Source organism: Mustela nivalis, assembly GCF_964662115.1.
Source record: "Mustela nivalis genome assembly, chromosome: 9".
Lineage (NCBI taxonomy): Eukaryota > Metazoa > Chordata > Mammalia > Carnivora > Mustelidae > Mustela > Mustela nivalis.
Window position 1 is genome coordinate 111,915,646 of NC_139028.1, and position 142,259 is coordinate 112,057,904.

Below are 142,259 nucleotides of genomic sequence, written 5' to 3' on the forward strand. Positions count from 1 at the left end.
ACAACCTAAGAATATGAAGCAGGTTCTGCGGCTGCATTGCAATGTGACTGGAATGAGTAATAGTTTTTCATTCTGTATAGCATCTTGCTCCACCTACCAAATAGGAAACAGTGCCATCTCTGCCTCAGGGTGATATTACGACACACCCAGAAAAATGCATAAGGCACCCTGCAGAGTGGGCCTATCCACATTATGGTTTTCACTTTTCATTGGCGTCACAGGCAGAAACGCAACAGACAATAGACATCTGCTTTGGTATGGGAAAGACATACTCCAGGTAGTGGAAGCAAAAGAAACTAATATCGTTAAAACACATAATCCGCCGACCCTAAAACATTCACAAAAGACATGTAAAGAGACACTAACCTGCAGGGCCCCCTCCCACTTTGGCCGCAGTGGTGGGCGGAACTTGGCACTTGGCCACGCCCCTTGCGTCTGGTTCCCGGAGGGGCGCGGCCCAGCCCGGCCTCTCGCGCGGACGCAGCGTGAGGCCAGTTTTGCCCCTCCTTCCCGGCAGGAGCGCGGAGGGACAGTTCTTGCGCTTGCGCCCTGCGTCGCTGGGCGCCTAGGCGCGACCGCCGCCCGCCCGAGAGCCCTTTGTGCGCCCGCGCGCTCGCGCTCCCGCCCTCTCGCTGCGCTCGGCTGAGTCAGTCAGTCTGTTGGAGTCTGTCCTCGGAGCAGCAGGAGCGAAGGGACTTCTGAGAGCCAGCTGCTTGGTTATTTTCTTTCCCCTCCCTCTCTCCCGCCCCGCATCTCTCTTCATCCCTTTCCTGCCCTTGCTCGCGCAGCCATGGCGGAGCCGTCGGCGGCCACTCAATCCCCGTCCGTCTCCTCGTCGTCCTCCGGGGCCGAACCCTCGGCGCCCGGTGGCGGGAGCCCTGGATCCTGCCCCGCCCTGGGGGCGAAGAGCTGCGGCTCCTCCTGTGCGGGTGAGGCGCGCCGGGGGAACCCCGCCCTCGAGGGGGTTGTTTTTGGGGTCGGGGAAGGTAAATCACCCTCGCCTGCTGGAGGCTTCAGCCCCCGGGAACGGGCGTCTGGAAAATGGGCTGAGGGGGAGGGGAGCGTAAGGTGGTGCAGGCGGTGAGGAAATAACGGGGTGTGAGGCAAACAGGTTGGGGGCGGGGAGATATTCTAGGGAGTGGGCGTTAAAACCGAGGCAGGGCAGGTGGGGAAAAACACCAGTCCGGGGGAGCCGTCCGCTGAACCGGGGTGATTTAGTGGAGGATTAGAGAGATTGAGAGGATTGGGGCAGGTTGGTTGTGGGAGAAAGCACTAGCTACGATTTTGAAGGGATGATGGTGAAAGGGTTGCATTGCAGGTTTGCAGACAGATGTTGACATAATCGGAAATTCATGGTAGTCTTACAAAAAAAATTTTTTTTTCGTTTTCCGTGGGGAGGATAGGAAGTTTGATGGAAACATTGTAGCCGTTTTCTATACTTTCTTATCTGCTTATACTGGTTTTTTTGTTTTTGGTGGGTTTTTTTTTTTTTTTTTTTTTTTTGTGGCTAGACTCTAAATGTCCGCTTTTCTGAGGCTACGAGGTAAGAGGAGGCGTGATGAGAATAGCTCAGGGAAGATTTGGGAGGGAGCAGCTGATGGTCCAAGATGGATCCGTGGCTGCATCTGCAACACAGCCTGCTCTTCACTGGCGCGGCGTGGGGGTGGGGACAAGCAATCAGTTGCTTATATTCCCGAAGATAATAGAGTCATGCCACGCCATCAACACATTTTGATTTCATGCTCTCTCTGGGCTGTTATTGATCGCAGTGTAACAAAAGGGGGTGTTTAGCGCAGAGAGGGGGGAGGGGGAGAAAAATTAGACAAAGCAGGAGCTGGTTGAACCCCATTCTCCTATCCGTGTGAAAGACTAGGAGCGAAGCTGCAGGCCGCTTTTAGTTTCCATTGTAAACGCGTTAGCCTGCTGGTGGGAGCTGGCTGGCAAGCTCCAACTCCCCTCGTGCAGAGATCTGCAGTGCAGATGCCTTCTTGAGGGGGGAGAAATATGCACCATGAGCAGGTGGTGGTTCTTAAAGGAACTCAATCTTTGAAGAAAATAAAAAAACCTTTTTGTCAAAGTGGGCCATGAGCCTGGGAGAGTACAGATAATTCTGCCTTGTATTTAGTTACCTTAAAGGATTTTGAGGGATTTTAAAATACTTCACTGTCTCCTTTGCCAGAATCTTAGGTTGATGTAAGGAATGTAGAATTTCTGATCTTTGCTTTAAATACATTCTCTAAGTGTTTGGGTTTTGTTTTGTTTTTTTGTTTGTTTTTTTAAGTAATCATATCCAAGGTGGGGCTCAGACTCACAACCCCAAGATCAAGAGTTGGATGCTCCACCAACTGAACCAGGCAGGCACCCCTTATTCTCTAGGTGTTTTTGAACAGTGGATTTCTACAAAGAAGCTTTGGTACCCTGCTGGATTTTCCACTGTGGTTTTGGCCATTTCAGTAGAAACAGTATCAAAGGAAGCTTCTGCAAGGTCAAGATTAGCTGCCCAGATAAAGGAATGAGGCAGCAAATTTAGAACTCTTGTTCCCTTTAAACCACCAGCGTTTCTCCTCCAAATTTTCATGTTCTGGGCAAAGGTCCAGATGAACAGCAGCTTCCCTATAACTTAGCAACTTGGTGTTTTGGATTTAATCACTTGTCGTTGCTTACCGTTTGGTTGTTGGCCCTTTGGTACACAGCTTTTGATTCTTCCTGATTATAAGTTTTTGGTTCACCTGCAAAATGGATACTGTGTCTTAAATTCTTACCTATTGTAGATGTGTATTAATATTATTTACAAAGCATTAATACAGTTTTGGTGGGCCTTACTTGTCACTACTTGAAAACTTTAGCTTAAGATCCTGCAATGTGTAGTTGCCATTCATTGGAGAAGCTCTTCTTCCCTGCAGAATATTTTCTCCATACCTCAGAAAATGTTCTAGGCTTCTGCACTATGAAGATAAGTTGAAATTTGTCACTCCACAGTTTAACCTATTTAAAATGGATATTTGAGAATCTACTTGATTGTTTAAAAAATCTGCTAGTGTTGATTCGACCTTCACCTTCACATTCTTTCACCAAGCTCCTCTTGGTTTTAGAGACTTTGAAAAAGTAAAAGAAGTGGTTGCTTGATGTCCTGAAGGAAAAGCTTTGTCTTGATTAACCTGTCCAGTAAAGCTTTTAGAAATACTAGTTCCTACTAAAGGTCATAGGTTATGTGGCACACTCTGGTCTAGTGCCTGAGGTACTGGCACAGGAGCATTGTAATATGCTTAAGAAGGAAGTTAAGGTCCAGAATCGGCTTTCCAGATTTCTACCTTAGAAGAATATAAAAAAGATCTCAAAGGCAGAAAAATGGAGATTAAGGTAAAAGATTTAAATATTTGGTGTACTTTTCAGGAGGAGAATTGCCTTTATTAGACGTCATGTATAGGTACATGTCTGTTGTGTGGACTTTAAAGTTGAATCTTTTTTTTTTTTTTTTTAAGATTTTATTTATTTATTTGACAGACAGAGATCACAAGGAGGCAGAGAGTCAGGCAGAGAGAGAGAGGAGGAAGCAGGCTCCCTGCTGAGCAGAGAGCCCGATGCGGGGCTTGATCCCAGGACCCTGAGACCATGACCTGAGCTAAAGGCAGAGGCTTAACCCACTGAGCCACCCAGGTGCCCCTAAAGTTGAATCTTTATAGCATTCGAAATTCTGTAACTTGCCAGAGACTGTTCTTTATTATTGCTGTGAAAATCATGGTGCCAGAATAAAGCTGCATTTCTTTTTTCTATTCATGGAAATTAACTCAAAGCTTGGACAATTTTAAGAAAAAAGGTTTTTGTTTTAAATACTTATTTTCCTTACTCGTGAAATTTAGTTGTTCTATGTAGTTTTTATGGCACCATTTCACATTTGTCCTATCATGTCAATCAAATATGAGTATGTAATTTGCGTTTTCCGTCTTAACCCTTAGACATCTACTTGTTCAGCACTGACATTAGCTGTATTTTATTCACATCAGATTTTCAGTGGCAGTATAACATTGGTGATTTGAGCTTCAGAGGCACAAAATTTCAAGCCTAATTCTGTCCTAATAATTGTGCATATTATGAGTCTCTGCAATATGACCTAGGCAAATTTACTTTGTGCCCTAGAATCTGAACTCTTACTAAGTAAAAATAACTAATATTTGATACATCTGTTTGCAGGTTGCAAACTGTTTGCACATACATACAAAATAGCGATTGAATTATAAGCAAGAAATCATAATCTTCATGATGATATAAGATCTGAGATGAAGTAAGATTTGATAGGACTTCTTTTTAAAACTGAATCTGTTTTGGGTGCCTGGGTAGCTTAGTTGGTTAGGCTACTGCCTTCGGCTCAGGTCATGATCCTGGAGTCCTGGGACGGAGTCCTGTATCAGTCTCTCTGCTCCACAGGGAGTCTGCTTCTCCCTCTGACCCTCCCCTTCTCTTGCTCTCTCTCTCATTCTCTCTCTCAAATAATAAAATCTTTAAAAATAAATAAATAAAAGTGAATCTGTTTCAGGTTTTGACCTTTCATATTAATGTCATAAAGCTACCACCCCTTTCATTCACCTTGTCTGTTAGAAGGGAAGTGGAAGACAGCCACAGCGTTTTGTAGATAGCTTGACATGACACCAACATGCTTAAGTATTGAAGCGCCTGGCTGGCTCAGTCGAAAAAGCACATGACTCTTGATCTCAGGGTGGTGAATTCGAGCACTACGTGGGGTGTAGAGATTATTTAATAGCTTTAAAAAATACATGCTTAAGTATTGTTTGCGGCATTCTGACCATAAGTTTAGTTCTGATGCACTATGAACCTACTGTCACTGGAGGCAAGAGTACAGAAGACAGCAAGAATGGTCATGTCGATATGGTTTACATTTGCCTGTTGAGTTGGGTGAGTTTTTATTTGCCAGGAATAAAAGGTTTCTTTTAAAGCTTTTTTCCTCTTGCAGTCACATTCACAAATAATTTAACCACTCTGATGAAACAAACCAGTCTCATACATTTGACAGGTGTACCTTAACCCTAAATTGAAATCTCTAGAGGATTGTTCATTAAATTGCTGGTAAGTGTATCATGTTTTTAATTTTTATGATTTTAGAGATGGTCTGAAAACAAAATAAAATAAATATCATTGCTTTTATTTTGTTCTGTGGCAAGGAAATTACATATTTGTCCTAATACAGGACTCACTGTTTTGTTTTGGTGGGGGAAGGTCGATTCCTGTTCATGTTTCAAGCGCTTGTCAATGAAGTTTGGTAGTGAAGGAATTGGTGACATGTCACTGAAGTTTAGGGAAAGTTAAAGTTTCCAGTTTTGTTTGAGATTGTTGTGTAGAAAAGCACTTCTCTTTAGTAGTAATCCTGGAATTTATGGTTTTTGTAATTCCAAGTGGAATTATAAAGGCTCCAAATAAACGAATAACTATGCATATTGTATGTACTTAGCTTATAGTTTGTGTTTGACTTTATTGTTAATGATGAATTTATAAGTACCTCCTAAACTGTATAAACTTGTGAAAAATATATAAATTTTATAATAAAACTTTTCAGATAAAAATTACCAAGTTGGCCTTATGTTCCTATAATTATCTCATTCAGAAGTTGCCCAGGAAACTGGTTTAACCTTTTATTCAGTTCACTCATAACAGCTGTTAACTCTAGAATTATTTTTGGTCATTGGGTATGCTAAAGATGTTTTGAAAAATTGTGTATGCTAGGTAATTTTAGCTACAATCAGTTTGGCTTGTTGAAGTCTTCTGCTGCATTTCCATGACGTTTATAAGACATGTTACTCTGTGATGCTGCAATTTCTCAGACAGAATCCCTTTAAATAGGATTTGTGTTTTTATTTTGTTAGGAAGGAGTATGGTATAATTGTCAATAGGTAGCCCTCTCATTTTTTTTTAATTTCAAAGAAATATACTTCCCTGTTTTCTCCAACTGTTTTATTTCTCCCTGTAACCACGTTGTCATGACCAGGAGAAGTGTGATCTTTCTGACACGTTCCTCATTGGCTACTTGCCCTTAGGATGTATTTAAGGGTATTTGGGGAACATTTTTTAAGCGAAACCGATACGGATCCCCTTTTGTCTTGTTACCTGAAGGCATTTCAACAGAGAAAAAGTGTCTTCATTTTATATAGGAAGTAAAATATTTGGTTTTTATGTCTTACATTTATTTATGTACTGCTTTATGGTTTAAGTTTTGCCCGTACATTAACTTAATAAATGTTTGAGCATACAGTAAAGCTTTTTGGAAGATAGGCAAACAAAACAGATCACTAGAGGCTGTATTTAATAGGAGAAAGCCTTATGTTATGTTAATCTGTGACATATGCAGTGATATAAGCCTCATTTTACAGATGAGGAATCAGGCTCAGAGAGATTAAGTTACATGTTTAAAGGTTTGTTGCTCTAACATTGAAGGTAGAATAAAACTAAGGGATTGAGGGCCCAATTCAGTTCTCTTTCAAATGATACTCACTGCCTGTCTTTAACATTTGAAACAACATGTGCTAAAAATCATCCAGTCACCCTCTTTACTTCAGTTTCTGGTTGAAGTTAAAATTTTGATTTCTGGTCCCGTGCTTCCTAAGCCAGCTGCCTTTTTGCTCCATTTGTCTACAGAATCTTCTCTTGTCACCTTCACTAGTTATTTTCCACATTGTTAAATCCGACGGCTCTCAGACCGCATCCTAAGTGCCCTATCAGCAGCTTTTGGTAAAATTGATCACTTGCTTCCTCATTGAAATACCTTTCTCATTGGTCTTCCATGACACCACATATGCTCATTGGCTGCTCCTGTATCCTTTGCTAGTTTTTCTTCTTTTTTAAAATTTAAGATAGAGTTCACATAACCTAAAAAGCACCAGCCACGTTATAAAGTGGCTTTTTGTATATATACAAGGTTGTGCCACGATTGCCGTTGTCTAGTTCCAGAACATTTTCATCCCTCCCAAAAGAAACTCTATACCTGTGGCAATCACTCTCCATTCCTTGGCAACCACTAATCTTTCTGACACTGTGGATTTTCATAATATTGGTCTTTCATATTGCTAATTATTTTCTTGTCTCTACTTGTAACATGTATAGTACTCCAGGACTCAATTCTCAGAACTTTTCTCTTTGCACTGATCTCATTTATGATATCCATCTTGTGGTTTGAAATACCATCTGTAAAGTGGTGACTTCTAAATCTTTATCTTTAGTCTTCATGTCTGATGGACATCTCAAACTTACTGTGTCTAGACCTGAACTCCTGATCTTTCTTTGTATAAATCTGTTCTCAAAGTCTTCTGCATCTCAGTAAGTGTCCATTCGTCATCCATCTTTTGCCCAAATCAGAAATCTTGAAGTCACCCTTGACTCCTCTCTTCCCTTCACACAGTATCAGCAAATCCTACCGATTCTACCTTCAGAATCTATCTAGTGTCTAACCATTTTTCTCCACCTTCATTGTTATCACCCTGGCCCAGGCTGCTATCCTGGCTCTCCTGGATTATTGTGCTTCTTCCTAACTGTTCTTCAGATTTTATCCCTTGCCTCTTTTCAGTCTGCTTTCCGTACAACAGCTGGTGTAAACCTGCAAAAAAATAAGTCCGATCATGTCACTTATAGGCAAATGCTCCAGTAGCTTTTGATCACATCACAGTCAGTGCCACAGTCCTTAGAGGGCTGTTGAAGCCTTATGATATCTGGCCTCAACCTCCCTCTTACTCACCCAGCTTTATATACTGGCTCCCTTGCTCTTTTCCACATCAGGAATACTCCTCTACCTCAGAGTCTTACTTGCTGTTCTCTCTGCTTAGAATGTTCTTCCCCATATATCCTCCTCACAGCTTTTCTCTCCCTCACCTTTCTTAAGTCTTTGACTACCTTATGTAAATTGCACACAAAAAAATACCTTATAGGCCTCCTCTGCTTTATTTTTCTTACCATCTGTCATATTATTCTTCTGTTTACATATATATGGTATATAATCTGATTTACTTTATTGTCTGTCTTCCACATTAGATACAAGTTCCACCAGAGCAGGGGTTTTTGCTGTTTTATTCACTGCTCTATTTCTAATGTCTGAGCAGGACCAGGCTCTCAGATATCTTTGAATGAGCAACTAGTCATTTTTGTTCAGCTACTAAAATTACAGGTATTCAGTAAATATGGAATGAATGGAGAAATTCTATACCCAGAAGAACATGCATATAAGCAAAGTATTGCATAGGCTTTCACAAGGTCCATCGTTCATGGACTACTATGAAATTGTTCATGGAGCACAGGTTAAGAATGTTTGGTTTTTGAAAATTAGAATACGAGTTTTGCAAAAACTTAACCCCTGTGGAAATTGACATATCCTTGAGAGTATTTATGTAAGCCCATAAAACTATATCTGTAATAAATATATCTTGTGTTTAAGATTGGTTTCTTTTATTACTCTCTTTACCTCTGGACTCATGGTATTTTTCACTAATGGCTTTAATCCACAGAAGTTTCTTTTCATAACCACTTGAATGCCAAGTTTTGGAATGTTATGAAGAGACTCCATTTCCAATACTCAGTGGTAGGCTAGTCTGATGTGTCAGAATTAGTAAGTTTAGGGATGCCTGGGTAGTTCAGTGGGTTAAGCCTCTGCCTTCGGCTCAGGTCATGATCTCAGGGTCCTGAGATCGAGCCCCACATCAGGCACTCTGCTCAGCAGGGAACCTGCTTCCCCCATTCCTCTGCCTGCTTTTCTGCCTACTTATGATCTCTCTCTCTCTCTCAAATAAATAAATCTTTTAAAAAAAGAATTGAATATGTTTCTTTTTTTTTTATTTTAATTTTTTTTTACTCCTTTTTTTTTTAATTGTTGGGTGTCTGGGTTGAGGCACCTCAACATTTGGTTGAGCATCCTACTCTTTTTTTTTTTTAAGATTTATTTCTTTATTTGACAGAGATCACAAGTAGGCAGAGAGGCAAGCAGAGAGAGAGAGAGAGGAGGAAGCAGGCTCCCTGCCGAGCAGAGAGCCCAATGCAGATCTCGATCCCAGGACCCTGAGATCATGACCTGAACCGAAGGCAGAGACTTAACCCACTGAGCCACCCAGGTGCCCCTAATCTTTGTTTTACTCCTAACAAAATCTGAAGTTTTGATTCAGTGCATTGATCTTGAACATTATTTGGAAAAGGTTAAGACATTTCCAAAAGTACATGTAGTGTTTTAGAAGTTGGGTTATTGAGGGGCTCCTGGGTGGCTCAGTCGGTTGAGCAGTGGGTGGTTGGCTCAGGTCATGATCCCAGGCGGCCTAGGATTGAGCAGCTTCAAGCTTCCTGCTCAGTAGGAAACCTGCTTATCTCTCTCCTCCCCTCTCGTGCTTTCTGTTGCTATCTCTGTCTCTCTCAAATAAATAAATAAAATCTTTAAAAAAAAAAAAGAAAGCCTAACAGAAATAAATAAAATGGACTGTGTAAGTAAGAAATTGGTCACAAGTATTTGAATGACACAGATTCTTTTTTTTTTTTTAATTTTATTTATTTGAGAGAGAGCATGAGAGGTGGGGAGGATCAGAGGGAGAAGCAGACTCCCTGCAGAGCAGGGAGCCCCATGCAGGACTTGTCCTGGGACTCCAGGATCATGACCTGAACCGAAAGCAGTCACTTAACCAACTGAGCCACGCAGGTGCCCCTCTGTTAGACTTTCTAATTGTGTTTCTTTTGCACCAAGAATTCTGCTTGTTCTTCCTCTTGGACTGCATACACATTTACTCCATAAATGTACAAAGAAAGCCTTTCAACTTTGGGATGCACAAGAGTTAAAGTGGAAGGTGCTTAGTGACTTGCATCTAGAGAACACAGTGTGGAAGGACAGTGGAGCAGTACTGCCTGGAGAAACCAGGCAAACCATCTCAGCCAGGGGATCAAAGTTAACATCTTCAGTGATAAGTCATATTGATAGCATGTACCCTTGATCTGTTATGACAAGGATGCCCTTTACCTAAGTGGTGATCTTCTCTAAAACTCCATTCTGACCATGAGACAAACTCAAATTGAGGGACATTCTGACCAGTATTCCCCGTATATCTGACCAATACTCTAAATTATCAAGATCACTAAAAGCAAGGAAAGTCTAAGAAATTGTCATAGGCCAAAAGAGGCTAAGGAGACATAGTGACAAAAACGAGGTATGGTATCCTGAATGGGATTTTGGGGCAGAAAAAAGGCATTAGGAAAAATCAATGAAATAAAAATAAACTATGGAGTTTACTTATTAGTGATGTGTCAGTGTTGGTTAAATATGACAAATGTACTGCCATATTAGTGTAATTTGTTAACAGTGGGAGAAACTGAGTGCTTTATATAAAGTAACACTCTACTACATCTGGGCCTTTTCCATAAATCTAAAACTATTCTAAAAGTAAAAGCTTCATTATTTTTTAAAGAAAGCCTTAATCATGAAAAAGAACTGCTTTGGACAGGACACCTGGATGGCTCAGTTGGTTGAGCTGCTGCCTTCGGCTCAGGTCATAATCCCGGCGTCCTGGGATCGAGTCCTATATTGGGCTTCTTGCTCAGTGGGAGCCTGCTTCTCCGTCTGCCTCTGTCTGCCTGTGCTCACTCTGACAAATAAATAAATAAAATCTTTACCAAAAAAAAACTGCTTTGGCTAAGGCAAGGAGGTCCACTTTCATCACTAATATTCAGTAATACAGTGGAGGTCCTAACAAAAATATAAAGGAAGAAAATATATATAGATAAAGGAAAAAATGGTATAAAGTTTGGGGGGAAGAGTTAGTCTGCCTATCCCTGCAATTCTGGTAGGACAGGGGGTATGAATTGGCTCAGTGAAGCAGCTTCTACGGAAATGATGAGTTGCCATCAGGAATTGTGGTCTTGAGAGAGTGGAAATACCCTTTTCAGAGAGCCTAGGTCTGTAGACAAACAAAAACTGTAACCCAAATCTTAGTTTTTTGGGTTGTTTTTGTTTGTTTGTTTGTTTTCTTTTGAGAGTAAGCAAGGGAGAGCACAAGCGGCAGGGTTGAGCAGAGGGAGAGGAAGAAGCAGGCTGCCTGCTGAGCCAGGAGTTAGATGGGGCTCCATCCCAGGACTGTGACTTGAGTCAAGGCAGATACTTAACTGACTAAGCCACCCAGCGGCCCCATGACAAAAATCTTTTAAAGGTAGAAAGAAAGGATGTTTGAAAGAGCTAATGAATTTCTAATTTTCATTGTATTAATCTTAGATAAAATTTCAGACACTACTTTTTCTTATGTATTGGAAGATGCTTTAATAATCTGTGGAAACTAACAAAAAGGCAGACACTTTGAGGTTAAATATGGAAGTCATTCATTGAAGTTGTTCCTGAAAGTCACCTTGCTGCTTTTCTAAAAATACAGTTTGTGTTCTGTTGGTGGTAAAGGGCAGTTTTCACCAAAATGAACAGTTCATTGGAACAATGTTTTTACTGGGGGTTAGAAAACTCAAACAGATTTATTTGGTTTATTTTCCCCCCATCTCAGTAAAACTGGAGTCTCATGTCCAGTCCAACACACCTCTCTTTCTCTCCCCCTAACAATGTCTATCACAGGCTTGACCCAAATTTGAAAACCTACACCAGTGTGCCATTTGGTCTTTTTCCTCCTGTTTTCCACTTCTTACCCACTCCATATGCTGCTGGAGAGAAGGGTTAAGAGGTAAGGGGACAAGGTCTTATCTTACTGGTCTGATGGAGTTTTAAAATATAAACTAGTAAATTTTTAGGTCAGTAGCATACGCATGTCAGATCAGCAATATCAGGACAGGTGATGTGACTGGTGGATAGGATCATAGAGAAAGAAGGCCACAGATTTTCAAGAAAAGTGCAGGTTTAAGTACTGATAAAAGCTTCAGGGGTGTGTGTGTGTGTGTGTGTGTGTGTGTGTGTGTGTGTGTGTGTGTTTTAAATCTTAAATGAGTTTTGTAAGGATTTCATTTAATATGTATATAAATATTTAGGTTAGTGTCTATCGCAGATATTCAGGACTCAGTAAATGGAAGGACCTGTTTTCAAAGAGGCAGGATTTTGGGGGGTAGTTTTGACAGTTTGTTGCAGATTGAAGACTTAGTACAATTTGAAAATCTAGTGGTGTGAACACTGAAAAGATAATTTACTCAAGTTTTATTGAAAGACCTGGTAAGAGATCCCATTTTAGGTGTCCTTTTTCTTCTCTAAGGTTGCTAATATGTTCCTTGAAGAAGGGAATAGACACGTGTTAGGGATTTATCTTTTTTTTTTTTTTTTTTTTTAAGATTTTGTTTGTTTATTTGACAGCACGAGCACAAGCAGGGGGAGCAGGAGAAGGAGAAGCAGGTTCCCTGCTGAGCAAGGAGCCTGATGTGGGACTCGATCCCAGGATCCTGGGATCATGACCCAAGCTGAAAGCAGAGGCTTAACTGACTGAGCCACCCAGGTGTCCAGGAATTTATAATTCTTTTTTTTTTTTTAATATCTATTTATTTATTTATTTGACAGATCACAAGTAGACAGAGGCAGGCAGAGAGAGGTCAGGGGAGCAGGGTCCCTGCTGAGTAGAGAGCTCTATGCAGGGCTTGATCCCAGGACTCTGCAATCATGATCTGAGCTGAAGGCAGAGGCTTAACCCACTGAACCACCCAGGCACCCCAGAATTTATAATTCTTGAAAAATGTATGTCCATAGCAAAATTCAGGAAAATTAAAAATACAAAGAAAATTGAAAATCAGTGAGTAGTACCACCCAGTTAACATTTTCTTGTCTGTCTATCCTTTCATTTGTAACAAACTGATAAACTTTTTTGAAATAAGAATATGTGTTCATTCTTTTCAAAATCTCAAACACAGAAGAAAATATACTTTTTAAAATTTTCATAATCACTCAGTGAATATCATTTACTTTTTTTTCTTACATGAATTTGTATTTTTTACCAAAATGGGGTCATGTTGTTGAAATTTTTCAGTGTTCTTTATTCAGTGTGCTATCAACATCATTTAGTGTCGGTAAATTCCTGTCTACAGCAGTTTTTAATGAATGGTGTACCATTGTATGGATATATTGAAATTTATTTAACCAGTCTCTAATAGACCTTTTACTAAGTCTACTAAACAAAAAACTGATGCCAAGATTATACTGTAGCTTTTCAATTAAGTCTAGGGCTCTACCTGCTGCCATGGTTCTTTTTAAAACACATGTGATATTGTCAGTCCCTTACCTTAAAATTCTCAGTGATTCCTTGTCCCATATAGGATATAATCCAGATTTCATAACATGACATTAGAGTCATTTAGAATTTGGCCAGTTATTCCTTCTTTCCAGAATGCCTTCCTCTGCCATGGTCACTTGACCATGAAGACCAAGTTTACCATCTCTTCTGCAGTGTACTCTAGTGACCTGACTTCACAGCAGTCCCACAACTCAGCAGTTTTACTGGTTTGTATTTCTCTTTCAGTTACTTGTGGGCTTAGCTGTCATTTTGGTATTCCAGTGCCGATACAATGCCTGGACCTGCAAATGGTTACTGTTGTTACTGAATGATAATGTTTGATTTAAGTAATAGCATATGAGAATTAAGATCACCTTTTTTTTTTTTTTTAAGATTTTATTTGACAGCGAGACAGGGAGAGAGAGGGAACACAAGCAGTGGGAGGGGGAGAAGCAGGCCTCCTCCTGAGCAGGAAGCCCTATGCGGGGCATGATCCCGGGACCCCAGGACCATGACCCCAGTCAAAGGCAGTCGCTTAATGACTGAGCCACCCAGGCGCCCCTAGATTACCATTCTTGAGATTAGTTTCCTATGGCATAAATACGGAATATGAATACAGTATGGTTTTGTAAGTTAGAAGATCTCATGCAATATTGTCAGAAACTGTCACTGGTTATCTGTGTTTTGTATTAGAATAGATGCTATGTATAAGAATTTTTATGTTGAAATTTTCCGTTATGAGGGGGTGTTAGGTGGAGGTGGATAGTCAAGTTCGTAGGATCCTTTTTGGCTGTGGGCTAAACTTATTAGCATTTTTTTTTTTAGGTTTATTCAGACTTTAACTCATCATCTGGGAGAGATTTAATGTTGAAGGTAAATATAGGGATGAACCCATCCGGAAACACTGAAGAAACAGAGGAACACTTGCTTTAGAAATGGAAAGGAGAAAAAAAAAGAAAGAAAGAAAAGGAAAGGAGAATGGGGCACCTGGCTGGTTCAGAGTATGCGACCCTTGATCTCAGGAGGAGAGATTGAGCCCCACGTTGGGTGTAGAGATTACTAAAAGCAAACAAGACAAAAACAACCAAAAAACGATTTTTCATTTGTGGTGGTAAATGAGATGCTTCAGCTTGATATAATTAAAGAGCAATGAATTTTAAAATTCTGGTCCTGAGTTATTGAATTGTGCCTGTGCTCCACTAAGCTCTCCATTGCTGTGCCTGTGCTCCGTTGTTTCACGAAATAAATTCGTACTTATTGATGCAAGTTATAGCCCAGTCCTTTAAAGTAATCAACCTCCCTATTTTGAATATTTGTGAAAGCATTTATAATTGCAAGGAAAAAGGAGTAAAGGCCAGTATATTTAGGGACACTTTGTTGGGGGGCTGCTTTTCACATTCTATTTTTATTAATTTTTTTCCATTTTTGATGAAAAGGTAATGTATATGCTTTGTAATGTATACAGCCAAAGGTCGTAGTGAAAAGCAGATCTCCCCCACTTCAGACCTCAAAGTCCCTCTTGTTAGCAACCAAGGGGGGGGACACATGTTGTACACTTCAATGCTTTGCTTTTTAATTTCTTCAACTATATCAACATACATAGCTGTTATTTACTCTTTCTCGTAGCAGCTTTTCGTAGCGTACTTTTTCAAACAATATTCCTTTGTTTGGATGTAACTAGTCTCCTATTGGTGGTCACTTAGAGTATCCTAATACTTGTAACCAGTGCTGTTACGAATATTCCCATATACATGTGTTTGAATTCTATGCTAATATTGTAGGTTAAATTCCTCGAGGCGTAACCGGCCAAATTAAAAGGGTGACTATTACTGGTGGGGACAGTACATGCATTTATAATTTTGATAAATGTTGCCAAATTGAGAGGAGTATAATTTTAGAAGGTGGGATATTTCTCATGCAGTCCTGTTTTCCTAGTGGATTATTTGTGATTTTTTTTTTTTTAAGTATTCAGGGTCTACTTTGCATATTTGCCAAGTATATACCTTTAAATGCTTGTATTAGTGACTAACTCTTCAAAATGCAGTTGAGAATGATTAAAAGCAAATATCCGTTAGTACTCAGGTACCTCTTTTTTCTTTCCCACAAAGAGTCAAAGAGTTGCAGGATAGTATCATCTTTCTTGAGGTTATACTTGTTTAAAAATGCTAGAGGTTCCTCTTTTTTCTTTGAAGGTGAGAATATATGACTAAAACATTTGAATTGATTAACTTATAGAAATGCATCTTGAAAATGAAATAAGGTTTTGCTGCCAGGTGAGTGAAAGCAGTAAATGGAAATAAAGATATGAGTTTTCCCCTCTTGTTTAAACCCAATGAAATTATGATGCTTGCCCCCCCCCAAAAAAAGTTGGAGAGTTAAAGTTAAAATTCCTGTGTGAGGTTGTCAAATTCTCACGCTCTATATTTTCTTTCAGATTCCTTTGTTTCTTCCTCTTCCTCTCAGCCTGTATCTCTATTTCCGACCTCACAAGGCAAGTCTGTCATTTTTTTGTGTGCATTAATAAAAGAAAAATGTTGAGAAAGAGGCTGTAACTGGGGACATGAGGCACAAGTTTCCTATTGCTCCCAAATCTCTTGAGATACAAACTACAAGGCAGACCTTCATATTTAGTAGTTGCATTGGATTTCCTATAACGGTTAATAAAATAGGGTAAGACTAGTTAGGTGAACCCTTTAAAGGACATAAACTTTAGGTATAGTTTTCAGCATTTCTTAAAAATTATAAACTCACCCACAGAATTTAGAGCAGACAGAATTGTAGCTCATAAAACAACCCACTGTAGGATGCATTTAACCTCCTGATTTGCAGTTATATAACTGGTTTGGAGTGGTAGTGGATTTGGGGGGGGGGGGGACAGTATTAAAGTGTGCTTCCACTGAACTACCAATGCACTAACTGAGCTGGAGTACTTTAGTGTGAATTTATCTGAGATTTGTCCCAAGAGCTAGGCTGGTTCCAAATTGCCTGGGAACACTGAACCAGTCAGTTGACTTTTTGGCAAGCAAGGCTTGTTTTCCTAGAGATTAAGCTGTAGCTTTGTGGGATTGTTTGTTTACTCTGCTGGCCAGTGAAAAAGGGAATCAAGTGTGATAGCTATATGTTTGTTGGGGTAGCACTACCAAGAATCTGCACTGTGCTCTGTTACACTAATAATAAAGCAGTTTCATTTGTATGGTTGTAGTCAACCTAAAATATAGGTCAATGGGAAATGCTTATTTTTAAAAAAGGTAATTAAACTCACTAGATAGGTCTGAAAAGCCCTGTGCAAACAGATTATTGTCCCAGCTGGAATTCTCTAGATGTAAAGTCTGGATGCTGGTTTGATAGGAAGGCTTTGACCTTCTAAGAATGAAAACGAAATGGGTTAAAGTGAATGTAGTATATTTTTTATGAAACATGGTAGATAATTTGTTGCTTTTAAATCAGGCTGATAATATTAGGTTCCCCGGCCCCTTTGTAATGTATCTCATTGTATGAATTTGGGTAACTTGTGGGTCAAATCATGACCTTTGAAATTAAGTGTTTACATTAAAAGTAGATATTTTGTGAATATTAGAAAAATAACTCAAACCTCCAAAGTGACTGGACATCTGAAATCCAACCAGATTGATTTTAAGAGTTTTTTTCCTTATGAGTAATTTAATAATTTAGGCAAGTGGGTATTCCAGTTTATCTGGAATTTTTCCCCCAAATCTGGAAGATAAACTGGTAAAAACATCATAACGTAACAAATGATTACATTTTCTCTATTGTAAATATTTCAGATCTTTTAAAATACATTCTTCATGGTTATAACCTTCAGCACTTTTTTCATACAGAAAGGGGATAATTGATATCCTAAATAGTGTAATAATGCAAGCCAAGTACAACATACCTAATGTATGGAATGTTGACAAGATAAGTGTCATAGCTTAAAAAATTATACACACATTCAAGTAGAATAGAGTAAATAAAAAGGATTTTGCTAATTAAAAACTAACATTTAAGTAGGCTTCAGTGTCACAGTGAATATGAAAGTTTGTAAAGGAAAATAGATTTGCCATTTTTCCTTTTTGCTTAAAAAGTTATTTTGAGCAGTGTAGATTCAGGATAATGTTATTGTTAAACGAGTATTATAAAGAGGCAGTTAAAAAAAGCCATATCCCTGAAGGTGTTCCAGTCTAGCCATTATTACCACTAGCTTTTTTCTCCTGCAAAAAAAAAACACGTAATGGAAAAGTGACCCAGGAGGTGCTCTACTTCGCTGGCAGGTCTAGAGATCAGCCTATTGTTTGAGGAAACACCTTGGCAAGTGATTAGATGCATTCCAGAGTAGCCAAGAATGGTAGCTTCTAGTGTGCCTTATAAAAATAAGGAAAGAGGATGTTGGTGTCCTTGTTTCACTGGATTAAAACCCTTGGGGAGATAGCTGGGACCAGTCTGGCCCAATGCAGAGCTTTCAGATTGGCTGCTGCCACCAAGAGGAACCTTGAGTCCATCACTGGCATTAACCCAACTAACTCATCCGTCTCTGGCTTCCTTAACTCTCAGGCACTTACTTTGCCTTTGAGACTGGTGTCTTGCTTTTAGATCTCTAAGCCATAGTAACAATTAAAAAAAAAAAAAAAAGATTATTTATTTAATTATTTATTTGACAGAAATCACAAGTAGGCAGGGAGGCAGGCAGAGAGAGGAGGAAGCAGGCTCCCCGCTGAGCAGAGAGCCCAATGTGGGGCTCGATCCCAGGACCCTGGGATCATGACCTGAGCTGAAGGCAGAGCTTTAACCCACTGAGTCACCCAGGCGCCCCCATAGTAACAATTATTAAGTATGACATTTTCATGTTTGAGAATGACCTCTTCGATCCTGAAATAGTTGTTGTTGGCCTCCAGGGAGATGAATGTACAAAAAACTGCCACTAATTTGTGGGCTGGATAAAGGAAGGGCAGTTAAATTTTCAAGAGAGAATTATGTAATATTTATTAAATTGTAGTCCTTTGAAGTAGACAGCTATTTAAGGTAGCAAAACAAACTTTTTGACAGCCATTAAATACATTTGTAATGACGTATTAGAATAATCAGTTTCTTTTTAAATAAGTTGTATTCCTAACTAGGTCCTTTGTAGTCTTTTCTCATTGATTACTTTTTTCTTATCAAGCAGAATTTAATTTCAGCCTAATTCCTAAGTGTTTCAAAATAGGGGAATAAATTTAAGTGGTGTTTTCCAATAATGTAAAATAAAGATATTAACAGATGTATACATGTAGGCTCGTTTTTATTGAGCTTTTACTGTGTTCCGTACTTTATGTGAATCGTTTCATTTAATCCAGCCAGTTTCATAGAGGAAAGGTTACTAGCTCATTTACCAGTTGACATGGGTTTAAAATGGTGCAGTAACTTACTCAAGATCACAGAGTGAATAAATGACAGATGAAGGACTCCAAAGTCCATGCTCATAAGCACTGCCTTATGGTAAAGATGATAAAGTATATTAGTTGTATTTTAGGGTTTGCAGATATTGTTAGAGATGTCATTTTGAGGTTAATGCTACAGTCATAAGAGCGAGGGAAGAGGCAGAAATTACTATTTTAGCCATATCGTTGCTGTTAGTGATGTAATTTAGTATTGTGGGGGGGCTGTGCTCCCTCCATGAGCACAAAATCAAACTGCAATTTGGTTTCTACTTCTGAAACCTTTGATAAGAGTGGAGGCTGAAACATACACTGATTTTCTTCAGAAAACATGGAGAAAAAGTAGATAAAAATAAGATGGGAAAGAGGGGAAGCTGAGGAACTGGAAGCACATTTGCAGTAATGAACATTTGCATTCAGTTTGAGTAATGCAGTAGGCATCTGGAATAGGAAGTTAAACACTGAACTTTGGGGCAAGCATTTGAGGAAAAAAATTTGCCAGTTACAGCCTTTTTTTTAACAAAAGCAAAACATTTTTCTTTGTACAGAAGAGACTTTTTGTTTAGGATCTAGCTTGGCTGCAAAGTGTCTGCTGGCTAACTTCCTATTTTGATGCTGTGGCTGAAAGTTGCTGATACTGTTTTGCACGAGAATTTGTCTTTCCTTCCTGTTTTGTGAACATGAGAAATTTCAAGTGTAGGAAAACCTATACCTGAATATTTCAAGCCTCCCTTGTATGAATATGCATAGTATTTCTTCGCTGATGTGTATGGCTTTTCCATGGTGCAACTATCCTTTTAATTAAAAGTAATGAATTTCCTTAGTGAGGAGGGAGGGGAAGTAACCAAATGGTATCTGAAACAGAATTCCTTTTTTTTTTTTTTTTGTTATGATTTTATTTATTTATTATTTGAGAGAGAATGAGAGAGAGACAGAGCATGAGAGACAGGGTCAGGGAGAAGCAGATTCCTTGCAGAGCAGGGAGCCTGATGTGGGACTTGTCCCTGGGAGTCCAGGATCACAGCCTGAGCAGAAGACAGTCGCTTAACCAACTGAGCCACCCAGGCACTCCCTAAAACAGAATTCTAAGCTATTCCCTTTTTTAGGGAGAACTCTGATAATAGGATATGACATTCATTATTTACTTATTTCTAGATCACATTATTTTTAGTAATCAAGTTACCAACACCTGAATAAAAATATTAAATCTTTTTTGAAAAGTCCATTTGGGGAATAAGAAAGTAAAAGGAAACTTATGAAGTATAGAGTAAACAGTATTATGAAAAGGTTTTTTTGTTGTTGTTGTTGTTTTCATTTTGGTGTATTTACTTGAAGTGAACACAGTATTCACTTGGAAGTTGATTTTTTCATCGTGTCCCTTTTTTTTTTTTTAAGATTTTATTTATTTATTTGACAGAGATCACAAGTAGGCAGAGAGAAAGGAGGAAACAGGCTCCCTGCTGAGCAGAGAGCCCGATACAGGGCTTGATCCTATGACCCCCCAAGACCCCGGGATCATGACCTGAGCGAAGGCAGAGGCTTTAACCCACTGAGCCACCCAGACGCCCCTCTTCACGTCCTTTTTAACTCCCCACCTTGTTCTGAGATAAAATACTGCAGGCATAGAAGAGGGAACATTGTTCCTGAGTTCCCACACCTTAGTCTCCAGTCAAATGGGGCTTTTGCTTTATTCCAGTCAAAATTTCGTGTGAGTCACTATACTTTAAAATGAGTAGATTGAAGTATTTAAAGCAGGCACAAAAGGACTGCCCATTCCCTACTAACCTGTAAGCTGTGCATCTGGACAAGGACAGGGACAAGAGTGAGAGTCAAAAGCATCAGGCTCATCTCCTGTGGGATTTTTACGGGACTGGAGTTCTGAAGTACAGCTTAATTTTTTTTACCTTTATAAAATTCATAAAGTGTAGTACAGCTCTGGTTTTCAACCAGGTTCATTACCTAGGAAACTTGTAATGCAGATTGCATCGCGCTCAGGAAATTCTGAGTCACCTAATGCAGAGATCATACATGAAGTACTAGTAGTTCTAAAGTTTGAAAGGGAGTGTCAAAGATGGCATCCAAGACTGGTTTTGTGCCATGTTGTCATATTATTCAGCTAGTTGACATCGAACTAAAATCTACTTTGATCTTGGTGGTAAAATGAAACCTTTTGTTCAGGAACAGTTCTTTTTTCTTTTAACATTGCCTTCGAATTTTTTTATGTGTTGGGCTGCCTTAAATGTCTTTACCTACACAGAACCCAGCATAATTCTTGGAATGCCACAGGCATTCGTTTTGTAATAACTGGTTCAGAAGTTGCATCACCCAAACTTTTGAAATAGGTAAAAGCTCTTTAAATTACTTTAAATTACTTTTTATTTGAGAAAGTGTCTGAATCTCTGAATGAGGATTTATATACTCTCCCCTTATCAAAAAAGCATATGATCTGGAGTTTCTGTGCCAGGAGAAAAAAATATATTATTTTATTATTTATTTATTTATTTATTTATTTATTTATTTTGAGAATGTGGTGTCTGTGGACATTTACTGAGGATTTACCAAGTGCCAGATAGCACTCTAAGCACTTTTCACGTATTAACTCATTTAATCCTCACAGCAGTTCTCAAGTTAGGTTTTTTAGTATCACTGTTTTTTTAGAGAGATTTAGCAACTTGTCAAGGCCACATGATTAATAAGTATTGATCAAATGATTTTGCATCTTTTTTTTTTTTTAAAGATTTTATTTATTTATTTGACAGAGACACAACGAGAGAGAACACAAGCAGGGGGAATGGGAGAGGGAGAAGCAGGCTTCCCACTGAGTAGGGAGCCCGATGTGGGGTTCGACCCCAGGACCCCGGGATTATGACCTGAGCCGAAGGCAGACTCTTTTTTTTTTTTTTTTTTTTTTTAATATTTTATTTATTTGACAGAGATCACAAGTAGGCAGAGAGGGAGGAGGAGGTAGGCTCCCCGCCCAGCAGAGAGCCCGATGCAGGGCTCTATCCCAGGACCCTGAGATCATGACCTAAGCCAAAGGCAGAGGCCTTAAACCACTGAGCCACCCTGATACCCCTGAAGGCAGACTCTTAACGACTGAGCCACCCAGGCGCCCCTGTTTTGCATTTTGCATTTTGAATTTTTTGATGTGGGAGCGGTCTAGAAATTTAGACTGCCAACTTAGTTTTCTAATCTTATTTTGAATAGTACACTTCACTTAAGTGGGGACCTATAAGTATTTAGAGCTTAGGAAGATACAGGTAAGCAAGAAGCTCAGTACTGGATAAATTTGGGAACATTCTCAGGTTATGACATTTTTCACCTCTTACCGTGTGTAATTCCCTTTTTAAACAAACCTATTAGGTGTATAGATCCATACCAGATTTTTAAGTAATTAGAATTCTTGAAAATGAATATGCACATTAAATCCTATTACAGCAAATACCTGAACTAGAAAATACTAGAATATTTTGACAGACATTGATTTTGAGTGATATTGAAAGTCCCTTGTAGTGCATGTGAAGGGTTGAATCCTTTGAAAAGGGAAAGGGAATGGGCATTTTCTGAGATGTAAGATGATTCAGAGTCATTCTGTCAGGCACTTTTACAGTGTACACGGTGTTGTAAAAACTAACAGCCTTCGAACTCCTGGCGTTTTCTGCTGTTTTGCAGTCTTGGACAACACCAATGACTATTAAGTGCCATACTCACTAATTGGAGGAGTCTTTGCTTATGGGAGCCGTTCTAGAAAAGGCTTAGTAGATTCTGGTCTCGTTCTATTTAATGTTTTCATGCCTTTATAAACTCTTTACTTCCAGCCCAGTTTTTTCCATTGTCTGGGTACAAGTCAGCTCTGTCCAAGTTTGTTAGGGCTTCATCTAGCCAAAGAAACTTCTTTTCATTTGCTGAAATTCTAAACATGATGATTAAAGTTGAAGCACAGATGCGAATGCTAACTTAACTTTGTTACACATGGGAAAGCTTGATTGACAATGGTGAGGGCTGGCACCTGTATCTCACAGTCTAAGAGGAGTTAGAGCAGCATTAAGCTCTTTTTGCCCCCAGGCCAACCCCCCCTCCCCGCAAAAGCACTATCTACTCCATATAAATTCACAAATTATAAATATCACAAAATTATTATTAGGAATATGACTGAAGTTTTTTTGTATGCATAATAGTGACATCATATTAAAGAATTAATTAGAGAATGTTATAAGTTTTATTTATTGCAGAACTTGCTGATTTCTAACCTAATCTTCTAGCTTTACCTCAGATTATTATATACCTAACTTAAAACTTCTGGAGTATTGAGTTCAAGGGGGAAAAAAAAGAGTTCAAGGAATAAAGGAGAGAAACAAGGCTTGGAAAACTGACAAGTTTGTGTCTGACAAAGCATGTTAGAAGGGTTCCACCATGCTTTTTCCCCCTGGTAATAAGCGCATTCTTCTGTTAGCATTCAGGGTAGGTTGCTTCCTTTTTCCTTTCTTCCAGCCCACCACCATCACCACCACATCATCATCATCATTGTACTCACTGATTCTGCTCATTGTCTGTCTCCTGCTCTGGGCGCAGGTGCTCTTACAGCACCACAAACACAAGGGATCTTTTGTTTTGTTCACTGCTTTTAATCTAGTTTCTAAGGCAGTGTCTGGCACATGATAGGCACTAATATTTGTGGAATTACTACTAATTCATTTTGTCCACTTCTGTCTAGAAGTTGATTGGTCTGAGTCCTCTGATACCTTAGTCTCTATAAAACATATAAGCCTTGCATTCCCTATAAAGTGGGAGTCAGTTTTGATCGTGTCAAGAGTTCCATTCTTGTTTGAAGGGAGGGGCTCCCAAACAGTTTTAATCTTTAATCCAGATTTAATCTTTAGTCCTTAATCCAGATTTAATCCACTGAACATTTCCTGGTAGAAACAGTAACCAGTAAGTTCAGTAATAATACATAGCTCATATCATGGAATATTTCATATTTAAATGTAGCCTATAAATGAACTACTAAAAATGTAGCTCTTTAAATTTCAGGGTTTGTTTGTGTTTTGTTTTTTTTTTAAGATTTTATTTATTTATTTGACAGATAGATATCACAGGCAGGCAGAGAGAGAGGAGGAAGCAGCTCCCTGCTAAGCAGAGAGCCCAATGTGGGGCTCGATCCCAGGACCAAAGGCAGAGGCTTGAACCCACTGAGCCACTCAGGCGCCCCAATAGTTAAAATACTATTCTAAAGGTCGGATTCTATTACGTGAAATTTCAGTGATGTGTTGAAATAGAGGAACTTCATCTGGCATTTGGAAACATTTTTTATAATAGTTAATTCTATTTTTTGGAGTAAGATATTTAATTTTTATTTCTTTTCAGCCTTATAAAATGATTTTTAATAAAGTCACAATTTTGCTTCTGTTATTCAGCTTCTCACATGAAAAAGAGCATAAGCTGAATAAAAGTCATCCCATATGTTTTTCTCTTCCACAAATTCACAGTCCCTCATTCACACTCAGCGCTGTGCTGTCCAGAGCCTGTTCAGGTCTCATCTGACCAGACTGAATCTTTGATGCACTCATTTGGAACTATGTATTTAAGACCTACTTGTTCTAACTCCAGAGATAGCAACAATGTGCAAGAAAGACAGCACTTACTACCCTTGGGACAGTCTTGATCTTTTCTTCAGTAAAAACTTGCTAGATTGGAAAGTTGGAAAACAATGTGATAAATCATTGGCTGCTGTAGTATTAATAATTGATAAGATTTAATTAATCTATTACTTTTAGAGGGATATTTTCTGTTTTAAAAGGATCTCTGGTGTTAACTCTTTTATTTTTAAGATTTTATTTATTTGAGAGAGAGAGAGCACGAGAGGGGGCAGGGTTAGAGGGAGAAGCAGGCTCCTCACTGATCAGGGAGCCCAATATGGGGCTCCATCCCAGGACTTCAGGGTCATGACCTGAGCCAAAGGCAGTCACTTAACCATCTGAGCCACCCAGGCGCCATGGGGTTAACTCTTCTTAATCACAGAATAAACCTTACCAGTTTGCACAGTTTTGTGTTGGTTAGATTGTCACATTGGTGCAAGAAATTTTGGAGCAGGCCAATCATTTCATACTCTTTTTAGTTTAAAATGATGCCGTCTAGGGATCCCTGCGTGGCACAGTCATTAAGCGTCTGCCTTCCGCTCAGGTCATTATCCCAGGGTCCTGGGATCGAGTCCCACATTGGGCTCCCTGCTTGGTGGAAAATCTGCTTCTCCCTCTCCCACTCCCCCTGCTTGTGTTCCCTCTCTTGCTCTCTCTCTCTCTCTGTCAAATAAGTAAATAATTTTTTTTAAAAATAAAAATAAATAAATAAAATGAGGCCGTCTATACCTGAGACCAATCTTCCCTGTGGGTAGAGTAGAGTAATTCTAGTCTGATTCTTAGGCTCAGGAGGGGATCCACTGTATCTCCTGAGAATCAAAAAGAACAGTGGGTTTGTGGAAGCTCTGTGTACTGAAATGTGCAGCTTACAGATGAGAACATATCAGTACTTCATAATATTAAGTTGTTTTATATTGATTACACTGAATAGCTCTACCAAAAAAACAGGGGGAAAAAACTTCGCCAGATTTCCCAATCTCATTACATTTCTTTATGCTTTACCTTTACAATGGAAAAAGTAGACGGAAATATATTTGTCATGAAAATCTTTTGTCATCTGCAATTTGTAGCATGATACAGCTTTTCTGTTTCACTCTTGGCACTTTTTATGCATGTTTTATAGGATAGCTGTTGATCGTTGTTTTGTTATATATTTTGTGTGTGTGTGTGTGTACATCCTGTGTGTATGTAACTTGGAAAATGAAAAGCATGCTGCTTGGCCTCACTAGTTAATGTGTGATTGTACCTGGTAAACAAACTTTTTTCTTTCAAATTCTGACCATAGAGGGATTGAGCTCTCTTTGCTCTGATGAGCCACCTTCAGAAATTATGACTTCCTCCCTTTTTTCGTCTTCTGAAATGCGTAACACTGACCTTACTATACCACACGGAGAAAAAAGCAGTGTGTTAGGCAGCCAGCCTATTTTAGCCAAAGAAGGAAAAGACTGTTTGACCCTCCTAGATGCGAAAAAAATGGAAAAGCCTCAAGGGACCAATAAAGGCATAGCATGCTCCCCAGTTTCTGTTGCAGAAGGCGTTGAGTATAACCGTCCTTCCATTCCAGCCAGTTTCCCAGATCGTCCTGCTTTTCTCTCAAAGGAAGTTGGTCTAATGGAACAGCAAATAAATAAAGATCAAGAGTCCAAGAACCCAAATGAGGTAGCAGGAACCGATGATAAAACCGGCTTGGAGGTTACTGACAAGTTCACTTTGCCTCCAGCCCAGAAACCACTCACCCAGGAGCCTAAGGCACAAGGCGTTTGTACATATTCCTTATCCCCATCTGAACTTTCAGGAGGTGATATTACTGAAAAGGATTCCCCCGAGTCACCATTTGAAGTAATTATTGACAAAGAAGCATTTGACAAAGAATTTAAAGATGCATATAAGGAGAGCACAAATGATTTTGGTAGTTGGGCAGTGCACGTTGATAAAGAATCGTCTGCAGACATTTTGTTGGAGTCTAATGACAAATTATTTCCGCTGAGAAGTAAAGAGGCAGGGCGCTATCCAACTTCTGCGTTACTCACTAGACAGTTTTCGCACACAACTGCAGCGCTGGAAGAAGTGTCTAGATGTGTGAATGATATACATAACTTTACTAATGAAATACTGACTTGGGATTTGGTTCCCCAAGCAAAAGAAGAGAGCAAGAAATCTGATTACATCACAAAAACTACAGGACTTGATAGGAGTGAATATAATTCAGAAATCCCAGTTGTAAATCTTAAAACTAACGCTCACCAGAAATTTCCCATTTGTTCTATTAATGGGAGCGCTCCCATCAAATCAGCAAGTGACTGGGCACCGACCTCTCTCCCACAAGAAAATGCTGTCATTGAAAAACCTATGCCAGACTGTCTCCATTCCGCAAAGGAAATTAGTATCAAAGGCATGGGAGGCAGTGTGCAGAAAGAAGATAATACACTTTCAGAGTTACCTAGATCGCCTCTTGAGAAAGGTGTCTCTTTGGGTTCTGGAGTGGCCACTGTGAAAGTGGTCTTACCTGACGGCCACCTAAAAGGTGACGTGAACTGGCAGAGCTCTATGTTAGCAGAAGCCACAGAGGCTGATAGTTCTGGTGAGTCTGATGACACAGTAATAGAGGACGTCCCAACCAATATTTCATTTGAAAGTAACAAAGTTCAGGCTGAAAAACCTGTTTCCGTTGCAAGCACTATTGTAAAAAGGGATGAAAGAGAAATCGAAGAAATTGTCGGTGGCAGCAGGGAAAGTAAAACATGTGAAACCTTTGAAGGGCCAGTCAGTGGCTCTGAGGCAGCACAAGTTCAGCCTGATAGTCTTGAAAGGAGTGCAACTGGGGAGGCGGTACGTTCCCAAGTACCTGATCGGAATGGCATGTCGGGAGACGTGGGGCAGTCAGGCAGCATAAGCGAAGTTGCTCCTGAAAAGCCCGTTGCAACTGAGAAGCCCAAACTTCCTTCAGTTCTGTCTCCAAGTGTTCTTAAGGAGAGAGAATTCTCATTACATGTGACAACTTCTGCCTGTTTGGAGTCAGTACATGAAAAAAGTGTTAAAAATGCAGATGATTCTTCCCCAGAGGACCTGATAGCAGCCTTTAGAGAAACCAGAGTGGAAGGAATTGCAGATAAACGTGCAGGAAATGCCTTTCAGGCAACATCAGAGAAGACTTCAGACTTTAAAGCTTTGGAAGCCTTGCATGAAACTGAATCAGGTGATTCTGAAATTAAAGACGGAACAAGCAAACACCCTGAACAAAGCAGAGAGACTAACGACGGAAGTACGGTTCTGGATGTTTTCCCTGCCCAAGGTACTCCAGCAGCATCTCTTGACTTAGAACAGGAACAGCTCACAATCAAAGCTCTTAAGGAGCTGAGTGAAAAGAAGGTTGAGAAGTCAGCTTCTGTACCGGGTAGTGCAGAATCTCCTCCTGAAAAAGTATCCAAGCAGATTTTCACATGTGATCCAGAATCTTCTTGGCTTCAGAGATCGTCTGATGTCCTAGAACACACAGAAGTTAATGCTGGATCTGATCTTGGGATTTCCAAGAAGCCCACAATTAGCAAAGAAACCACTAGGGTAGATACTATTTCGAGCCTTAGTATGACTGAAGTGGTAAACAAGCAAGTCCTAGCAAGACTTCTCACAGACTTCTCAGGTAATCATTTACATTAGAAATACTGCATGTGATTAATTCTGCTGTGGTTGATTACTTATTAGAGTGTCATCTGATTTTATGTCACCAAAATTATGGCTAGAATAAAAACAACACTGCATAATGGGGAAAGGTAGAATTTTTTGTGTGGTTGCCTTGATTGGTCTCTCTTACACAAAAATTTCCCAAAGCAGTAGACCACTTTTTAATACTCTTCTTAAAACATTTTTTATGTTCCAGTTTTTTCTCCCCCGTCAAGGTTCTCCTTTCCTTACAGGTTGGCCCTAGAGCAGTTGCTGCGTTAAGAATATCCTTAGACATTTATTTATTTAGAAAGCTTGCTTTTAAATCTCCATTATAGTAGAACTGCTTGTTACCACTTGGGTTTTTGGCTCTGAAATCTATTTAGCAATCAAAGATCAAGGAATTCCAGCTGGGAACGACAGCAAATGAAACTTTTAATTAATGTGATCTTATACTACAGAGATTTTACACTCTGAAAGTAGGTAACCAGTAATGTATTATAGTACTGTTTCATGAGTATTGCTTAAGAGAAGTCATGCATTCTTCTACTTTGGACCTTACTGAATACCCTTTAGGCCAAATTTATTGTGTGGTACTGGAAGCCCTTCCCGTTGTCTTGTCTGTTTATTTGAATGATTCCTTTTCTCGAAATCAGCCTTTAGTTAAATTACTGCAAATGCTGTCTGTTCTGGGATCTTGGAAGGTGTAAGCAGAAAAGGATATTTAAAGGCTTCCAAAAGGGACCCACAACCTCTACGTTGTGCAGTCACTCTTAGGTGCTACGTAGGGATCTGTGGTTTTGCAGGCTTCTCTGACAGTAGATCCCTCTTTTCGAATGAAATGATATACAGAGTTATACTATTTAAAATAAAAATAAGATTTTTTTGTTGGCATAAACTTATAAAAGTGATTATACCACTCCCCCCCCCCCCCATAAACATTGTATTTTGCATAGAATGGGGAGGAGGTCCAGCCCTTAGCGACCACTGACTGTTCTATCCTGGTGGCAGCCAGAGCACTGCTCAGCTCCCCCTACGGGGGTGTCTGTCAAGAGCTTGTCCTTCGCCAGTGTGATGTGCCTCATTAGGTGCCCATGCCCTCAGCATTGCCTTGGCTTGCTCATGTTCTCCACCTGTGGCCCTGGTTGAGGTGCATGACTGTGGGGGGTCTCCAGAGCCATGGCCGCTGCCCTTCAGCCGCGGCACCTTTACCTTTTATTTCCTTACTGAAGACCACAGGCAGATTACTTAGTCTTTCTAAATTTTAATCTTTAAAATAGAGATAATCGTGCTTACCTTATGATATTGTGGGGATCAAATGTGGACATGCAAGTGATGCAGTGCTTAGCACATAATAAATACTCATTTAACACAAAGTACAGGACCTGGCATATGGTAGGTACTGGGTAATTATTTGTTAATTGTGAGTGAATTGTTCAGTATCAGTGAAAACATTGAGACTGTTTTATAAACTGAAAAATTTGAAGAAGCAGTGAAGGATGACTGTTACACTCTAGTAATTGAAGATCGCTGAGCTTGGATAGAGGAGTGCTGAGTTTTCATTGTTGCTTTATAGCTTCTAGAAGGCTTTGAGCAGTTAAGTGTATTACCTTTTGGGGCCTCAGTTTCCTTCTCCATAAAGTGAGGATGTTTCAGGAGATGATCTTCAATATAATTTTCATAATGTGACTCTGACTCTGGTATATTCTAGGTTTCTTTGTAAATTGTTGTCATAATTCTCACAGGTTGTTCTTTTGAGTGATAAGGCATATGGGAATTAGGCTACAAGAATTTCAGTGTCTAATTTTGGCAAATTCCTGCTTTAGTGTGACCTCAGATAACTCACCTAACTGGTTTGGCATCTTCCTTTGTTAATATGGTAATGATTATTTTGCTCTGCTTTATGATGTTGTAGTAAACAAAGTATTGTGTAAATACTAATTATTAGTAATTCTTAACCGAGTTATTTAATCTATTGTGAGAGGTGAAGAGGGCTATGGAAGCTTAGGATATTTGTCACTGGCCAAATTCTATCATTAGTAGACATTTTTAGATGCTAATTAAACACCAGTATAATTAGACCAAGAAGCTAAAGGGCTTTCCTTTGCAGACTTCAAAATAGAAAACCTTTTTAAGTTGTCTGTCTTTATGACTAAATCTTTTAAAATATAACTACTTCAGCAAAATACATCAGTCTCTAGTTCTGAGTAGTAAATCTGAATAGTCTTCCCTTTAAAGTAAAACCTGTTCTGTAATTATGTTCTGCCTGAAATTATGGGGAAAATAGGCAAAAGAAACAATGAAAAATAATAGTGGGGTTTTTTTTTGCTGTCTTATGGGATATTGTGTACAAGTTTGTAATGAAGCATACACTTCATTTCCTTTATGATGCTACTATATATATATATATAATTCAATAATTATGGTATGATCTATGGTATAACGAATCATTTGGGGAAAATTTAGTTCCTTGCTCATATACCTAACTTGGTGAAGACAGGTTTTTGGGTTTTAGTATCCAGATTGGCAAGAATACAAGGAAATAGGCAGGTAGATATTTTGATGATAGGTAGATGTAAGTTTTTACAACTTTTCTGGAAGGCATTTTGGCAGTATGTAACAGAGTCCTAGAACTGATCTAGCAGTTTTGTTTCTAGGAATTTATTCTAAGGAAAAAAAATTATGTACAAAAACAACTACAAAGTTGTGGAAGTTTTTGTTTTTTGGGAGGTTTTGGGCTTATTTATTTATTTATTTATTTTAGACTTTATTTATTTTGGGGCACCTGGGTGCTTCAGTCATTAAGCCTTTGCCTTTGGCTTATGTCATGGTTCCAGGGTCTTGGGATCAAGCCCTGCATCAGGCTCTCTGCACAGTGGGAGGCCCACTCCTGCTTGTGTTCCCTGTCTCCCTCTCTTTCCAAATAAATAAATAAATAAATAAATTTTTAAAAAAGATTTTATTTACTTAGAGAGCTCTAGCAGAGGAAGAGGGAGAGAGAGAATCTTTTCTTTTTTACTTTTAAAAATTTTTTTAATTTTATTAACAATGTATTTTTATTAACATAATTTTATTAACATGCATTATATATGTATTATACATTACATATAATGTAATATAATATCTTATTAAAATATAATGTATTATGCATATATACATATAATGTATAATGTGCTTTTTAAATTTTTATTTTTATTAACATATATTATATAATATTTATTTTTATTAGCATATAATATATAGCCCCAGGGTACAGGTCTGTGAATTGCCAGTTTTACACACCTCACAGCACTCATTATAGCACATACCATCCCCAGTGTCCATAACCCAACCACCCTCTCCCTACCCCTGGCAGCCCTCAGTTTGTTTTGTGAGATTAAGAGTCTCTTATGGTTTGTCTCCCTCCTGATCCCATCCTGTTTCATTTATTCGTTTCCTATCCCCCAAACCTCCCACATTGCCTCTCAACTTCCTCATATCAGGGAGATCATATGATAGTTGTCTTTCTCTGATTGACTTACTTCGCTAAGCGTAATACCATCTAGTTCCATCCACATCGTCACAAATGGCAAGATTTCATTTCTTTTGATGGCTGCATAGTATTCCATTATGTGTGTGTATACATATATATGTGTGTGTGTGTGTGTATACACATACCACTTCTTCTCTATCCATTCACCTGTTGATAGACAACTAGGTTCTTTCCATCGTTTGGCTGTTGTGGACATTGCTGCTATAAACATTCAGGTGCACATGCCCCTTTGGATCACTACATTTGTATCTTTAGGGTAAATACCCAGTAGTGCCATTGCTGGGTTGTAGGGTGGCTCTATTTTCAACTTTTTGAGGGACTTCCATGCTGTTTTCCAGACCAGTTGCCCCCAGGTTGCATTCCCACCAACAATGTAGGAGGGTTCTTCTTGGGAGAGAGAGAATCTTTTTTTTTTTTAAGATTTTATTTATTTATTTGACAGACAGAGATCACAAGTAGGCAGAGGCAGGCAGAGAGAGAGGAGGAAGCAGGCTCCCTGCTGAGCAGAGAGCCCGATGCGGGACTCGATCCCAGGACCCTAAGATCATGACCTGAGCCGAAGGCAGCGGCTTAACCCACTGAGCCACCCAGGCGCCCCGGGAGAGAGAGAATCTTAAGCAGGCTCCACACCTGGCATGGAGCCAGTATTGGGGCTAGATCTCATGAGCCTGAGATCACAACCTGAGCCAAAATAGGGTCAGATGCTTGGGATGCCTGGGTGGCTCAGTCAGTTAAACGTCTGCCTTCCGCTCAGGTAATGATATCAGGTCGTGGGATCAAGCCACACATCAGGCTCTGTGCTCAGCAGGGAATCTGCTTCTACTCCTATATTCTCCCCCTCTCTCTCTTTCTCAAATAAATAAATAAAATCTTAAAAAAAAAAAAAAAAGATGCTTAACCACCTGAACCACTCAGGCACCCTTCAAAGATGTTTTTATAGTGCTCCTTAAAATATTGGCAGGTTTATTGGTCAGTGTCTTACGACCTATCTGTGCAATCAAATATTATGCAGCCATTGGAGTTGTTAAAGGTTGGTTTTTTTTTTTTAAGAAATGGAAAAAATTTTAAAGGTATGGAAAGATATACACTAATATTTCTATATGTATAGTTAACTTCTGTGGATTAACATTAATGGTCATATTTGCTTCCAAACTAAAGAACACTTTGATTACCACCTGACCCACTTAATTCCCTCTTCCCTTCTCCAGAGGTAACCACCATCATGGATCTGATAAATCCTTCTAGCTTGTTGTAAATGTATGCGAATGGAGTATTGTTTAGTGTTTTCAGACCTTTATTAATATCATCTCTTTTTTTAAAAAAATATTTATTTGACAGATAGAGATCACAAATAGGCAGAGAGGCAGGCGGTGGGAGGGGGGGACTGGCAGGCTCCCTGCTGAGCAGAGAGCCCAATGTAGTGTTTGAATCCAGGACCCTGAGATCATGACCTGAGCCGAAGGCAGAGGCTCAAGCCACTGAGCAACCCAGGCGCCCCTAGTATTACCATCTTTGTTATGCAACTTGTTTCATTCCCATCTTTGTTATGCAACTTGTTTCATTCGACATTAGGGTATTTTCTTAACTCTTTCATATTGAAATATATAAAATTTGAATGAAGTGAATAATTTATTCATTTTAACAGCTATGTGTAGTAATCATTTTATCTATGTTATTTCCCTTTTGATTAGGATGTGGGTTATTTTCCATTTTTTACACTTAGACACAGAGCTGAAATTAACATCTTTATAATTGTCTGATTTTACACATACACAGATATTTCTCTAGGGTCAGAGTGCCATCACTTACTAATTTAACTTCTAGGTATGTGCATTATTTTTTTTTCTTAAAGATTTTATTTATTTATTTGACAGACAGAGATCACAATTAGGCAGGGAGAGAGGTGGGGGAAACAGGTTCCCCGCTGACCAGGGAGTCCAGTGTGAGGCTTGATCTCAGGACCCTGAGATCATGACCCGAGCCGAAGGCAGAGGCTTAACCCACTGAGCCACCCAGGCGCCCCTCACAATTTTTTGTTTTTAAGTCCTCTCTACACCCAGTGTGGGTTCAAACTTACAACCCCAGGATCAAGTCACACACTGTACTGACTGAGCCAGCCAGGTATCACCTGATGTTCATAATTTATTAATAAAAATTGTATTATTGAACACCTAGCAGAACTTTTATCATATATATGATGAATGATTACAGTAAGAAGACACATGTTAGAAAAGAAAGTATTCAGAATAATTATTAAAAGTGAATCTAGGGGCGCCTGGGTTGCTCAGTGGATTAAGCCGCTGCCTTCGGCTCGGGTCATGATCTCAGCATCCTGGGATCCGAGCTCTTCATCAAGCTCCCCTCTTCAGCAGGAAGCCTACTTTTCCCTCTCCAGCTCCCCCTTACTCGTGTTCCCTCTCTCATTGTCTCTCTCTCTGTCAAATAAATAAATAAAATCTTTAAATAAAAAAAATGAATCTAGGGGTGCCTGGGTGGCTCCATCAGTTAGTTAATTGACTCTTGATTTTAGCTCAGGTCACGATTTCAGGGTCATGAGATTAAACCCTTCATGGGCTCCATGCTGAGCGGGGAGTCTGCTTAAGATCTCTCTCTTCCTCTCTGTCTGCTCCTTTCCCCACTCACACATGCACACATGCTCTCTTTTTACTTATATTTATTTTTATTTTTTTATTTAAGATTTCATTTATTTGACAGAGAACAAGTAAGCACGAGCAAGGGGAGCAGCATGCAGAGGGGGAGGGAGAAGCAGGCTCTCTGCAGAGCAGGGGGCCCGACCAGGGTTCAGTCCCAAGATCCTGGGATCATGACGTGAGCCGAAGGCACATACTTAACCGACTGAGCCACGCAGGTGCCCCCTCTCTCTTTTTGAAAAAGAAAAGTGAACCTATACTGGGGTGCTTGGCTGCTTAGAAGAAGCACGTGACTTTTTTGATTTTGGAGACATAAGCTTGAGCCCCATGTTGGGTGTAGAGATTATTGAATAAAACTTTTAAAAACTTTTATTTTAGATTTATTTATATATCCACACACAGTGAAGCTGAAGGAAATTTGTAGAACAGTCACATCACAATGGGTTTTCTTGCAGTATGGTCAAGTAAACTTTGCTGGAACTGACCTTTCTTGCATATAACTATACATTTTGGACAAAATTGGAAGAGAAAAAAAGACCTGAAGGCACTGGAAAATGAACAAAAGCAGGCAGCTTCTGAAAAGGAACTGACCCTTTTAAGAAGAAACAGCATGGAATGTGTTTTCCATTTTAACTGCTTTTAGCCAGACAACAGGCTGAAGTTCGCACCTGGCAGGTTGGTTAAAACTTTCATAGAAAACTTGTAAGAGGACAGAATTTGGGTCAGCCACAACCATTCAGCCACTGGAAAGGTTTGGAGGAGTCCTGGAAAGGAGAGATCTAGAGAGTGAGAACCTAAAATTCTGTATACATATTCTCTATACACCTCTGTTTAACCCTTGAACTATACACGCGCATGGAAGACTACAAGCAGCTCAGCTAAAGAGAAAAGAAGGGAACTAAGTGATGCCCAAGAGGCAAGAGTTTGCAGTTTGAGTCCAGCCAAATTTAACTGCATGCTGAGAGATATATAAGCACTTTCCAGAAGAATATAACAGAGCCCATTATGTACAACATAATATTCACAGTGTCCAAGATAAGTGCAAAACCACACCTTTTAAAAACTAGGAAGATACGACCCAAACTGAAGAAAAAAGACAAGCAACAGAAACCAACTTCATTTGTTAGGATTCGGAAATGGGTTTTAAGGCAGCTATTCTGATGAAATAAAGGAAGGTACACTTGTACTGAAGGAAAAGAAAGGAAATCTCAGTTGAGAAATAGCGCCAAGAAGGAGCCAAGTGGGAACTGTAGAAGTGTAAAGTACGGCAGCTAAAATTAAAATTCATCAAGTGGTCTAATACAAACAAAATGGAGACCACAAAGGGAAAAGTCAGTGAATTGTTGATAAATGAGCTGAAAATCATTCAACCTGAAGAACAGAAAGAAAAATCCATTACTGAACCTCAGGGACCTTTGGGACATTATTTATAAGATTTAACTCACAACTGGAAGTTTCAGAAGGAGAGGAAAATTTGAGAGACACAGAAACATATTTGTTGATAAAATACTTTAAAAACTCTCAGGTTTATAAAAAAACACATTTGCTGTTTAAAGAAGCTTAGTGACACCTATTGGGATAAGGACAAAGGAAAAAACATACCTTGGTACATATGTCAGGGGTCCCCAAGACCACTTCAGGCTCAGTTATTTGCTATAAGGACTTAGAGGATTCAGAAACTGTTAGGCTTAGAGTTACCAGGTTATTGCAACAAAAGGACATATTAGAATTGGCAAAGGGAAAGGCATGGGATACAGTCCAGGAGAAACCAGGTGCAGGCTTCCAGGTGTCCAGTGGATTCACACAGAGATGCCTTTAATTTTCCCATCAGTGATGTGACAGCATGTGTGGCGTTGCCAATATGGGAAGCTCACTCGGTGTTTGGTGTCCAGAATGCCATGCAGTGCCCACATGACTCACCTCGGCTACTCAGACCCCCCAGAGCAACAACAGATGTTTGCCATAAATCATATTGTTAGGGCAGACTTACCTGGTCACACTGGTACAGCATGGCTCAAGTCCTCAGGCGTACAAAAACACTTAGCAGCCAGAATATCTCAAGGGCTCAGAGTTCATGTCCCAGCTACCAGCCAGGGGCCAGTCCTAAAGACAGACCTTGGCCTGTGCAGGGTTTGAGCATTTCTGGCCTATTGAGTTAACCCTTTCCTACACGGTATTGTTTTTAAATTACTGAAGCCAAAGGTAAGGAGAAAATATTAGAAGTGGCTAGACAACGATGATACGTAAAAGGGAGACAATAATTAGAGTTAGCTTCTTACCAGCAACCACAAGTGCCAGAAGACAGGGAAATAACGTAAAGTGCCAAACAGGGGGAAAAAATTGTTGACCCAGATCTCTCTGTTGGACAAAAATACCCTGCAAGAATGAAGGCAAAAGAAAGACATTATAAGATGAAAGAAAACTAAGTTGTCTCTGCACTGTAAGAAACACTAAAGTTCTTCAGATTAAAGCTAATTGATACCAAATAGAAACTCAGACCATCAGGAAGAAAGAGCATTAGAAATGCTAAGTATCTGACACAATATTAAATTTTTATTTTCTCAGGGTGCCTGCTGGCTCAGGCCGTAGAGCATGACTCTTGAGCTTGGGGTTGGGAGTTCGAGCCCCACATTGGGTGTAGAACTTACCTTAAAAGAGGCGGGGACCTGTGTGGCTCAGTGGGTTAAGCTCCTGACTCCTGGTTTTTGGGTCAGGTCATGATCTCGGTCCTGAGATTGAGCCCCACCCTTATCGGGCCCCACACTGAGCATGGAGCCTGCTTAATTAAGATTCTCTCCCTTTCACCCTCCCTCAACCCTGCTGCTCAGGCACACACTCTTTCTCAAAAAAGGGGGCAGGGGAGACCTAAGTCAATTCTGTCGTTATGTTAATAGACTAAAACACTACAATCAGTAGAGTGGCAGACTACCTAAAACTGCTATACCCAACATATCCTGACTATAAAAGGTGCACGATAAAGACACTGATAGGTAAAAAATAAACAAATGGAAAAATATATACCAAAAATATATATAAATGAATACCATGCAAAAGTTAAGCGTAACAACAAAGGGTGTTACCAGAAATTTAAAGTGATATGTTGTCATGATAAAAGGTCTCAAGAAATCTTATAGTCATAAAGGTGTATGTGCCTGGTAACAGCTTCAAAATACGTGAAGCAAAAATTTACGGAATTAAACAGGCACTTCTAAAATCATAATTGGAGATTGTAATACCTTTGTCAGCAGTTGATAGACCCACCCACACATGTGCGTACACACACTGAGCACAAAATCAACCACTTTGACCTAGATGGTATTTATAGAGGACTATCCTACAATGGCAGGATACACACTCTTTTGCAATTAGACAAGAAATACATTTACCATATGCTAGACCATTAAAAAAAAAAAAGTAAATTTAAAAGATTAAAAACATTTAAAAGATTAAAAACCCAGGGCGCCTGGGTGGCTCAGTGGGTTAAAGCCTCTGCCTTCGGCTCGGGTTGTGATCCTAGGGTCCTGGGATCGAGCCCCACATCGGGCTCTCTGCTCCGTGGGGAGTGTGCTTCCTCCTCTCTCTCTGCCTTGCCTCTCTGCCTACTTGTGATCTCTCTCTCTGTCAAATAAATAAATAAAATCTTTAAAAAAATTATTTAAAAAACCCATACAAAATATGTCCTAAGACCATAATGAAATCAGATTTCTTTTTAATATTTTATTTATTTACTTGACAGAGATCACAAGTAGGCAGAGAGGCAAGCAGAGAGAGAGAGAGGAGGAAGCAGGCTCCCTGCGGAGCAGAGAGCCCAATGCGGGACTCAATCCCAGGACCCTGAGATCATGACCTGACCCAAAGGCAGAGGCTTAACCCACTGAGCCACCCAGGTGCCCTGAAATTAGGTTTTAAAGCAATAAAAATAAGATACTAAGAAAATTCCTAAGCATATGGAAGTTTAGCAAGCTGCTTCACATAATGTGTAGCTCGAAGAAGTTGCAGGAAAAAAATTTTGATGTTTTAAACTGAATGAAATTTATATAGATAGCTTTGAATGCTTACATTAGAAAAGAAAAAATCGGGGCGCCTGGGTGGCTCAGTGGGTTGGGCCGCTGCCTTCGGCTCAGGTCGTGATCTCGGGGTCCTGAGATCGAGTCCCGCATCGGGCTCTCTGCTCAGCGGGGAGCCTGCTTCCTCCTCTCTCTCTCTCTGCCTGCCTCTCTGCCTACTTGTGATCTCTGTCAAATAAATAAATAAAATCTTTAAAAAAAAAAAAAAGAAAAGAAAAGAAAAAATCTACATTCAGTGGTCTAGGGTTTCAACTTAAGAACTTAGAAAAAGGGGCCCCTGGCTGGCTCAGTCTGTAGAGCGTGCAGCTTTTAGATCTCAGGGCTTTAAGTTGGAGCTCCCTGTTGGGTATAGAGATTCCTTAAAAATAGTGTTTCAAAAAAAAAAGTCTTTTCAAAAACTAGAAAAAGAAGTGCAAAGTAAATCCGTAATAGAACGATATTAAAAATAAGCACAGAAATCAAGGGAATAAAGAACAATTAACAAGGCCAAAATTTGATGCCTAGAAAAGATAAGCAAAATTGATTTCTTAATTAATCAAGAAGAGAACCAGAATACCAATATCAAGCATGAAAAAGGGGTTACTACTTCAGATACTATGGATATTAAGAGGATAATAGAATATTATGAACAACTTCATGCCAATAAACTTATCAACTTTGATTAAATGAACAAACTCCTTGAAAATACAACTTATTGAAACTTAACACAATTTCTGTTAAATTAATTTTCAAAAATCTCTCACACAAAAACGTTCAAGTCCAGGGTTTTACTGGCACTCTAAGGAAAAAAGAGGAGAGAACACTTTGTAACTCTTAGACAAGAATGTAGTAATACTGAAACTCGATGAAGACATTGCAAAGAAAATTATAGACTAATACCGCCATGAGCATAAGATGAGAAATCCTTCACAAAATATTAGCAAATCAAATCAGCCATGTATCCAAAGGTTAATGCCCCTTGGCTAAGTACAGTTTGTTCCAGGAATACAAGCTTAAGACCGTAGAATCAATCAGCGTAATTCACCACATTAATATAATAGAAAAACTGATTATTTCAGTCACTACAGAGAAGGCATTTGAAAACGCTCAACATCCTTTTTCTGATTTAAAAAAAAAAATTTTTTTCAGCCAGCTAGGAATAGAAGGTAATCTCCTCAGTCTAATACATGATATTTATTTAAAACTCGGCTGACATCTGGGGCGCCTGGGTGGCTCTTGACTCTCATGGTACAGAGGTTGCCAAGAAGATGGCGCTAGAGCTAAGGGAGATGAGAAAATGAAACTTTCAAACAGTAGCATCAAAAGCATAAGATAGGAATAAATTTAACAAAATAATGTGTCAGTCAGTCCTCTGTACTCAAAACTGCAGAGAGAAGCTTAACTGTCTGAAAGGAAAGCTCTGCTATGCTTATGGATTGGAAGCCTCATTATTGTTAAGATGTCAGTCCTACCCAGATTCATCAATGGATTCAATTGAAAATCCCAGAAGAATTTTTTTCTGTAGAAATTGATAGGCTCATTCCAAAATGTCTTTGGAAATACACACAACCTAGAAAATCCAAATCAATTTTGAAAAAGAACAGTTGAGGACTTGGAATACTCACTTCAAGACTTAAAATTCCAGTAATAAAGACATTGTGGTACTTGTAAAGGAGTCAACAAATAGATCTAAGAAACAGAGGATTCAGAAGTAACTTACCACAAATTCAGTAACTTATTTAAATCAGCACTTCAGTTACCTTGGAATATTCATGGATCAGAAGGCTGGGCACAGGTTAGCTGAAATTAAGTGTGCTCTGAAAATACCAGGTGTGAACAGGATTGTGATCTAATCGGAGACTTGGGGTTCTCTTCATGGATTATTGGCAGAGTTCAATGCCTGGAGGCTGTAGGACCAATCCCCCATTTTCTTGCTTGCTTGCTGTGGGCTGGGATTGTACTCCGCCTATAGTCTCATAGGCCTTTCCTAACATGGTAGTGTGCTTCTTCAAAGCTATCAGGAGAATTTCTCTCAAGTCTACTACCAGATCTTACATAACAGATAGAAATACAAGAGTGACTACTGTCCTATCAGATTCACAAGCCCTGCTCACTTTGGAGGCAGGAGGACCTGCACACCAGTCAGCAGGGGTCTCGGGAGCCATCTTCGCATTCTGCCTTCCGCAGTCCCTACTTCACATGATATGCAAAAATAAATTTAAAATGCATCAGAGACCTGAATACAAAAACTAAAACCACAAAACTTTCAGAAGAAAGCATAGAATATCTTCATGAATTGGGGGCTTAGGCAAAAGTTTTTTACACCATAGAACGCACTAGCCATAAAAAAAACTCATTTAAAAAACTCGATAAATTGGACTTTGTCAAAATTAAAATCTGCTAATTAAATGATGCCACTAATAGGCAAAGCATTGACTAGGAGAAAATATTTACAGAACATGTCTAATGAAGGACTAGCATCTAGGAAATATTAAAAACTACATTTCAACAGTAAAAGGACAAACAACACAAACTGAGCAGAAAAGATTCTGACATCTCACAGAAGAAGAACAAATGACCAGTAATCCAATAAAAATGTGTTCAACAATGGAGTCTTCCCAGAATTAAAATCAAAATAATATATTGCTGTACATCCATCCAAATGGCTGAATAAAAGACTGACAACACCTAATGTTAAGTTGTGGAACAACTTAAATGCTCATGAATTACTGGTAAGAAGGTAAAATACTCCTGAGAAAGGTTGGTCAGTTTCTTAGAGGATTAAACATGCCCTATGACCTTGTAACTCCACTATGGAGAGATGGAAATGTGTTCGTACAACAACTTGTTATGTTCATAGCAGTTTTAATCGTCATAGCTCAAAATTGGAAATAGTGAGTTGTCCATCAGCATGGGAGTATAGAACCTGTGATATAGCCTGCAGCAGTATTCATGATTCTCAGAAATTATGCCCAGTGAAAGAAACAATACAAGAAATTCATACTGCAGGATTTCATTTAGGTGAAACTATAGAAAAAGCACACTGGGCCACCTAGGTGGCTCAGTGGGTTAAAGTGTCTGCCTTTGGCTCAGGTCATGATCCCAGGGTCCTGGGATCAAGCCCCATTATCCAGCTCTCTGCTCAGTGGGGAGCCTGCTTCCTGCCTCTCTGCCTACTTGTAATCTCTGTCAAATAAATAAATAAAATCTTCTAAAAAAAAAAAGAAAAAACTGCTCTATGTAGGAAAAAAACCAATTACTTCTTGGGATGTTGGCTAGGAAGGAACATGAGGAAACTTTTGGGGGTAATGATGATGATCTGTATTTTGATGGAGTTACATAGGTGTACTGTCTGTTCAGAGTCATGAGTGTATTGTGTATTTCCATGTATACAGATTTTAACGTCAAAAGGAAAAGAGTAAACATTGCACTTCAGTTGGAACTGGAGTAGATTTCCTCTTGGTGATTTACTTTTAAATACATTTCTGAAAAATGAAATGGACTCATGGACAGATACAAGGGATAGTATGTAATTGCATACAGGTTTCCCCTACTATCCAAAAGTAGGGCATTCCTAAGAAACCTTTGATGAGCCAAAACGAAAAGTGAAGATTATCCCCCCCCCCTTTTCCAAGAGTTCACATTAAGCCACTTTGCTCTTATGAAAGACTACGTTAGTACCAATTTTTGCCTACTGAAAGAATCCAAAGAGGATTTTTGCTTTTATGAAAAAAGCCATGAGCATGCCAGTGTAGGTTTTTTTTTAAAAGCAAAGTGGCTTAATATGAACCTTGGGGAAGCAAGGGATACCTGTGTCGTAAAACATCAGGAAATAGTGGTGATGGTTGCACAGCAATGCACATGTGCTTAACATCACTGAGTTGAATACTTGAAAATGGCTAGATGGTAAATTTTATGTTACGTGTATTTTACCATGATTTTAAAAAAAAAGGAATATGGTAAATGTAAGTAGTGTTTATATGGGGTGTTCACTCTGAAGTCATCACCTTTGCAATATGGTGGGGGGAAATAAAGCAGAGGGAAGAGACAAGCTTTTCCAGTTATTAAATAGATTTGTATTATTTCCGTGGGGGAAACACTCAGTAGAGCTGCTGGGGAAATGGAGAGAATGAGATCTCAAAAGTCAGGGGTATGTGTATGACCTAACACTTTATTTTATTTTTAAAATTTCTTTTGCTTATTACTGATAAAGATTTTAGAGATTGCCAGCTTTTTTAAAAGATTTTATTTATTTATTTGACAGAGAGATCACAAGTAGGCAGAGAGGCAGGTAGAGAGAGAAAGAGGAGGAAGCAGGCTCCCTGCTGAGCAGAGAGCCCGATGCGGGACTCGATCCCAGGACCCTGAGTTCGTGACCTGAGCCACCCAGGCACCCCATTTATTATTTTTAATTATATTCTTTAGATAAGTTCAAAAGTTACATTTTCCGATCCACCTAGCGATTTTGGGTGGAGAGGTAGTCAATGCCGTTTTGTGCTGTGTGCTTTATAAATCTGAAATCAAGGGCAAAGGGAATGTTAGGTTATTTTAATAAAGGAAAAACTCTTTTTTCTTGACAGTCTAAGAGGAGTGCTAGTTTGAAAGGGATTCCTACAGATTTCTTTGGCCTGCTGTCAGGTGTGTTCATGGCCGAAAGCATGTATGTCTATCTTTTACAGTAACAGCTTCATGTTTGGTATGATCCTTCTGTGCCTTTTTGAAGGGAATGTCTTGAGTTAAGGATAAATCTGTAGCAGAGCAGTCTATTAACCCATTTCAGCAGTCACAAAATTTGGATCTAAATATGTAAACACATTATCCAATGTCTTTTACAACTCAAAAAGTGGCTTCATTTATTATGAGCTATTAATGTAAAAGTCATCAAAATCAATGTGAAAATACATATCTTTCTTCATGTAAATAATTGTTCATATAAAAAAAACATAACTGCCCATTTCCCCACCATTTCCCCTTTATTAATGAATAGTTTCTCTTCTGTCATAAAGCCTGGCTTTTTTTTTTTCTTTTTGTTATTTCACCTTTAAATTTTCTTAGAGATGTATATTACAAATTTTGAAAAACTAATGAATATAGAACGAGTTGAACAGACTCTTGAGTTGTGGATATATATATATATATATATATATATATATATATATATGATTTTATTTATTTATTTGAGAGAGCACAAATGGTGGGGAAGGGTGGGGTGAGAGGGATAAGCAGACGCCCACCCCGCTGAGCTTGGACACCCCCTCCCCCCGTCCCCAGCCCCAGGCCCCATGACCTGAACCAAAGGCAGACACTTAATCAACTGAGCCACCCAGATACCCCGAGGTGGAGATTTAGTTAAAGTTGATTAACTGCTAAAACCTAAAATTTCTTAACATATTTCTTTCTTTTCAGAATAAGCATTTCAACAGCCTTTTCTTCCTTTGGAGAGTAAAATCATTTGACTTATGGGAAAGGCTGAATGAAGTTAGAGTTAAACCAGGAGCTTTCCCCAAACTTAGTAATAAAAATCAATAGGTAGGGACTCAACAAGATTTGCTCACCTTCTCACTTGGATGGACAGGTACCATCCATTTTCTTTTTCATTAGCCTTGAGCTCACCATTGGATGTGTTAGTGCCCTCTTTTGGCATAAAGCGGGTACTGCAGTTGGCATTCTTAATATGGGCAAGAGCTAAACATCCTTTTTTCTTTTAAAAATTTTTTAAAATTTAAATTCAATTAATTAATAAAATATGTATTATTAGTTTCAGAGATAGAGTTCAGTGATTCATAACTCCCAGTGCTCATTATATCACATGCCCTCCTTAATATCCATCACCCAGTTCCCCATCCCATTACCCCCTTCCCCTGCAGCAGTGCTCAGTTTGTCTCCTATGATTAAGAAGCTCTTACAGTGTGTCTTCCTCTCTGATTTCATCTTGTTTTATTTTTTCCTCTCTTCCCCATAATCCTGTTTTGTTTCTTAAATTTCCATATATGAGTGAGATCATAGATAATTATCTTTCTCTGATTGACTTACTTCGCTTAGCATATTATCCTCCAGTTCCATCCACACTATTGCAGATGGCAAGATTTCATTTTTTTTATTGGCTGAGTAGTATTTCCGTGTGTGTGCGTGCACGCACATGTGATACTAGATACAAGTCAAGTACATTCTTTGCAAATACTTTCTCCAGTCTGACTTATTTTTTATTCTTTTAAGTGTCTTTCAAAAAAGCCAAATTTTTAATTTTGATAAAGTATAATTTATCAGTTTTTTCTATTACATGCCAGATGTTTATTTTCTTCTAGTAGTTATATAGTACTAGGTTTTACATTTAAGTCTTTGATCCTTTTGTGTTCATTTTTGCATATCACATGAGGTGTATAGATCAGAGTTCGGGTTTTCTTGCATATGGATGTCCAGTTCAGACACAATTTGTTGAAAGACTTCTTTCTCCACTGAATTGGTTCTGCAATTTTGTACAAAAATAATTTGTTCATATATGCATGGATTTATTTTGGGACTTTGTATACCATTTCATTGCCCTTGTCTTTCTTTAAGCCATTGCTGCACCATCTTGATAATGGTAGCTTTATAGAAGTCTTGAAATTACATAGTGTTAGTCTTCCAACTTCATTCTTTTTCAAAGTCAGTTTGGCTTTTTTCGGTGCTTTGATTTCCTTAGGAATTTTAGAATCACTTTGTCCATTCCTACAAAAATACTTCCTGGAATTTTTGTTGTAACATCAAATTGTAGATAAACTTGGGGACAATTAGCACTTGTTAAAAACTGATTTTTCAGTTTTGAGCCTTTGAACCCATAAAAACAGTATAGCTTTCCATTAATGTAGGCCTTCATTAGTTTCTCTCAGCTATGTTACACAGTTCAGTGTATGGATTTTGTCAGAGGGTGTAGCTCAGTGGGTAGAGCATTTTGACTGCATCTTTTGTCGGATTTATGCCTAAGCATCTTATATTTTGATGCTATTTTAAATGGTATTTTCAGCTCAATTTCTGGGTAATACTAATACATGGAAATAGAACTGATTGTATATATTGACCCTATATCTTGCAGCTTTGCTAAACTCACTGGTTCTTTCAGCTGTTCCGTCGATTGCATCACGTTTTCTAAATAGACAGTCAAGCCATCTGTAAATAATAGTTTTACTTCTTTTCCAATTTGGATGTGTTTTCTTTCCTCTGCTTGACTTGCTACACTGGCTAGAACTCTTCATACAGTGTTCAATAGAAGTAGTGAGAGAGAACATCCTTTCCTCTTTTCATTAAATAGGATATTAGCTCTAGGTTTCTTGGAGATTCCCTTTGCCAAGTTGAGGAAATTCTATAACCTAGCAGCTTGCTACTTTTGAAAGGTTGCTGAAACCTTGCTAAAATATTCTATCAGAGGGGCTATTAGATTTTCTTAAATGCCTTTTCTGGGGGCGCCTGGGTGGCTCAGTGGGTTAAAGCCTCTGCCTTCTACTCAGGTCATGATCCCAGTGTCCTGGAATAGAGCCCCACATCGGGCTCTCTGCTCAACAGGGAGCCTGCTTCCTCCTCTCTCTTTCTCTCTCTCTCTGCCTGCCTCGCTGCCTACTTGTGATCTCTGTCAAATAAATAAAAAAAAATCTTTTTAAAAAATGCCTTTTCTGTATCTTTTTTGAGATGATCATATGATATTTTTTAGTTTTAGTATATCAATGTGGTGAGTTAATAGTGAATGATTATGAATGTTAAACCAGTTTTGCATGTTTGTGGAAAAACCCCACTTGGTCACAGTGTATTCTTTTTATATATTGTTGGGTTTGATTTACTGAAATTGTGTTAAGGAATTTTTGCATCTCGGGGGTGCCTGGATGGTTCAGTTGGTTAAGTGTCGCCTTCGGCTCAGGTCATGATCCCAAGGGTCGTGGGATCGAGCCCCACATCAGGCTCCCTACTCAGTTGGGAGTCTGCTTCTACCTCTGCCCCTCCCCTTCCTTCTGCTCATGCTCTCTTGCACACATGCATGCACGCTCTTTCTCTCAAATAAAATCTTAAAGAAAAAAGAAATTTTTGCATCTGTGTTCATGAACAATATTGCTTGGTATAGTTTTAGAGTCTAGGTAATGCTGGCCTTCTAAAATGTGTTGAAAGACATTACCTTTTCATTTTATTGGATGAGTTTTTGTAGAATTGGAATTATTTCTTGTTAATGTTTGGCTGAATTCCCCAGTGATGCCATCTGGACCTGGAATTTTCAGAGTGGGAAGCATTTTATTTGTTTTATTTCTTCAATAGATAGGGGACTAGTCAGTTTATTTTTAGAATGAACTTTGGTAGTTTGTGTCTTTGGAAGAATTTGTACACTTTATCTAAATTATCTAATTTAGGGGTGCCTCGGTGGTTCAGTGGGTTAAAGCCTCTGCCTTTGGCTCAGATTATGATCCCAGGGTCCTGGGATCGAGCCCCACATCAGGCTCTCTGCTCAAAGAGGAGCCTGCTTCCCCCTCTCTTTCTCTGCCTGCCTCTCTGCCTACTTGTGATCTGTCAAATAAAAAAAAAAAGTAATAAATAAATAATCTAATTTATTGGCATACTGTTGTTCATAATACTCCTCTTTTTTTTTAAAGATTTTATTTATTTATTTGACACACCATAGAGAGAGCACAAGCAGGGGAGCATCAGGTAAAGGGAGAAGGAGAAGCAGGCTCCCTGCTCCCTGATGCAGGACTGGATCCCAGGTTCCTGGGATAATGACCTGAGCCAAAGGCAGACGCTTAACCAACTGAGCCACCCAGGTGCCCCCTTTATTATCCTTTTAATGTCTGTAGAATCTGTAGTGATGTCACCTCTCTTATTCTTGGTACTAGCAGTTTTTTTACTCTTTCACCTTTTCTTGATCAATCTAGTTAGAGTTTTATCTGTTTTACTGATACTCTCAAAGAACTGTGGCTTCATTAATTTTCTGTTATTTTTCTGTTACTTGTTTCACTGATGTCTGCTCTGATTTTTTAAAAAAGATTTTATTTACTTATTTGAGAGAGAGAGACCATGAGCTGGGGGAAGGGCAGAGAAACAAGCAGACTCCCCGCTGAACAGGAATCCTGACAGGGGGCTCAATCCCAGGACCCTGAGATCCTGACCTAAGCTGAAGTCACTCAGCTGACTGAGCTACCCCAGTTCCCTGATGTCTGCTCTGATTTTTACTATTTACTTTCTTCTGTTTCTTAGGGTTCAGGCTCTTTTTCTAGTTTTTTTAGGGTTGCAGCTAAGATCGTTCATTTGCTATCTTCTTTGTTAACACAGACACTTTCGTACTCTATATTACTTTAGTTGGATCCCACAAATTTTGTTGGTGGTGGTTTTTTTTTTTTAAGAACCCACAAGTTTTTATTTTCATTCAGTTAAAAACACTTTCTAATTTCCCTGTTGATTTCCTCAGAAGTGTGTTTAGTTTACAAATAATGGTTTCCCCAAGCTTTCTTTCCGAATATCTTTTGTTAGAGTTTCTAATACAAATACCTTGTAGTCAGAAAACATAAAAGTGACTTGAATCCTTTAAAATGTTTTCGGGGTGCCTGGTGACTCAGTAGGCTATATGCCTGGTTCTTGATTTCTGCTCAGGTCATGATCTCAGGGTCATGCGATCAAGCCCCATGTCAGGTTCCACGCTTGGCATGGAGTCTGCTTGAGGTTCTCTTTCTCCTTCTGCCTCTCTCCCTCCCCCACATCACGCGTGTGCATGTGCGCTCTCCCTCTCTCTCAAAATAAATCTTTAAATGTATCAGGACTGTTTCATGGCCCAGGATTTGGTTTGACTTGGTTAATGTTCTGCATATCCTTGAATGTGTATATTCTGCTGCTGTTATGCAGTGTTCTATAAATGTCAAGGTCAGATTGGTTAATAGTGTTTTTCTTCTGTATTTTTATTGATTTTTCTATCTACTTTCTGTCTTAGAGAGAGGGATATTGAAATTCCTTTTTTTTTTTTTAAGATTTTATTTATTTGACAGAGATCCCAAGTAGGCAGAGAAGTAGGCAGAGAAGCAGGCAGAGAGAGAGGAGGAAGCAGGCTCTCCGCCGAGCAGAGAGCCTGATGCGGGGCTCAATCCCAGGAACCTGGGATCATGACCTGAGCCGAAGGCAGAGGCTTTAACCCACTGAGCCACCCAGGCGCCCCGATATTGAAATTCCTAACTATATATATTATGCCTTTATTGAGGTATAATCACATATACTATATATACAAATGGGTTTATATAATATATATTAAATGTATATAATATATAAATGGATTTATATATAAAATCCATTTAAAATGTACAACTGAATGTTTTTTATCATCACTATCCAGTTTTAGAACATTTTAGTCCCCCTACAGAAAAGAAACCCCATACTCATTAGCACTTACTCTGCATTTCCCACCACCACAGCCCTAAACAACAACTAACTGTATTGCCTGTGCCTATAGATTTGCTTATACCAGATATTTTACATAAGTGGAATCATGCAATATATGGTCTTTTATAATTGGCTTCTTTCACTTAGCCTGATGTTTTCAAATTTTAGCCATGTCTAGCAGGTAGTGCTAGAACCTTTTTATTACTGTGTAATAATTACATTGTATTGATACATACTGCATTTTATTCTGTTCATCAGTTGATGGACATTTGAATTGTTTTCCCTTTTTGGCTATTGAGAATAATGTTTCCGATAAATATTAGTGTACACAAATTTCTGTGTTGTATGTTTTTATTTCTTGAGCATTTGCCTTAGAGTGGAAATGCTGGGTCATATAATAACTATGTTTAGCTTTTTGAGGAACTGCCAAACTGTTCTCCCAAGTGGCTGCACCATTCTTCATTCCCACTAAGAATGTAGGAGGGTTCCAGTTTCTCCATGTCTTTGCCAGTCGTTGTTACTGTGTTCTTTATGGTAACTCTCCTGGTGGGTTCATTGTGGTTTTGATTTGTACTTCCCTAATGACCAATGATGTGGAGCATCTTTTTATGTGCTTATTGGGCATTTGTAGTCTTCAGAGAATTGTCTATTTACATCCCTTGTCTATTTTGCAGTTGGGCTATTTTTTAATTATTGAGTTTTGTAATTCTTTACGTATTCTCATTATTATATTTTGGACACAAATACCTTATCAGATACATAATTTGCGAATATATTCTGTCACTTTCTGACTTGTGTCACTTTCTTGGGACCATTTACAGCATAAAGTAATTTTGATGTAGTGCTGCTTCTCTGGTGTTTCTTTGTCACTTGTTCTTTTGGTTGATTCATCACTGCCTAACCCAATGTCACAAAGATTTACTCCTGTTTTCTTTTCTTTTTAAGATTTTATATATTTATTTAACATAGAAAGAGCACACAAGTAGGGGGGAGGAGCAGAGGCAGAGAGAGAAGCAGGCTCCCCACTGAGCAGGGAGCCCAAGGCCGGGCTCGATCCCAGGACCCCGAGATCATGACCTGAACTGAAGGCAGACACTTAACCAACTGAGCCACGCAGGCACCCCTTCTGTTTTATTTTTTAAGTTTTTAATTTCGGTTCGTTAACATACAGTACAATACAGTGTTATATATTAGTTTCAGGTGTACGGTACAGTGATTCAGCAATTCCGTGCATCTCCGGTGCCCATCACGAGTGCATTCCTTCATTTCCATCACCTATTTAACTCCTGTTTTCTTCTAAGAGTTTTAAGATAGCTTCTCACTTTTCTGAAACAACTATTTATCTTTTTCTTTTTCTGTAAATCTTCTTCACCATCTTGCCCCCACCTCAGCTGGTAACCTCAACACTTTTTCGTTGAGAAACTAGAAGCATTCAGAAAGAAATCCCTCTTCCTGCAGTCTTCACATCTGTGAACTGGCCTGTGCCTCTCATCTTCGCTGCTCTAACAAGGGTCAGCCCCTTCATCTGGGCTCTGGATCTCTATCCTGCCTTTCTTCTAACTACTTTTGCTGCCCCCTTCAGCCTCTCTCTGTTTGTGTCCTCATATAAGCATGCTTTAGTGTTTCCCATCTTTGAAAAGCTTTCCCTTGGCCCAAATGTCCCTTCTCCCCTTCACAGCCAGACTTCATAGGCATTTCTTCTCACACGGCCTCCACATCTCACCACTGATTGCTCTTCCGCTCCCTCCAATTCCTTGTGCTCGTATCACTCCACTGAACAGCTTTTTTTTTTTTTTTTTTTTTAAGATACTATTTTATTTTGACAGCATGAATGAGGAGGGGCAGAGGGAGAGAGAATCCCAGTCTCAGGACCCTGACTGAGATCATGACCTGAGCCTAAGTCAAGAGTTGGGCGCCCAGCTCACTGAGCCACCCAGGTGTCTTGCACTGAATAGTTTTAATCAGAGCATCAGCTTCTCTCCATGTTGCCAAGTCCATGGTTACCTTTTTCCTTATTCAAGCTCAGCAGAATTCGCTAGTTTCCACACCTTCTCCTCAAAGTACTTCTCTCTCCACTTCTATGATACCATACTCTCCTAGTTCTCTCCTGCCTCCCTGGTGATTGCTTCTGTTTCCTTCCACTAGCTCCTCTAGTTTTACTCCATTATTAAATATCAGAGTGCCATTGAATTAAGACCTGGGCTGCCTTCCCTATCAATCGTAGGTAACCTCGTCCATTTTTTATGACTTCTAAATATTATTTGTGTGCTGGTGAAGTCCAAATGTATATTTCCTGCTCAGACTTGTCCTGTGTGCTGTGCACTGGTGGATCTGCTTTCTTTAATTACGGATATCTCGAACATCCATCCCAAAATTAAAATGCTCTGTCCTCTGCTCTTCCTTAGCCCACCTCATTAAATGACACCACAGCCATCTATTGTGTCCCACATTTAGTCCACCACCAGGTTCTACCTGTTCTACCTCCAAAATATAGCTCTGATCTGTCCACTCTTTTCCATCCTGACTGCCCCATCCTAACCTGAATGACCATCATCTTGCACTTGAACCTCCATGTTAGCCTCCTTACGGTCTCCCTGCCTATACTGTTGCCCACCCCAACCCATTTTCTATGCAGTAGAAGTGTTCCCTCTTTTAAAAATACAGTGTACCGTGTTACTCTCCTGCTTGACCTTCAGCGGCTTCCCATTTCACCTGAAGTTAAAATCCAAGCTCCTTACCTTGCTCTTTGAAAGTACTCCATGATCTAGCTCCTGCCAGTCTTCAGCCTTGTCCCATCCTCTGGCTTCTTGCATGACCAGCTCCTTCTCATTTTTCATATCTCACTTTTCATGTCAGTCTTCCAAAGAGCCTTTTTCTGACCGCTAGATTCGGTTGTTCCTGTGGACTCACACATTACTCTCATCGTGGCACAATGGATTCATATCCTTGTGGGCCTCTGGGACAGGTGACACTTAGCTTGTTGCTATTCATGCCTCTCTTTCCGCCTGGGAAGTAAGTAAGGATCTTGTTCACCTTGCTCACTGTTGTATTATATTCCCAGTGCCTAGTACTTGCCTGGCACGTGGTAGGCACTTAAGCTTGCTGAGAGAGGCGGTGGGTGGCTCAGTTAGTTGAGCAGCTAACTCTCAATTTCAGTTCAGGTCATGATCTCAGGGTCATGAGATCAAGCCCTGCCTCAGGCTCTATGCTCAGTATGGAGCCTGCTTAAGATTCTCTCTCTTCCTTTGCCCACAACCCTCCCCCTCCTGCACACACTCTCTTTCTCTCAAAAAATAAAAATAAAAAATCAAGTTTGCTGAGAGAAGAGGGGGCTGGGAAAGGAAGGAAAAGAACACATTGAAAATAAGGAATTTCCTGGGCGCCTGGATGGCTCAGTGGGTTAAGCCTCTGCCTTCAGCTCGGGTCATGATCTCAGGGTCCTGGGATCGAGCCCCGCATCGGGCTCCCTACTCAGCGGGGAAGCCTGCTTCTCCCTCTCTCTCTGCCTGCCTCTCTGCCTGCTTGTGATCTCTCTCTCCATCAAATAAATAAATAAAATCTTTAAAAAAAAAAAAAGAAAATAAGGAATTTCCCATTTTTAAAAAATTCTGTACTGAAGTAGGAGGAGCAGATAAATGAAAGTAGAAGAGAGAAAAAAACATTTTATGGAACCAAACCATTGCAGTGTCTTGGTGCTTTTCTGGTTGTGAAGCAAACACTAAAACCAAGTCTAGAGGCTTCACCATTTTAAACTTTCAGCAGCTGCCTCTTTTATTGCCCCTTTCTTTCTTCCTTCCTTCCTTTCTTTCTTTCTTTCTTTCTTTCTTTCTTTTTTTCTTTCTTTCTTTCTTTCTTTCTTTCTTTCTTTCTTTCTTTCTTTCTTTTTTAAGATTTTTGTTTATTTATTTGAGAGAGAGAGAGAAGGAGAAGCATCAGCTCCTGCTGATCAGGGAGCCTGATGTGGGGCTCCTTCCCAGACCCTGGGATTATGACCTGATCCAAAGGAGACACTTAACTGACTGAGCCATCAGGTGCCCCCTTGCCATTTTCTTCATGTGTTTTGTCCTACTAACTTGCCCTTGACAATCAGAGGACAGCACTTCCAGACTGTGCCACGTTCCTTTATTTGGTATCGTATCGTATTATGTACTCAGATCCTTGGTCCACTGTACTTGATGGGCTCCAGGTGCAGAACCTTGGCCTCTGTGAGAGGAAACAAATGCAGACTGTGGTTAATTAGCCCATGCTTTAAGCACTTAACAGCAGATCTGAAGAAAAATAAAGCAGAATAAGGAGATGGAGCGTGATCAAAGGAGGGGTATGTTCAGTGGGATGGGCAGTCTGGGGGCAGTATCCCATGAACCAGGACCCAAATGAGGTGAAGGAACAAGTCATGTGACATTGTGGAGGAAAAGCATCTCAGCCCGAGGTTTGAGGGATTAATCAGCCTGTTCTTTCCCTCTGTTATAGCCCCTTTAATCAGTGTGCCCCTTTTCTAGAGACCATAATTCTACCATTGAGTTTTGTTTGTTTTCTTTTTTTAAGATTTTATTTATTTATTTGACAGACAGAGATCACAAGTAGGCAGAGAGGCAGGCAAGGAGAGAGGAAGAAACAGGCTCCCTGCTGAGCAGAGAGCCCGATGCGGGGCTTGATCCCAGAACCCCAGGATCATGACCTGAGCCGAAGGCAGAGGCTTTAACCCACTGAGCCACCCAGGCACCCCTACCATTGAGTTTTTTTAAAAAGATTTTATTTACTTGACAGAGAGATCACAAGTAGGCAGAGAGGCAGGCAGAGAGAGAGGAGAAAGCAGGCTCCCCGCTGAGCAGGGATTCCCATCCCAGGACCCCAAGATCATGACCTGAACTGAAGGCAGGGGCTTCACCCACTGAGCCACCCAGGTGCCCCTCTGCCATTGATTTTTAAGGCCTAGCCTAGGGACTTCTGTACTGTTGTGCAGGTTGTGTACTGCACACCTCTATGGGACACCATTCACGTATGTTATCCCTGTAGGTTTCACTATTCTTCCGATGGTCTTCCAGCAGATGGCAGTAAGGTTCATGAATATAAGGTGGCTTTTGCTAATCTAGATTCGGGTGTACACTGGTGTCATTACCTCTCTTAGATACATTGAGCCCCAGTCTTTTTTCTCTCTGGGCCCCAGTCTTACTTGTAAGCTTTTCTTTTTTCTTTTTCTGTGTTTCTTTCAAATATTTTAAACTTAAAGAATTCCAAGTACATTACAAAAAACTCCCACGTAAACTTCATTCTAGTTCACCAGTTGTTAACATTTGCCTACTTTTGCTTTATTTCTCCCACCTCCGCTCCATAGGTACATCTTTTTTTTCTTTCTTTTCTTTTCTTTTCTTTCTTTTTTTTTTTTTTTAAGATTTCTTTTATTTGAGAGAAAGAAGAGAGCACAAGCAGGGCAGAGGGAGAGGGACAGGCAGACTCCTGGCTGAATAGGGAGCCCAACATGGGGCCTGAAGGCAGACATTTAACTGACTGAGCCATCCAGGCACCTGATACATGTTTTTTCCGGAACTGTTTAAGAGCTGATTGCAAACATCCTGCCCCTTCACACCCCTTTCCACTTTAGAGTGTTTGTGTTTGTCTTCGTTGGGGGGGGGGGTATGATTTTATTTATTTATTTGACAGAGATCACAAGTAGGCAGAGGCAGGCAGAGAGAGAAACGGGGAAGCAGGCTCTCCACTGAGCAGAGAGCCCGATGCGGGACTCGATCCCAGGACCCTGAGATAGGACCCGAGCCGAAGACAGAGGCTTAACCAGCCACCCAGGCGCCCCTATCTTCGTTTTTGAGCAAGAATTTTTTTCAGGAATGTACATAGCCACAGTACACTTACTATATTTAGGAAGTTTAATATTGGTACCATATAGTTGACCCTTGAACATCATGGTAACAAGCAGTGAGTGCCATGTAGTCAAAAATTCACCTATAACTTTGATTCTCCAAAAATGTAACTACTAATCGCATACCATTAACCAGAAGCCTTACTGCTAACGTGAACGGTCAGCTAACACACATTGTGTATGTTCTGTGCACTGTATAATATATGCTCAAGAATAAGCCAGAGAAAAGAAAACGTCATTATGAAAGTCAAAAGGAAGAAAAACTACATTTACAAGTACTATACTGTATTTATTGGGAAAAAATCCACGAGAATGAGCGTGGATTCAAGCACCTGTTGTTGAAGGATCACCTGTGCTTTTATTGGTTACGTAGTCCGCGTTCAGATTTTGTCTCTGTCCCAGTGGTGTCCTTTACAGCCATTTTTACCCCTTGATCCAATGTTCAGTCTGTAGTCCTCACACATGGCATTTATGTGTTCTCAAATCTTATCTCCTTTATTTTTTGCTGTTTTTTTTTTATTGAGGAATAATTAAGTACAGTGTTGCACATACGGGGTGTGCAGAGTAATGGTTCAGCAGTACTGTGCATTACTCGGCGCTGTAAGTGTACCCGCTCCAAATCCCCTTCACCTTTTCACCCCGCTCCCACCTCCCCTCTGGCAAGCAGCAGTGTATTCCCTGTAGTTAAGAGTCGGGTTTGTCTCTTTCCTTTGTTCACTTGTTTATTACTTTCCACGTGTGGACGAAATCATAGGGTATTTGTCTCTGTTTGACTTATTTCACCTAGGGTTATACCCTCTACGTCCATCCATGTTGTGAATTTCTCAGTCTGGGTTTTCTGGTGTTTTATTAGATCTTGGTTGTTATTGGCAACAATACCACAGAAGTGATGTTGTGTTCTTGGTGCAGTACACCAAAGAGGCACATGGTTAATCTGTTCCACTCGGAAGCATTCTGTGTTGAAACTGTGCTTGTGGTCTTAGGAGCAGAGACGTCTATATACTTAAACTCTCTGACTGTAGGAATCCTGCTTAGTATTTGCTCTCCTAAGAAGGCAGCACTCTGTTCAGCTTTCTGTCCCATCAGGTGAGCCTGATTTGCCTCCCAGCTCTCTTCCTTTGCATTTCCGTCAGGAATCCTAATGCCTGTTACTTCTCCTAGTGCCACATCCCTTGTCTGGACTCCTCAGCCAGGGATTGTTTCTTCTGTACAGCCAGCATACCTTCAGGGTAAAAGTTTCAAGTTAGGATATGTTGGTTTTAGCAAGGTTAGGCTTCAGAGGTGAATATTGTAGCTGGACCATGGGGAAGATCTAGGTGCCAGGGGGTCCCCTTGAACAGAATCAAGTTCATTTTACCCTCAATCACAGTCTTACAGACCTGTCCTGTTTTGATTATAGTTAAAATGTGAGTGTTTACTGCAGGTCACTAACAATGCTAAGCATTCTACTGCATTGGTGTCCTATAAAAACAGCTCTAGGAAATAGGTGTTACTTTCTTTTACAAAAGAAAAAACAAAGCTTTAGAATAGTCATGTAAGACAATATGGCTAAAAATTAACCAGGATCCGAACTCCTGTCTCTCCAGCTCTGAAGCCCTTGCCCTTCTTCATGAACAGAAGAACACAGCAAAAGGACCATTTGTGTTGAAGTTAATAACCTTCACAGGTTGAAATTCAAATACAGGGTCCTTGCTAGATTGATGGTAATCACTAGCAACTTTTACACACACTTCTTGAGTCTTTAAGTAGAAGAACTTAGATCTTTCCAGTCTGGCTGTCCCTCACCACAAGACCCACTTGTCTGAGACAGTCTTGATTTATACCTATTTCCTAACAATTAGTAAGAGTGTCCCCATTCATTTTCACAGGTATTGCGGTTTAGATAATAATGTAGTTCCCCACCCACTGTCCTTCCTGAGTTCTCTTCGGGTTAACAGAGAGACTGGGGTTCCCTTGTGGCCAACACGAATAGAGTTGGGTTTCATTTTATCCACCTCTCTCTCCTGCTCCCACCCCATTTGTTATCCATACCTTAGCTTTGGTTTTATAGTGACCAGATGAATTTGTCGCCATGGTTTGCTTCATTCAGTCAGCCATTAAAGAGTTTATCACACTTCTTCAACCCTTTCTGTTGAAATATTTCAAGACATTGGTATTTTATCCCATTGTACTTCAGTAGCCATCTCTAAAAAAAAGAAGTTTCTAAGTTTCTGTGAACCTGTACAGAAACCGCAGGAACCGTTTGCAGTATGAGTCCTCACTCCTGACCTACAGTTTGATTTTCATTTATCAGATTCTCTTAAGGAGCAGTGCGTCTGAACTGCGTGTTGTGTAATTACATTAGCGTAATGCTTCTCCGATGTGCAGGACACAGCCCAAGAGCAGGCCTGGCCCTGTGCTCCCGGGTAACCTGTGTTCCCTTTTCTTTTGGCAGTGCACGATCTGATTTTCTGGCGAGATGTGAAGAAGACGGGTTTTGTCTTTGGCACCACACTGGTCATGCTGCTCTCCCTGGCAGCGTTCAGTGTCATCAGCGTGATTTCTTACCTCATCCTGGCCCTTCTCTCTGTCACCATCAGCTTCAGGGTCTACAAGTCTGTCATCCAAGCTGTACAGAAATCAGAAGAGGGCCATCCGTTCAAGTGAGTGGAAGTATCACAAGTAACACTCACCAGTTTAGAGAAGGGGTTTGCTGAGGATGGCGGGCAGGTCTGCCGATCAAACCGGACTAAGGGAAGAATTAGCCCAAAGCAGCTGATCCCTCGCAGGAACCGTCAGCTAGAAACCTTGTCTCTTCAGAAGGGACCAAGTTAGGAGCCAAATAACTTTTGGACAAATTAGGGGCTCACACTTTAATATCAAAGACGACTGCCTGAACTCCTGAGTGGGGTCTCCAGGACAGCACCCAGTTAGATGGGGTCCCAAGGACATGCTTAAGTTCCCTATTATATAGTTAACTATTTTTGATTTGGTTTGGTTTTGGCTTTGATTTTTTAAACATTTTTAATTTAAATTCAGTTAATTAACATACAGTGTATTATTAGTTTCAGAGACAGAGTTCATTGATTCATCAGTCTTATTTATATAAGACCCAGTGCTCACTACATCACATGCCCTCTTTAATATCCAACACCCAGTACCCCTGGGGATAAAAATATATGTTTATAAAAAATAAAAAATTTAAAAAAATTTAAAAATTAAAAAATATATATATCCAACACCCAGCTACCCCATCCCCCAGCCCCCCCCCCATATAGTTAAACCTTAGAACAACTTTGAAATCTCAGTATTGAGGCTATGCTCTTGGCAATATCAGAATTTGATATGCTCACTCTTAGTTTTATTACTGATTTCCTTCTTCTCTCTCCCTTAGTTTTCTAAACCTCCCCTGCCCCCCCCCCCACCCTTTAGTTTTCTTACTGCCAGGAACAAGTCTTGAGGTAGGTCATGCATTTCTAGAATCCACTTGCTAGCTTTTCTGTGTTGTAACTTTATTTTTTTTAAGATTTTATTTGTTTATTTGACAGAGAAGGATCACAAGTAGGCAGAGAGGCAGGCAGAAAGAGAGAGAGAGAGAAACAGGCTCCCTGCTGAGCAAAGAGCCCAATGCAGGGCTCGATCCCAGGACCCTGAGATCATGACCTGAGCCAAAGGCAGCAATTTAACCCACTGAGCCACCCAGGCACCCTTGTGTTGTAACTTTTTTTTTTTTTTTTTTAAGATTTTATTTATTTATTACACAGAGAGAGATCACAAGTAGGCAGAGAGGCAGGCAGAGAGAGAGGGAAGCAGGCTCACTGCTGATCAGAGAGCCTGATACGGGACTCGATCTCAGGTCCCTGAGATCATGACCTGAGCCGGAGGCAGCAGCCTAACCCACTGAGCCACCCAGGCTCCCCTGTGTTGTAACTCTTAACAAATGTTTTCCTCACACTTTTCCTCTTGGAAATCTTAGCCCTTGAACAATTTTAATATTCGCAAATGGCAGTTTTTTTAAAGCCTTTTTCTTATAGGGAGAGAAACTCTTCTGTGACCTCTCAAGACTATGACAGAATCGGTGTCTGGCTGCAGCTCTGGTCCTTTTTTAATTTTCTCTTGGTGAAAATAGAAGACAGTTTAAACTATATGTGGCATTTTTTTTTTTAAGATTTTATTTATTCATTTGACACAGAGAGATCACAAGTAGGCAGAGAGGCAGGCAGAGAGAGAGAGAGGAGGAAGCAGGCTCCCTGCAGAGCAGAGAACCCGATGCGGGACTCGATCCCAGGACCCTGAGATCATGACCTGAGCCGAAGGCAGTGGCCTAACCCACTGAGCCACCCAGGCGCCCTATATGTGGCATTTAAAAAGTTATTGCCGGGGTGCCTGGGTGGCTCAGTGGGTTAAGTCTCTGCCTTCGGCTGGGGTCATGATCCCAGGGTCCTGGGATCGAGCCCCGCATCAGGCTCTCTGCTCAGCAGGGAGTCTGCTTCCTCCTCTCTCTCTCTGCCTGCCTCTCTGCCTGCTTGTGATCTCTCTCTGCCAGATAAATAAATAAAATCTTAAAAAAAAAAAAAAGTTATCGCCAGTTAATTTTAACAAATCAGTAGCTGTTCACTGAGTGAATAAATATGACTTTTGCCACAAGTTCAGGGGTCTTAGGATTTTTCCTCTTTTGCAGGATACTGTTGTGGATCATGAAATGTATTTTGTCAAGTTGTATAAATTATGGCATCTATTTTTTATAACTTTTGTATTAGGTTGTAAATACTTTCTTAATAAATAGAAAAGGAAAGCTTATCTGTTCCTTTTCTGTTTTTCCCACAAGACTGTAGGCTCTTTAAGGCAAAAGCAGTCTTTTTTTTCTTGAACGCCAGCACATGGCAGAGGGTCTGATACCCAGTAGGCACTCACTGAGTACTGAGGGAATGAAACTGGTTATGAGCGCATGCTTACATGCGTTCTCTGGCGCATCTGTGAACAGAACCCAAGTCTTTGTCTTTTTCTATAGTTGTGAACCCTGTCAGACTCCGTATCTCCACCGTCTTTTTTCTTTTGTTTACAAATATTTTATAATGCCTCTTTTAATGTTTTGAAATGAAATTCATAGATAGCTATAAGCAAAATTTCAAAAATAGACTATACTTGTAATAGAAAGGAATGAGAAGATGGAAGGTCTTCTCGTATCCCAGTCAATATTTAACTGCTTGGACATGACTATACACCCACAAAAAACAATAGAGACATTATATACTTACACTTAGATGTGTAATCTCCAATACAGATGTGACTTTCCAAAGTGGTCTAAAATATCTTAGTAAAGTTCAGAATACACAAAATACAGTCTTTTTAGAAAATTCAGGGTATGTTAAAACTGGGGGAAATACCTTGTTTTTATATGTCCTGGGCTTTTGATCATTACAAATGAATATCCTATGAGGCCATAAAAGTTTATGCACGGCATAGGACACTACTTTATTGTGTATGACTGCCCCACACTTTGCAGACATCTGGCATCTTTGCCTCTGTCTGCTGAAAGACGATGGGACCCTCTCCCCAGCCCATGACAGAAAAATGCTCCTACAGATTTCTAAAATGTGCCCTTGGGGGAATTTCACACCCTAAATAACTGCTCTACTAGCAAAGATGTTCTTCTGTGTCAAATGTATGACTGTTGTTTCTTCTTCTGGAAGAGCCTACCTGGATGTAGACATTACTCTGTCCTCAGAAGCTTTCCATAATTACGTGAATGCTGCCATGGTGCACATCAACAGAGCCCTGAAACTCATTATTCGTCTCTTTCTGGTGGAAGATTTGGTTGACTCCTTGAAGGTCAGTTGCTTCTACAGCTTTTGGTGGTGAGGCTGAGGACAGCCAGGGACTAAGTTATAAATCAGAGGAAAACCAGTAAATAGGATTTTATCACACAAAACCAAGTGTATGCTTATCTCAACCAGCCTGTGAAAAATGGAGGTAGGAGTCAGGAGAGGAGGAGACATCTCCTGCCCCCGTGGAACTAAGTGCCCTCCCAACAAGGGAGCATCACTCACCAAAACATAGTCACAGTCTGTCTCGGAGCTTCAGAGAACTACGGAATTCTCTGATGCACCCTGCAAGTGTGTGGTGCGGACGAGGTAGAACCTTCATTGTGCCATTATAATTGTGTGTGGCATACGTCCCTAAGTTTATGCAGACTTAATTGGCAAGGGGAGAATGGCATCAGTTAACCTAAATTTTGCATTACGATGGCTCCTGCGTAATCCTCTGATGTTGGCTTTCACAGCTGGCTGTCTTCATGTGGCTGATGACCTATGTTGGTGCCGTTTTCAATGGAATCACCCTTCTGATTCTCGGTAAGGCGACAAGGAAAATGTCTCCATGCTCTTTGAAGTACAGCTAGCCCTTGAACAACACAGCTTTGAACTGTGGGATCCCACTTATACGCAGATTTTTTGCAGTACAGTATTGTAAATGTATTTTCTCTCGGGATTTTCTGACTAGCATTTTCTTTTCTCTAGCTTACCTTACTGTAAGAATACAGCATATAATATACATACAAAATAATATGTTGATCGACTGTTTGTGTTCTCAGTAACGCTTCTGGCCAAGTTTTAGGGGAGTCAAAAGTTCTGTGCAGATTTTTGACTGTGTAGGGTGTCCATGCTCCTAATCCCCATGATGTTCAGCGGTCATTTGTAATTGGTAAAAAGTAGGAGCCAAGAGAATGCCTGGCATGTCTCCACTCCTTCCATGTGGCCCAGCCTTTAACATCTATAAACCTTGAATTAGATGTTGGAAGAACCTGTGTTTGTGGCCATAGGGTTTTTGAAAGGGCCTAACTATAAAGGTCCTAACTATGAAGTGAAAATAGAAGTAAAGGAGAGTTGCCTACATTTGTGTTAAATATAGGGATCTTACAGAAATCATTTTCATAATTTAGAAATTATTTGTGATACAAAGAAAGCCTGTGTACCTATAGCTAACCGTCCTTAATTATGAGCCCTAAGTAGGATTTCTCATATTTAAGATCTGTGTTTCCCCGTATTTCATGAGGAAAATGTATATTCCTTGAATCTTGGGTCTTTTTGACTGTCTCACATGTACACTTGCTGTGTCCTATGATTCTCTTACAGCCGAACTGCTCGTTTTCAGTGTCCCCATTGTCTATGAGAAGTACAAGGTAAGCACTTGCCTGTTTTGAATCATATATGCCTGTTGATGTATGACTAGCTTTAGTCCATTTTTTAGTTATTGAAAATTTGGAGTGATCATTTTCTTTCTTTTCCTTTCCTCTCCCTCCCTCCCGCCCACCTGCCTTCCTTCCTTCCTTCCTTCCTTTACTTATTTTAGAGAGAAAGTGCACAAGCAGGAGGGGGCAGGGGGAAGAGGAGGGAGCATCTCAAGCAGGCTCCACACCCGGCTTGATCTCACGACCCTGAGATCACAGCCTGAGCTGAAACCAAGTGTAGGACACTTAACTGACTGAGCCACCCAGGCACCCCATGAACGATCATTTTGTAACCATTTCTGCAGTCTGAGTTTTAAGTCAGGAGCCTGTGAGAAGTAGTGGTTTCCTCTACCAAGAGAAACTGAAGTTTAGGAGAGAGAAGGGTAGGAAGGTACCTTTTTATGACTTGTTGTATGTCTTTTAAGTTTTTCATGGGGATGCATTATCCGTTCAAAAAAATAAGTTGAAAAAATGCTTAAATAAATAAAAGCTGATGTCTGAAAAGAAATTTAAACTGTCAAGGCTATTATGGGACTCCATCTGTGTGAAGAGATGATTGCTTTGTAGAATGGTACAGCCTTGCCAGATGCTCTGAGGTTGTTCCTTATAGATTAAGTCCTCAATCAACAGACTTTTATTTATACCTTTTGATATTAAATGAATTAGTCTTACCTAGGAGCCAAAACAACATTTGTGATTACAGAATATAGGTTAGATAATTTTTAGTATTTACAAAATGCTTTACTCCAGTTTCTGTAAAGGAAATACCTAGCAAGTAAGACCTTAGCAAAAGAAACAAGAGATTTTTACTTCAACAGACTATTATAAGGCGTTTATGGCATAATTTAAAGTCTGAAACCTGGAAGGTTTTGGGGGTGGGGTTGTTTTGTTTTGTTTATGGGCTCCATGCCCAGTGTGGAGCCCACCACAGAGCTTGAACTCACAACCCTGAGATCAAGACCTGAGCTGAGATCAGGACTCGACTGAGCCACCCAAGCACCCCTAATACCTGAAATGGGGGGGAGGCTTTTTGGTTTTCTAAGATTTTATTTATTAGATAACTAGAGAGCACAAATGGTGGTGGGGGGAGAGAGAAGTGGGCTTCCTGCTGAGCAGTGAGCCTAATGTGTGGGGCTCGGTCCCAGGGTCCTGGGATCATGACTCGAGCCGAAGGCAGATGCTTTACCAACTGAACCATCCAGATGCCCCAATACCTGAAGTTTTTAAATACTCTTAAAAACTGGGCATTAGGGGCGCCTGGGTGGCTCAGTGGGTTAAGCCGCTGCCTTCGGCTCAGGTCATGATCTCAGGGTCCTGGGATCGAGACCCACATCGGGCTCTCTGCTCAGCAGGGAGCCTGCTTCCTCCTCTCTCTCTGCCTACTTGTGATCTCTGTCAAATAAATAAATAAAATCTTTAAAAAAAAAAAAAACTGGGCATTATTGGGGCGGTTGGCTGGCTCAGTTGATAGAGCATCTGACTCTTGATATCATCAGGGTTGTGAGTTCAAGCCCTGCACTGGGTGTGGAGCCTACTTAAAATAAAAAATAATAATAAATTTTAAAAACTGATGTTATTCTCATTTCCCAGAATATACAATAGTGTTTTTAAGAAATGGTTAAACTAGGTAACATTATTTTCAGGAAAATTGTTAATCTGTGTGTTGCCATAACTTGAGTCTCTTCCCTTTCCTTAAAGACCCAGATTGATCACTATGTTGGCATCGCCCGTGATCAGACCAAGTCGATTGTTGAAAAGTAAGTATACTTTAATTCCACGTTTTATCAGAATGTGTGCTTTTCTTCCCCAATTATTTTAGGCCTCTTCTATAAATACCGACTCAAAGAAAGAAATCTTGATCCTGAAGAAAAATGTTGGTTAATAGTTTGATTTTTACTACAAATTATTTCATCCTACTTCCTTAGAAAACATTCTTTATATCTTAGATTAAAAAGGAACCATGGAATTAGAACCTTTTGCCTTTCTGACTTGGCCTTTTAAGTGTCTGAAGCTACCCCCCCCCCACATTAATCAATTTTAAGCCAAACTCTTCCCTCCTTTTTCAGAAATAAGAGGTTTGGGGGGGGGGGGGCTTTTTGTTTGGGTGGTTAGTTTTTTAGATTTTATTTATTTATTTGACAGGGACACAGTGAGAGAGGGAGCACAAGCAGGGGGAGTGGGAGAGGGAGAAGCAGGCTTTCCACTGAGCAGGGAGCCTGATGCGGGGCTTGATCCCAGGCTCTGGGATCACGACCTGAGCCAAAGGCAGACACTTAAGAACTTAAGCCACTTAAGCCACCCAGACATCCCCAGAAATAAGAGCTTTACTAAATAAATGACTCAAAACCAATGCTACTTTTCCTCAACTACCAAATCCCTGTTTTCTCTCCTTTTTTTTGAACCAATTTAGTATTGAAATCAACTAATAAACTATTGGTAGACATTTTTATGACTCCCTCTACCAGGGAGCCATTGGGGTTTCTTTGTTTAGTTTTTTTGTTTTGTGCTTTTTTTTTTTCCTCCCAATCATGTCAAACACTAAGGAACCCACACTTCTAACTAAAATGTTGACATTTAAGAAATAGAACACAAGCAGCTAAACCTCTTTTGTGCACCCTCTTCCCCGCCCCAGTCCCTTTCACACCTCCAATTTTAGTGCTTTTCCTAATTTTGATAAGGGGGAACTACAAGTATATGTACACAGTTCTGGCTGGATGCCAGGGTCTTTACTTGCTATTTTGCTTTTACACGTATGCATTAGAGCTAACACCAGGCAAGGACAGTTAGCACAAATATGTATCTGGTTGCTGTTTACTTCTGATTGTGAAATATAGATGTCGCTTAGCTTTAAGTCTCATGTCTTGGTCAGTCCCTGTTGTGGGATCTAATTGTCAAGAGTGGCTTTGACATTGGCTGAGAGGTATGTGAATGCCCTTAGTGAAGAGTAACCTATTAATGCACAAAATAAAGGGTGGCTTTGGTGTCCGGCGAGGGGCCAGGAACTGTTGCCAGCTCCTATAGTCTTTTTTATCTGTTACCTTGACCCTTGACTCCTGGTTCCTTTTGTAGCGCTAGTGGGTCACCTAGCCTTCCCGGAGAAATGGGTTCTTGCGCTGCCAGTGTGTGGAACACAGCAGGTGTTAGGCCCAGATCCCCTTAATTCTTCTCTGGAACCCCAAGTGAAGGACCCAGGAGGTGCAGGCAGTACAAGAGGACAGGCCGCAGGCTGCCAGTGGCATTGCGAGGGCATGAATCTTTGCAGACCCCTCAGCTCATCCCAGACCAGACTCGGCCCCGCATTTTTCATCCAGAGTAAACCCTGATGGGAGATTGTACCACAATCTCCAGCAAGCCCATGGCCGTCTTTCGGTGTCACAAAAGTAAAAACCTAGGGGTGCCTGGGTGGCTCAGTAGGTTAAACCTCTCTGCCTTTGGCTCAGGTCATGATCTCAGGGTCCTGGAATCGAGCCCCGCATCAGGCTCTCTGCTCAGCAGGGAGCCTGCTTCCCCTTCCTCCTCTCTGTCTGCCTACCTCTCTGTCTACTTGTGACCTCTTTGTCAAATAAATAAAAATCTTTTAAGAAAAAAAAAAGTAAAAACCTACCTCTAATGTCCTTTCTCACCTTTTTCTTTCTTTTTTTTTTTTTTTCCTTCAATAGGATACAAGCAAAACTCCCTGGAATCGCAAAAAAAAAGGCAGAATAAGTACATGGAAACCAGAAATGCAACAGTTACTAAAACACCACTTAATAGTCATAACGTTCTTACCTGTGCTATGAAGGAACGTGCTCAGTGTCAGCTCGAGCCTGCATTCCAAGCTGCTTTTTCTTAATTTGTTTTCACCCCTCCTTTCCCGTTACCCTCAGTATCAAGCACAAGAATTGTTGGACTAAAAAAAGAACTGATACCTTAGGATCCAAAAGAATAAAGAAAGAGTCAAATTACTAGGATAAATCGTATCTTAATGGTGGCGGAGCTTTTACTTGTAGCTTGAAAGGGGAGAGGTTGGAGGTCAAGGAAAAAATAAAAGAAAGCACTGCTCTTGGACTCTGCTATCCAGGTCTCAAGGACTAGTCTTCCCCAGCTTCCCATCGGAGTTTTACCCTTATTTTTATGTTAAGAAATAATGATTAACTTATGAGGAAATTATCTGGGGACAGGAGTGGGATTCCTTCCTGTGGGTTTTGGCGAACCTCTGATCCCATCTTCCGGCCCCACAATGGGAGCAGCTACTCCTAATACTCTTCTTTGCGTAATGCTATAGCTTCCAACTCTGTGAATAACCTGTAGGTCATAGTGAGAGTTCCTGATTCCCAGAATGCCGCCTGGGAACCAAGAACGGAAATGGGAGGTGGGGCTGGGACGACCCTCCCCTCCCGCTCCCCCCAGGAAAGGAAAGTCTCTGCCATTTGGGAGGGCGGCGTCTGTGTCTATTCTCGTGGGCACCAGTGCTGGGCTTGCGCTTGAGAACTCATTCCTGAATGTGCTTTCCACCCTCTTCCCTGCCCACCTCACCTCAAGTTTAATAAATATGGTTGTACTTTTCTTATTATGAAATACATGTCTGTAACTGCTGTACACTGCTGTAAACTTGTTAGAGAAAAAGTATAATCCGCATGTGGGCTCCTCAGTTGTTGAGTTCTTGTAATCCTGTCTCAGTCCATGGGGGGGAAACATTCTCAAGAGGCGACTATAGAAACGTAAAAGGTCTTTTTTGCTTTTTGTCCTTTCTCCACAGCTTCCTCCTTCACATGCTACATCTTTAACCTGTGCTCATCATTGTACCCTAAGGACCAAAGCCAAGCTGGCTTGAGAGGAGACTGTGTGTGTCTGTGGTTAAGAGACCACAAATTAGTGTAAGAAAGTGTGTTCTTTGGTTCATACGGAGTTTTCACTTTGAGGCTAGCTTCTGGGTGTGTGTCCCGTGTTGAGGGCTCCTTTCATCTTCAGGCACATGAAATGTCTCAGCACCTGTCTTGGCCCAAGGTGCTTCTTTTGTGAGAGTTTTCCAAGAAGTTTTAGGTGAGGGCGACCAGGCAGGAGCAGATTGTGTCGATGGGGCTCTGTGTACGATTGAAAGATACACAGAACAACCCAGACGGACATCAGATGGAGGGCCGTCAGGAATCTCATTCCTGCTGAGGCTTCTTCCAAAGTGAAAATTCAGTCAACTTGAAAGAAGTCATCTGTGAGAGTTCCTTCAGGTTGTAAAACTCCTAGTCCTGATAGTCCAGAGGGAACGTGCGTTGGTGACTTTAAAGTAAGGGCTACAGTCTTTGACGGTCCCAAAGCACTACAACTCTCTAGAAGGTAGTGGAAGTTTTCTTTCTACTGTTTTGGAAAAGTTACTTCAGCATTTAGATGGGTAAAAGGTACCCTTGCCTTACTCCATTTTCCTATTTACTTAGCCCCCTTTCCTTTTTAAGTTTTAAGCTGATTTCAGTTGGAAACACATTCTGCATCCTGTCTTATGCCCTCCCAGAAAGACAGTGCTCTGATCAGCTTTTTGGGCTTCCCCTCCAGAGGACCCTTTTCTGCACTGGAAGCCTCCACACCTAGCTCTTCTGTTGTTTTACTGCTGTGTTTAGGTAATTGGACAGATCTTTGTGCCACACAGGAGTTTCGTGGGTTTTTTTGTTTTGTTTTTTTAAGGAAAACCTATAGATGAACTATTACTAATGAAAATGTGCGTGTATGTACGTGCAACATGAAAATACAGTAGCACCTAAGGAACTTGAATCTTGGTTCCTGTAAACTGCAAATTGATGTGGTATTAATAAAAAAGAAAAAATTAAAAAAAAACACAGTGACTGTGGTGTCGTTCTGCTACCTTTATTCTTTATACATACAGTTTGGGTAAAGTAAGAACCAGGCTTCCACCAGCCTCCATCCCCACTCCACTTGTGAGGCTTTAAAAATTAGCTCATAGTTGAGGCTGGTAATGATTCCCAAGATTGCCGAATTTCCATAGTAGAGCAAAGCTGTTGTGTTTGGTTTCTGAAAGATCCCAGAGACCCTCTTAAGAGGTGACCTTAGGAGAAAGAGGGTGAGGAGTGGAAGGGGCCGGCGGGTCCGCTGTCCCAGTTCAGCCTCACACCAACCTCAGAGGGTCGCCCGCCCGCAGCGTGAAGCAGCCTAGACGTCAGAGTCAGTCACCATGGAAAGTGGAGACCACATACATCAGAACCTTATTCCTTCAGATTTAGTCTTCCCCAAAACTAAGGCTGCCATGACCCTTAAGCTGGATTTTAAAAATTTATTCAACATACCTCTTAGAAAACTTAGGCTGAAATTTTTCTTTAAAAAATAACTGAAGCCAACAACTTCACAAATACACATACAAGTAATGTTCGAGTAATGTCACTAACGTGGCGTATAAATATGGATTCAGAGTAACATTTACATATTGGCCATAATAGCAAGCATACCATTAACAAAAAATTCATGAAGAAACTTCACCTGTTCATGTCAGACTCCCGAGGCAAGGAAGAGGCACAGAGAGAGGATGACCTGACCCCCCCCCACCCCCACTCCAAGAGGCGGTAGGGGCGGTCTAAGCAGGAACCCCTACAGTGGCACTGGGCCCACACCTGCTCAGATCTTCAGCTTCGTGAGCACTAGAGGGCTTATCCAAAAGGACTGCTGGGTGCTGCCATTTCTGATTCAAGACGGGGCCCAAGGATATGTGTTTCTAGTAGGTTCATAATGTGATGCTACGGGTCCAATGGCCACACTTGGAGAAGCCCCTGGGGTGCCTGGGGCTGCCTCTCAATGAAGACCCTCATTCCTGTCTTAAGGCTTCCGTCCCTGCCTGTCAAGCGGAAAAGCCCTTCCTGACCAGCTCTCTGTCCTGGCTTACCTGAACTTTGGCGGTGGGCTTGGGTAACCAGAAGAGGTCACCCCAATCTGCCTCCTGTTTTGGAACAGGCAGAGTCGCAAAAAGTGGTAAAATACTCATTCTGGATCTGAAAACAACATGCATGAAGAAAAAGAAAAGAATGGCAGTGCCCCGCCCGGTGCCATCCGTAATCCCTGCTCTCAAGCTCTTAATACTGACTCACAACCCCTGGAGGTTCAAACACGGAATTCACTTCTCAGCCAACTGACAGCTCGCGCAGTACTTCCTGAGTCCCTGGGGCACCTAGAACAGAACACAACGCCAGAGCCCTTGCCCTCCTGGGGAGGCCGCAGGACCTGGGCCGTCAGCCACGCTCCTGGACTTCTGAGGGAGGAGGCGGCTGCCGGAAACCTGGAGCTTAAGTCGGAGGCGGCCAGAGCTGCCCTAGGCGACACCGGTCCCAGGGAGCCATGCACATCTTCGCCATCCCCGGAGGCCACCCCGTTCTAACGGCCTGTGGCACCCGGTCCCACCCTTTGGCAGGCCCCATGGGAAAAGAAACCTTAATTGACCAGAGATTGGAAGGCCGAGGGGTGTAGTGCAAACAACACTGAGTTGGGAGTTGAGCTTTTTATTCTATTTCTATACTGTTCCTACCTGGCTGTGTGTGATCATTTCACTTTCCGAACTTCACTACCTGTCTGCGGAAGGGGTCGAGGGGGCGGGGACTGGTGGATCTCCAAGGTCATTCAGACTCTGACAATCTTGAATTATATAAAAATGCTATAAAATCCATGGTATAAAATCCAATTCCCAATCAGGACGAGTCAAGGGGACTGGGCCTGAGGCACTTGAACCTTGGGCTCTGGCCTGGGGGTGCTGGGATGAGGAAGGGCTTCCTCTTTGCTGTCTTGCGTTCCCACCCACAGAGGGAGACCCTGGCCCCGGGTGCCGGGGCCCCTCTGCCTCCAGGCCTCCCCGGCAAGTCCCACCTTCCCACTTTCAGGCTGTAAGACCAAAAGAACCGGCCTGGCCATGTGAAGAGCAGACACAGGCCCAGAGACTCCAAGAAAGGCCTGGAGAGTCACACATTAGTGCAGGATGTTTGGGGTCCCCCATCCCCACCTCTGTCCTCACTCTTTCCTCCTTTCTCCACCACCTCACAGCTTATCTCTGATACACGTATAATAAATAAGACATTTGCACGTAAGGGTGACTGGGACAGCTCTCTCCCCGCCCCTCTCCCTTTCATATAAAAGCATTAAATACAGTTTCAAAATAAAATACAAAGAGCAAAAAGGGCCTGATCTCGGGGCCACCTGTTCTCCACAGGAGAATGAATCTACACGCCCCACTCGGACCTGCCTGGGAGATCGCGGGGCCCCTTCCCGGCCCCACCGGGCCTGGCGCTGCCGCAGGGAAGAGAAAGGAAGGCCGAGGCCCGGCCCCAGGCCCTTGGGGACTGAGAATGGGTGGCACGTCCACCGTGTACGAAGGGGGACAAGGAAGGGACGGGAATAGAACGCCAACTACCGGGACCTCCAGTGCCCCGGGCTCGGACCAACGGGGACCCTAGAGCAGGAGCGCCTGACTGGGTTTAGGGGAAAACGGAGGTCTTCGGAGCATGAGAGGAGCAAAGGAGAAAAGTGCTAATCCCTTTACAACATCGGGGACCAGGAGGGCGCGGCAGGAGCGGGGGAGCCGGAAGGGGCCGCGGGGCGCGCTGTCCCCAGAGCCCCCACCCCCCCGTAAGGCTGGCGCAGCTGCCGGGGCCCGGCCCAGCTCCGCCCCCGCCTCTGGCCGCCCGCCCGCCGGCGGTCCAAGCGTCCTCCCCGCCCCGAGCGGGCTCCCGAGCCCCGCCGCCCCGCCCTCCGCTGGAGGCCCTCGTCCGCAGTCCCCGCCTACGAGCGGCCGCGAATACCAATGAGGGCCGGGGAGCGGCCGCCCCCGAACCGGGGGCCGTGCCTGCCGGCGTGCAACGCTACAGGGAGCTGGGCCCCGGCCAGCGGACGCGGCCGGCGCGGCCCTCCTGCCCCCCACCAACCCCCACCCCGCCCTCGGGGCCCTAATACTGACAGTCGGCAGGCGCCCCCCCCCCCCGCCCCCGCCACGGGCCTGGCGCGGGCTGGGGCTGCAGGCCCTTCGTGCACACGCTTGGCGGCCGCGCTGGCCTCTCGGGAAACGTGGGGCCCCGCGCTTTCCTCGGCGCACCGACGGGCCCAGGGTGGGGGGGCTCCCGGGCTGCGAGCGGAACCCGCGACCCCACCCAAGTCCTATCTCCGCCCGGCCCGGCCAGCGGGGCGGGGGCAGCGGCGCCGGCTGCTAGGGTCGCGGGAAGCAGGGTGTCCGGGCCCGCGGGCCGGCGGAGCACAGGACGGAGCCGCCCCGCCCGCCCCGCCCGCCCCGCGAGCCCGCTACGCCCGGCAGACGGCGCCCGCTTTGAGGTCCGCGCCGCCGTCGCGCGGCGCCGGGGCCGGCGGCCCGAAGCCCTCGTGGCCGTAGCAGCGCAGCGCCGCCTCCTCGTAGGCCTCCAGGATGGTCTGGCGCTCCTCGGGCGTGAAGTCCATGGAGAAGGGGTGCACCTGCAGGATGTGCCGCTTGATGGTGCTGACCTTGAGCGTGGCCAGCGCGCCCCCGCACACCATGCACACCAGGCCGCGCCGGCTGCCGTCGTAGTCCATCAGGTACTCGCCCCGCCAGCGCGGCTGGTAGTTCCGCCGCTGCTCTCGGCTGCGGGGCGGCGGCGGCGGCGGCGGCGGCGGGGGCGGCGGCGGGGGCAGCGGCGGGAAGGCGAGTCCTCCGGGCTCTTGGCCGTCCTCGTCATCCTCGTCGTCCTCGGTGGGCCGGTCCGACGGCTCCCCTGGGGAAAGCGGGACATCGCCTAGGAAGGGACAAAGGAGCGCATTGGAGCCGGCAGAGGGCCAGCCGCCCGCATCTCGCGCCTCAGCCCCGCCGCAGCCCACCTGGGCCCACCGTTCCCGTCCTCCCCGATATGCCCTTCAGCCTTCCGCTCTCCCCACCCGCTTCCACCCAAGCACTCCCAGCCCTCGGCCCCCGCCGGGCCCGGGTCCCTGCCCCCACTCTCCCGCGCCACCTGCTCTGGCCCTGCGCCAGCTCACCCCACCACTCCTCCTCCTCTGGCTCCTCCTCCTCTTCCCCACCCCCCTCCTCGGAGGCTGCGGCTGTGCGGAGGGCGGCAGGGTCCCTGGGGGGCTCGGGGCGGGGCAGCCCCAGGGCCAGCAGGTGAGCTGCCTTCTCGCTCCACTCCTGGGCGATGAGGGCCCTGACCGGCCCGCTGAGGCGCGTGGAGCCCGGGTGGCGCTGGCGGATGTGCCGCTTGATGGTGCTCATCTTGAGCGAGGCCAGCGCGCCCCCGCACACCATGCACACCAGGCCACGGCGGCCGCCGTCCAGCTCCATGAGGTACTCCAGCCGCCAGCGCTCCTGGTAGCGGCGACGGTGGTCCCGGCCCCGCGGCGACCGGCCCCGGACCCCCACCCTCTCGCCCTCCTCCTCCTCCTCCTCCTCCTCTGCGGGCGGCCCGGGCCTCTCAGGGACCCAGCCAGCCTCTTCCTTTTTTACGTCTGGGGGACTGAGGTCCTGAGAGGAGAGGGCTCCAGCAGTGGGGGCGGGGTCCCGGCTCTTTCTGGTCAGGTCCTGGGGGACGAGGTCATCGTCTGTTGGGGAAGGGGTGAGGGAGACGGGCTCAGCCTGGTGGCAGGGTTGCCCTTACCCACGCAGAGGGGTCCTCACCCCAGCCCCAATCTAGAGGCCCCAGCTGGTGTGGGGTGTATGTATGTGTCTGTGTCTGGGGGTGGGTGGGTGTAGACAGGAGTCCCTCCCGGTTTTGGTCACAGACCCCCACTTTGCAGCCCTAATATGGGGGGGGGGTCTCGGCCCTGGGAGGGGCCTCGCACCTGGTGGGGACCGAGGGAGCTCAGACAGTGTCTTGGGCTGGCCACCCCAGGCTTGCAGCAGGGCGCTGCGCTGCGGGCCGCTGAGCCCCAAGGAGCTGGGGTGCACCTCCAGCACGTGGGCTCGGATGTCGTCCAGGTGCAGGCTGGGCAGTGCCTGGCCACAGGCCATGCACACCAGCCGGTTCCCCCGAGGGTCATAGTCCATGAGACACTCTGCCCGGAACCAGTTCTGCAGGGACTCCTTCAGCCTCCGCTCCAGCCGCCGGGCCCCCAGCCCCCTGCTGCCCCCGGCCCTCCGGGAGGCTGAGAGGCGCCGACGCCGAGCCCGGGGTGCCACTGGGCCCCCTCGCCGCTGGCATCGGCTGCCCTCACCAGCTGGGGCTTTGCCTGAAAGGGTTGGAGGGAGGGAAGGAACTGAGATGCTGGCCCTCCAGGGAGTACCCCACCCCCCACCGCCACAGCCAAGTCCTCCACTAGCCTGTCCCTCACTCTAGACTCTGAGCCCCCAGCCTGACCTTGGCCCTGCTCTTCCTCTCTCCTGAGGCCTGAACTCCTCCAGCTCCTGCCTTGCACACAGACCGGAAACTCTACCCGCTCTGCCCTGACACCCAGATTCTAGCCCCTTCCCCGGACTTCACTGTCAAGCCATACCTTTCCAGCACCCTCTACTCCCAGCCTTCCCCCGCAGCCCCGCGAATGCCCCCACCTCCACTCTCCTTGCTCCTTCTAAAACCACAGAAGGCCAAGACCATCAGAGATGCTGCAGACCCCTTCCTCTCACTGCCCCGCCCCCAATACTGTACAAGAAGGACAGACCCCCACCGACACTCACTCCAGAAAGTGAGTTAGCTGCCTGAGAAGCCAGGGCTGGCCCTAGGGGGCCCCGCCCACCACCCAGGCCCCTGCCTCTCCAGGTCCTGTGTTACCTGGGCCCTTGGGTGGGCAAGCTTGCAGGCTAGCCCCTTCCTCCTCCTCTTCCTCTTCCTCTTCCTCCTCCTCCTCGGCCCCCTGGGCCCCCAGGCCCTCGGACTCTCCACAGGCCCCCAGCCCCAAGTGGGCATCCCAGCTGTTGCTGATGACTTCCTTCTCCCGGGGACTCCAATGCAGGGAGTAGGGGTGCTTCTGGCGGATGTGCCGTTTGATGGTGCTGAGCTTGAGCGTGGCCAGGGAGCTGCCGCACACCATGCACACCATGCCGTGCCGGGCAGGGTTGAAGTCCATCAGGTACTCCAGCCGCCAGTGGTCGTGGTAGTAGCGCCGGTGGTCACGGCCGGGGATGCGGCTCTTTCCAGGCCTCGAGGCCCGGGCCTCACAGTGGTCTGAGTATTTCCTGCCTGAAGATGCCGGGCCCCTGGCCCTGGAGGAGGGCAGGGGGGCGCTCCCCCAGGACCCCAAGGCACCCCCATCCAGCTGAAGATCTTGCCCTAAAGGGGAGGGGGGAAAGGGAGACAGTTTTTCAATGCCTGATATCCAGGAAATGAACCCAGGGCGGGGATTCTGCAGAGAAAGGGGGGTGGGGGAGGGGTCGTCTGGTGAGGGGGGGCAGGAAAAGGATGGCAGCAGCAATAAGAGGGAGATGGGAGAGCCCCGGAGTCAAAACATTGGCCCTTTACAAAGCGTGAGGACCCTTTAAGAGAGGACCAAGAACAAAAGGATGCAGGGCACTGCCAAGGGTCTAGCTCTGACTTTTTAAAAAATAAAGTGAAGGCCAAGGCGGCAGCCAGCTCTGTATGGCCCCCTTTCTGGCGGCAGGCTGTGAGGGAAAAGCCAGGAGAGCAGCAGGCCCGGGCGGTTATGGAGCAGAGCGGGCAGTGGCAGAACAAAGGGGGCATCTGTCTGCATCCAGGGCTGCACACAGGACCCACCCGTCTGAGGCCCCAGCCAGGAGGGCCCCACCCAAACATCTTCTCCCTTTTTCCAATAATGCCTCAAAGGCAGCCTTCTGAGAGTTCCCTTTGGGGGGGGCTAAGCATGGCCAGTTTCCCAAATACAGGCACCCCTGAGAGGGGAGGGATCCCCAAGACAAAGCTGTCAACACCTCCAGGGACAGGAGTTTCTAGGACCCTGGCGTCCCTAGACTCTAGGGAGAACCAATGACCCTGCAAGGGGATGGCTCAAGGGAAGGGAGTGGCCACCACCCACCGAAGCCCATTAAGTCTTTCTGGGGATTTATTTTTTGCTCTCGCAGAGAACCAGCCACTGCCCAGCAATCAGGGGGCAGGCACTGGAGAGGCCCAAGCACAGCACACTAAGCCAGCGGTGTGCCCTTTTGCCAAACAGGCAGACACCCCCAAGCAGTCCCGACCTTCCCTGCAGTTTGGACTCTGTTTTATTTAGAAAAGGGTTTCCTGGCCACATAAGCTGAATGGACAAGTGTGGTCATGCTCCCACTGGAGAATCTCAGGGTCAGAGAAACAAAAGACAGGACCAGAGAGGGCTCCTGTCACCATTGTGGGTTTTTTTGTTTGTTTTGATTTAAGTAGATCCAAAGAAAAAAGCACTGGCTTCAAAGTCAGAGACCTCGGTTCCAGTATGGTTTCACTGGTAACTTGCTCTGTGATCTTTGATAGGTCATGTGGCTCTCTGGGCCTCAGCCTCTTTGTCTGAAAAGGCACCGGAGAGCTAGCTGGTCTCCAAGCATCCTTCCAGCGCCGGATCTAAGCCAGTCTAAGGTGGATTGGCCCTTTAAGAGCCCAAAAAAAGGGGAGGAGCTGAGATTCTTTAAAAACAAAAGGGGATGGGGAGTTTCTGGGAGGGGAGCTCCGAGATTGGGGCAGTCTCCCTAGCCCGGACTGAACCGTCACGGGTCTTCAGGCGGGGACCCGGCAGCAGGGGAATGAAGAACCACAGCGTCCTCTGAGAGCGAGCGGGGAGGACGGGCTGGTCCTACTATAGCTGACAAATTGTGGCAAAATTTTCTTAAAAAAAGGGAGGCGATAACGCGCGGACAGGAGGGAGTATCTGCCTTTGTGAGCGAGCCCATCCCTTTAAAAACTACCCGCGGTGGGTTAAGGTAGCGGTGGGCCCCCCGAGGCTCCAGCCAGCGCTTTCCTAGAAAGAACGTTGGGGCGGGGTGGGGGGTGTTGGAGAAAAAGGTTTCCTGTCTGTAAGCAAGGCCACGGGAGGGGAGGAGCAGCCCGACTTAAAGCAGCGGAGTTCCCAGCTCAGCTCCTCTGGGGGAAGCCTCCCGAAAGGGACCCCCCAGTCTGGGCAGACTTTTAAGAGACAAGCCGGATAAGGGAGACCACCTGGGAGTCTGAAAGAGAAAGGGGCGGGGGCGCAAGTCCAACATCCCAGAGCGCGCGCCCCGTGGCGCCGGGCCGGGCCCTTTGGAGACCCCTAGGCCTGGCCTTGAAGGCGGGGGCCGCGGGGCCCTTTAAAGGGGAGGGAATCCGCCCGAGCCCCGCAGGCGGACCCCGGTAGCTGGGCGGAGGGCTCCCCTGCTGGCCCTGCAGGCGCGATCTGCGCCCGCCAGGTGGCGCCCCCGGCCGCCCTGCCCGCGTCCCCCCCTTTGTTCGGCGGCGGAGAGGGGCCCGGAGCCCGGAGCCGCAGCCCTCCCCTCCCCCCATGCCGGGGCCCCCGCCCGAGCCGCCGGCCCCAGCTCTTACCGCCGTCGTCCTCCTCGGGTTCCGCGCCGCCGCTCGATCCGGCGGGCGGCAGCCGTCGGCCCCGTGCGGAGGCCGCTGTTGGCCCGGGGCCGCCCCTGCCGCCGCCGCTCCGGCTCCGGTGGTCCCCGCCGGGCTCCATGCGCTGCGCTGCGGAGCGGGGCCCCGGGGCGGCGGGGCGCGGGGCCGCGGGGCCGGCGGCGGCCCGCGCGGGGCGCTCGGTGCTCGGGGCCCCGGGGCGCGGGGCGCATGCACGGGGCGGCTGGCCGCACGGACGGCTGGCTGCTCGCTCGGCGGCGCGGGCTGGACCGGGGTGGGGACTCCTGTCTGGGGCCCCTGGGGCTCCTTTAAGGGCTCCTGGGTAAATTTAAAGGGGCCGCGCGCTATTTCCTCCTGCCAGCTCGCGGGGGGCTGGAGGGGAGAGGCGGGAGGCGACGAGCTGGCCCGAGGCTCCGCAGCCGGCGCCCGCCCGGGACGTTGGGAGCACAGACCTCGCCGCCCTCGCGGGCCCGTACCGCCGCCTCCGGGGCTCCGGTCCCGGCTCCTGAAGGGTCACTGAAGTGGCGAGGGGCGCCCGCGTCCGCTGCGACGCGCTTCCACCCGGGCTCGGCTCGCAGCCACTGCCCCCTCGGGGCATCTCAGCGCCTGGCTCCCCGCACCCGTGCCGGCCGGAGACCGCCCGGTGGGAGGCCCAGGGTCCCCGCCGGGGCTGCCTCCTCCCGCGCGAGCTCGGCGCGGGCCCCAGAACGGACGCGACTGGCAGGGGCCCCAGATGGCCGCGGCCCCGCCGAGAGGGTGGAGCCGCGGGGGCGGCCGCGCCCCCTCCCGCGGGAGCCGCCCCGGAGCGCCGGGAGTTCGGGCTCCTCCATGGGAGGGGCGGACGGGCGAAGCTCGCCGAGAGCCGGCCGGGGGCGGGGGCCGCAGCTGCACAGACTCGGGCCGGGAAGAGGGGGCGCGCTGTAGACTCGGGGAAAGCCGGCTGCGCCGGGGCTCGACGCTGCGGAACCGAGGGGGCCCCAGACTGAAAGCCGGGAAGAGAGGGCGTGCGCCGAGGTGACTCAGGCTCCGGCCCCCGGAGGCCTGGGGGTGCCAGACGAAGCCCTTGACGCGCCCCCCAAACCCCCGCCCGGCCCGAGGAGGCGAAGAACGCTGACCCCGGGCGGGGTGTCGAGCACCTCGGGACGCGCGCCACCGCGGCTGCGAAGCGCTGGGACGCACCCTGGCCGCAAGCCCCGGGATGCCTTGGGGCCCCCAGCTCCCAGGAAGCGGAGAGAAGGGATCCCGAGAAGCAGCGGGGGGCGCGGGTCTTTCCGCGAGGACCGGCTGGAGGAGCAGGTGCTCGCTTTGCCTGTGGTTGGTCGCCCACAACAAAGGCGATTCCTAGAGATCCAAATTACAGGGTGCGGAGGCCATGCAGGGTCTTATTATCTCGAGGTGGGTTTTATGCTTTTCCCTGGGGAGGTACCCAGAGATCCGTCAAAGAAGTCACCCTGGACAGACTCGTTCGCCCATCCAGCACCTACTGTGTGCCAACACGCTTGTAGGCGCTGGGCGGTGAAGGAGACAGACAAGACTGATACTGTTTATGACTTAACAGGCACCAACGGCTTATAAAAAGGAAACAATTCCAGCCCTTCGGGAGCCATGGGAAATATTAAATTACTTGGAACACAGGAAGCCTATCCCCTAAGCGTTCGTGAAGAGTGGCCCAGAGCTAAAATTTCTTAAGTACTTGAAGGTGTCTGTCACCACTTGGAGATGTTGTCCCCATGATGACCCGCGAGATACCTCCTTGGGTAAACTGAGTCCCGGCCCTCCAGCTCTGTTCTCTGCACCGCTGGCCTTGCTTTCAGGTTCCAGCTGCGCTGTTTGCAGCCTCTTGGAACTCTGGGACCCTGATGGTGATGACAGACAGTGCTATGAGATGGGGGATTCCTTGGTTAATTATGTCCTTCACTTGTGCCGATCCCGGGCCATAAAGGGAAAATGAGATACAGACCTGACCTTCAAATGCTCCTAAGTCTGGGTTTAAAAAAAAAAAAAAAATCACAAAGGTAACCCATGACCAGGACTAGCCACTGTGCAACACTCTGGCTATGTGTCCTGCCGGTTCTCTATCAGTATAAATAGGATATTTTTTTAAAGATTTTATTTTTAGGTAATCTCCACACCCAACGTGGGGCTCGAACTCACATCCCCCACATCAAGAGCTGCTCTACCCATGAGCCAGCCAGGCGCCCTTAAGTAGGATCATTTTATTTGTCACCAAAAAAAAGTATCAAAGCCACCCGGAGCCATTTTTTTAATGCGTGGTGCTTCTCTCCTTGTCTACATCCAGCTCGGCTCCAGAAATGGCTCCCAGCTCTGTAGTCCTGAAGCATTCTCGCCAACGGATGCTCACAGCCACCCTGTGAAGATAAAGCTTTGTTCTCATCACCGAAAAAAATTACCTAACACAGCCTGGGAGGGGGTGAGAATGTTTCATCCGCCCTTTGGAGCAGATCTTCCCTTGTGGGGTCTCCTGCAAGATGGGCAAGCAGTAGTAACCACGACCACACTGCGACTTTTCATGGGACCTATGGGCTTTGGGCTCCATGTGTATCTTCCTCTAGTTTAAAAAAAAAAAAAAAAGATTTAATAGATTTTTGTGGGCCCTTCAAACTTCTTTATTTTCTCTGATGTGAGGAAAGATAATGCCTCTTCTTTAAGCCTCGAATGTCACTTTTTTCTCTTCTGATTTTAAAGTAAATTCAAATGTTTCCATGAGCCCCTATGGCTATCGTAGGTTCTAGGCACTATGTCCTCAGTGCCTGATGGTTAGCCAGGCTCGACTGCAGTACAGTGTGATAAGAGCCGAGAGGGAGGCCACCCAATCGGAGGAGACTTCTAGGGAAGATACTAAGACAAGTCTTGAAGGGCTTCGACCAGGTTGCCGGGAGGAGAAAGGAGCTAGGGCTTTCCTAGCCAAGGCCAGGGAAGTGCCTGGGGTGGAGGGTTTCCAGTGGGAGAGACAGAAGAGGAAATAGGAATGAGCAGGGCCAGGGCCTTGGGTGGGAAGCTGAGAGTCTGCATTTGTCCTGAAGGCATGAGGAGTGCCTGGAGCCGGTGTGCAAGGCGTTCTGGAGGCAGCCTGAGAACACGAGGGAGGGAGCGAGGAGGGAAAGATGGGGACACTGGCAAGCAGTCCACAGAGGGGACACTGGCGAGCAGTCCACAGACCGCAGTGCAAGTAACATGAAGGCAGCAGAGGGGAAGCAAAAGGTTCAAGTGGGGCCGCAGGATGTGTGTGCCATCTTCCCAGCACACAGGGGGCGATCTGGGGGCGAAATGTCACCTGTGCCCGGGGCTGAGTCATGCACCCCGCTGTCTCCCAGGAGGAGTGGATACCTCTTCTCACCAAGGAGCAATGCGTAAAGCAAGCATGCACCTGAAAGCTGCTTCCGCTCAGAGGGGGCATCCTTCCCTAATTCACAAGCCCCAAAGGGGCCCTTTTCACTAATTTTTAACAAAGACCCCCTTCGAAGCTAGCCACAGTCCTAGATTGAGCCAACGAGAGGGTAGAATCCACAGGACATGGAGCAGGGTTCAATGTGCTGATCAGAGAAAGACCAGGCTCACTCCCAAGCCTCGGGTTGAGGGGGGGCAGGAATATAAAAGACGACATATATTTGGAGGGTGGAGACACAATGAAGTCTGGGAAAAGATAAACTGAGGCATATTAAAATTTTAGGAATTTGTTTACACAAAATCGATTCAAGCGGGGCAGCGCCAAACCAGAGTGGTTAGAAGCACTCTGTCAACGGGAGCTGGAGAAAGACTAATAGAGAAGAGTCGGAAGCAAAGTAAGGAAGGTATTGATTGGCTATAGCTTGAACTCCTGGTGGCTGTTGGCAATCGGTTGCCTTTAGGTCACACTTTGGTGACCTTGAGGTAGTTACAGGCTTAGATCTGGGTTTGCTTATATAGGTGCCGAGGGCGAGAGGCACCTCTGTCTAATGGCCTCCTTGTTGAATTAATTTAACAATTACTTCCATTTGGTCATCCTTGCATGGTAATAGATGGACCGCAAATTCAGTACCGGTACCACTCTCGGTCACCATCAGAGTTAAATTGTTCTACCGTAATGTGAGATTCGTGGTTACGATGTCAAATCCATCCGAGAATTGCTTTGGCCATTTGTCTGTTGTGCGTCTTTTCTTATTTTAATTTATTTATTTGGAAAAAAATTTATTTATTTGGGAGAGAGAGACAGCAACAGAGATAGTAAGAGAGCGCACTAGCATGGAGGAGAGGGAGAAGCAGGCTCCCTGCTGAGCGGGGAACATTACCTGAACCAAAGGAAGACACTTACACTGAGCCACCCAGGTGTCCCTGTTGTGCGTCTTGTTTCTTGTTCCTCCAAGCGTAGGGAGACTATCCAAGGTGCTGATGGCTGCAAACATGCATGGACGATCTCGGAGAGAACTCAGTGCCCCCAGAGAGATGATAATGCTGACTGTGAATAGAATAATGCCAAGAGGCTGACATCAACTCTTAGCCAGGGTCCCCATGAGCCAATCCAACCAGAACCATCTAAGTCAAAGCATGTAACTGATGAGGTACCAAACTGTTCTAGCCAGTAGCCCATTTGCTAATCTCTCATATTTGAGTTTCTACACAATGGGAAGTTGATCCAGGGGCAGTAGAAGGCTTTTTATTGCGGTACAAACATCTTTTTCAGCCAGCAAGTAACTGAAAGCAATTTCGTTGCCAAAAATCATGTTAACGAGAGACTTTAGGGACATCTGTTGTCCAACCATGGCCTGAGTAGTAGACTCAGCGATGGTTGCCAAGGTCAAGGACAAGTTTTTAACCACATATTTGTTTGTGCTCATTGGAGGGGAAGGAACAAGGGACCGTCCCAATGACACCTATCCAGAGGGATACATCTGCTGGTAAACTTCTTCTTAGTCATAGTATAAATTCAAAGGAGCAGACCAATGTTGAGTTTCTGAGGTATGATGAAGGGTCAGTGAAATGGTAAATACAGCAACCACACATTCACACAGCCCTTGCACCCTCCAGCTGTCAAGACAACGAGTGGGCCAAGCTTAGAGGACATTGCCAAAACCTCCACATGTGAGTAGTAGCTAGGAGATATGCCTAGGACTCCTTCATAATTATTAGCATGTATGGTGGGCCCATTGGTGTTAGCATCATTCAACCAAGACTTAAATACTGTATTATCGTGGGACGCCTGGGTGGCTCAGTTGGTTAAGCAGCTGCTTTCGGCTCAGGTCATGATCCCAGCGTCCTGGGATAGAGTCCCGTATCAGGCTCCTTGTTCGGCAGGGAGCCTGCTTCTCCCTCTGCCTCTGCCTGCCATTCTGTCTGCCTGTGCTTGCTCTCTCACCCTCTCTCTCTCTGATAAAAAAAAAAAAAAAAAAAAGTTAAAAAAATACTGTATTATCGCATATTGAAAGACCACCTGAACATAGAGGCCCAAACGTAAGCCTAAAGATGGTCTGATAAACACAGACTGCTCTGTAATGTCTTTCATATATTTTCCTCCGACCCCCACCAACAAATCTCATTTTCCCATCCCAGGGTTAGGTAAAATTGAGGCAAAGAATGAGGGTCTGTGGATTTAGCATTTTAGCTTTATAAAAGGGGCCTGTGGGAAATTTAGGCATACAGTGGCATGTGGGATGTCAGTGAAATTACTTGTAGGGTGAACTAAGGGGGTCTCTATCATAAAATCCTGATGTTGGTATGGCATGACCAACCGAGCAGTTAGCCAAGTTTCCTGAAGTAGTATTATTTGTGAAATTCTAATTATAGTGCTGCCTTCCCGTGCTTTAATAGAGAGAAAAGCAAATAGCAAATAGATAAAAGGGATAAAGATTTCATATTGGAGATGAAGATCTTGATCCAGTATCTTGGGAGAGCTGTCCGCCTCAAGATGTTGATGGCTTCTGGGGAGGAATCTCCCCAGCCTGTTTTAATTTTAGATCTCTGCCTGGAATGCAGTCCCAAGAGTCTGGAGGAGCCCTTTTCAATTGGGAGATGGGCGCCTAAGGTTCAAGTACCTCAAATTTGGCTGCCACCTGCGTAGTGAAGGAAGGTGTGGCCCTTTCCAATGAGATTCAAGGGCAATCTTTCTTAAGTATTGTTCCCAGAAGTTTCTAACTCATGGAAGGTTTGACCATCTGTAGAAGGATCACAGAAAGCTTCCTTTACCTGGTGGAAATACACTTTGGCATAATGAATTAAAACTTTACAATACTGAGTCATTTCAGAATTTATGAGTAGGAGGGGCGCCTGGGTGGCTCAGTGGGTTAAGCCTCTGCCTTCGGCTCAGGTCATGATCTCAGGGTCCTGGGATCGAGTCCCCCATCGGGCTCTCTGCTGAGCAGGGAGCCTGTTTCCCCCTCTTTCTCTGCCTGCCTCTCTGCCTACTTGTGATCTCTGTCTGTTGAATAAACAAATTAAAAGTCTTTAAAAAAAAAAAAGAATTTATGAGTACGGGAGACACATGAGTTTCTTTTTTTTTTTAACACTTTTTTTTTAAGATTTTATTTATTGATTTGACAAACAGAGATTACAAGTAGGCAGAGAGGCAGGCAGAGAGAGAGAGGAGGAAGCAGGCTCCCTGCTGGGCAGAGAGGCCAATGTGGGGCTCGCTCTCAGGACCCTGGGATCATGACCTGAGCCGAAGGCAGAGGCTTTAACCCACTGAGCCACCCAGGCGCCCCGACACATGAGTTTTTATCAGCCAAAGACATGGGTCTTTCTGTTACCATTTCCTTTATAACGCATTACTTTATGCCTTCCCAAAGGTATTGATCTAATTGCCATCAAAGCCAATGGTAGAACTCTTAGCCGTGGCAATCTAGTTGACTTTGTTAATTTAGGTAGCTTTGGGAGAAATGGGTTCTTCTGTCACTGGCGATCTCTCCTAGGATACCCCATAAGGAAATATATTTTCTAAAATTTCTTAGTCATGATTATGGTGTCAGCCATCCTGCATGGGAAGTTTTCAATCCATCCCAAAAACATACAGCCGCAAGAACATACTGATAACCCATTGCAGGGAACAACTGAATGAAATCCATTTGTAAGTCTTCACGTGCCCCAATAGGTGGTGGGGATGCTCCATCTAACTTAATGGTCTTTCCAGGGCTATGGGTTGGACAAATCAGTCCCCAAGACTGGCTAACCAACTTGGTAGCCAAAATTGGTAAACCAGTTATGCAACCTCAGAGCAGTTACCCGCGCACCATAGTTTTTTGTAATTTGGATCATTTCATCTGTCCCACAGTGAGTTGCAGAATGTAAGGCTTTCAGTAATGGCATTTAGAAAGAACCCAGCAGCCACCTGGGCCCTCAGTGAGTCATCTAGTTTTGCACTTGCACCCTCATTCATTCAAGTTGCCTACTGGAATAATTTTAGTGCTGGTCAATTTAGCATAGAAGTCCGCTAGAGTACTTCTTGATACTCAGCTTCTATATTCTAGTAGGATCTTCAATGTTAATCGTTGCAAGTTGTTAGGGAATAGAATAGCAGGGAGTGGTTCATTTATTTCTTGGGGCCCATTTTTGATGGGGGTTTCTTTAGAAATGAGGAACCCTCTCTGTTTCCATAACATGCCCAAGTCATGGGCCATCCCATAGGTATGCATGCTATCAGCATAAATGCTTATTGATTTTACTGTGCGTAGCTGACAAGCCTGGGGTCGGGCATGTGGCTTTGCTTCGTCACACAGACTTGAGTTGGGAAAGATTTCCCCTTCCAATCGTTTTAAGATTTTATGTATTTGACAGAGAGAGAGAGAGTGAGAGAGCTAGCACAGACAAGGGGAACTGCAGAGGAAGAGGGAGAAGCAGACTCCCCTGTTGAAAAGGGAGCCCAATTCGGGGCTCAATCCCAGGACCCAGGGATCATGACCTGAGCTGAAGGCGGACGCTTAACCATCTGAACCATCCGGGAACCCCCCCCCCCCTTTCCAAAAGTTTATATTGAGTTGTTACAGCATATCATGCTCAATATTTCCCTAATGAACTCTTAGCGTAGGACCCATGAGCCAAGAATATCACCTCTGGGTTTTCCACTGTGTCCTATGAGTCAGTGCAAGCCACCTCACACCCACCCAGGTATGGTGGTCCATCCCGTTGTCAGGCAGGGAAAGTAGAGTAGCAGAGCTGGCTGAGCAAGGTGCCAACCACTTAAGGTGGAGGTCAGAAGATGAGAGGAGAAGGTTCTCATAAGGCATAAGTCTACCTGCTGAGAAACGTTGAGCCTGATCAGAGAGCATGGGGTACTTGGAAGTGTCAGACATGTACTAATACCAGTTCTGCCAATCTAGCTGCTGTAGCCAGAGCTTTCCAACAGTTTGGATGTGGTCTGGCTACTGGGTTTAACTGTAAGCTATAGTAAGCAACCAGTCCGTGTTTTCCTCCATGCTGCTATGTTAGAATTCCTAGAGTCTGCTTATCATGCTTGTGGACAAATAAGATAAAAGATTTAGTATAATTTAGGAGCCCTAGGGCAAGATTTTGTTGTAGAGCTAATGTTAGTTGGCTAAAGCCTTGCTCATGATTATCTTCCCAGGGTAAGGGCACTGGAATTGGGACCCTTGTAAGCCCATACAGGGGAGTTGCAATGAGAGAAAACTTTGGAACCCAAGATCCACAATATCCTACAAATCCAAGGAAACCCCTTAACTGTCACTTAGTTGTGAGTCTGGGGAAGTCTGGGATAATCTCTATTCTTTCAGATGAGAGACAGAGACTGCTTTTGCAATCAAACAATGTCCTAGGTTGGGGGCCTTGCCTTTGGAGAAGAGTTTTTCATTGGAGGCTTATGGGTTTTGCAAGCTAAGTGCTATAATAGATAAACCAAAATCTATTTCTTAGGCCTCCCTCCTGGCGGGGATGTACCAGTAGATCATCTCCATATGGAATGACTGTAGAGTTGTTAGGGAACTGTAAGTTTGCCAAGCCTTGATGTTAATAAAACCTGTGAAAAAAAACAAGGACAGGCCTTCAGCAATCCAGGTATACTGTTGGTTTTTCCAAGCCAAGGTGGATAAATATTGATTCTTCTTGTCAGCTCCTACAGAAAGTGGAGCTGAGAGCCACCACTGTGAACCATTTTAAGTTTGTAGGTATATTAGACAGCAAGGTGTTGGGGATTTGGAACTCCAGGGAACCTTGGTATCACAATTTTACTGAGTGTACGCAGATCTTGTACAAAACTCCAACCTCATCCATTTGATTTTTTTTAAGATTTTATTTATTTATTTGAGAGAGAGAGTGAGTGAGAGAGAGAGAGTGGGCAAGATCGAGAGCACATGAGCAGGGGCAGAAGGAGAGGGAGAAGCAGGCTTCCCTGCTGAGTGGAGAGCCGGACCTGGTGCTGGATCCCAGGACCCTGAGATCATGACCTGAGCTGAAAGCAGACGCTTAACTGACTGAGCCACCCAGGCGCCCCTATTTGATTTTTTAATGAGTAAAATGGGAGCATTGCAGGAGTCAGCCCTTGCTTCATTTAGTCTTCTCCAACAGTCTCCAACTGTGAGCGCCCTCAGATACCTTCTGGTTTTAGTGGACATTAAGTCAACTTAGGCAGGGATTTGAAATATTTTTATGGGTTCAGCTCTCTTAATTTTGCTTTTGTTGGTTGAAGAAAAAGCCCATAGGCATTCAGGCACTTCTGAGAGATCAGGGCTTTCATGCTTTCTTTTTTATTTTATTTTTTAAATTGTTCTTATTTGTTAAGAATTTAAAATTTTTAAAATTTTTATTTATTTATTTAGAGAGAATGAGAGCAGCAGGAGGGGCAGAGATAGAGAGAGAGAGAGAATCCCAAGCTGACTCCATAATCAGCAGGGAACCCGACACGGGACACTGAGATCAGGATCTCAGCTGAGATCAAGAGCCGAACGTTTAACTGCACCACCTGGGCTCCCCAGAGGTCATTTCTCCTGAGTTAAATTTTACATGTCTCCTCAATTTGGAAAGCAGATCTCATCCTCACAGTCTTACTAGGGCAGGGCCACACAGGACGAGAGTATGGGTCCCCAAAAATGGTCCTAGTGCCATCTGGACTGGTTTAGATAGAGGTACCCTTTGAGCTTACTTAGAAACTCTCACTACAGAAATACACCCTTTACTCCAAGGGGTTTTCCCCTTTATGAAAGCAGGGTCTCACGTGGATACAGTGGCTCTGGACTTCACCGACATTAAACAGGCTCCTCTGTGAATGTTTACCTTAGTGCCCCCTTGCTCATTTAGAGGCATCGTAGGGAGTGATTTACCTGACGAGCCCTCATAGCCCATCAATCCTTATGATTATTTTGGTAATCTGATTTTGCAAGACTTCCCCCAGGGGGGAAACAATCTGGATTCCTAGGTGGAAGTCCATGAAAAGATGGGTTCAGGGGACACCTGGGTGGCTCAGTTGTTAAGCTTCTGCCTTCAGCTCAGGTCATGATCCCAGGGTCCTGGGATTAAGCCCCACATTGAGCTCCCTGCTCAGCCCCCCTGCTTGTGCTCCCTCTCTCGGTGTGTCTCTCTGTCAAATAAACAAATAAATACATTTTTAAATTAATATATAATGTATTATTTGCCCCAGGGGTACAGGTCTGTGAATCATCAGGCTTACACATTTCACAGAACTCACCACAGCACATATCCTCCCCAATGTCCATAACCCAGCCACCCTATCCCTACCCCACACCCACCGCCCAGCAAACCTTGATTTGTTTCTTGAGATTAAAAGCCTCTTAAGGTTTGTCTCCTTCCCCATCCCATCTTGTTTCATCTTTTCCCTCCCTACCCCCATGACCCCCAACCCTGCCTCTCAAATTCCTCATATCAGAGAGATCATATTATAATTGTCTTTCTCTGATTGACTTATTTCGCTCAGCATAACACCCTCTAGTTCCATCTAGGTCATTGCAAATGACAAGATTTCATTTATTTTGATGGCTGCATAATATTCCATTCGTTGTATAGCTGTACCACATCTTCTTTATCCATTCATCTGTTGATAGACATCTAGACTCTTTCCATAGTTTGGCAATGTCCATAGTGGACATTACTGCTATAAACATTCAGGTGCACGTGCCCCTTCAGATCCCTACATTTGTATCTTTAGGGTAAATACCCAGTAGTGTGATTTCTGGGCTGTAGGGTAGCTCTATTTTCAACTTTTTGAGGAAACTCCATGCTGTTTCCCAGAGTGGCTGCACCAGCTTGCATTCCCACCAACAGTGTAAGAGGGTTCCCCTTTCTCCACATGCTCACCAGCACCTGTTGTGTCCTGACTTGTTAGTTTTAGCCATTCTGACTGGTGTGGGGTGGTATCTCATTGTGGTTTTGATTTGTATTTCTCTGTTCCCGAGTGATGTTGAGCACTTTTTTATGTGTCTATTGGCCATCTGGATGTCTTCTTTGCAGAACTGTCTGTTCATGTCTTCTGCCCATCTCTTGATTGGATTATTTGTTCTTTGAGTATTGAGTTTGATAAGTTCTTTATAGATTTTGGATTCTAGCCCTTTATCTGATATGTCATTTGTGAATATCTTCTCCCATTCTGTCAGTTGTCTTTTGTTTTTTTTTTACTGTTTCCTTTGCTGTGCAAAAGCTTTTGATGTTAATGAAGTCCCAGCAGTTCATTTTTGCCCTTGCTTCCAATGCCTTTGGCAATGTTTCTAGGAAGAATTTGCAGTGTCTGAGGCCAAAGAGGTTGCTGCCTGTGTTCTCCTCAAGGATTTTAATGAATTCCTACCTCACATTGAGGTCTTTCATCCATTTTGAGTCTATTTTTGTATGTGGTGTAAGGAAGTGGTCCAGTTTTATCCTTCTGCATGTGGTTGTCCAATTTTTCCAACACCATTTGTTGAAGAGACTGTCTTTTTTCTATTGGACATTCTTTCCTGCTTTGTCGAACATTAGTTGACCATAGAGTTGAGGGTCCATTTCTGGGTTCTCAATTCTGTTATATTGAGCTATGTGTCTGTTTTAGTGCCAGTACCATGCTGTCTTGATGATGACAGCTTTGTAATAGAGCTTGAAGTCCGGAATTGTGATGCCACCAACATTGGCTTTCTTTTTCAACATTCCTCTGGTTATTTGGGGTCTTTTCTGGGTCCATAAAAATTTTAGGATTGGGCGCCTGGGTGGCTCAGTGGGTTAAGCCGCTGCCTTCGGCTCAGGTCATGATCTCAGGGTCCTGGGATCGAGTCCCACATCGGGCTCTCTGCTCAGCAGGGAGCCTGCTTCCTCCTCTCTGCCTGCTTGTGATCTCTCTCTGTCAAATAAATAAATAAAATCTTTAAAAAAAAATTTTAGGATTATTTTTTCCATTTCTTTGAAAAAATTGATGGTATTTTGATAAGTAGTGCATTAAATGGGTAGATTGCTATAGGTACTTTAGACAGTTTCATAATATGTGTTCTTCCAGTCCATGAGCATGGAACATTTTTTCCATTTCTTTGTGTCTTTCTCAATTTCTTTCATAAGTACTTTATAGTTTTCTGAGTACAGATTCTTTGACTCTTTGGTTAGGTTTATTCCTAGGTATCTTATGGTTTTGGGTGCCATTGTAAATGGGATCAACTCCTTAATTTCTCTTTCTTCTGCCTTGTTGTTGGTGTATAGAAATGCAGCTGATTTTTGTGCATTGATTTTATATCCTGACACTTTACTGAATTCCTGTATGAGTTCTAGCAGTTTTGGGGTGGAGTCTTTTGGGTTTTCCACATAAAGTACCATATCATCTGTAAAGAGTGAGAGTTTGACTTCTTCTTTGCTGATTCAGATGCCATATATTTCTTTTTGTTGTCTGATTGCTGAGGCTGGACTTCTAATACTATATTGAATAGCAGTGGTGATAGTGGACATCCCACTATGTTCCTGACATTAGGGGAAAAGCTCCCATTTTTTTCTCCATTGAGAATGATATTTGCTGTGTGTTTTTCATAGGTGGCTTTGATGATATTAAAGTATGTTCCCTCTATGCCTACACTGTGAAGGGTTTGCTTAAGAAAGGATGCTGTACTTTGTCAAGTGCTTTTTAAACATCTATTGAGAGTATCATATGGTTCTTGTTCTTTCTTTTATTAATGTATTGTATCACATTGATTGATTTGCGGATGTTGAACCAACCTTGTAGCCCAGGAATAAATCCCACTTGATCGTGGTGAATAATCCTTTTAATGTACTGTTAGATCATGTTGGCTAATATTTTGGAGTAAATTTTTGCATCCATGTTCATCAAGGATATTGGTCTGTAATTCTCCATTTTTTTTTCATCTTTTTAAAAAGGGTTTGTTTATTTATTTGAGAGAGAGAGGGAGACATAGTGAGAGGGAGGGAACACAAGCAAGGGGATCTGCAGAGGGAGAGGGAGAAGCAGGCTCCCTGGGGAGCCCAACATGGAGCTCGATCCCAGGACCCCGGAATTATGACTCAAGCCGAAGGCAGGCACTTAACTACTGAGCCACCCAGGTGCCCCTAGGGTTAGGTTTTATACTTGAGACCTTTCTTGTTTCTTTCTCTTTTTTTTTTATTTATTTTTTCTCTTTTCAGTGTTCCAGAATTCATTGTTTATGCACCACACCCAGTGCTCCATGCAATACATCCCCTCCATAATACCCAACACCAAGCTCACCCAACTTCCCACTGCCCTCCCCTCCAAAACCCTCAGTTTGTTTCTCACAGAGTCCACAGTCTCTCACAGTTTGTCTCCCCCTTTCTTGTTTCTTGAGAAAGGCTTATATCGCTATATACTTTCCTCTCAGGACCGCCTTTACTGTCCCAAAGATTTTGAACAGTTGTGTTTTCATTTTCATTTGTTTCCATGAATTTTTTCAATTCTTTAATTTCCTGGTTGAGCCATTCATTCTTTAGAAGGATGCTCTTTAGTCTCCATGTATTTGAGTTCTTTCCAACTTTCCTCTTGTGGCTGAGTTCTAGCTTCAGAGCATTGTGGTCTGAAAATATGCAGGGAATGATCCCAATCTTTTGGTAGCAGTTGAGACCTGATTTGTGACCAGGATGTGATCTATTCTGGAGAATGTTCTATGTACACTAGAGAAGAATGTGTATGCTGTTGCTTTGGGATGGAATGTTCTAAATATATCTGTGATATCCATCTGGTCCAGTGTGTCATTTAAAGCCTTTATTTCCTTGTTGATCTTTTGCTCAGATGATCTGTCCAATTCAGTGAGGGGGGTGTTAAAGTCCCCTACTATTATTGTATTATTGTCTATGTGTTTCTTTGATTTTGTTATAGACTAATTGGCTTATATAACTGGTTGCTCCCATATTAGGGGCATAGATATTTAAAATTATTAGATCTTCTTGTTGGACAGACCCTTTAAGTATGATATAGTGTCCTTCCTCGTGTATTAGTATGGTCTTTGGCTTAAAATCTAATTTGTCTGATATAAGCATTACCACTCCAGCTTTCTTTTGATGTCTGTTAGCATGGTAAATTGTTTTCCACCCCCTCACTCTAAATCTGGAAGTGTCTTTGGGTCTAAAATGAGTTTCTTTTAGACAGCATATTAATGGGTTTTGGTTTTTTATCCATTCTGATACCTGCATCTTTTGATTAGGGTATTTAGCCCATTTACATTCAGGATAACTATTGAGAGATATGAATTTAGTGCCATTTTATTGCCTGTAAGGTGACTGTTACTGAATATTGTCTTCATTCCTTTCTGGTCTGTGACTTTTAGGCTCTCTCTTTGCTAGAGGACCCCATTCAATATTCCCTGTAGGCTGGTTTGGTGTTTGCAAATTCTTTCACTTTTTATTTGTCCTGGAAGCTTTTTATCTCTCCTTCTATTTTCAAAGACAGCCTAGCTGGATATGGTATTCTTGGCTGCATATTTTTCTCGTTTATTGCTCTGAATATATCATGCCAGTCCTTTCTGGCCTCCTAGGTCTCTGTGGATAAGTCTGTTGCCAATCTAATATTTCTACCATTGTATGTTACAGACCTCTTGTCCTGAGCTGCTTTCAGGATTTTCTCTTGTGTATTTTGGTCTGTTAGAAGAAACTACCTTCCAAAATTTTAAACTCATATATATATATGAGTTTATGTAAACATGATTGAAGGGATGGAATATGACTATAAAGATGAAAATTTAAAAGATTCTAAAAAAGAAATAAGAAGTTGGTTGGAAAAAGAAAAAGGAAAAGGAAAGACTGTTCTCAGGCTGGAGACTAGAACAAAGCCATGTGCTAGGTTTAGGGTATATTTTGATCTACTAGAAGAAATTGTATCCCAAATTTTTAAACAAAAAAAAAAACACCTATATATATACAAATAATAAGGTTAAATACAATGAAAGGATAAAATATGACTATAGCATGAAATTTTAATATATTTTTAAAGGGTATTGATAAGATAAAATAGTTAAAAGTTAAAATAGCCTTACCTCCAAGGAGACCAAGTATCTTCAAGTGACAGAAGTGCTCCACAAACTAAAGCTACAGAGTAGAGGGATATTGAGAGAAGAGAAGCAGCCAGCCTCGGCCCAGTCCACCCCAAGCAACAGCCCCCACTCTTCCCTTAAGCACAAGTCCAGAGGCTGGTTCACTTCTGGTCCTTCCACAGCCTTACCTGGCCCATATCCTGGCACCATGGATTCTGCAAGTGGGGACAAGGACAAAAACTTGGTGGATAAATGGAGACTTTTTGGACCAAGATTCCTCCAGAAGTCTGATTCAGGAGGTTTTGCCATCCAGACTTACAGAGGAGCCCAGAAGCCTCCAATGGAACTGATTCATGTCCAGGCCACCCAAATGGCCAAAGATCCAGCAACCTTCAAGCCACCAAAGATGGACATCCTATTGATGGAAGGGAAGAAACCACTGCCGCAGACCCATAATCTCAAACCCCTTGACTTAAATGTGCTCACACCCACTGGCTTCTAGAGCTCTTTGTATTCCAGGGACTCTGGATAGAGGGTATCTTGTACCCAACTCCCCTTTTACCTTGGCTTTGACATAGGAGAGGTTTTCTTGTTTGTTTGCTTTTTAAAGATTTTGTTTATTTATTTGACAGAGAGAGATCACAAGTAGGCAGAGGCAGGCAGAGAGAGAGGGGAAAACAGGCTCCCTACTGAGCAGAGCACTGGATGCGGGGCTTGATTCCAGGACCCTGGGATCATGACCTGAGCCAAAGTCAGAGGCTTTAACCCACTGAGCCACCCAGGCACCCCCAACTTTTTTTTTTTTTTTTTTTTTTGCTTTTAAAACCTCTTAAACTGAAGCTAGAGCTGGAGATACACTTGGTTTTTGAGAAATGTTAGTGGAAAAAAAAAAGAAATGTTAGTGCAAAGCTTGTCCTTGCGTGTGTGAAAGAAACCATTTTGTATGGTTTAAAGTTAAATAATCCTGGTGGTGACGTATGGGGGACCTCATTAGTCATTTTTGTATCATTTACCTTAGACGAGAACTTTGATCATTGCTTACTAGGTAAATAATATTTCTGTTGTTCTGGAACTGAGGCTTCTTGACTTCTTTACCACTGTAAACATGTGCGTGACCTAGCCACGGAGTAGAGGTGTGCCCCAACTAGGTGAGACTTTGATCCTCTTGACTGTACACTTCCATGTGCTCCAGGCTTGTCAGCTGGGGGGCCTGAGATCTGTTTGGCAGCCAGGGCAGCAGGGTCCCCCACTTCCTGGGCTGAAACCGGAGCATTCCGGTCACTTTGTCCTGCAGCCACTTCTTACCAGAACACTTCTGGCCAGTGCTGTTGGAGGGATGCTTCGCTTTTTTGTGTCTCAGAACAAACACTAGTCTTGCATATCCTATTTTGCACTTTTAAAGATTTTATTTATTTATTTATTTGACAGACAGAGATCACAAGTAGGCAGAGAGGCAGGCAGAGAGAGAGGAAGGGAAGCAGGCTCTCTGCTGAACAGAGAGCCTGATGCAGGGCTGGATCTCAGGACCCTGGGATCATGACCTGAGCCAAAGGCAAAGGCTTTAGCCCACTGAACCACCCAGGCGCCCCTCCTATTTTGCACTTTTAAAATGAAATTAATTTACCTCCAATCTGATTGAAAACTTCCTAAGGGAGAAAATTCAGGCTACTGGCTTGGTATAGATAAACGGATGTTAAACTTTTTTCAGGTATGCGCAAAGTGTACCTATGTTTAGATGGTAGTCTTGAGGTTCACGTGAAACTAGTGTGATCCTATTTTGATTTTTGTTTCTATTTTAATTTTCTTGTTCAGGCCAGGCATAAAAAAATTTTTTTTCTGAGAAGTGCAAGAATTTAAAATTTTTCTGTATGAAATCATTGCCCCCAAGAAAGAGCTACATACTTTTATAAATAAGTTGCAAAGGAAAAGAACTAAGGAAGCCGATTTATTTGTCCTCACCATGTATGTGTTCATTGTCTTAAATGCAGTCTCAAATTCCCACTGGTTTTTTTTTCTAATATTTTATTTATTTATTTGACAGACAAAGATCCCAGGTAGGCAGATAGACAGGAGGGGGCAGGGAGCAGACTCTCTGCTGAGCAGAGAGCCCTATGCGGGGCTGGATCCCAGGACCCCGAGATCATGACATGAGCCGAAGGCAGAGGCTTAATCCACTGAGCCACCCAGGCACCGCCCCCCCTTTTTTGTTTTGGATTCTATCATGTCTACATAAGGAGCTGAGCCGACCTTCCCATAGAGAAGCCCTGGAGTCTAAAATGATCAGAATAATTAATTTATTTGTTTCTTCTGTTATGCTTGTACCTCTTATTTGTTTTGACAATAAACAAACTTCTTTTTTTTTTTTAAGGTTTTCTTTATTTGTTTGACAGACAGAGATCACAAGTAGGTGGAGAGGCAGGCAGAGAGAGAGAGAGAGGAGGAAGCAGACTCCCCACTGAGCAGAGAGCCCGATGCAGGGCTCCATCCCAGGACCCTCATGACATGAGCCGAAGGCAGAGGCTTTAACACACTGAGCCACCCAGGCACCCCCAATAAACAAACTTCTTAAACTGCTTTCTCAAAAAAAAAAAAAGGTAAAATACGAAAGAGAAAAAATTTTAAAACAGAATAAGAAAAAAGTAAAAATTTAAAAAAATCTAACTTTGGAAGACTAAAGGATCATGGGGGAAAATCCATGAATGCTATGTGTTGCTTTCCCCTAGCTCTGAAGCTCCTTAATTTTCATTGGTCGGTCAACTCTGTTTTGGCTGGATGTTCTTGCTGATCTTCTGGGGAAGGGCCTGTTGCCGTGATTGTGATTCTCAGATGTCTTTGCTTGAGGCGGAATTGCACCGCCCTTGCCAGGGGCCAGGCTGAGTGATCTGCTCGGGTTTGCTCTTGGAGCTTTTGTTCCCTGAGCGCATTCCGTACCGCTTTGGAGGATGGGAATGAAAATGGCCGCCTCCCAATCTCCGGCCCAGAGGAGCCGAGAGCTCGGGCCCCACTCCTCAGTGGGCCCTTGGAGAAAAGCGCTCAATCCCTCCCACGTCCCTGGTCTCCGGCCACACTCCAAGCTCACCCGCCTATGACCAAGCGTTTCTGTCTCTGGCACACGGCCCTGTTTGGAGTCTCCAAACCCAGCAGATTCCTGCCACGCACTCCCGCACCACTCTCCCTGAAGGTGAGTCTCCCCAGATCTGCCACTTCTGGGGTCCCTGCTTGAAGAATAGTGGTCTGACTGTGCCACGGATCATGGCCTAAGGTAACCCTGAGCTGAGAGCGCACTCCTCAGCCTCGTTTCTGCAGCAGCTTCCCTGCTCCAATACCTGTGAGCTCTGCCATACTCAGACACCCCCAATCCTTCTGTGACCCTGCGTCCCTGAGACCACACTGTCCCTGCGAGGGCTCCACCTCCTGCTTAGCCTCTGGAGTGATGTCTCTGAGTAGAGAAGACTTCTAAAAGTCTGGATTCTGTGCTCCGCTGCCCCACCGCTTGCTGGGAGCCCCCCCCCCCCCCCATCGTCTATCTTCCTGTCGCTTTGGATTCACTTCTCTGCTCATCATACCTTCAGGAAAGTGGTCGATTTTCTGTTCCTAGAATTGCAACTCTTCTCTTCTATCTTTTGTTGAGTTTGTAGGTGTTCGAAATAGTTTGATAACTATCTAGCTAAACTCCTGAGACCTAATGAGAGATATCACAGTCTCCTACTCCTCCACCCTAAAGATCTTTAAAAAGAAAAAGAAAGAAAGGAAAGGAAAGATGGGTTTAGCAGGGGGCGTTCCTTTGGTTCCCATGCCCCTGGTCGTTTTCAACACAGGCCAGCATTCCGGGGTGCAGTATTCCTGTCTGGAGGAGTTCTAGGTTTCTGTCTTGCCATGTGTGCGTGGAGGTCCTCTCTGACCCTGGAGCTGTTGTATGTCCTCTGTGTCATAAGTGTATTGGCTTTTGCATTGTACCTGGCTTTGTGTTTTTTTCAAAATGCTCAGCAAGGGGGATGGCTTTCCAGCCTAGCTTCTGTTCCTTTGTCAGGCTACCTAGTTTGGACCTGGGCCTTCTAACGAATAAGGAAGTCAGGACACTTTTCTGTGCCTGGGTGTCATAAAGCCAAGAGCATTTCGCCAAAAGTGTTTCCAATCTTGTCTTATAGTGTGAGACTGGCTCAGATTTCCTTTGTTTGCAAGATGGGATGATAGACCAGTCAGTGTTTTGAGGAAGTCCTCTCAGATAGGTCTTGGGCTATTTTTCTAGTACATTTTGGCCCATCCCTGGCAGAGCAAGTAGTACATGGGTCTTTAATATTGCTCTCAGTATCTTCCCATTTGGTTTCAGCCATCCATTTTTGGGTGATACTGGGTCCTAATGTCATATTAATAAATTGGAAGAGATCTGGGAGCACCAGACATAAGTTCCAATTAAATTCTAAATTCCTGGGGCACCTGGCTAACTCAGCTGGTAGTCATATAGGGTCATGATCTTGGGGTCATGAGTTTGAACCCCATATTGAGGGTAGAGTTTACTTCCAAAATAAATAGATAGGGGCACTGGGGTGGTTCAGTCAGTTAAGCATCTGCCTTTGGCTCAGGTCATGGTCTCAGGGTCCAGCCACATCGGGCTCCCTGCTCAGTGGGGAGTCTGCTTTTCCCTCTCCCTCTACACTTCCCCCGGCTTGTGCTCTCTCTTGCACAAGCTTTCTGTCTATCTCAATCAAATAAATACATAAAATCTTAAAAAAGATGTATAAAAAGTACTCTAGGTATCTTCTGAGTGAAAAGGCAATTGAGTAAAGGGATTCATAGGTTCAGAATATTTAGAGAGGGGGTAAAGAGAAAGGGCAATCAGACAAGTTAGTCAGTGTGCCTTATAGATTGACTATCAACTTGTTGCGTAAGGTTTTCATTTGCCTTTTGTAAAGAATCTTTTAAAGAGCCAATTTTTTATTCACTTAGCTTTTTAAAAAAGATTTTATTGGGGCGCCTGGGTGGCTCAGTGGATTAAGCCGCTGCCTTTGGCTCAGGTCATGATCTCAGGGTCCTGGGATCGAGGCCCGCATCGGGCTCTCTGCTCAGCAGGGAGCCTGCTTCCTCCTCTCTCTCTCTCTCTGGCTGCCTCTCTGTCTACTTGTGATTTCTCTCTGTCAAATAAATAAATCTTTTAAAAAAAAAGATTTTATTTATTTATTTGAGAGAGAGAGAGAGGGTGTGAGCATAGGGAGGGAAGAGATAGAGGGGGGTGGACAAGAAAACTCCCCACTGAGCAGAGAGCCCGATGCGAGGCTCCATCTCAGGACCCTGAGATCATGACCTGAGCTGAAAGCAGCCACTTAACCGACTGAGCCACCCAGGAGCCCTTATTCACCTAGTTTCTTAGAAGCTTCTTCATATCAATAAAAAATGCATTCTGTTGTTTTGGAACAATTTGGGATACTTTCTTTCTAGAGGAATTTTCAGATTATCTTTAGTAAGGTTAGCCCGCTGGTTCAAAAAATGCAGGTTCTGTGGCCATCATTTTTATACTTATAGGTAGCTGGGGTCCTAGATGGAGGAGGCCCCAGCTTGTTTGGATTCAGAGGCATGTTTTTTCTTTCTTTCTTTCTTTTTTTTCCCCTTGTTACCCGAGGCTTTGTCCTGGACCCGGTCCAACTTAAGTCAGACCCTGTCTGACCTTGGGCTCAGTCCAGTTTTTAAGTTGGACCTCGTCTGATCCTGGACTCAGTCTGGGTGTTTTTACATGAGCTGATCCTGGACCCGGTCTGGAGAAAGAAACATGAGGAAATTCAGAGAGGTCTTTTAGATGCAAAAACCGAAGGAGGTGGAATCAGAGAGGGACCCACCAACTTCAGGGGCAGTGAGAAAGCAAAGAGCTCCAGGGCCCTGTGAGAGCTGGCGGCTGGCTGCTTGCTGCTCCCGGGCCTTTGGGGGTCTTCTTCCTCTCCCCCTGCTGACCAGAACTATGAACCCATAAACTGAGGCATATTACAATTTTAGGTGTTCATTTGAGCAAAAATCAGTTTGAATTGGGTAGTGCCGAAGTGAAGGTGGTAATGATGTGAAACACTGGAGTCGGGGAGCAAATGGTTGAGCAAGAATTCTTGAGATGTCTTCAATGCCAGAAAAAAAGGGGGGGGGGTGATTTTATTAAACCATAGGGACAGGACCTGTGGGAGGAAGAACTGCTCCGGGGTTGTGAGGAGTGGCTTGCAAGTTGGGAGGGGTTTAGGGAGAGTGTAAATCTCTAAGGTGTGTAGGACCTTGAGGGGTCATTTACTACTGTCTAATAAAACCTTAGTCATGAGACACTTCAGATGGTGATCAGTGGCCCACATGCTTGGAGGATGATTGCTAACATGTATCTTGGGGTGGGGGGGCGTGGCATGTAGAGATGAAGGACTTTTCCAAAGGGATTTTCATATGTTAAAGGAGGCTTCAAGGATCCTGGAGGTCGGGCTAAGGTTGCTTTTCGGCTTCAGCCAAGTGTTAACGTGGAAGCAGTTGAGTTCATGGAGGAAAGTCACTAGGTCACTTTGCCTGCCCCAGGTACTTGCCAACTGGCTGTCAGTTGTAAGGAAGTTTAATTTTTTTCTGTATTTCTCTTAGCTTTGTTCTCCACATGAGTTAGAAGCACTGCATCAGGGGGAGCTTAGAGAAACTTGATTTATGGGGTAAAGGTGGAAGCAAAGTGAAGAAATTATTGATCAGGGTGCCTGGGTGGCTCAGTGGGTTAAGCCGCTGCCTTCGGCTCAGGTCATGATCTCAGGGTCCTGGGATCGAGTCCCACATCGGGCTCTCTGCTCAGCAGGGGGCCTGCTTCCCTTCCTCTCTCTCTCTCTGCCTGCCTCTCTGCCTACTTGTGATCTCTGTCAAATAAATAAATAAAATCTTTAAAAAAAAAAAGAAATTATTGATCAGCTATTGCTTCCATTCTTTTGGCTATTATGAGTGGTGGTTCTTGGGTTTTGCTTTCATAACCTTGAGGGACTTACAGTCTCAGGTTTAGGTTTGCTCAGGCAGGCGTCCTGCCCATAGAGCCACTTCCATCTAATGGCCACCATGTTTAATTCACTGAAGGTTCTCAGAACCAGCCTCAGATGCTGGCCTGCTACTGAGTCCCCTGCTCCTGGTTGCAGGGATGTCTCCAAAATGGCCCCAGTATCCTACTCTTCCTGATCTGGCATAAACATTTGAGGATTTTAGTCTTCCCACTGCTTCTCCAGACTACTTAGGACAAATTCCACAACAGTCCAACTCCTTGATTTGGCCATAAGCAGAAATGTAGAAGAGCAAGGAGAGATTAACTAGCAAGTCTTTCATTCCTGTCCATCTTTAAATGTGTCAAAACTGGCCATGTGGGATTCCTCCGTCCCTTTTCTATAACCTGTCACCCAACACAGAGCATTCCAGTGGTTGCTTAATGCCTCATTAATCCTAACTGTTAGTTTGAGTCAGAACACTTTTGTGGTAAATGACAGAAAACCCAACTCAAACTGGTTTTTAAAAACATTTTTTCAGGGGGAGAGGGTGTATTGTTTTTGTTCTTGCAGCTGTGGGAGAACTAGCAGGCCACTGGGTTTGAAGGCTTGGGTTAATAGAAGCAGAGTAGCAAGATTGTTCCAGAAAGGAAAGATCTCAGGAGTTGAGGGCAGTTCTGACAGGATTCCAGGGGAGGCATAGAAGAGATGCCTGTGGACACTTCCAAGGTCTTGGGAGCAGTAGGGAAGGTCTCTGTGGATTGTACTCAAGGAGAAATTTGCTGAGCTCTGAAAAACTGGGTCTAGCAATGAGTTTAGGTGATCAGAAAAAGAGTCACCTGAGAGTCAGAGTAATGCGGAGATCTAAAGCAGGGCAGGAGGGGCTCAGGTAAGTGCAAGTGGGGACGATCATTCCAGGCATTCTAACACGTGCAAAGGGAACAGACTCCTATTAAGAAGGAAGTACTGGGGTGCCTGGGTGGCTAGGTGGGTTAAGCTTCTGCCTTCAGCTCATGTCATGATCTCAAGGTCATGAGATTGAGCCTTACATCGGGGTCTCTGCTCAGCGGGGAGCCTGCTTCCTCCTCTCTCTGCCTGCCTCGACGCCTACTTGTGACCTCTCTCTCTGTCAAATAAATAAATAAAATCTTAAAAAAAAAAAAAAAAAAGGAAGTACTGAGGGTGCCTGGGTGGTTCAGTCAGTAGATCATGCAACTCTTGATGTCAAAGTTGTGTTTGAGTCCCACATTAGGTGGAGAGATTACTTCAAAATAAAATCTTTAAAAACAAAACAAAAGTAAAGTAGCATGGATGAGGTATGGTGTGAGGTAGGGCCAAGCATGCAGGATTTTAAAGGCTCTGTTAAGGAGTTTGCTCTTTTTTCTAAGTGTAAGGGGAGGAAACTGAAGGGTTTGTAAACACTGTGTGTGTGTGTGTATGTATGTGTGTGATTATCAGATTTATAATTTGCAAAGATAACTGTGGAAATATATTACAGGAGAAAAAGAGTAGAGGCAGGAAGACTGGATAGAAGTCTATGGACTTGGGCCAGGACAGAAATGAGGAGCCACTAGGAATATAGCCACGGTGGTGGGAAATGCAGAAAGGAGGCAGATTCCAGAGTTCCTGCAGGAGGGAGTTCGACAAAACAGGGGGACAAACAGGAGATGGAGAGGGAGGTTCCAGGGGTAAAGGAGCTAAGGAAGGGCTAACGGGTTGCTATGAGCTAGATGTGCACGAAAAGCAAGGACAAATATCATTTATGCAACCTATATCCATGCTTCTTTCTGGAAACAGCATTGCCATTTTCCCTTTTGAAATTCTTCCTCTTCTCACACTCCAACCAAGTGGTTTGGGTGTGACTGGTCTCATCCCCCTCATCGAAGAGTTGGTGTAAGTCCGATATGGTTGCCAAATAAAGTAGAGGAAGCTTAGGACATACTGATCTTCAGACTTTGTTCATTGTTTATCTGAAATTAAAATGTAACTGAATGTCTTGTATTTCTGTTTACTACATCTGGCAGCTCTAGACCCAGGGCTACTAAGAGGACACAGGTTGGTTTGGGAAAGGTCATGAGTCCTAAGCCAGGCTGATGATGGCTCCCCCCATTGACAATTGATGGAGCTCTCAGCAAAGAGGCTCTTATTTTGGGGCACCTGGGTGGCTCAGTGGGTTAAGCCTCTGCCTTCAGCTCAGGACATGATCCCAGGGTTCTGGGATCGAGCCCCATATCGGACTCTCTGCTCAGCAAGGAGCTGGCTTCCTCCTCTCTCTCTCTCTGCCTGCTTCTCTGCCTACTTGTGATCTCTGTCAAATAAATAAATAAAATCTTAAAAAAAAAAAAAAAGAGGCTCTTATTTTCCACCAGGTTGGAAAGCGAGCAGAACATAACATCAGCTGCAGGAGAGTGCCCAAGACCCAGATCTAGCCCATCTGAATATTCCTTCATATTACAATGCTGGGTTCACAGCTGGACACAAAACCCAAGCAAAGTCAGCAAGCGTCAAGCATGGAGCTAGTGATGGAATTATCGGGAAGAGAGATCTCTGTGTTGCTGAGCTGGAAGAATGTAAGCCTAGGGCTCCTGCTAACCATGTGAGGCATATAGGCCTGAAAGTGAAGCCAGCAGAAGTAAGAGGTAGAAGCATGGATACTGAGTGTTGTCAGTATCATGTGAGCCCCTAAAATCAGCCAGGGCCTGAAGTCACCCTGAACTTTTCACTTAACTGAGCCAATAACTTTCCTTTATGGCTTGAACCAGTTTGACTTGGAATTCTGCCACTTGCCTCCAAGAGACTCCTGATTAGATGAAGACCCCTGATTCAGTTTTGTACATTGTTGAGTTTGAGATACCTACTGATGTCAAGTAGGCTGTTGTCTCTACAGGTCTGAGCTGGAAGTTTAAACTAGCAATTCTCCTTTTCTAGATGGTAATTAAATTCCTCATGCCTAGAACCCAGCCTGGCATGAGGTAAGGATTCAATAAACATATGAATGAATGAGTATAGCAGTCTGATTATTCTTTAGTAGCCCTTTAAAACCCAAAGTTCTTTTTCTTTAAGATTTTATTTATTTATTTTTATTTGAGAAAGAGTGTGTGAGTGTGGGGAGAGGCAAAGGGAGATGGAGAGAGAGAATCCCAAGCAGACTCCCTGGCGATCATGGAGCATAACAGGGGGCTCAATCCCAAGACTGTGTGTGTGTGTGTGTGTGTGTTTCGTATGTATTTTTTTTAATTTTTATGTTTATATATGGCAGTGTATAATGGAATATTACTTGGCCATCAAAAAGAATTAAATCTTGCCACTTGCAACAACATGGATGGAGCTAGAGTGTATTATGCTAAGTGAAATAAGTCAGTCAGAGAAAGACAAATATATTATGATTTCACTTATATGTGGGATTTAAGAAACAAAACAGATGAACATATGGGAAGAGGGGAAAAAGAGAGGGGGAAATAAACCATGAGAGTCTCTTAATGATAGAGAACAAACTGAGAGTTGATGGAGAGAGGTGGGTGGGAGATAGGCTAGATGGGTGATGGGCATTAAGGAGGGCACCTGCTGGGAGGAGCACTGGGTATTGTCTGAAATTGATGAATCACTGAATTTTACTCCTACAATCAATATTGTACTCTATGTTAACCAACTAGAATTTAAATTAAAAATTGGTTTTAAAAAAAAAAAAGCTCTGTTTCCAACGAAGATATAGAGTTTTCAACATGTCAGTGCTCCCACTGCAAGAATTAAAAGGAAAAAAAAAAAAACAAAGATTGCAAAAATCGTCTTTTTAAAGATAGCGGAGAGCTATAAATGCAGTGCTCTGAATGATTGAGATGAACTAAAATTTCAGAGAGTGAAGAGGTTTTCCTCCCTGGATGAACTGAGGCTCACTGCCCAGGTCTTCTTTTCTGGGGCAATTGTCAATTCTGGGCACAAAAGTTTAGCTCAGGCAAAGGGACTCTACAGGGAGAAAGAGAAACCAGTGGAGCTTTGGATGGCTCTGAGAAGCTGCAGGCTTCTACATGCTCCTAAACAAAAGAGCGAAATCCTCCGCAGTCTCATAGCAGTGAGAAGACCAGATCCAATTCGAGAAAGAGAGTCTACTGGAAAGAAAGGATATTTGCCAGATTTTCAGGATGTGTGGGGCAAGAGGCAGGAGAGTTAAGCTCAAAACTTCCAATACTCAGAATAAAATCTCCCGCAGCCCATAGGCTGAGATGGAGAGCTTCCAGACCTGGGGAAGGACCATGCCTGGAGAATGAGGATGAAACAACAGTAGACAGAGTCTTTGTAAAACTGGGTCTCATCCCCATTCCAGCTCCACCAGTTACTGAATGGATGTGATCAGTGTTTTGGTGCATGAGCCTTAAAGAGTACAGGTAGGACATTCTCTGGTGGGAGATAAAATCATCTGTATAAAAGACAATGGTTCTTGGGGTCCAGTATGTACAAAGCTTGGAAGTTACCTCTCTGTCATAACAAGTAAAAAGGTAAACCACCTGAAAAATCAACAATTCTTAGATTTGTAAGAGAAGTGAGGTCACAGCAAGAGATTGAAGGTCTCAGAGTGATAGGGACATGGGCAGGGAGTCCCAGAAGTGAGGGCAGCAGTTTGCTGGAGAAACTGGAGAAACAGGTACAAACAGAGAATCACAACCTCCCAGAGCAGAAACCCAAAGCTGAAAGCTCCATGGGAAGCAGTGCTGGGGTAGAGAAAACTGGACTATAAGGGATAAAATGCTGGAGGCTCAGCGTGGACAGCTCTGAGAGATAAAATTGCTGGGTGGACTCAGTCATAAAGGGACCCTACACTTTTGTAAGTTTTATCTCTAGGAACGTGACCTGGTTTTCGCAGTGAGTATCAGAGAAAAATCCCCTCATGCTTCTGGCAGGGAGAGGGGAAAAGTAACCATTTTGAAGTATGCCAAGTAGGGGCTCCTGGGTGGCTCAGTTGTTAAGCATCTGCCTTCAGCTCGGGTCATGATTCCAGGGTCCTGAGATCGGGCCCCACATCAGGCTCCCTGCTCAGCAGGAAGCCTGCTTCACCCTTTCCCATTCCCCCTGCTTGTGTTCCTGCTCTTGCTGTGTCTCTCTATGTGAAATAAATAAATAAAATTGTTTTAAAAAGAAAAAGAGAAGGAAATATGCCAAGTATTCTGTCCTTCTTAACAAGATCTGCCTTCAAGTAAAACTGTTCAGAGGCACCTCTGGCTCATGTGGTAGAGCATGTGACTCTTGATCTTGGGATCATGAGTTCAAGCCCCATATGGGGCCTGAAGTCTACTTAAAAAAGCAAACAAAGTGAAAAACAACAACAACAAAGCTATTTAACTAGAGCCTAACTTTCTGGGCCTAACTGACCTGGGGGAAGGAAAATACCCAACTTCAGAGAGCTCTAGCCATGCTATCCTGCCTAAGGGAGGAGGAAACAACAGCAGTGGCTCAAGAAGCATATGTGAAGTTTATAGTCTAGAGGTAAAGGGTAACTAAAAGACTGTGACCTAATCATGAGACTATATAGCATGCCTCTTCCTCCCTACCCTACCTCCACATTACTACAGGCTAATCTACAGCAGTTCCTTGTACCCAGTACCTCATGTCTCATTGTTAGGAAAAAATTATAAGACAGGGTGACTCAGTCTGTTAGGTGTCTGCCTTTGGCTCAATACATGATCCTGGGGTCCTGAGATCCAGCCCTGTGACGGGCTCCCTGCTCAGCAGGGAGTCTGCTTCTCCCTGTCGCTTTGCCTCTTTCCTCCACCTGTGCTCTGTCTCTCCCTTTCTCTCTCTTTCAAATAAATAAAATCTAAAAAAAAAAATTTACAAGACACATTAAAAGCCAAAAAAACAAAAACATGGTTTGAAGAGACAGAGCAAGCACCAGAAGCAGACTTAGCAGGGATGTTGGAATTTTCAAACCAGGAACTTATTTATATATTTTTAAAGAGTGTAGTTTTTTATTTAAGAGAGAGAGGGAATGAGTGGGGGGGGGGGGGAGATGGGCAGAGGGAGAGGGAGAAGCAGACTCTTTGCTGAGCTGGGAACCTGGCATGGAGTTCAATCCCACAACCCTGAGATCATGACCTGAGCTGAAATCAAGAGTCAGATGCTTAACTGAGTCATCCAGGCACCCTCAGACCAGAAACTTAAAACAACTATGATTAATATGCTAAAATTATATCCACTAAGGGCTTTAATGGATAGAGAAGACAGAATGAAAGAACAGATGGGCGATCTGAACAGAGATGGAAATCCTATGAAAGAACTGAAAGAAATGCTAGAGCTCAAAAACCCTGTAGCAGAAATGAAGAACACCTTTGGTAGGTTTATCTGTGGACTTGAAACAACTGAGGAAAAAAATCTCTGGGCTTCAGGACACATCAAGAGAAACCTCCAAAATAGAAAAACAAAGAGAACCAAGATGGAAAATGACAAAACAAAACGTCTAAAGTCCTTTGGACAGCTATAAAATGTGAAGCATACTCATAATGGGAAAATGGAAGGAGAAGAGAGACAGGAACAGAAGAAATATGAGAATTTCACCAAATTAATATCAGATGCCAAATCACAGATCCATGAAGTTCAGAGAACACCTAGCAGGATAAATGCAAAAACAAAAACCTATAACCTGGCATATCACATTTATGCTACAGAAAATCAAAATAAGTTAAAAATTCTGAAATACCTGGAGCAGGGGGAAAAAACTCCTTACTTATAAAGGAACAAAGGTAAGAATCGCATCCAACTGCTCAGAAACCATACAAGCAATTGAAGAGAGTAGAATGAGATATTTAAAGCATTGACAGAAAAAAACCAACCAACCTAGAATTCTGTACCCTGTGAAATTATCCTTCAAAAGTGAAGGAGAGGGGCACCTGGGTGGCTCAGTGGGTTAAAGCCTCTGTCTTCAGCTCAGGTCGTAGTCCCAGGGTCCTGGGATTGAGCCCCGCATTGGGCTCTCTGCTTGGCAGGGAGCCTGCTTCTTTCTCTCTCTCTGCCTGCCTCTCTGCCTACTCGTGATCTTTGTCTGTCAAATAAATAAATAAAATCTTAAAAAAAAAAAAAGTGAAGGAGAAATAAAGACTTCCTCAAACAAAAATCTATAAGAGACAAAGTAGAATGGTGGTTTCCAAGGACTAGGGGGATGGGGAAATAAAGAGTTATTGTTTAATAGGTATGGAGTTTCAGTTTTATAAGGTGAAAAGGGCTATAGCAATGCATGGTGTTGATAATTACATGACATTATGAAGAATGTATTTAATATCACTGAACTTTACATGTAGAATATTTAAGATGAAAAAAATAAGATGGGGTGCCTGGGTGGCTCAATTAGTTAAGCAAATGCCTTTGGCTCAGGTCATGATCCTGTTGTCCTGGAATTGAGTCCTGCATTGGGCTCCCTGCTTAGTTCTGCTTCTCCCACTGACCTTCCTCCTCTCACACTCTCTCTCTCTCTCTCTCTCTCTCATATTCTCTCTCTCTAAAATAAATAAATAAATAAAATCTCTTAAAAAAGAAAAAAGAGGGATGCCTGGTGGCTTAGTTGTTAAGCATCTGCCTTCAGCTCAGGTCATGATCCCAGGGTCCTGGGATCGAGCCCCACATGGGGCTCCCTGCTCAGTGGGAAGCTTGCTTCTCCCTCTCCAACTTCCCCTGCTTGTGCTCCCTCTCTCGGTGTCTCTCTCTCTCTGTGTCAAATAAACAAAGTCTTTTTTAAAAAATAAGATGATAGGGGCACTTGGGTTGCTCAGTGGGTTAAGGCCTCTGCCTTCAGCTGGGGTCGTGATCCCAGAGTCCTGGCATCGAGCCCTGCATCAGGCTCTCTGCTCGGCAGGGAGCCTGCTTCCTCCTCTCTCTCCGCCTGCCTCTCTGCCTCCTTGTGATCTCCATCTTTCAAATAAATAAATAAAATCTTTAAAAAAAAGATGATAAAGATGATAGGTAAATTTTAAGTTATATGTGTTTTACCACAATAAAATAATTGAAAAATCTGTAGGAGGAGAACTATAAACTGATGGAAGATATCAAAGAAATAAATGGAAAAGTAGTCCATGTTAATGGATAGGAAGAATTAATATTTTCAAGATGTTAGTTTTTACCCAACTTGATGTATAGATTCAACACTATCGTAATCAAAATCTCAGCAAGTTACTTTATGCATACCAGCAAACTAATTCTAAAGTTTATATGGGGAGGCAGTATACCCAGAATAGCCAATATAATATTGAAGGAGAACGAACTTAGAGGACTGACACTCCCCAACTTCAAGACTTACTACACACTAGGATGCCTGGGTGGCTCAGTTGGTTAAGTGTCTGCCTTTGGCTCAGTTCATGTTCGAATCCCACATCAGGCTCCTTGCTGAGCAGGGAGCCTGCCTCTCCCTCTGCCTGCTGTTCCCTCTGCTTGTGCTCGCTCTCTCTGACAAATAAATAAATAAAATCTTTTTAAAAAGTAAAAAATTAAAAAAAAGACTACACACTAATCAAGACAGTGTAGTTTTGGTGGAAAACTAGACAATTAGATCAATATATTCTATTGATATAGAATATATATCAATATATCAATATATTCTATTGATATATATTCTATATATTCTACTCTCTATTTCAATATATTCTATATATATTGAATATATATTGAATATATTGAATATATATTGAATATATATATAGAATATATATAGAATATAGAATATATATTGAATATATATTGAATATATAGAATATATATTGAATATATATATAGAATATATATATAGAATATAGAATATATATTGAATATATATTCAATATATATAGAATATATTGAAATATATATGAATATTCATATATATGAATATATACAATATATTCTATATATTGAAATAGAGAGTCCAGAAAAGACCCACATAAATATAATCAATTCATCTTTGACAAAGATGCAAAGACAATACAATGGATAGAAGATAGTCTTATCAATAAATGGTGCTGGAACAACAGGACATCCACATAACAAAAAATGAATCTAGACACAGACCTTCCGCTCTTCACAAAAATTAACTCAGAATGGATCACAGACCACAGACCTTAAAATGCAAAACTATACAACTCCTAGAAGATAACATAGGAGAAAATCTAGATGGCCTTTGGTTTGGCAATGACTTTTTAGATATATCATCAAAGGCACAAATCATGAAAGAAAGAATTGAAAAGCTGGACATCATTAAAATTAAAATGTTCTCACTGGGTGTAGAGATTACTTTAAAAAATAAAAGAAAATCTTTTTTAAAAGCTAAAAATTTCTTCTCTGTGAAAGAACTCTCAAGAGAATGAAAAGACAAGCCACAAACTGTGAAAAAATATTTGCAAAATATTTTGGACTGTTACCCAACATAGACAAAGAACTCTTAAAATTCAACAATAAGAGAACAACCTGATTAAAATATGGGTCTTAGTCCATTTGGTCTGCTATAACGGAATACAATAGATTAGGTAGTTTATAAACAGCAGAAATTTATTTCTCAACAGTTCTGGAGACTGGATGTCTAAGGTCAAGGTGCAAGCATGGTCAGGTTCTGGTAAGGGTTTGATTCCCAGCATTATGAGACATCTCACTGTAACCTCATGTGGTGGAAGGGGTTAGGAGGCTCTCAGGTCTCTTTTATGAAGGTACTAATGCCATTCAGGAGGACTCTGTTCTTATGATTTAAGCATATCCCAAAGGCCCCACCTTCTGATGCCATCACATTAGGGATTAGGATTTCAACATATGAATTTTGAGGGGACACAAACATCCAGTCCATAGTAGGGCCAAATACTTAAACAGACACCAAAGAAGATGTATATATGGCAAATAAACACATGAAAATATGCTTCACATCATATGTAATCAATTTTTAAAGTTAAATGAAAATCTCATCCTAAAAGGAAAAATATTAGAATTATTGCCCCGGAAATCATGGGTATCTTAGTCAGCTAGAGCTGCCATACAAAAATGCCACAGACTGGGAGGCTTAAACAACAGAAATTTATCTTCTCACTGTTCTGGAGGCTGGAAATCCAAGATCAAGGTATCAGCTGATATAGTTCCTGGGTGAAGACCCTTTTCCTGGTTTGCAGACAGCTGCCTTCTCACTGTGTTTTTGCAAATAGGTGGGGGGAAGAGAATTCTTGTTTTTCTTATTCTTCTTAAAGGACAAGATCCCATCATGGGGGTCCCATCCTCACTTCATCTTTTTTTTTTTTTTAAGGTTTTATTTATTTATTTGACAGAGAGAGTGATCACAAGTAGCCAGAGAGGCAGGCAGAGAGAGTGGGGAAGCAGTCTCCCTGCTGAGCAAGAGGAGAAAGCAGAGGATTAACCCACTGAGCCACCCAGGCGCCCCCCATCCTCACCTCATCTAATCCTAATTTCCTCTCAAAGGCATCAAGCCCGAGTCCCTTAGGTTGGGAGTTAGGGCTTCAACATGAATTTCTGGAGGGGGACACATTCAGTTCATAACGAACCCAACTAATGTAGAATCCACATTACATTACATTGCATTTCCCTAAATAAAATCTTTCTGTGCTTTTATATAGCTCCCTTAAAATAAGCCTAAGTGACCACAAAACAGAGTGAAATCAATAAACTGAATTCCACACCAGCTGGCTAAGCAAGATTTCTCCACAGTAAATGGTTCCTCCCAGGACAATTCCTTGGACCTACTGCTTTGCCTGCTTCCTTCTGGTTCCTGGTGAGGGCTACGGCAGCTGGGCCACTCCCAGGACACCTGCTGACATACCTACTGTGACTGCAGCAAAACAGAAGGGAAGTGGGTCACACTCAACATCAGGAGTCTAACATGTACCCTAAAATTCATGTGGCATCTCAAGGGGCTCCAAATAACCAAATCAATATGGAAAAAGAACAAAGTTGTAGAACTCATACTTTCTGATTTCAAAACTTAATATAAAATGATCATTACCAAAACAGTATGGTGCTGGGCTTTAAAATATAAATAAAATAAAAAATAAATTAAAACAGTAAAATAAAATCTTTTTAAAAAATAGACATAGGGGGGCACCTGGGTGGCTCAGTGGGTTAAAGCCTCTGCCTCCGGCTCAGGTCATGATCTCAGAGTGCTGGGATCGAGCCCCACATTGGGCTCTCTGCTCAGTGGGGAGCCTGCTTCCTCCTCTCTCTCTGCCTGCCTCTCTGCCTACTTGTAATCTCTGTCTGTCAAATAAATACATTAAATCTTAATTTTAAAAATTTTTTTAAAATAGACAAATGTGTTGAATAGACATTTCTCCAAAGAATACATACAAATGGCCAAACAACACACATGAAATGAGACTCAATGTCATTAGGTAAGTAAAAACCAAAACCATAATGAACTACTTCATACCCATGAGAATGGCTATAATCACAAAAGCAGAAAAGAGCCAAGTGTTGGTGGGGATATAGAGAAATTAGAACCCTCCTATAATGCTGGTGGGAATACAGAATGAAGCGGCCACTTTGGAAAACGGTTTGGCAATTGCTCAATAATTAAATATGGTAGTAGCACATCATGTGACGATTCCACTCCTAGGCATATCCTCAGAAGTGAAAGCGTTCAAACAAAAATTTGTATATGAATGTTCACAGAAGCACTATTCATGATAGCCAAAAGGTGGAAAGAACCTAAAAGTCTGTCACTGATGAACAGATAAATAAAGTGGGGTAAGTCCACACAATGTAAAATTGTTCAGCCTTAAAAAAAGAATGAAGTGGGGCACCTGGGTGGCTCAGTGGGTTAAAGCCTCTGCCTTCTGCTCAGGTCATGATCCCAGGGTCCTGGGATCAAGCCCCGCATCAGGCTCTCTGCTCCTCTGAGAGCCTGCTCCCTCCTCTCTCTGTCTGCCTGTCTCTCTGCCTACTTGTGATCTCTTTCTCTCTGTCAAATAAATAAATAAAATCTTTAAAAAAAAAAAAGAATGAAGTACTGGGGTGCCTGGGTGGCTCAGTCAGTTAAGATCCCGGCTCTTGAGCGAGGCTCAGGTCTTGATCTCAGGATTGTGAGTTCATGCCCTGCATTGGGCTCCACTTTGGGCTCCTCCCTGGGTGTGGATCCTACTTAAAAAAAAAATAAAGAAAAGAAAGAAAGAAACAAAGGAAGAAGTAATGGTAGATATGCTACAACATGGATGAATCTTGAAAACATCATGCCGAATGAGAGAAGCCAGCCAGAAAAGGCCATGTATGGTATGATTCCATTCATATGAAATATTCAGAATAGGCAGATGCAGAGAGACCGAAAATAGAGCAGTGGTTGCCAAAGGCTGGGACAAGGAGAATTGGGAGTGATTGCTTGATGGGTACAAGGGTTTCCTTTTGGGGTGATGAAAATATTCTGGAACTAGCTTGTGCTGATGAATTCATACATTGTGAATGTTCCAAATACCACCAAATTATAGGCTTTAAAGTGGTTAAGATGGTGAATTTAATGTTCTGTATATTTTAGCACAGTTTTTTTTTAATTTATTTAAAAGAAAGTCTTAAAGGGAGCACTAAGGTTGGATAATTCAGTTTCTCACCAAAAAGCAGATTGGCGGGTTAGCTTTTCTGGGGATCTCTGTTTCTTCTTAATGGTTCCAAGATGGCTGCCACAGCTTTCAAGTTTCCCATGCCCACGTGACAATATCCTCTTCTTAGAGAGGAAAACCCTTCCAAGAGCCCTCCAGCAGACTGTTCCTTAGAATCTCATGGGCTAGAGCCCCATCACATGCAGACCCAGAAACCAGAAACCAAAGGAAATGGGATTCTGTGCTTGGGTTAGACCAATTACACTCCGCCTGAGGCTGAGCATAAGGCTTTCCTTCCTTCAGCATGTTGCTGCTGAAAAGAATTTGGACTCTATTAGCAAGGAAAAAGAAGGACGTAACTATTTCATAAGCAGGTGGTGGTGTATGCCACATCGCTCTTCTATGGTAATGCCATCCCATACACACTTTGGAAACTCCCATACATCACTCTCAAAAAAGTAGTTCAGACGGGATGACCCCACCCTCAAGCATCAGGAGGGAACAACAAAAGTCACAGTGTTGTTTCAAGGACGGGCATATGACCTAGTCTCATTCTTAGGAGGTATCCTCTGAACTTTTCTGGAATTTCCTGGACAAGATGCATTTACTCTCTGTTGAGCTTAATAAAATGCCAGATTGTAAACTTGAGATGGCTATTGATGTGAAATGTTAGGGTGTGAAACGAACTGTCAAGAAAGAATTCTTGAGACACCTTCGGTGCCAAAAGGGTGGTTTTCATTAAAGCACAGGGACAGCAGCGGGAGGCAGGAAGAGCAGCCCTGGCGTTGTGAGGAGTCACTGATTATATACTTTCAAGTTGGGAGGGAGTTAGGGATAGCGTAAGCCTTGAAGAATTTGGAAGCAAGCTTTCCAGGTTTCCAGGACTTTGAGGGGCTAGCTGTCGTTAGGAAAAGGTCATGTAGTACTGCCTAGTAAAACCTCAGTCATGAGACCCTACAGATGTGTATCAGTGGGACATATATTTAGAGGGTGGTGATGATCGCTAATGTGTATATTGGGGAGTTGGGGTAGTGTAAAGGTAAAGGAAGTTTCCAAAGGGGTTTTTTATGGGATCCTGGAAGTTGACTTAATGTCAAGCTAAGGTTGCCTTTTGCCTCTAGCAAAGTGTTAACACTGAGGCAGCTGAACTCCTTTTGTCCTTAAGTAGGCTCCATACCTGGTATAGAGCCCCATGTGGGGACTGAACTCAGGCCCCTGATATCAAGGATCAAGAGCTTGGGACACCTGGGTGGCTCAGTCAGTTAAGCATCTAACCTCAGCTGAGATCATGATCCCAGGGTCCTGGATTCTAGTCCCACACTGGGGTGCTTGCCTGCTTCTCCCACTGCCCCTCCCCCTGCTTGTGCTCATGCATGCTCTCTCTCTCTCTCTCTGACAAATAAATAAAATCTTAAAAAAAAAAAAAAAAAAGAGTGGAAAGCTTAACTGGCTGAGCCACCCAGGCACCCCTAGGCAGCTAAGTTCCTTGAGGAAGGTCACTCTGCCTGTCTCAAGTACTTATCAATGGCTATAAATTTTTTTTTTTAGATTTTTAATTATTTATTTGACGTAGAGAGAGAGATCACAAGTAGGCAGAGAAGCAGGCAGAGAGAGAGAGGGGGAAGTAGGCTCCCGGCTCCCCGCTGAGCGGAGAGCCCAATGCAGGGCTCGATCCCAGGATTCTGAGATCATGACCCGAGCCGAAGGCAGAGACCCAGCCCAATGAGCCACCCAGGGGCCCCTCAATGGCTAAGTTTTAAGGAAGTTTGTTTAATTTTTCTTTTGCCTTCATTCTCCACTTCAGCTACAGTGTTCATTTTTGCCACCATATACTAGATTTTGCCTGAAAACAAACTCAATGCAAAAGACTGAGCCTGGAGTTGGAGAGAAACTATTCTGCGTGCTCCTGAATCCAGCCATGTCTGAAGTCAGGCTTTGTGATCCATGGGCCAGTACATTTTGGTTGGCCTTTGGTTTCTGTCATCTGCAGTGGGAGAGTCCTAAGTGATACAGGAAACAAGCAGGGGGCAGATCATGTAGGACTGGAATGTGAGGCTAATAAGTCTGGACTTTATCCTGGAGTAGCTGGGAACCAGGGAGGGGTTTTAAGCAAGAGAAAAACATGGTCCCTGTTAACAGAAATTGCAGAGTCCTTCCCTCTGACCCAGACCAAAACCAGATCTGCTCCATTACACTGGTCCTCAAATCCCAAATCCCACCACTATCAAGTTTATCTGAGGTAGACCCTAAATCAAAAAATCTTTAATGAGTGTTGGCATCGCCCCCTGGGTAGTAAACCAGTCAGCCATTAAAAAGTATTATGGATTTATAACACCAAGACCCAGGCAGTGCAGGAAGGAACAGTATCTGAAAAGGTAAGTTGAGAGCTGTGCAAATGGGCAAGAAGATGACTTTTTAGATATATTTTTACATTTATTGCTTCCAGAAACTTTGGGGGTGGGGCGTAAAAGATGTGCTTACTTAAGAAGAAACCTAATAAGGGAATCAGCAGGCTTTGCAGGTTTGACGCTTTCCACCGAGTTAAAATTGGTGGGTTCACCTCGTTCATTTTTACTCTTGGTGCTAGAGGCCATTCATCACCCAGAGCTTGCTGGCCCGGCAGGAAGTGAACATCAGTGACCTTCCAGCTCAAGCCCAGGACCCACTCTAGACAACAGGATGCAGGAAGGAACACAGAAGCAAAATCTCCTTCTGTGGAAAGGGGTGGAGTCTTCCTTAGGAAGAGAAGAGTTGTCTTATTTAGAGGCTAAGAAGGAAGTTCACGTTCACATGCAGGGTGAACCTGAGGACCAGAAAGCAGTCGGAGGAAGAGAAGCATCCATGAGGATGAAGATGGAAAGAAGCCTCAAGTCCTCTGATGCTTTTCTACGTGACACCAGGGAATGTGCAGGGGAGTCAGAATTATAATCATTGCTCCTTTTATAATGTAAATTCCTTCTGAAAACAGCCTAATTCAGTGTTTTGCAAATTTTTTAGCATGCGTAGGAATCACCTGTAGGGCTTGTTACAAATATAGATTCCTGGAATCCTTCTATAGATTCTGATTTTGTAGAGAGAGTAGAAGCTGTTATTTATACCTTTTCAGCATCCTTCAAACTGCCTTTTGGTACCCTTTGGGGAAACACATTCATTCATTGGTAAACTCTGCTCCCTATTGGTTCACGACAGCTCCACAGGTCACTCACTTTTAGTATGCACGTGTGTTAGTGCTGAGTAGGTTCCCACAGGCTCCCTGTGCTGAGCTGTCAGAGAAACCCTAGAACAAAAAGTGAAAGGTACAAAGTGTGAAAGCTACAAGGTGTGGAAGAGGGACCATGGGGTTGTACCTACACAAAGTTGGCAAAGCCCACAGAGAACTTGAAAAAGAAAAAATAGTAATGATAGTAATAATAAATTTTTTAAATAAAAATAAATTAAAAAAAAAAAAACGGAAAAAGAGACATGGTTGAGAGGACTTGAAGTAGTGCACAGAGAGAGCTCCTGGAAAGTCAGCTTCCGGAAGTCTCAGGAAAATTCCATTAAGTCCAATCCATTACAAGAGGATTCATGGAATCAGCTGTGTGACTGATAGACCCCTGAGCCTCTAGCAAAGCGGCTGTAACAGAAACAATGGGCAATGACCAGGGTGGGCAAGGTTATGGAGAAGCTGGGTCCTTCTTGCATTGCTGCTGGCAATGCAGGATACAGCCGCTGTGGAAGACCATGTTGGCAGTTTCTCAAAAAGCTGAACGTACAGGGACGCCTGGGTGGCTCAGTTGGTTGGACAACTGCCTTCGGCTCAGGTCATGATCCTGGAGTCCTGGGATCGAGTCCCGCATCGGGCTCCCAGCTCCATGGGGAGTCTGCTTCTCTCTCTGACCTTCTCCTCGTTCATGCTCTCTCTCACTGTCTCTCTCTCAAGTAAATAAATAAAATCTTAAAAAAAAAAAAAAAAAGCTGAACGTAGAACTAGCCTGTGACCCAGCAGTTCCACTCCTAGGTATACACCCTGAAGAACCAAAGACAGGTGTCCAAAGACTTGTACATATATGTTCACAGCAGCGCTATTCACAATAACCAAAAGATGGAAGCGACCCGAATGTCCATCGCTGATGAATGGATAAATAAAATGTGTGGTGTGTGTGTACAATTGATTATCATCCAGCAATAAAAAGAAATGAAGTACCAATACATGTTGCCAGAGTGAACTTGGGAGGTACTATGGTCATTAAAAGCCAATTACAAAAGGCCATACTGTATGACTCCATTTATATGAAAAGCCCAGAATATGCAAATGTATAGAGACAGAAGGTAGACGGGCAAGTGGTTGCTATAGGATGGGAGTGGTGCTGGGGAAAATGAGTTGGGTCCGCTAATGGGTACGTGGTTTCCATTAGGAGGAAAAAAATTATTCCAAAATCACATTGTAGTGATGTGGATTGCACAAGGAACTGGACGCTATACATGTTTATTGCTTTTTGAGAGAGAGGTTGGGAGAGGCAGAAGGAGACTCTTAAGCAGAATTCATGCCCAGCATGGACCCCGATGTGGGGAGGCGGTGGTGCTTGACATCCCTACCCCCAGATCATGGCCCCAGCCCAAATCAGCACTCCATTACTCAACAGGCTGAGCCACTTAGGCACCCTTGCCTTTCAGGTTATTAAAAAATAGCTTTATTGAGGGGTGCCTGGCGGCTCAGTTGGGTAGAGTATGTGATTCTTGATCTCAGGGGTGTGAGTTCAAGCCTCACTTTGAGCATGGAGTCTACTTAAAAAAAATTGGGGGCACTTGGGTGGCTCAGTCGTTACGTGTCTGCCTTCCGCTCAGGTTAGGATCCCCGGGTTCTGGGATCGAGCCCCGCATCGGGCTCCCTGCTTGGTGGGGAGCTGGCTTCTCCCTCTCCCACTCCCCCTGCTTGTGTTCCCTCTCACTGTCTCTCTCTGTCAAATAAATGAATAGAATCTTTTTAAAAAAATTAGTTTTATTGCGGGGCACCTGGGTGGCTCAGTCAGTTGAGCAAGGGACTCTTGATTTCGACTCAGGTCATGATCCTGGGATCCTGGGATCAGGCCCAGGAGTGGCTCCCCTAGTAAATAAACCTTTTTAAAAAATAAATAAATAGGGGCGTCTGGGTGGCTCAGTGGGTTAAGCCGCTGCCTTCGGCTCAGGTCATGATCTCAGGGTCCTGGGATTGAGTCCCGCATCAGGCTCTCTGCTCAGCAGGGAGCCTGCTTCCTCCTCTCTCTCTCTGCCTGCCTCTCTGCCTACTTGTGATCTCTGTCTGTCAAATAAATAAATAAATCTTTAATAAATAAATAAATAAATAACCTTAAAACCCCATGTCCCAGGAAACCCCTCTGTCACTCGGGCCAACCAGGAGGGTTTGTCCCCCTCACACCACTGGCAGCCATATAACATTAAAAAAATAGGGGCGCCTGGGTGGCTCAGTGGGTTAAAGCCTCTGCCTTCAGCTCAGGTCATGATCCCAGGGTCCTGGGATCAAGCCCCCCATCAGTCTCTCTGCTCAGCGGGGAGCTTGCTTTCCCCTCTCTCTGCCTGCCTCTCTGCCTATTGTGATCTCTGTCTGTCAAATAAATAAATAAAATCTTTGGGAAAAAAAGAAGAAGAAGAAGAACAAGGAGGTTGGGGAGAGAACACAGGGCCTGGATTATAGGCTTGTTGTGACCATGCTGTGTAGGGAGGCAAACGTTTATTTCTTGCTTACCCATCTGTGGGTGGACTGTGCCTCTTGTAGGCCAGCTGGGCTCAGATAGACTTGAGTGTCTCCCATGGACGGACCCAGGCTGAAGGACCTGCATCACCCTGGGGCAAGCTCTTGTCATGTTGGACAGCACAATGAAAGGCCAAGCCACACCATGTAAATATCCACAAAGCCTCATCCAGGATACAGCCTACTTCACCCCTGCTCATGCTCTATCGGCCAACACAAGTCACACTGCCTATCCCAAAGTCAGTGGGATGGGAAAATATTCAATGCCTAGTAAGAGGCACTGAAAATTCTTGGGGCGCCTGGGTGGCTCAATGGGTTAAGCCGCTGCCTTCGGCTCGGGTCATGATCTCAGGGTCCTGGGATCGAGTCCCGCATCGGGCTCTCTGCTCAGCAGGGAGCCTGCTTCCCTCTCTCTCTCTCTGCCTGCCTCTCTGCCTACTTGTGATTTCTCTCTGTCAAATAAATAAATAAAATCTTTAAAAAAAAAAAAAAAAAGAGGCACTGAAAATTCTCAAGGTAATGGGGCTGGATGTGTAATCTTATTACAGGGGGAGTGGAATAGTTGAAAACAAGCCAATCTACCACAGCTACTGGGCCACATACTTGCCATTCCTGTCTTATGAGACATTTGTCTAATGTTGTGGCATGGGGATCATTTTTTCTTTAATAGAAATTACTATATTTAAAATTATGATTATAAAAGTAAAAATGTCAGACAATACAGAAAACTTGTAAAAATGTAAAATGAAAAATGTAAAAATTAGCCAGAATCCCACCATTCAGGGTTAGACAATGTTAATAGCTTCATGTTCATTCTTTTTTTTTTTTTTTTAAGATTTTATTTATTTATTTGACAGAGATCACAAGTAGGCAGAGAGGCAGGCAGAGAGAGAGGAAGGGAAGCAGGCTCCCTGCTGAGCAGAGAGCCCAATGCAGGGCTAGATCCCAGGACCCCAGGATCTTGACCTGAACCAAAGGCAGAGGCTTAACCCACTGAGCCACCCAGGCGCCCCTTCGTGTTCATTCTTATATAATTTCTTACATATAAATTAATCACACTGATGCTGTATTTAACATAATCAGGATCATGACATACATACTGTTTTGTAATCTCTATTGTCAGTTAAAATTTCAAGAATACCATTCTATACAAAAACAAAGAAAGAGATCACCAGACTCCTGGGTGGCTCAGTCATTAAGCACCTGCCTTCAGCTCAGGTCATGATCCCGGGGTTCTGGGATCGGGCCCCATATCTGGCTCCCTGCTCAGCAGGAAGTCTGCTTCTCCCTTTCCCACTCCCCCTACTTGTGTTCCTTCTCTTTCTCTGTTAAATAAATGAAATGTTTTTTTTAAAAATAGATCATTTTTAAAAAATTTTTGAGAGCGAGAGAGAGCAAGCGACCAGGGGTGGAGAGAGGCAGAGAGACTCTTAAGCAGACTCTGTGCCCAGTATAGAGCCCAACCTGGGGCTCGATCCCACAACCCTGTGTGAAATCATGACCTGAGCTGAGATCAAGAGCTAGACACTTAACTGACTGAGCCACTCAGGCGCCCTAGATCATTATTTCTAATGTTCCTATGATTCTTATGGTACTTACACATTTTGTAATGTGTAATGTTTAAATGTTTATGTTCATGAACATTTTTCACCAATAATTCTGTTATCATGACACATTGATTTCCATTTCTCATGTTTACTTTCGATCTGTATCAACGTTATTCAATTTTTTTGCTTCGGCATAAGCATCACATACTTGTTTGTGGGTTTGCACACTTAGCAGTATTTCATAAATGCTTTCCCATGTTGTTACAATCTGGATATTCTTTATGGTGATAACACACCATCATTTGTCAGCCAGGTCCTGTTAGACGCTAGGGTTAGTGCTAGGATCTTACTGTTACATTTATTCATCCCAGAAATTCTTATGGCATTGATTGGCTGGGGCTTTTGATTGTTTTTTTGGTTTTGCCTTCTTTTCCACCATTCTTCCCTTCCTATGGAGCGGAGGTGGGCCAGGTGCTGGCATTTTCCAGCTGCAGAGTTCAGCAGTAATTAAGTGGTTCAGTAAGAGCAGTTTACGTGGTTTTATGTAGATTACGTAGTTTTATGTGGAGCAGTTTATGTAAATTTACATCGTTTGGAGCCACTTCTCAGCTACAGGGATCGATAGTTGGCCTCAGTAGGAATGGTTTCCACATTCTCCTGCTGCCCACTCAGCTGTTTCGGCTCATTTTCTGGCACCAAAGCGCAGGGCCAGATGTCCCTTGGTGGTACGAGTGTGCCATACAGAGCCCAGCCCCAGAAGCTGGGCTTCATACTCGCAGGCAGTGGAGGAGCAACAATGTTCAAAGTATACAGAGCTAGAAGCTAGTCTAGGGAAGGAGCGGCCACATCGCCTGCTGTGTGGGAAAAGCCCATTGATATGGAGAAAATTAGGCTTCTATGCAGAAAGAGGCAGAGACCACAGATGAAAAGAATGTCCTCGTGGCATTCGTGCCTTGGGTCCCGTTATTCCCAGAGTCTGCCTGGGTCCCTGGGCGTTCAGTGCTTCCTTGAAATCCACAAGTCAACAAATCCCCCATTTTGCCTGAGCTACGTTGAGCTGACATTTTTTGCAATGAGAGCCCTGAAGTGCAGGGACCAAGCCCGTGCTAACAGCCCAGCCGCTGAGCCAATGCTGGAACTAGAAAGATAGACAGAAAAAATGGACCTGCCCTCTAGGAGCTTGGAGACCACAGGGGACTGGGACACGCAAACAAATCATCAGAGTGTGCTATGCCCGTGGTCCTGGGATAGCTGTCCCAACTGAGTCATGAGCCAAGAGAAGGGGACATCTGACTACATGCAAGAACTGAGTAACATTTCACCCAGCACCTAGGAGTGAAAGTATACTAAGTTTCAGGGGATGAGTAGTTCAAGCGGCAAACATTGCTCTGATATCCATGTTGGGTCATTATTTTTCTCCTTTTGGATGACTTCAGGGTAACTCTTTTTTTTTTTTCTTTTTATCAGGTTCTACACTGGGAGCCCAATCCAGGGCTTGAACTCATGACCCTGAGATCAAAACCTAAGCTGAGATCAAGAATCAGACACTTAACTGACTGAGCCCTCCAGGTGCCCTGTTGGCAATCAGATTACTGAGCCAAAGAGCATGGATATTTATTATGGCTTTTGCTGAAGATCACTACAAAATGACAAGCAAGTTAGAAGCAAAGCCACACATCCACCCTCTTTTTTTTTTTTTTTAAGATTTTATTTATTTATTTGACAGAGCGAGAGAGATCACAAGTAGGCAGAGAGGCAGGCTGGGGGCGGGGAGCCTGATGCGGGGCTCGATCCCAGGACCCTGAGACCATGACCTGAGCTGAAGACAGAGGCTTCACCCACTGAGCCATCCAGGCGGCCCCCATCCATCCTCTTACGTAGCCTTCAACAACCCTCTCCACGTGTAGAGCTTCATACGGCTTTATTTCCTGCAGCACTTCACTGACTGCCGGAGTCATCACTGAGACCCTAAAACGCCACCAAAAGTAAAAGCTGTATCAAGAGGAAATGCTTCATCCCAGCCTGAGCCTCCAGCCCAGGGGACACTACGGAGAGTGTCCTGGAGCAGCCCATTGCTGGAGCAGGCCATCTGTTCCCCCCTCTCTCGTCTCCAAGCTGTCCTTCCTGTTTCAGGAATCTCATACTCCAAAGCCAGATTTACAGAGGGAAAAGATGAGTTAGGACGTACTTGTTTAGGAAACCTACCCTCTCTCCTCCACAGGGAGCTGTCTCAACAATTAAGATTCCACTTCCATCGAGGGGCTTGGGTGACTCAGTCGGTTAAGCGTCTGCTTTCGACTCAGGTTATGATCCCCGAGTCCTGGGATCGAGGCCCGCGTCAGGTTCCGTGCTCGACCCAGAGCCTGTTTCTCCTTCTGCACCCTGCTCCTTCTTTCTCAAATAAATAAATCTTTAAAAAAGGAAAATATTCCACTTCCTTCGGCAAGGTACTATGTAGTCAGTGGGTGGGAATTCCCCGTAAGATGGTCTGGAGCTCTCCGTCGGGTCCTCCGTGCGGAGAAGGCTAGCTCAGCAGTTGGGGTGATGGAATAGAGCCCAGCTTTTGCAGCGGGACAGAATTACACTGTCATTTGCAAGTCGTTCCATTCAAAGGACTGATTTCTCTCAGACTGGATTGCTTCATGTATATACTGGAGCTAATAGTAACTACCCTTTCGTTCATTTAACGAGGACTTCAAGTTCACAGAGAAGCAGAACAGTAATGGAACGAGCCAGGACAGGGCACAGGCAGAGCCAGACCAGAGTACTGCTTTTGCAACTAACCATATTCCATTAAACCTGAGATACCACAGATTGCAAGAGAAGCCATGATCTTATGTACCCTTAAGAAAAACCCTGCCAGGGGCTCCTGGGTGGCTCAGTGGTGTGAAGGCTCTGCCTTCAGCTCAGATCATGATCCCAGGGTCCTGGGATCGAACCCCACATCGGGCTCTCTGCTTGGTGGGGAGCCTGCTTCCCTTCCTCTCTCTCTGCCTACTTGTGATCTCTGTCTGTCAAATAAATAAATAAAATCTTTAAAAAAATAAAATAGGGGCGCCTGGGTGGCTCAGTGGGTTAAAGCCTCTGCCTTCAGCTCAGGTCATGATCCCAGGGTCCTGGGATCGAGCCCCGCATCGGGCTCTCTGCTCGGGAGGGAGCCTGCTTCCTCCTTCTCTCTCTCTGCCTGCCTCTCAGCCTACTTGTAATCTCTGCCTGTCAAATAAATAAATAAAATCTTTAAAAAAATAAATAAATAAATAAATAAATAAAATAAAATAAAAACCCTGCCAAGGGGCACCTGCCTGACACAGTCAGTAGAGCATGTGGCTCAAGCCCATGTTGGGTGTGGAGCTTACTTAAAAAAAAAAAAAAAAAAAAGACAACTGCCAAATTCTGATACAATTTCTTATCCTTTGCACCTGGTTTTACTCTCTCCATCAGGTGGCTGACCTGGGGAGCTCCCTTTGCATTTCATTTTTAGTTAAAGATCTCTTCCAAACTTACGGATATTTTGACAGGCTTTTATTTTTTTTAAGATTTTATTTCTTCATCTGACACACAAGCAGAGGGAGCAGCAGAGGGAGTGGGAGAAGCAGACCCCCCACTGGGCAGGGATCCTGACTCAGGGCTCCATCCCAGGACCCCGGGATCACAACCTGAGCTGAAGGCAGGTTCTTAACTGACTGAGCCCCCCAGGTGCCCCTTGACATAGACTTTTATTATTCAGTCTTTTTTTTTTTCCACTTCAAAGATTGAATTTTAATTCTTTTTTTACCTTTTCAAATTTTTATTAAATTCTACTTAGTTAGCATATAGTTGGATATTGGTTTCAGGAGTAGAATTTAGTGATTCATCACTTACATATAACACCCAGTGCTCATCACAACTGCCCTCCCTAATGCCCCTCACCCATTTAGCCCATCCCCCACTTCCTTCCATCAACCTTCAGTTTGGCTCCATATAGTTAAGAGTCTCTTATGGTTTGCTTACCTCTTTTTTTCCCCCATCCTCCATGTTCATCTGTTTTGTTCCTTAAATTCCACACATGAGTAAAACCATATGGTATTTGTCTTTCTTTCTTTGACTGACTTATTTCCCTTAGCATAATACATTCTAGCTCCATCCACATTGCTGCAAATGGCAAGGTTTCATTCTTTTTGATGGCTGAGTAGTATTCCACTACGTATATTTGTACACAGGTGTGCACACACACACACACACTCCAGATCTTTTTTTAAAAAGATTTTATTTATTTATTTATGTATTTGACAGAGATCACAAGTAGGCAGAGAGGTTAGCAGAGAGAGAGAAGGCAGGCTTCCTGCTGAGCAGAGAGCCTGATGTGGGGTTTGATCCCAGGACTCTGGGATCATGACCTGAGCTGAAGGCAGAGGCTTTAACCCACTGAGCCACCCAGGTGCCCTGCAGATTTTCTTTATCCATTCATCGGTCAATGGACATTTGGACTCTACGTAATTTGACTATTGTTGACAATGTTGTTATAAACATTGGAGTGCATGTGCCCCATTGAATCTGAATTTTATACCCTTTGGCAAATACCTAGAATTGCAATTGCTGGGTCCCATGTGCCCCATTGAATCTGAATTTTTATACCCTTTGGCAAATACCTAGAATTGCAATTGCTGGGTCCCACAGTAGTTCTATTTTTAACTTTTTGAGGAACCTCCTGTTTTCCAGAGTGGCTGCACCATTTTGCATTCCCACCAACAGTGCAAGAGGTTTCCCCTTTCTCTGCATCCTCGCCAACATCTGTTGTTTCCTGTGTTGTTAATTTTAGCCATTCTGACAGGTATGAAGTGCTATCTCATCATGGTTTTGATTTGTATTTCCCTGAAGATGAGGGATGTTGAGCGCCTTCACGTGTCTTTTGGCCATCTGGATGTCTTCTTTGGAAAAATGTCTATTCCTATATATCACTCTTCATATACATAAAAATGAATGCAAAATAAATTGGCTAAGGTTGTCAAAGCCCTCTGACCAAAGACCACCAGGGACACAGCTGTTGTCAAAAAAAAGTTAGGTTTATTTAATTTGCTTCTGTAAAGGAGAATGTACCCTAGGGAAACCCTCATATGAGTCTTTATTTTTTTTTTTTTTTAAAGATTTTTTATTTATTTATTTGACAGAGAGAGACCACAAGTAGGCAGAGAGGCAGGCAGAGATAGAGAGGAGGAAGCAGGCTCCCTGCTGAGCAGAGAGCCCGATGCGGGACTCGATCCCAGGACCCTGAGATCATGACCTGAGCCGAAGGCAGCGGCTTAACCCACTGAGCCACCCAGGCGCCCCTCATATGAGTCTTTAAATATGGGTTTGCATTCCGCGGTTCTGTAGAGGGATTAGGGAAGTGTGGGACCATTTCTGGATTGAAAGCTGTCAAAAAGCAGGGGCAACTTAAAGACTGGGTTATATATAGTCCTAATTAGTTCATCTAGGAGGCAGGGGGACGCAAACAGGGCTGGAGTTACCTACGGTAAGGAAGCAGCAACCACTCAGAGTCAACTTTGTGGTCGTCAAGGGGTCTCACCGATGTCTCATTCTGAACGTGATTTATTTTATTTCTGCTGGTAACATTACGGTCCGAATATCAGAGGGGTAATCTTAAATGTTCTTGGTATTCCTAAAACTTCATCGTAATGTCCATTATAGAAAGCATCCCCATTCCAAAGATGTTAAAATGTAGAAAAAACGCTCATCTTAGATTTGATGAAATAGGATTCTTGGGCGCCTGGGTGGCTCAGTGGGTTAAGCCGCTGCCTTCGGCTGAGGTCATGATCTCAGGGTCCTGGGATCGAGTCCCGCATCGGGCTCTCTGCTCAGCAGGGAGCCTGCTTCCTTCTCTCTCTCTCTCTGCCTGCCTCTCAGTGTACTTGTAATTTCTCTCTGTCAAATAAATAAATAAATAAAAAGATTAAAAAAAAAAGAAAGAAAGAAAGAGGATTCTTGGTGTATTACCTTGGGCAAGTAATTTACCCCTTTAAGCCTCAACTTCATGTTCTGGAAAATGGGAACAATACAGTCTACTACATAAGACTTGTGAGGACAAACTGCCTGGTATAATATTGGGTTTATCACTCAGAGTTCAAGAGGGTAAGAGGAACCACTCCAGGTATGTAAAACAAAGAATTTAGAGCAGGGTGTTCCTGACGCTGGTGACAACAGTGCTGGAAGGGCTGAGTAGTCCCAACAGGGGACAGAGAGGCAACACAGAGATTAGCAAACACAGGGCACTCCCCACCACTCCTAAGCTGGAGGGACAAATGGAGGAGAGGGAATTAACATAACCTGGAAGTGAGTTGGGACTCACTCATCCCCCAGACGTTGGGACCACAGAGGAGTTTTATCTATGACTAGAGACCTGCCCAAGCCTGAGCAAACAAGAGAAAGAGAAGAAACACACTGGCTTTATCTCTCCTGCTATCTTCCAGTCTACTGCCACTGGCTCCCATGGGCCAAACCCACACCTGATGGCCCCAGTCCTGGGAGCCTGAGGATCTGGACCCATGCAAGGCAGTAGAGAGGAGAGCGTAAGTTCAAGGAAGGGATCCCTGCACAGCTTACCAGGTGATCGAGAGATAGAAATGACTGAAAACAGCTTGGTAATACCTTTATTTGTAAAACCTTTAAAGTACGGGGTACACTTGAAAGTAACAAAATTATTCACTTAAAGACCCACGGTAATGCAGATACCCTAGCTCCTATTTGCTCTCCAGCCCCCAACCCACTATATACATTATTCTGAATTATTCCTGTGTCTGGTCTGATATGGTGGCATTTTAAGATGGATTTCCAGTGTCAGACATTTTCTCAACCAACATCTCAGGAGAGCTTCTGGAGCAGAGGGGGTATGCCCATTCTGTGTCACGGAGGTAAAAGCTCAACCTGAGTAGGATGGCGGCGAAGCAGTGTCATGGCAACTGGACTCCGGTCTTGGGGCTCTCAAGAATTTGTGTGCCCCTGGGGAGGTGCACAGTCTCTAGACTCACGTTTTAATAAATGGAAATCAAAGCCATCGGGGGTGGTTTGCGTGTGCCCACACTCCACTTGGCTCTTCCATCTTCCGCATCCCCTTGTCCAGAAGCCTCCACAATGTCTTCCGAGAAAGGATGAGGTCGTCTAAGAAAACAGATAACGTGCCCAAGGTCACAGAGCTGGCAAAAATCAGAAGGAATTGCCTATCCCCCCTTCCCACGCCAAGGCCCTTCTCGTCGCTCCGCCGGATCCTTTCCCGCCCGGGGCATCTTCTGGCGGCTGAAGGCTCGTTCGGGAAACGCAAAGGCGACCCCCAACAAAACCCCACGGCACCTGGCAGCGCTCTCGACGCCCGCCAACGGGCGCGATCCGCAGCCCGAGGGACGACGCCCCCCAGCCCGCGGGGTCCGGGGGCTTCTCCGCCGGCCGGCAATGCCCGCCTCCGCGCCGCAGGCCGCCGGGGAGCGCGCGGCCCTCCCCGCCGCCCTGCGGGTCCCCGGGCGGCTAACGGAGCCGCGTGCCCGGGGCGGGGCCACGCGCGATTGGCCGCGCGGGGTCGGGGGCGGGCCCGCGGCGGGCCGTCCGGGAGGGCGCCGACAATGAGCCTCCATAAAAGGGAGCGGCGGGGGCCTGGGGCCCCGGATTGAGCCCTCCCCGCCCGGGGTCCCGACGCGCTCGGTCTCGGGGAGGCCCGGACGCGCCCGTCGCAGGCCGGGCAGTGAGCTGCGAGCGGCGGGCGGCGGGGAGGGGGCGGGGAGGGGGCGGCGCGGGGCGGGAGGCGGCCCCTGGCTGCGCGCCCGGCCTCCGGCGTCCGGTCACCGCGATCTCCCCCGCGCACACACACACCGGCCGCACCATGGCCCTGAAGGCCGAGGGGGCCGCGCTCGACTGCTTCGAGGTGACGCTCAAATGCGAGGAAGGGGAGGACGAGGAGGAGGCCATGGTGGTGGCCGTAATTCCGCGGCCTGAGCCGATGCTCAGAGGTGAGGATGGAAGGGGACCCCACTTCCGCGTCACGGTCCGGGCCCGGGCGCCCCCTCCCACTCCGCAGTCTGGGGGCTCCAGCGCCCCCTCCCCCCCCCCCCCCGGTCTGGGACCCGGGCGCCCCCTCCCCCTCCGGCCTGGGGCCCGGGCGCGCTCTCGCTCCGCCCCCTCCAGGGTTTGGAATCTGGGGCCTCCCCGAATTCCCTCTCTCCCGCCCCCGTCCGGGGTCTGGAGCCTTCGATCCACACCCCGCGCGCTCCGGATCTTCCGGTGCCCGAGCGCCCCCACTCCCGGGCCCCGCACCGGCGGCCGCGGTCTCCCGCCCCGCGGAGCCAGAGGCCGGCGCAGGGGCCAGGCTGTGTTTTAGGCCGAGGGGCAGCAAGGCCTTCAGGGCCGAGGCCGGGCGCGCAGCCTGGTGTCCGGAGAGATCCGAGGATGCCGCTCGCCAAGGGGAGGATTTTCAGGGCTCTCTACGCAGAAAGCTTTCCTGTCCCCCAACTCCCCTTGCATCCCGGGCCTTCCACTTGCGTAAGCCACAGGTGTCAGATTCAAGCGCTTCAGGGGTGAATGGGATGGCACAGAGCACACTCAGATTCGGAAGAGAAGCGCTTGCTAGGGGTACCCTCTGCCACGCAGGAAGGAGATTGGCCTTGGCAAGGGATTCGAGGAACAACCTGGGAGCCCTTGATTTCCCCTCCCCCTTTACCAATTTCTGTAGTCCGCAGGATCTTGCAGACCATTAGAAAACAAAGGGCCATCTTAGTTGGAAACTTAATACTCATGAATATGCCAAAAAAATGTTCATGGAAATGCAAATATCGTTTTTATTCTCCAATACCTCTTCCCGTAGGGGGGATTGTTCACCAAAGAGGTTGAGAGCAAGGCCATTTATTTAACCTCAGCATCACACGCTGTTTCCCCCCACCACCTCTCTCATCCTTTTTTGGATTCTGGAGGGTTATAAAACAAGTCAGGGAAATAAAGGCAGCTACCCTTTATCTCAGAGCTTGCCATCCACCATAGGTTCTTTCCCTGCCTGTGCTAGTATTTACTGAGGGCTGGAGGTCAAGCTGTCTCAGTTCATCCTCTCAATAACCCTGCAAGAGAGGCCCTGTTCCCCACTGTCAGGGATGAGGAAATAGAAGTCCAGAGAAGTTAATTCATTCAGTAGGTCTTTATTAGGCACCTGCTGTAAGCCAGGCAGTTTAAGACTGGGCACGCTAATGACTATGAGCAAAGATGACAGAAAGAAACACCCCTTCTGGAATATATAAATGAATGACCCAAGACCAACATAATTAAATGCATAGGGTGTCAGGGACTCATAAGTGGTTCAGAGAACACCAGAGCAAAGGGAGGAGAAAAGAGAATGGGGGTGTTTTATTTGGAATATCACGCAGTCGGGAAAGGCTTCTCTAATGTGAATCTTGAGCGCAGTCCCAAAGGACATGAGGGAATGAACCTTGTGGACAGTGGGAGGGAGGGAAAGCACTTTAGGCAGAGAGGATAGCAAGTGCACATGTCTTAAAGCAGAAGCTTTTTGAAAGATTTGGGTTAAGAGGAGAAAGGACGAATTCAAAGTCTTTGGCCTGAGCACCGAGAAGGACGGGCCTCCCATGTGCAAAGACAGGAAGGCTAAGATGTAGGCCTGTGACACATTCAAGTGGTATGGCCAGACAGGCATCAGACATGTGCATTTAGATGCCTTGAGTCTGGCCGGAGGTACAAATAAGGAAGTCATCAGCCGGCAGGCAGTGGGAAGAGACTGTCAGAGCAGGGAGGGAGACAGAAGGGGTCCGAGACGGGAGATACAGAGCTCTCTCTGGCGACTATAGGTTGGAGATGAAGTCAGTCAGTCCCTTGTCAGAGATTGTCCGCATGCCACCACCTGCTAGGCACTGTTCTGGAGTCTGGGGGTCCAAGTGTTGACAATCAAAAGTCATGCAGCGGAGAGACACTGTGCGCAAGTAACACCATGTTAGACCCGGTGGCGGTGTGGGCTAGGGAGGACATGGTGGGGGGGTTGGGTAATGGGGTGCCCAGCTTTCTGCATGGGGGCCGAGAAGGCCATCTCGAGAGGATGGTTCTTCAGCTATGCCCTGAAAGAAGTGAGAGAGCCATGAGGAGGAGGAGAGGAGCCAGCACATGCAACCCCAAGAGAGCCCCAGGGAAGTAAGAGATGAACCAACAGGAGGTGGTACCCGGAAGCTGAGCAACAAAAATCAAGCTGGAAGAAGTGATGAGTCAAATGATGAAGTTTAAGAACTAACGAACTAACGGCCGGGTTTAGCATTGGTGACTTTGGCAAGAGCTGTTTTGGAGGAATGGTGGGAAAGAGAGCCCAATGGCAACCAAGAGGTCAAGGTTCCCGGTCACGTGGGAGATAGGTACAGTCCAGCCTTGGACTTGGATCTTCTGAATCCTGGCCGGTTCGCAGACCCACTTCAAAAGCCACCTCCCTGTACAGTCCCTTGGCGTTAGGACGGCCCATATTTTATTTCATCCTGTCTTCTGAGGTGAGAAAGAGGTGTGGCCATGAGAAATCGCAGAGATAGGCTGACATGGGTCTCAGCCTGCCGCCTTTGTCGAGCTTGTGGTCCATGCGCACAAAGCAGGTGCCAGGCAGACCCTTGGGCGCAAGATTACACCTGCGCATGCTCTGGGAGATGGGAAAGGGATTCTGACGGGGTGTGGTGGCCTGTTGAAAGGGCCTCGCCCAGTGGAGAAGCTGGCATGCCCCGTCATTCGAGGACAGAAGGCCCACGAGCATCTCCTGCGTGCCAGGCCCTGTAGGGACAATAGATCAGATGGACCATTCTTGTTCTCAAGAAAGGACACAGTGTGGCCTGGATGTCAGATGTAGATCTAATCCCCCACCAGGGGTGGGAGGTCAGGAAGGCTTCCCAGGAGTAAAGGAAATTGTCGGACTCATCAGAGTGGTCTGGACAGACGTGTCAAGGCTGAAGACCTGCAAGAACAGCCTGTTGGAAAAGCCCGGGGAACTGTGGTTGGAGCCCAGGTGGAGAGCAGAGAGGCAGGGAGCTAGCGGATGCCGAGGCACCCAGGGAAGGTTTAATAAGGTTATGGTCTTTAATAAGGTTAAGGTCAGTCTCATGGGCGGCAGGGGAAGGGAGAGAAAGACTTTGGGTGGGAATGTTCCTCCCCCTGCCCCCCAGACCACCAAGTTTGGGGAACCATGTTGTAAGTCTTCTAGGCCACGGGCACCTTTCCTGCTAACGCCTCCTGCACGTCTCCCTCTGCAGTGGCCCCGCAGGAGAAGACCCCCCCGCCCAGGCCCAGCCTGCTGGAGGCAGGTGGCGAAGGCTGTGAGGAGCCCAAGCAGCAGGTGTCTTGGGAGCAGGAGTTCCTGGTGGGAAACAGCCCAGGAGGCAGCGGGCGGGCACTGTGCATGGTGTGTGGGGCGGAGATCCGGGCCCCCTCGGCGGACACGGCGCGCACACACATCCTGGAACAGCACCCTCACACCCTGGACTTGAGCCCTTCAGAGAAAAGCAACATCCTGGAGGCCTGGAGTGAGGGAGTGGCCCTTTTGCAGGACGTCAGAGCCGAGCAGCCTTCTTCACCAACCTCGGGTAGTTGGAACGGTGGGGTTGGCGGGGTGGGGGTGGGGGTGGCCCCACAGAACATTTGGAGCTTACTGGGCGTGCACCCTCTCCAGACTCAGGCCAGGATGTCGAAGCTGAGCCGGACTCCGAGCCAGACCCTGCCAGGATGCCGGCAGAGATCGTCGTTCTTCTGGACTCCGAGGAAAACCCGTGTCTCCCAAAAAGGAGCCGGCCCAGGGGCCTCCGCCCCCTCGAGCTTCCTGGTCAGTCTCGGGGAAGCCCTTGAGGCTGAGCCGGGGAGAGGGGAAGACGCACCCTGCGTTCTCTGCGGAGAGGGGCTGCGGGGCTCAGGTGTGGACCCTTTAAAAGGTCTGGGGTCTTCTCGTTCTGCAGCTGCCCCTGTCTCAGAGCCAGGAAATAGGAAGCCCCGTGGTCAGAGATGGAAGGAGCCCCCTGGGGAAGAGCCGGTCAGAAAGAAAAGAGGCCGACCCATGACCAAAAACTTGGACCTGGACCCAGACCCCGACCCAGGTGAGAGGAAGGCCCCGTGCAGGTGTGGACATGGGCTCTGGCCGCAGTGCTCCAAGAGGAAAAGCCAAGCAGGGGAGGGAGATGGTCTAGGCCTTTGGATTCTGGCTTCAGTGAGGATAGACGGCTCCACCTCCCGGACTCCCATTTCCTTCCTATCTCTCCTTCCAGACCCCCCGTCCCCCGACTCACCCACAGAGACTTTCGCGGCCCCCGCTGAGGTCCGACACTTCACCGACGGCAGCTTCCCCCCGGGCTTCGTCCTCCAGCTCTTCTCCCACACCCAGCTCAGGGCCTCAGACAGCAAGGACTCCCCCAAAGAGGGGAGAGCTGCAGAAGGAGGCCTTCCCCAGCCGGAAAGCCCCTCTCCAGGTGAGCTCCCGAGAGGGGATGACAAGGGAGGGACAGGCAGGCTGCGTCCTGGGGCTCGGGCCTCCTGGAGGCCCCTCGGTACCGGGGCCTTGGGTGTAGAGGTGGTCAGCACTCGGGTCTCCTGAGAGACTGGAATGACAGGGACTGGCCAGAAAGCTGAACTAGCTCCTTGGGAGTGTCCTGGAAGTGATCGTCAGGTTGGGCAAGGCCAGTGCTCCCCCAGGCCAGACACCCAGCTCCACACTTAAGGCTGCTCCCCCACCGGGGTCTGTGGTGCTCCGCTCACCCTGTTGGAGCAAGGGCCTGAATGGACCCATGGGGAACTCAACACGCACCTCTGTGCACAGGGCAGTCCAGTGACTTGTCTAATGATAGCAGTAAGTGCTTGTGTTTGTATCATGTGTAACCGATTTCCAGAAACTTCTATACGTGGTTCATCAGGCCCTTAGGAAAGTCTGTTTTCTGCAGGGGAGATGGAAGTGGGAAGGCTGAGTCTCAGAGCTGGTTCCTCCTTCCCTTGGTCCTCGTATTCGCTTCCTGTGGTTGCTATAACAACCTGTTCGTGGTTTATGAGAACGTGCTTTATTCCTTTTCAGTTCTAGAGGTCAGGAACGGGCCTCACTAAGTTAAGATCCAGGTGTCAGCAGGGTTGTGTTCCTTTCTGGAGGCTCCAGGGGCAAAGACTTTACTTATTTGTTTGACAGAGACAGAGAGAGCAGAAGCAGGGGGAAGCATCAGGCAGAGGGAAAGGGAGAAGCAGGCTTCCCGCTGAGCGGGGACCCTGGGATCATGACCTGAGCCGGAAGCAGAGGGTTAACTAACTGAGCCATCCAGGTGCCTGTCCTGCCAGCTTTTTAGAAGCTGTGTGCAGTCCTTGGCTTTCGGTCTCCTTCCGTCTTCAAAGCCCGTAGAGGTTCCAGGGCCAGGAGAGTTCTTCTGAGCTTTGGCCTGACTCTTCTGCCTCCCTCTTCCCCACTGGGAGTACATGAAGCCCACCCAGATCATCCAGAACCATCTATTCAGTTTAAAGTCGGCTGACTAATCCTCAACATTAATTCCACGTGTAGCCTTAATTCTTCCTTGCCATGTGACATGCCACAGTCACAGATCCTGGGGCTGAGGCTGTGGACATTTTTAGGCAAAAGTCCCAGAGTGAAGCCGTGGCAGAATTCAGTTTACACCAGAATGCTTTCTGGGAGGGCAGAGGCTGAGCCTGGTTTCTTCAGCTGTCCAGGACAGGCATCTCGGGCTCGGGAAATGGCCCTTGAAGGAGTGACTGAGTGACCCACAGCACCTTGTCCCGGCCTGTCTGAAATGTGCATCCGGAGTTAGAGCCCAGGGAAGGTAGCGCGGGAGAAGACGGGGCTCCCCAGAGCGGCGCTCTCAGAGAGGAGGTGGGCTTTTTGCACAAAGAGAAAAGCAGATGTGCATCTCGCCCTGCCCTCCCCTACCCACTCCCCAGCAGGGAGCTGTTAACAGTCCGGTTTGTATCCTGGAGACCTCCTGCAAAGCTCAGGGTGGGCGTGTTATGCACACGCACTTTTGCTTAATGTATTTTTTTTTTAAGATTTATTTGACAGAGAGAGAGAGACAGCGAGGCAGGGAACATCAGCGGGGGGAGTGGGAGAAGGAGAAGCAGACTTCCCCACCGAGCAGGGAGCCCAACTCAGGGCTCAATCCCAGGACCCCGGCCGGGATCACGACCCAAGCCGAAGGCAGACGCTCAATGACCGAGCCACCAGGCACCCCTCGCTCAATTATATTTTACCAAACCAGGCTCCGCTTTTCCTCGTCTTGAGGCAGGCATCAGGCGTTCACATAGGTCACGGTTTTAACTGTCTCAAGTTTCAGCTTGAGCCACATTCCAGTCCTGCCTCCCCGAGACTGCGCTCTGCTGGGACTTGAGCGCTCCCCGAGCCTCCTCGTCCTCTGCGGCGGATCCCTGCTCTAAATGGCTGGCCGCGCCCACTGTTTAATGGGTCCTCTGATTTCATTCTCTTTTTTTTTTTTTTTTTTAAAGATTTTATTTATTTATTTGACAGAGAGAGATCACAGTAGGCAGAGAGGCAGGCAGAGAGAGAGGGGGAAGCAGGCTCCCTGCTGAGCAGAGAGCCCGATGCGGGACTCGATCCCAGGACCCTGAGATCATGACCTGAGCCGAAGGCAGCGGCTTAACCCACTGAGCCACCCAGGTGCCCCCTCTGATTTCATTCTCAAAAGGGAGCCTTCATTTTGAGTCCCGGGCTACCCTGTGCCCAAATTCCACCTCCCTGGAGTGGTGAGTAGCTGAGAAGGGAGTCCCCAAGGTCACAGGTTCCTTTGGGGTGTGTGGGCAGAGTCTGAAGTCGTCAGGTTCTCCCATCTGATTGACATGAGAGGGTCTTTCTCGGCGGGTGGCAGCATGTAGGGAACCCACAGCAGCTCATTCCTGAGGCAAGTACTCTGGAAGATGACACGAGTGAGGACAGAGTGTCTTTGTCCCCAAGAAACTGACTGTCTCTTTGGGGGTACAGGTCAGAGGCAGGGATGCAGCCACCATAGTTCTGTGCAGAGCAAAGGCCCCAGAGCGGTGGTCGCAGACTGTTTCAGGATTGCAGAGCTTGGACAGATTTCCCGAAACCATGTGAGGCTTCAACCAGAATGTCTTCACGTTGAGTTGCTTTATGGATTGAAGTTCTTGGAAGATTTTGAGTAAAGATTCTGTCACTTTTAAAAATCTTGAAAGTCAAGGATTTAGAAGTTGGGAAAGGTCACTGTGGTGTGGTCAGCTGAGCTGATGGAAAGGAATGTGAAGCAGAGAAGACTTTCTGGAACTTTCCATGGGCCTTGCAGGGTGAGGGTGGGGAGGCGTCCAAGCCAGGAGAGAAGGATGAGGCTTGAGGACCCCACCCACAAATGGTGAGAAAAAGAGCCTCTTGGTCTTGCTAGTGTCTGTGTAAGACCTAGAGGGCTGGCTCTTAGGATGCCTCGACCAGGCTCAGTATGCTTCCAGGCTGGACCAAGGGAAAAGGTGTGCGTGTGCGTGCATGCCTGTGCTCATGAGGGTGAGCGTGGGTGAGCTTCACAAGGGACAGGGTCTTTGTCTTGTTGACTGTTGGATCCTCAGCAGCCGGTATGGGGCCTGGCACAAAGAAAGCCCTCCGTAAAGATTTACTGAAAGAAGGGTGGATAGCAGCTACCCTCGCTTGTCCTGTGGCAGTGACATTTTCAGAGTTGCTGATCAGAAACAAGACTTAACAAGAGAAAAGCACCCGGGCCCATCCTCTGGAGAAGGTTTGTGCTTGTACACATTCACGCACAAGTGTGGGGGGAGGGGGACAGGAGCCGGAGAAGCAGAGGGGCTTGGGTCCCCAGGATGGAGGGGGCCAGCCCTGGGTTTGGAGTGCTGAGGGGGCTCAGCTTGTCCCCGGACTGATAAGTCCTGGTCTGCTCTTTCACGGCCGTGGGGCTCAGATCGTGCCTGCTTTCTGGAAGGGCACCCCACATCACGGTCGCCTCACTATCCTGATGCTCCCCTCCCCACCACTCTCGGCTCTGCCCTCCATGCTGCCAGAAAGAACTGGTACGTAATTCCGTTGCTTTGAGCAGTCCCCAAGTCTGTGAACTCTTAGCACATGCTGAACTCTATTAACATCTTAGCATGTCACCCGTCTCCTTAAATCCCCACAATCATGTTACGCAGTGTTAGGAGTTCCATTTTGGAGAAGAGGACATAGCCTCGAAGAGATACGGCACCTGTCTCAGGGCCCCTCACCTAGTAAGTGGCAGCCTGTGTTTCCACCTGTACCCAGCCCCCTGCAGCCTCCAAGCCTTCTCTCTGCAGCTGGGGAAGCCCGGGGTCCCTAACGCCTGGCTAGAGCCCGTCCCCTCCCTGCTGGCCGCTCTGTCCCTCCCTCTCTCCTCTTTGTCCAGGGTCCGTGTTTACCTCCAGATCTCACCCGGCAGCCTATGCAAAGCTGTGATTTCTCCCTTCGTGACCCCTCATCCCTCCCTAGCCACTGTCTCATTTATGAGTTCCCAAACCTTTTCAGCGAGGCTGGGGAGCATTTTCCACACTAACTGGCCCTCCTCTCTCTGGGAGCCGCTTCCGCCCTCTTCCCATCTTCCCATCTCCTGCTAAAATTGCTTTTTTTGGCAAGGTCACCACTGACTTGGCTAAAATGAAAATCCAGCGGTCACTTCTCAGTGCTGGCCTTTCCCCAGTGTGACCGTAATCATGATACCGTCCCTCCCTCCTTCCCAGATCTGCTCTGGTCTTGGGGCTCCCCGGACCACTGGCCGGGTCTCCCTCCAGCTTCACCAGATGTTCTGTTTCCCCAGCCTGTCCTTTCACACGCGGCTCCCCGAGTCCGATCTGACGGTTCTCTCTCCTTCTCTTTCTTGAGTGTAAGTAGCTTCAGGTCAGGACATGTATCTGTTTCATTTCCTGTGATCTCCCCAGAGCCTAGCACGGGGTCCAGGTGCTGCTTACGTGTTCTGTGAGTGAGTGGTTAAGTGACGGACTGGATGCCTCAACCTTGGGGCAGGGCCTTCCTCACTCCTGGAGGGACCCAATCCAAGTTCATGTGTTTCCAGCTCCCACCCAGATTCCCCTGGTGACATGCCCGTGGTTGTCCAGAAGATCTATGGATGGAACTGCCTTATCCAAACTGATTCTCCCCCTGCACCCCCTGCCCCCAGCCTCCCCTCGCCTTTTGCATTCCGCACTTTGCTCAGGCTAAACCCTGAGAATCATCCTCTTCCGTTTCCCTCAAGCCCTTGGCAAATCGTGTTAGCCCCACCTCCAAAATCGGTTCAGAATTCTGAATTCTGTCACCCTGTCACCCCCTCCGCTGTGGCCACCCTGGTCCAAGCCATCTCTTGCCTGGTTCCTTAACGGCCTCCCCCCCCTGGCCTGCCAGCTTCTGGTCTTTGCCCACTCTGGTCTCCTCGCCTACAGAAGCCAGGGTCCCCGGTGCAAACCGAGTTAGATGCTGTCCCTGCTGTTCGCGTCACACTCCCGATAAAAAGCCAGAGTCCATGGCGACCAGGGATGCTCACCGCAGGATCCCGACTCCTAAGCCAGCCGGCCTGCTGTTCCTACAACGTCAGGCAGGCGACCCCCCAGGGCGTTCGCAGTCACCCTTCCTTCTGGCTGGAATGCTGTTCTCTGGCCACCCACATAGCGGACTCTCTCTGTACATCTTTGTTCACATACCCGCCCCACGAGGCCCTCCACGCTCTCCTGTCCCCTTCCCTGGTGTCTCTTCTTGCTTCCCTTTCTTTGCGATGTGTCTGAATGGAACACATTGCGTTCATTGATCGTATCGGCTCCCGCCACGGGATCACAAGTTCCAGGAGGGCCTCGTGGTCTGCTCCCTGCGCTGCTGGGCCCCCGGTGGTCAGAGCCGTGCTGGGCACAGGCTGGGCGCCCACTGACTTGCTGTTGAACTTGGGATCTGGCCTGTCCTCACAGAGCTTGGAGTTTGTCAGACACAGACCGACTTACCCAGAGCAGAATTTGGCGATGGCCACTGGTATGGAGTTTGGAATGTCAGCAAACTGTACAGCAAAGCTGTGCCCAGTTTCCCAGCCACCTGTTAGAGTGCGTCTCTAAAGACAGTGTAGGCCAAATGCCACAAGTGGATCCTTCTCGAAACAGACATCCCGACAGTTGCAGTCACTGTGTTCGGTTTTGCTTTTCAATGTGAAGTACTTCAGCACATGCCCGTGTGGCGGGGGACATTTTTTGTGGCTGCTTGAAAGCCATGGGGAGTCTGCTCTCTCCTCTAAGGCCTGGTTTTGCCTTTTCAGAACAGCTGCTCCCCACTGCTGAGGAGGATCTCTGATCCCCGTGGCGTGGGTCCTGATGGGAGGGAAGAGCCCAGGGAAGCTCTCAGAGCAGAACTGGGATGCTAGCCCAGGGCAGGCCATGCGGGGCTCTCGCCTTAGCTTCCGGATCTGTCCGTGAGCCCCATGACAGGCACAGCTGCATCTTACTTGGGTAGGGGGTTCCCCACACCCACCCCCTCTGCCCACACAGGGCAGAAGCCTTCAGGCTAGGGCGCCCAGGAAGTTTTAGATGAAGCAGAGTGAGCTGAAGGGAGGAGCCGAGGCGAGTAGACACACTGAGCATCGGTGCACCAAAGTACGTGGGGAAGGAAGCCCACGGGCTGCGTCTGACTTAACACCTGAGAGCCCGTGACCTCATCTTCTGGTTGGTCATGGTCCTCAGATGAGCCAGGAGTGCGGCTTCCTGCCTTGGGCCTCCCTCATACCGGGCCCCGGACTGTGGAAGTGAAGGCCTGGGAGTGGAGGTGCGATTTGCAGAGGCCTTTGGGGGGCATCCTTGCAGTGGGGGTCCGGAGGGCCCTGACTTCTGCTCTCTGCTCCCATCCCTGCCCAGCTCCCCCTCCGGGGCTCCGCGGGACACTGGATCTGCAGGTTATCCGTGTACGGATGGAGGAGCCCCCGGCAGTCAGCCTCCTGCAAGACTGGTCCAAGCACCCCCAAGGCGCCAAGAGTGTGGGAGCAGGTGACCCCCCAAACTGGCCGGCGGTTCTGTCAGACTCCAGCACCACTGTGGGGGCCCAGCCAGGGGCAGGGGGAGGTGTGTAGGCTCTCACTTTCCCGGGGAGGGAGGGAGGGAGGAGGCAGGGTCCCCCTTTGGCTTATCACTCAGAGCTGCCCGGCTCGGCCACCTGATGGAGAGAGTTAAACCAGGTGCCAAGGCAGGATGGAGGAGAGGACGGGGGTGGGGGGGCAGCATTTACTGCGACTTGGGGGCACTGGAAGGTGTCTACCCCTGGCAAGGCGCAAGGCCAGGCCCTGAGATCTGGGCAAGGCCGGCCTCAGGGCTGTCGTGTGGTGCGGCATTGGGCCTGTGGAGAACACCTACCCCCACCCTTTCGCTGACCCTGACCTCTCTGTCCCCCTTCCTTTCCCCTCTAAACCCCCCACCATTCTCCCTTGGCACAGTGCCTTACACAAGAGGTGGTCACGATGGGGTTTGAACTGAGTCCCACTACCTCGGGGGACGCCTCTCCTCCCCCACCTGTTCAGGCTTCTAAACCAGGAGGCCTCCATTACCTCTTCCCGCTCCATCCCTGCAGGAGGCCTGAGCAGCCCACCTGGGGGTTTTGTTCACTCACTCCCTCCTTTTCACCTATTTTCCTGTTGTATATATCTCCTTTGTTGACAATAAATTATTTTTTTTTATTAAGAGCATTCCGTCTGGGCCATCATTGGGGGAAGGAACTTGCTAGCAGGATATCTGGTCTCCCGGAGCGACCTTGAGGGGAGGGAGAGCAGACCAGGGCCAGGCGACAGGGCGCCATTGGCTGGAGGACCAGCGCCCAGTCAGTGCCGGTCACAGGGCAACGCCTCGCCCCTTCCCCGAGGCCTTGAAATGGGGTCACAAACAGCTCTTCTTTAACATTTTGGACCTTCTTACTCCCTTGGTAAGTCTCTGTGCAAGAGAGACTGTTGGGGGTGGGGGGACGCCATGCCCACCCTAGTCGCTGACCCTTCTAAGCTGAAATGTTCGTGGCCAGCCTGCAGGGGGTGGCCTGGCCCCCGGATGAGGTGGCACCCGGCACCCTGCTCCAAGCTGCCCTCTCCGTGGCTTCATTAGATGCCCTCTGCCCCGTTCCCTGGACTGAGAGGTGGCCCACTTTGGGTTTCTTCACCAGACCCCTTACCCTCTAAACCAGTGTCCCAGCCCAGATCTCTGTGGGATTTTGTTTCTCTCTCATTGGCGAGAGGGGCATGGGGAGCTCCCTGTCAGACCCCAGACCCCACTGTCGCCTTTAGAATCCAGAGGCACGTGGAGCATTGGGACAGTCCGGCGGCCCCTGCTCTGGGCGGCTTCACGTGCATCCACGTGCAATTCTGTGCATCCAGGGAGAAGGGAAGGACTCCAGAGGGGGAGTTCGCCCGCCACACTGACCCAGCCAGGTTTTGAGATTAACCAGAAAGCTCCTCTTTAACTCCAGGAGTATCCGGGTATGAGCCACGACACGGTGCCGTGTGCTTCTCTGAGCTGGTGTGGGCCACGTGTGGGCGATCTCCGCGGGGTTGCTTCCGGGTACTTGGTCCCGCTCCCCGTCTGACCAGCTTGGGAGAAGGAGCGAGAGGCTGTGGGGCCCTAGTCGGGATTAAAAGGCTCGTGGAGAACAGGCAGTAGCCGAGTGTGGGGTGGCTTCCCCAGTGTGTGACAGGAGGGCCCCGCAACTCTCCTGTATCTCCACCCCTGTTTCTGCAAATGGGGAGAACTTCTGTCCCACTTAACAGGAAGGAATAACTAAGGCTGCAAATCGGGCTTTGAAATAACAAATGTGAAATAACAAAGGTGATGTTTTTCCGTCCTCGCAATCGTGTGACTGTGTTTACATTGATGCCAGTGTGCTTTTAACTCACTGTGGCTGTGTCGCGGGGTGTTTACAATTGAGAAAATGTCTCAAGCGCACTGTAAAATCGTGACGTCCAATGCCCCTTCGCTGCTGTTCATGTGATCGATGGCCAGCCCGCTAGACTGCGAGCTCCTTTCGGGCAAGGACCAGGCTGCATTGACCTCATTTTCCTAGGACCCTGCTTGGGGCCTGGCACATCGTAGTTGCTCAATAAATGTTTGTCAAGTGCCCTCTTGGTGTGTCTTCCTGTGCACCCGGCCCCCAGAGTGCACACAGCTCCCCGCACAGGGGTGGCGGCCGCAGTGGCTGTGGAGGGCACGACTTTCCGGTGACTTCATCCCCACATCTTGGTTGCCGAGGGTCTGCCCAGCCTCGGCCAGGACCATAGGGACTGTGAGTGTGGGGGGCTGGGAGCTCCCAGTGGGCATCTCTGGGTTTCCGGGGAGTGGTGGGGAGAGGAGTGTGTCCCCCTGCCGCCCTCGCCGTCTCCCCCAACCCCAGGCCAGATGCTGCTGCGGCTCTGCCCAGACAACAAGGAAGCCTCGAGCGCTCTCAGTGCCCAGGAGCTGCTGGTGGCAACTTTCTCCAGGTGTGATGCTCAGCCCCATCATGACGTTGAGTGAAGGGGTCAGGCACGAAGGGGCCACTATCCCCAGTTCCTGACACCCTTGCCTCTCGTGCCCTTTGCTCTCTGAAACAGGCTGCCTCCTGCTCTTCCCAGCTGCCCTCCTCAGGGTCCAGGATGGGGCGATCTTTCTGGATACCTGTAAGAGCTGTATAGCTCAAACTGGTCCAAGACAAAAGAGGAAGCAGCCTCTTCCCTCCTCGAAGAGAAACTGGTGTGTGTGAGGGTGTGGATGGGAAGAGAAGACACTCGCTGGGCCCTGCGGGGCACCCCAGCTGCTTTGCCCGTCCAGGCCAGCCTCTGCAGCTCCCACAGTCCAACCTCCCTCCCTCTCCCCCGCCCCAGATCTGGCCCTCGCCCCCCATTGCCCGCACACAGCTGGGTAGCTGGTGAGACCACAGAGCCCTCATACCCTTGAAGTGTGGTAGAAGGTTGGGGAGCTGGAGTGGGAGAGAGCATCTGTGATGGGACCGCAGCTTCTCTGTGTCCCTTGAAGGAGGCACCAGCTGACCTGCCTGGGCCACCCACTCAGTGGGTCTGCTGCTGGCGGGCACAGCGACAGGGAAGTGTGTCAGTCTTCCAGCCCTCCTGGAACCACGTGCATTGGCCCAGAGCCTTCACACCAAATCTGGTCAGCAACTCATCCCACCCCAAAAAACGCACAAGCCTTGACAGGAGGCAGCAACGCAGGACTTCCGGTCTCCCCAGCAGCCCTGTCAGCACCTTAGGTCTCCAAAGACCCGACATCTGGGCGGCCTGAGGAGGCAGGAGCCCCAGGGGCTGGGCGAGCACCCTGCAGGGCTCGGATTCCTCAGACAGGACTGAAGGCCCCTGGGGGCAGGCAGCAAGCTAAGAACTGAGCACAGACAGGACACCGGCCTGTCTCCATTGTGGGTCACCCCCACACTGTGCCCATTACACAGGTGAGGGGTCGGGCCCAGCAGGACGAACGAGGTGACTTGCCCGCCGTTCCAGAGCTGGTGAAGGAGCAGAGCCAGGCCAAGCCCGGATCTGTCTGACCCCTGGGCTCTCGTCCTGAGCTGCATGGCCTGTTTCGGCTTCAGGAGGACTGAGACCTCTTCCCCTGAGAGCCTGGGGACCTGCGGTCGGTTGGTGAGGGTAAGAGGCAAGAACGGCGTCAGGTGAGAGTGGGGATGGTCGTTCACGATGACGACTGCTCAACACCCCTTCTGCATTCAGACGGGGGTGCCCAGTGCCCTCGCCATGCCGATGCCCACAGCACTGCCCTTCCCCCGGGCCTAGCTCCTGCTGCGATCCTACCTTGCAGCCGACAGTGCCAACTGAAGGGGCTTCAAGCAGACGCCGAAGGGTGCTCATCTCAGCATCCCAGGTGACTGTATCTGGGCACCAAGCTGAGGGCTCTGAGGAGGAGGGAGTCCGGCTCCTTCCTTGTCCCTTTTCCAGAAAATGCCTTCCAGGAAATGCCACCCAGACACCCTCCCTTCTGGATTATTTTAAAGCAAATCCCAGACAGGTTGTCATTTCATCTGTAAATAGGTTTGCTTGTATCTCTAAGAGGCAATCTTCAGTGAATCACATCAATATCACACTTTAAAAATTAATTATCCCAGGATGCCTGGGTGGCTCAGTCATAAAGCGTCTGCCTTCGGCTCAGGTCATGATCCTAAGGTCCTGAGATCGAGTCCCACATCAGGATCCTTGCTCAGCAGTGAGTCTGCCACTCCCCTGCTTGTACTTTCACACTCTCTCGCTCTGTCTCTCTCTGGCAAATAAATAAAATATATATTTTTTTTAAAAAGGGGGGGTGCCTGGGTGGCTCAGTGGGTTAAAGCCTCCGCCTTCGGCTCAGGTCATGATCCTGGGATCCTGGGATCAAGCCCCGAGTCAGGCTCTCTGCTCAGTGAGGAGCCTGTTTCCCTTCCTCTCTCTCTGCCTGCCTCTCTGCCTACTTGTGATTTCTGTCAAATAAATAAATAAAATCTTAAAAAATGGGGGGGGGCTCCTGGGTGGCTCAGTGGGTTAAGGCTTCTGCCTTCAGCTCAGGTCATGATCTCAGGGTCTTGAGATCGAGCCCCGCATCGGGCTCTTTGCTCAGCGGGGAGCCTGCTTCCCCCTCTCTCTCTGCCTGCCTCTCTGCCTACTTGTGATCACTGTCTGTCAAATAAATAAACAAATCTTTTTAAAAAGTTTAAAAAAACATAAAGGGGCGCCTGGTGGCTCAGACTTTGAGCATCTGCCAAAATCCTGGGATCAGGCCCCATATCAGGCTCCCTGGTCAGTGGGGAGCCTGCTTCTTCCTCTCCAGCTCCTGCATGCCAGTGTTCCCTGTCTCACTCTCTCTCTCTATCATAAATAAGTAAAAAAAAATTTTAAATAAATAAAATTAAAATTAAAATAAGTAAAAATACTTTAAAATTAAATAAAAATTAATAAATAAAAATTAATAATCACCTGACTGGCTCCATCAGTAGAACATGGGTCATGAGTTCAAGCCCCACCCTGGGCATGGAGCCCACATTAAAAAACAAAAACAAAAACAAAAACAAACAAAAAAACGGGGCATCTGGGTGGCTCAGTTGGTTGAGCATCCAACTCTTGATTTCAGCTCAGGTCATGATCTCAGGGTCCCAGGACTGAGCCCCAAGTCCATCA

General features: G+C 45.2%; 3 protein-coding genes, 1 long non-coding RNA gene and 1 pseudogene across 9 annotated transcripts; 3 read left to right on the forward strand and 2 right to left on the reverse strand.

Annotated features, from left to right (window-relative positions):
- Window positions 1-472: 472 nt before the first annotated feature.
- RTN3 (reticulon 3) lies at window positions 473-67,416 on the forward strand. 3 transcript variants are annotated; one of them, XM_082748186.1, is made up of 9 exons: window positions 534-929; window positions 15,643-15,699; window positions 25,541-27,895; window positions 56,834-57,041; window positions 60,072-60,210; window positions 60,662-60,731; window positions 61,512-61,558; window positions 63,305-63,363; window positions 65,266-67,416. In XM_082748186.1, the coding sequence occupies exons 1-9, from the start codon at window positions 791-793 to the stop codon at window positions 65,309-65,311; spliced, it is 3,120 nt and encodes a 1,039-aa protein (XP_082604312.1). In that variant the 5' UTR covers window positions 534-790; the 3' UTR covers window positions 65,312-67,416. The 3 variants fall into 3 exon arrangements, with proteins under 3 accessions (XP_082604313.1, XP_082604312.1, XP_082604314.1); XM_082748187.1 differs by lacking the exons at window positions 15,643-15,699; window positions 25,541-27,895 and having other exon boundaries at window positions 473-929; XM_082748188.1 differs by lacking the exons at window positions 15,643-15,699; window positions 25,541-27,895; window positions 63,305-63,363 and having other exon boundaries at window positions 599-929.
- A 432-nt stretch (window positions 67,417-67,848) lies between these two features.
- Window positions 67,849-76,568, reverse strand: ZFTA (zinc finger translocation associated; the record flags this gene model as incomplete). Of its 3 annotated transcripts, none has more annotated exons than XM_082748193.1 (5): window positions 67,849-71,325; window positions 71,564-72,121; window positions 72,362-72,748; window positions 73,288-73,785; window positions 76,458-76,568. In XM_082748193.1, 4 exons carry the CDS (start codon window positions 73,580-73,582, stop codon window positions 70,859-70,861), a joined length of 1,707 nt encoding a protein of 568 aa, XP_082604319.1. In that variant the 3' UTR covers window positions 67,849-70,858. The 3 variants fall into 3 exon arrangements, with proteins under 3 accessions (XP_082604319.1, XP_082604318.1, XP_082604320.1); XM_082748192.1 differs by lacking the exon at window positions 76,458-76,568 and adding an exon at window positions 75,970-76,108; XM_082748194.1 differs by lacking the exons at window positions 71,564-72,121; window positions 72,362-72,748; window positions 76,458-76,568 and adding an exon at window positions 75,970-76,108.
- A 14,955-nt stretch (window positions 76,569-91,523) lies between these two features.
- On the forward strand, window positions 91,524-91,966 carry LOC309873173 (putative monooxygenase p33MONOX pseudogene; annotated as a pseudogene). The gene has a single exon. The product of its transcript is annotated as a putative monooxygenase p33MONOX pseudogene (transcript).
- A 32,812-nt stretch (window positions 91,967-124,778) lies between these two features.
- Window positions 124,779-125,633, reverse strand: LOC309873181. The gene is made up of 2 exons (XR_014316218.1): window positions 125,494-125,633; window positions 124,779-125,304 (listed from the first exon to the last, which is right to left on the reverse strand). It is a non-coding gene; the product is annotated as an uncharacterized lncRNA (long non-coding RNA).
- A 112-nt stretch (window positions 125,634-125,745) lies between these two features.
- On the forward strand, window positions 125,746-137,813 carry SPINDOC (spindlin interactor and repressor of chromatin binding). Its single transcript, XM_082748246.1, has 6 exons — window positions 125,746-126,143; window positions 129,408-129,737; window positions 129,824-129,973; window positions 130,104-130,241; window positions 130,410-130,610; window positions 136,996-137,813. Exons 1-6 carry the CDS (start codon window positions 126,017-126,019, stop codon window positions 137,205-137,207), a joined length of 1,158 nt encoding a protein of 385 aa, XP_082604372.1. The 5' UTR covers window positions 125,746-126,016; the 3' UTR covers window positions 137,208-137,813.
- Window positions 137,814-142,259: the final 4,446 nt, after the last annotated feature.

Coding starts and splice junctions, on each gene's coding strand:
- SPINDOC (XM_082748246.1), top strand. CDS start 126,017: ATGGCCCTGAAGGCCGAGGGGGCCGCGCTCGACTGCTTCGAGGTGACG. Junction 129,738..129,823: donor GCCTTCTTCACCAACCTCGG/GTAGTTGGAACG, acceptor CACCCTCTCCAG/ACTCAGGCCAGGATGTCGAA. Junction 129,974..130,103: donor CCGCCCCCTCGAGCTTCCTG/GTCAGTCTCGGG, acceptor CTCGTTCTGCAG/CTGCCCCTGTCTCAGAGCCA.
- RTN3 (XM_082748186.1), top strand. CDS start 791: ATGGCGGAGCCGTCGGCGGCCACTCAATCCCCGTCCGTCTCCTCGTCG. Junction 27,896..56,833: donor ACTTCTCACAGACTTCTCAG/GTAATCATTTAC, acceptor TTCTTTTGGCAG/TGCACGATCTGATTTTCTGG. Junction 57,042..60,071: donor GAAGAGGGCCATCCGTTCAA/GTGAGTGGAAGT, acceptor TTCTTCTGGAAG/AGCCTACCTGGATGTAGACA.